The sequence below is a fragment of the Podarcis pityusensis genome (genome assembly GCF_964106645.2).
Source record: "Podarcis pityusensis genome assembly, chromosome: 1".
NCBI lineage: Eukaryota > Metazoa > Chordata > Lepidosauria > Squamata > Lacertidae > Podarcis > Podarcis pityusensis.
This window is the reverse complement of record NC_138028.1, coordinates 12,963,635-13,107,813: the sequence shown is the minus strand read 5'-3', so window position 1 is coordinate 13,107,813 and position 144,179 is coordinate 12,963,635. Positions and strand designations below refer to the sequence as shown.

General features: G+C 45.1%; 1 long non-coding RNA gene across 1 annotated transcript; it reads right to left on the bottom strand.

Annotated features, from left to right (window-relative positions):
- Positions 1–48,063: 48,063 nt before the first annotated feature.
- On the bottom strand, positions 48,064–137,640 carry LOC308470623. The gene is made up of 3 exons (XR_013982499.1): positions 137,481–137,640; positions 51,398–51,520; positions 48,064–48,305 (listed from the first exon to the last, which is right to left on the bottom strand). It is a non-coding gene; the product is annotated as an uncharacterized lncRNA (long non-coding RNA).
- Between the last annotated feature and the right edge of the window lie 6,539 nt (positions 137,641–144,179).

Genomic DNA, 144,179 nt, shown 5'->3' with positions numbered 1-144,179 from the left:
GCCAGTCAGTGGCCGCTGGGCTGGTAGGGCAGAAGGCCAACTATAGGTGGAACCTGAGCCAATGGCAAGCAGAGACAGCTAACCCATCCTCTTCCCTGTTGAGTTCTACAAGGGCGACTCCGAGAATAAGGAGAAGGAAGCTAGCAGCCAGTGCCTCCCTCTAGATCGGATGCAAGTAAGAAGGCAGGCAGCTGGAGAGTTGGCTGAGTGCCATCTGAGGTTAGAAGAGCAGAAGAAGAGTAGAAGAAGAATTTGGATTTGATATCCCGCTTTATCACTACCCGAAGGGGTCTCAAAGCAGCTAACATTCTTCTTTTCCTTCCTCCCCCACAACAAACACTCTGTGAGGTGAGTGGGGCTGAGAGACTTCAAAGAAGTGTGACTAGCCCAAGGTCACCCAGCAGCTGCATGTGGAGGAGCGGAGACGCAAACCCGGTTCCCCAGATTACGAGTCCACCGCTCTTAACCACTACACCACACTGGCAGGGTCCCATTTGCCCTAATGATGCAGTTTCCAAGGACCTACTTCCACCTTATGAGAGGAGCTAAAAAGGTGTGAAAGATCTCAAGCACAAACATGGAGTTGTAAAAGACCATGCTGCTCCAACCATTGGCTGTTGCTCAGCTTCAGAAGAGAGCTACGCACTCCAGGAGCCGCTTTTGGGAAAGCGATGACTGACAGCATGGAAAATATCAGTTGGCTACCCTCTTCCTCCAATTCCTAATAAGAGACATTCCCCCTCGGCAGCTGGCTTGGCTGTTTGAAGATGCAAATGTCACCCAATCAACAAGCCTTTGAATCTCGGCCTAAACCTCTTTGACTTCTGGCACTCCTTGCCTAATTAGTACGCGGAGCATCCATTTGAACAGATCCTCCACATAATTAATCTGCGATTGTTTTAATGAACATTCTCCCGATAGCTCGTCACACGCTGCTCCCCTCGTCAGGCGGGTCGCCTGTCCTCCACTCTGCCTTGTGCAGAAGGAAGAGCCCGGGGCACCGTTGCAGGCAAATGGGGATCTGGGATTTGGGACTTAACCCATCAACATCAAGCGGCGCCTTAAGGACGAGTGAGGCAGGTGAGGATCACCACTGAAGAAATACGGCAGGGCTCTTTCCGGAAGGGCTGGTGGAAATCAAAGCCCGATCTCTGATTGTGGTCCATTTCCCAAAGCCTTTGGCTCCAGTTTGTGAGTATAATCGTTGACACCACTAGATGCCAGGAGATGAAGGTCAGGCTGGTCAGTTCAAATGTACGCGTGAAATTCTCTCACCTCCCTTCCCTTCCTTCTTCCAGGGACTAGCAAGCCCCCAGCAGCTGGGAGAACAGAGAAAGTATCTGGGAGAACAGAGAAAGCAAGCTGTAGGGTCAGTTGAGGAATAACCTTGTACATTTTCCCTCAGTCATCTGTTCTCTAGACTAAATAAAGGTGCCTGCAGAATGTCAGTAGTTTGCAGGAGGAATTCAAGCGCACGGCCGGATATTTAGCTTTGTGCAGCTAACTATTTTTTGCAATCCGTTTCAAACAGAATTGTATGGCCTCTCCTCAAAGAAAATCAGAATGAATGTGCATCAAAGACCACACTGTAATCCCGCCTCTGCATAGTGCTTTTTTCAAGCAAGTCAGTTTGAGCGCTCAATAAGCTGGTCACCTGGAGGAATGCTAAGAAACAGCAGCAAACTTTGGCGCATTTAGCAGGTGGCGGCAGGGGGCTTGGCTCTCTGGCATGCGAGGAACCACCATGTGGCATCCCCAGGAAGCTGCCAAGATTCCAACAGGTAGAAACCCTCCAACGTTTGCATAGCTGGAAGATTGAATTCTGTGCAAAGATAAAAGCTGCACCTGCTGCTTCCCCCACTTTTATTTATTTATTTATTTATTTCCCTATTTAAATACGTCACAATATCATACAAGAAAATAATTATGTATGTATGTATGTATACCTCACCCATCTGGCTGGGTTTCCCCAGCCACTCTGGGTGGCTTCCAACAAAAGATTAAAAATACATTAAAACTTCAATCATTAAAATCTTCCCTAAACAGGGCTGCCTTCAGATGTCTTCTAAATGTCAGATAGTTGTTTATATCTTTGGCATCTTCTGTGAGGGCTTTCCACAGGGCAGGCGCCACTACTGAGAAGGCCCTCTGCCTGGTTCCCTGTAACCTCATTTCTCGCAGTGAGGGAACCGCCAGAAGATGCTCAGAGCTGGCCCTCAGTGTCCGGGCTGAGTGATAGGGGTGGAGACGCTCCTTCAGGTATACTGGGCCGAGGCCGTTTAGGGCTTTAAAGGTCAGCATCAACACTTTGAATTGTGCTCGGAAACGTACAGGGAGCCAATGTAGGTCTTTCAAGACCGGTGTCAATATCAAAGCATTTACAGTAAAGTAATAATAATAATAATAATAATCACAAAACAAAATTTAAAATCCAACTCTACAATTCCATTATTCTATGATTCCCCAGGTTAAAGCATCTTGTTTCTTTTCTTTCTTTCTTTAATGTACATACAACTCATGTGTACAAAAAAAATCTTCCAAACGGTTTACAAAAAGAATAAAACAATTAAATTATCAGTAAAAGGTAAAGGACCCCTGACAGTTAAGTCCAGTTGTGGACGACTCTGGGGTTGCGGCGCTCATCTCGCTTTACTGGCCGAGGGAGCCAACGTTTGTCCACAGACAGTTTTTCCAGGTCATGTGGCCAGCATGACTAAGCCACTTCTGGCGAAACCAGAGCAGCCCACTGAAACGCCGTTTACCTTCCTGCCAGAGCGGTACCTACCGTATTTTTTGCTCTATAAGACTCACTTTTTCCCTCCTAAAAAGTAAGGGGAAATGTGTCTGCGTCTTATGGAGCGAATGCAGGCTGTGCAGCTATCCCTCTTGTTGTTCTGGCTTCTGAGATTCAGAATATTTTTTTCCTTGTTTTCCTCCTTCAAAAACTAGGTGCGTCTTATGGTCTGGTGCATCTTATAGAGCGAAAAATATGGTATTTATCTACTTGCACTTTGATGTGCTTTCGAACTGCTAGGTTGGCAGGAGCTGGGACAGAGCAACGGGAACTCACCCCGTCATGGGGATTTGAACTGCTGACCTAACAATCGGCAAGTCCAAGGCTCAGTGCTTTACACCACAGTGCCACCCGTACAAACATTATTTTAAACATTCAAACAATATTTAAAGTCAACAATAAAGTGAGAACCAGATTAAAACACAAATCAACATCAATAGGCAGGGAGTTCCACAGGGTGGGTGATCCTACACTAAAAGTTGATTTCTTACAAATGCAGAATGAATATTATGTGGCACTTGCAACAGAGACAATTCCATAGAGTGGGGCAATTGAGTGGGCATTTATGGAATAAAGCAATCTCACATGTAAACTGATCCCAAGCTGCTAGGGGCTTTATATACTTTTGTGGCCCATACAAGGAGCAAAGACATTTTTTAGGAGTGGAGACGGTGTTGTGAATTGTTTTGCATCAACAAGACGTGCTCCAGGTTGTACACAGAGAAATCCAGGGCTTTGGACGCAAAGCCTCCACAGATGCCACTACGCGTGACAAAATCATGACACATCTTGGCCCGGGGTGGAAATTTTCGTTCGTGTTTCTTTCATTTTGCTGGAGCGCAGGGTCCGTGAGGCAGAAATTCAGTCGGGGAAGAGGAGTGTGATGGGAACAGAGAGACACGAGTCTCGATCCAACAGGCTTTGTTTTCAGCCTTTCTCGGCAGCAGTTCCAGAAGGACCCAGATGTTGAGTCTGCTGCTTGCAAGTCTATTCAGATGAAAGGTCAGCCTGCTAATGGCTACCTTGTGACAATACCAAATTGCTTCAATGGGGGACCTGGTGACCTGATGCTGCCAAGCTGGCTGGAGAGTCAGGAGAAGAGAGGAAGAGTGGGAGGAAAGGGATTGATGCAGATGAGCTCCGCACACCGTGTGTTTCCCCCTAGTTTCCAGTTCTACTTTGGCAAGTGTGCAGTCTTTTTTCTCTGAGCCATGCTGCTCCCTGAGAGTGTGGGGGCTTCAGACTGAATTAACTCGCTGCAATGCCACCCTGGCATGAAGAAATTCAGGAGGTGACAGACTGCTCTCCTTGCCTGAATACACTTACCAAGCTGGTAATGAGAAGGCCGGCTGCCAGGCGGCAACAGAACGGGCTGTAGAGATCCTGGAATGGCCTACTGGGGACTGCAACCCATGTTTTCTTTTCTTTTATCTTTTTTATTTTTGATGGGGATATATATGTGTGTGTGTGTGTGTGTGTGTGTGTTTTATTCATTTTTTTATTTTTATTTTTTAAAATGTAATGCCTCGTATTTTTTCCCCCCATGTAACATTTTTACAAATCCGTTTCATTTGTTGAGGCATTAGGGGGAGAAGAAAAAAAGGAAAAAAGAAAGGGGGGTGGAGAGAGGGAAGATGGATGGGGGTGGGGTCGGGTGGCGGTGTTTCTATTATGTTTAATGTATGCAGAGTTTGGTGTCAGCGTTGCTTGTGTTGTTCACTTGTGTTCCTTTGGTGGTGAGAGAGGTTGGGGTTGGCTTAGGGTGTGATTGTTTGCTTGTGATTGGCTGTGGTGATCTTTGTTTTCGTGTGTGAGTGAGGTGGTGTCAGGGAACTGCCATCGGAAGGAAGGGAAGTGAAAGGGCTCACACAGGTTGGGAGAGACTCAGCAGCTGAAGAGGGAACCAGTAGGGGGAGAGGAGCTGAGCTGAGGGAAAGGGAGCTGGAGGGATGGCTCAGAGACACTTCCAGCGAAAACAGTGGGGAGGTTTCAGGACCTCCTGTAGGGACACCCACTCCTCGCCGGAAACTGTCATGCAGAGAGTCCAGAAGACGTGTTTCCGTTAAGGAGCTTTTATGTTGGAAGCGATTCCGAAAGCAACCACTGTCGGAATCTGCCAGCGACTGACGGAGCCATGTTTAAGGGGCTCCGTTACAGACAGAGGTTTGCAAACTTGACCAAACTCTGAGGGACTAGGATTTTACACACAAGCAGCTCATCGTCCCATCACAGCATTCCGACAGTCTCCGTGAGCAGCTTGTGCAGGAGAAGGCATCATGAGCAACCCAGCCGGAACCGGAGAAGCAGGAGCTGGAGCGGGTCCAAGCCTGGAAGAAAGGTACCGGGTGTTGGAGGTCCAGCTAGCGCTGCAGACGGCGAGGCTTGAGGAGAGGAGGGCTCAGGATGCAGACAAAAGGGGGAAAGACACCCAGCTCGTCAGAAAGGTACCAGGATTGGTGCAGAAGTTTGGGGGGGAGCCCAAAAACTATCATGGCTTTCGGACAGAGATGCAATATGCCCTCAATCTGCAGTTTGATGAATTCCCTGACGAGGAATCACGAGTGGCTTTCGTGATTGGGCATCTTGAAAAGGGGGCGAGAGACTGGGTTAGACCCCTGATGGCAGCGAATAGTGACGTCCTAAAGGACACGATGAAGTTCTTTCGCGCCATGGATCTGATGTTTTCCAGCGATATTGAACAGGGAGTGGTCCGCAGACAGTTAATGGCTTGCAAACAGGGGAGCCGATCTGTCCGTGAGTACTGGACTGAGTTCACCATGTTGATCCATAAATTGGGGTGGGATCTATCGGCGGAACCCATTCAAATGCTCTTTGAAGAAGGGCTTTCTTCGGCTGTGAAAGACGAACTTTCCCGGGCGCCCAGGGCGGAGTCTATGGACCAGCTGACCAAATCAGCGCTGACCATAGGAGCGCGCCAGGAGGCGAGAGCATTGGAGAGGCGGCAAGGGAAGGGGGAACGTTGGAAGGAGTTCCGCATTCCAGACATTCCAGAGCCAACTTTCCCGCCGGCAGAGCCGATGGAAATCGGAACAGCGCGCGCGCGCGCAGTTTCAAAGCCCAGTGAGGGGGGAAAGAAGGAGGGAAAAGGCGCCCGGAAATGCTATCTCTGCCAACAGCCAGGTCACTTTGCCAGAGTCTGCCCCCAGAGGAAGGAATGGCAAGGGATGGTAGGAGCTGTGGAGGGAAGAGAGGAAGAAATACCGAAGCAAGTAAAAGCCAACGCCTGGCTGCCACCGTCGGGGCACAGCAGCCAGGCCAAAGAGCAGTGAAAGTGCCCACGCCAGAACCTCCTAAACCCGCCCTAGTGATAGAAGTGGCGCTAGAGCTGCCAAACGGACACCCTCTAAAGATAAAGGCGCTGTTGGACTCAGGCAGCTCCTGCAATTTCATGAGCAAAGAGTTTGCAGCTGAACACCAGATACAGACGATCCCTTTAAGCAACCCCCTGCAGGTGACCACGATCGATGGCAGGGAGCTGTTGGGAGGAGAAGTCAGCTTGCAGACCGTCCCAATGATAATGAAGGTGGCAAGGCACACCGAACTGATAGCGTTTAATGTGGCCACCTTGGGAGGAGCTCCCATTATATTGGGGATGAGCTGGCTAGCGTTACATGATCCGCTGGTGGGCTGGCATCAGAGAGTGGTTTCTTTTGGTTCAGCACATTGCTTAGAACACTGCAAAGAGGGAAAGGGTTTGGCAGGGGCCCAAGCCACCCTAGCAGGGACTGAAGTAACGGAGAACGTGAAGGTACCACGACAATACGCAGATCTCCGCGACGTCTTCAGCGAAAGGGAAGCTGACCAACTACCCCCGCATAGACCCTTTGACTGTCAAATCAATTTACTCCCTGGGGCACAGCTCCCTGTAGGCAAGCTGTACGCCATGTCAGACAGAGAGATGCAGGAGCTAAGAGAGTTCATTGACAAGAACCTGAAGAGAGGGTTCATCAGAGAGTCCAGGGCGGTGGGGGGCAGCCCAGTGTTTTTTGTGGATAAAAAAAACACGAACAAGCCGAGGCTTGTGTGTGACTTCAGGGCCTTAAATGCAGTGTCAGAACCAGTGGCTTTCCCTATGCCCAGGATTGACGACATTTTGACAAGGGTCAGGAAGGGAAAGATTTTTACTAAACTGGACCTAAGGGGGGCGTACAACCTGATACGAATAAGGAAGGGGGATGAATGGAAAACCACCATGTTCACCCCTTTGGGGGCATTTGAATATTTAGTTATGCCCTTCGGCCTACAAGGAGGCTCCGCGTGCTTTCAATCGTTTATGAACCACGTCCTGGGGCCTTTGCTTTACAAGAATTGTGTGGCCTTCTTAGACGACGTGTTGGTGTATTCTGAGAATGAGGAGCAGCATGTGAGAGACGTCAGAGAAGTGTTGAGCAGGCTGCAAGCCAACCAGCTGTGGGTGAAACTGGAGAAGTGTCAGTTTCATACCAAGGAGGTGGAATTCCTGGGGTATCGCCTGTCAGACAAGGGATTGGCCATGGATCCCGGCAAGGTCCAGGCGGTGCTGGAATGGAAAACACCCAAAACAAGGAAGGATGTGCAGAGGTTCCTAGGATTTGGGAACTTCTATCGTAAGTTCATCCGAAACTTTGCCCACCTGACGGCGCCCATTACGGACTGTCTCAGCAGTAAGAAGAAGTTCGTTTGGACTGAGGAGGCGGAGCGAGCATTTGAGGAACTAAAAAGGGCCTTCGCCTCGGAACAACAACTCCTGCATGTGGATTTACAAAAACCGATGAGAGTGGAAACTGACGCATCAGACAGAGCGATTGGGGCGGTGCTTCTGCAGCCAGGGAAGGAGGAGTCAGAGTGGAGACCGTGTGCCTTTTTTTCGCGAAAGCTGAACAAATCCGAGAGGAACTACACGGTGTATGACCGAGAACTACTAGCCATTCATGAGGCGTTCCGGAGATGGAGGCACCTGCTAATTGGCGCACAACATAAGGTGCAAGTGTGCACTGACCACAAGAACCTAGAGTATTGGAGGACGGCACGAGTGCTCAACCAACGGCAAGTGAGATGGGCCCAGGAGTTCTCCAAATTTAACTTTGAGATTTGTTACGTGCCAGGCCCAGAGAACATTAGGGCGGACGCTCTCTCACGCAAACCTGAATATTTGGAGGGGGAGGGAGCACCCGAAGAGAGACATGTCATTCCAGAGGACCGCTGGGTGTGTGGGGCGGCATTGGTGGGACAAAGAGAACTGGTAGAGGAAACAGAGAATGATGAATACGCCCAGAATAAGCTCAGAGGTCTTAGGGGTGAGGGAGAGGAACCAGGGGGTTTCGAGGAAAGAAATGGAGCTTTGTATTACAAAGGGGCACTGTATATCCCTGAAGGAGACTTAAGGGGGAGGGTACTCAAGCAGTTGCACGACAGCCCCACGGCGGGGCATTTTGGACAACACAAAACCATGTGGTTGGTCACCAGGGAATTTTGGTGGCCTAAGGTGAGGGAAGATGTACGGGAGTATGTAAGAGGGTGTGAGCAATGCCAGCGAGCCAAAGGGGAGAGGCGGGCACCGGCGGGGCTATTAGAACCCTTACCAACCCCAGAACGACCTTGGGAGGCAGTGTCGATAGATTTTATGACTGATCTGCCGAAGTCCAAGGGGAAAACAGCCATCATGGTGGTGGTAGACCTACTAACAAAGATGTGCCACTTTGTAGCCTGCTCGCATGCAGTCACGGCGGAAGAGACAGCGAAGTTATTTGTAGAACACATTTTTAGGTTGCATGGGGTGCCATTGAGGGTGGTCTCCGACCGAGGAAAACAATTTACTTCCAGGTTCTGGAGGAAGCTCATGAGCTTACTGCAGGTGGAGGTCAACTTTTCGACTGCCCGGCACCCTGAAACCAACGGGCAGGCGGAAAGAGCAAACGGGGTCCTCCAGCAATACCTGAGGTGTTATGTCAATGACAGAGAGAATGACTGGGTAGAAAAGTTGGCGCTGGCGGAATTTGCCTACAACAATGCCGAGAATGTGTCCACAGGGATGAGCCCCTTCTTGGCTAATTATGGGTGTCATCCCAGGGCTTTCCCAGGGGGAGAAGGGGAGAGATGGGGTGTCCCGGCAGCCGAGCATTTTGTAGAAGAAATGGAAGCAATCCATCGTCAGCTCCAACTCAACTTAGAAAGGGCGAAGGAAGAATACAAGAGGCAGGCAGACAAGAACCGAAGGGAAGGTGAAACCATAAGGGTGGGAGATAGGGTGTGGCTGTCAACCCAAGGGTTGCCGTTCAAAGGAGGTTGTAAGAAATTAAGACCCAGGAGATTGGGTCCCTTTGAGGTCATTCAACAGGTCAACCCAGTGGCTTTCAGGCTCCGGTTACCCAACCACATGAAACTGCACCCAGTATTTCACAGGTCGTTACTGTCACCGTATGAGGGGGGACGAGAAGGGATGGCCACTCGGGGACCGGTCATAGAAGAAAGGGAATGCAGCAGCCATGTGGCAGAAATCCTCGACGCCAGGTGGAAGGGGGATCAGGTGGAGTATTTGGTAGCGTGGGAAGGAGAACCGGAGTCAGAAAACACTTGGGTAATGGCAGAAGATATCAATGACGAGGTATTGATAGAAACGTTCCATCAAAGGTTCCCAAGGAAACCTCAGCCTGTGGAGAGGTTCCGGAGGGAATACTTTGGGACCACCGATGAGGAGGAGGAGTTGGAAGGATTCTCGGAATCGGAAGGGGAAGGGGAGATGGACTCTGAGGAGGAGGAGTACTTCGAGACCAGGAACCGCAACAGGTGGAGAGAAGTGTTCGGGACATCGGAAGATGAAGGAAGTTCATTCCGGGGTTTTGCCTCCTCACCGCCCGTAGAGGAGGGGGCGAGAGGGGATGAAGGGGGCCCTGGAGGGGAGGTGGATGTCAGGGAACTGCCATCGGAAGGAAGGGAAGTGAAAGGGCTCACACAGGTTGGGAGAGACTCAGCAGCTGAAGAGGGAACCAGTAGGGGGAGAGGAGCTGAGCTGAGGGAAAGGGAGCTGGAGGGATGGCTCAGAGACACTTCCAGCGAAAACAGTGGGGAGGTTTCAGGACCTCCTGTAGGGACACCCACTCCTCGCCGGAAACTGTCACGCAGAGAGTCCAGAAGACGTGTTTCCGTTAAGGAGCTTTTATGTTGGAAGCGATTCCGAAAGCAACCACTGTCGGAATCTGCCAGCGACTGACGGAGCCATGTTTAAGGGGCTCCGTTACAGACAGAGGTTTGCAAACTTGACCAAACTCTGAGGGACTAGGATTTTACACACAAGCAGCTCATCGTCCCATCACAGGTGGGTGGGTGTTTTGGATCAGGTTAGCCATATTGATTTGTAGGCCCCTGACAACCTTCGAAAACCTCCTCCTAACAACAAAGGGAAACGGTAAAGGGACGGTATCCGCAATATACAAAATACTACTCCAAAATCCCGCAAATCCCCTAGATGCAATAAAAAAACAATGGGAGAATGACATAGGCTATGAGATTAACCCCACTCAATGGACCAGAATGTGGTCTAAACCCCCCTTTAAATCCATATCAACGAACGAAAAGAAAAGAACTCACACTGAAACTCACCTACAGGTGGTACCTAACACCAAGGAAACTAGCGCTAATACACCCAGGAACCTCACCAAAATGCTGGAGAGGGTGCACCTCCACAGGCACATACCTCCACATGTGGTGGGAGTGTCCCAAAATCCAACTATTCTGGACAACAGCCATACAAGAAGTATGTTTTCTTTTTTAAAAAAAATAATAATAATACGGGATTATCCTCCAGGCCTCTCCAGAGAGGAGAACATGGAGCAAGTGGAGTGGAATGGCAACACACATTGATGGCCACATAAACGTTTCAAAGGATCATAGAATTGTAGAGTTGGATGGGACCCTGGTGGTCATGAAATCCAATCTCCTGCAATGCAGGAATCACACCTAAAGCATCCCACTTTTTTAATATATATATATAAAAATTTATATATTTATGCTTTTTGGGTTTATAGGTAATGGTAAAGGGACCCCTGACCATTAGGTCCAGTCGTGACCGACTCTGGGGTTGTGGCGCTCATCTTGCTTTACTGGCCGAGGGTGCCAGCGTACAGCTTCCAGGTCATGTGGCCAGCATGACTAAGCCGCTTCTGGCGAACCAGAGCAGTGCACGGAAACGCCGTTTACCTTCCCGCCAGAGCGGTACCTATTTATCTACTTGCACTTTGACGTGCTTTCGAACTGCTAGGTTGGCAGGAACTGGGATCGAGCAAAGGAGAGCTCACCCCGTCGTGGGGATTCGAACCACTGACCTTCTGATCAGCAAGTCCTAGGCTCTGTGGTTTAACTCACAGCGACACCTGCATCCCTCTTTTTGGGTTTATACCTTTCACTAATTTTACAAATCGTTTTAACATTTCAAAACCTGACTTCCTTCCCCCTCTTTCTGCGGTTCCTTAAATTTATTTTTAATATCTTCTGCATATCCAAATTAACTTAATTTGCTCATTGATTCATCCACTTCAAACATATACTCTTATAAAGCTGCAGGTTATTAAAATAATCCTGCCAATGTAGTGGTGCCCACCCTGTGGAATGCCCTCCCATGAGATGTCAAAGAAATAAACAACTATCGGACTTTTAGAAGACATCTGAAGCCAGTCCTGTTTAAGGAAGTTTTTAATGTTTGATGAATCATTGTATTTTAACATTTTGCTGATAGCCACCCAGAGTGGCTTGGAAACCCAGCCAGATGGGTGGGGTATAAATATATTATTATTATTATTATTATTATTATTATTATTAGTTTACAATTTATCTGTAAATATTCAATAAACCATTTCCATTCTTTTATAAAAAGTTTGTTGTCTTGATTTCTTATTCTTCCAGTCAGTTTTGCCATTTCTGCATATTCCATAAGTTTTTGTATCCATTCTCCCTTTGCTGGGACTTCCCATCTTCCCAATCTGGGGAAGGTGGGAGCTAATGGATGCAACAAAATGTTGCAGCATAGAGCATTCCTATTCAGGGTCTCTCGTGCTCACTGAGGGTGTGGGACTCACCAGCTACCCTCATCAGGTTTAGCCAACCAGTCAAAGCCATTCCCACGGTGTGGCAGGTGTCGCATGCTGACAGCCACAGGTGAGAGCTGAGTGCAGCAGGGGAGGAGGTGGACAAACTACCCCAGAAGGAGCATGACATATGCCTCACCGGAAGTACTACCCCTCCCCAAACACCCTATACATCCCATAATGCCATTGTTGTTTAGTCATTTAGTCATGTCCAACTCTTCGTGACCCCATGGACCAGAGCATGCCAGGCACTCCTGTCTTCCACTGCCTCCCGCAGTTTGGTCAAACTCATGCTGGTAGCTTCAAGAACACTGTCCAACCATCTCATCCTCTGTCGTCCCCTTCTCCTTGTGCCCTCTATCTTTCCCAACATCAGGGTCTTTTCCAGGGAGTCTTTTCTTCTCATGAGGTCACCAAAGTATTGGAGCCTCAGCTTCACGATCTGTCCTTCCAGTGAGCACTCAGGGCTGATTTCCTTCAGAATGGAAAGGTTTGATCTTCTTGCAGTCCCTGGGACTCTCAAGGGTCTCCTCCAGCACCATAATTCAAAAGCATCAATTCTTCGGCGATCAGCCTTCTTTATGGTCTAGCTCTCACTTCCATACATCACTACTGGGAAAACCATAGCTTGAACTATAAGGACCTTTGTTGGCAAGGTGATGTCTGCTTTTTAAGATGCCATACATATGCCAAGGAAAAGGCTGTAGTCTGTGGGATAAAGCAGGCATCCCCAAACTAGACCCTCTAGATGATTTTGGACTACAACTCCCATCATCCCTAGCTAACAGGACCAGTGGTCAGGGATGATGGGAGCTGTAGTCCCAAAACATTAGGAAGGCCGAGTTTGGGGATGCCTGGTATAAAGTATCTACATTGCATGCAGAGGGTACCAGGTTTAATCCCCAGCATCTCCAGGGAGGACTGGGAATGACCCCATCTGAAATCCTGAATGATTGCTGCCAGTCAGAGTGGACAGAATTGAGCTACATGGAGTACTGGCCTGACTCAGAGCTATGTTTCTGTCTTGACTCATGCGTATTCTGTTCCACTTTATCTGGATAAACCCTCGCATCTCAAAGGCTAGGTGTGGGAAACTGTTGCTTTGTTCGGCTTCTGATGATCCATTTGCAGTAAAACATTACTATCAGCCATCATGTTTATAGTCTCTGGTGTTTTTCAGTGATTGGCTCGCCTTCATAGCTTTGCTTTGGCTGCAGAAGGATCCAACCAGATCCCATAAATATGCATACCATGCTCTCTTGCTTTATTTCTGCCTCCAGGAAAGCAGAGTTTGACACTTAGAATCTTGCCCTCTAGACACCTTATAATGTTGAATTCCAGGGGCTTCCAGTAGCAAACATTTCAGATGCTCACAGATGAATGCAGAAAATGCAGACACACAAAGACTGACAGGCCCTCCAAGTGTCCCTATTTTCCAGGGACATCCCTGATTTAGAGAAACTGTCCTGGTTTCTGATTTGATCCCGCAATGTCCCACTTTTCCTTAGGATGTCCCTATTTTCAATGGAGAAATGTTGGAGGATATGGAGTTATCTGATCCACCGAGCCATCTGAAGGCAATCCTGTGTAGGGAAGGCTGTTTTTTTTTCCAAATGTTCAATGTTTTGTTATGTTTTTATAGATGTTGGAAGCTGCCCAGAGTGGCTGGGGCAACCCAGTAAGTAATGTGTGGAGTATAAATAGCAAAATTACCATTATGGGACGTCAGTGGGATGTAATCCATTGGTACAGTCAAATACTACATTCCTTATTTCCCTAGAGTGGACACAGGCAGGGGGACATCCAGTCAGGGTAACTTCCTGTTCCACTGGTCTGGAGCACCCTGCCCCTGCATGTGACCTGGAAGATGGGCGTGGCTCAGGCTGACTCCATAAAAGAGCCAAGTCACACATCCATTTTCTCACTCGCAGTTTTGTCTCTTGTTCGTCTTGATACTGCTGTTGTCTTGTTCTTATCTTTTGCTGCCATGCTGCTCTCCTGTAGCCATTTTGTTGTTTCAATGTAATTTTGCTGTCTGCTGGCTCTCAGCCAGCAGCACATGAGTTCAGTCTCCATATGAGATGAACTCACAGTTTGTGTAACTACTAAGAAAAGCCTGCCCTTCAGGGATCATATTGTGAACTGAAATGCACATAAACTTTGTGTTACTTTACTCGGAAAAGACTCTCGTGTCTTTATTAAAGGGGACACCAGTAAATTATCTTAACTAAGAGATTCAAACGAGTCTGCAAACTAGCTTCCAGCCATACAGTGGAACCTCGGGTTACGGCGGGGATCCATTCAGGAGGCCCCATCACAACCCAAAAAACTCAAAGCGTCGCATCTGTGCACACACGCACACAATTTTGTGCTTCTGCGCGTGCACAAACGGCGCGAACCTGGAAGTAACCCGTTCCGGTACTTCCAGGTTTGTGCTGGTCTCAAGCTGAGAGCCAGTGTGGTGTAGTCGTTAAGAGCGGTGGACTCGTATTCTGGGGAACCGGGTTCGCGTCTCCGCTCCTCCACATACAGCTGCTGGGTGACCTTGGGCTAGTCACACTTCTCTGAAGTCTCTCAGCCCCACTCACCTCACAGAGTGTTTGTTGTGGGGGAGGAAAGGAAGGGAGATTGTTAGCTGCTTTGAGACTCCTTCGGGTAGTGATAAAGCGGGATATCAAATCCAAACTCTTCTTCTTCAAGCTGAGGGTGACGTAAGCCACAGGCAACGTAAGCAGAGGCTCCACTGTATTAAGGAGAATCTGCTCTGCTACATCACTTACTAGCGTGATATATATATTTATTCAATATATCCTTCTCTACTATTCTTAACATTCCCACAATGTCCCTATTTTCATTGGAGAAATGTTGGAGGGTAACGGCTTGTGCATGGTGTTGTGTATCGCCTTCTGACAATGTTCTCAGAAAAAAAATACCTAGTTGCACTAGTTGTGCCCCAAGCCTGGTTTCTGCAATGCCTCAGTTTCCTGGTGAAAAGTGAAAAGGAGGGAACGTGGTGGGAAAGAGTGAGGGCACAGCTCTGTGGCTCTGGTGAGGAAGTGGATCCATCTGTTTCGCTACCCAGTTGCAAACCAGGCTGCAACGTTTCACAGGAGTGTTCCTTGTTACAAGACAATCCCTCGGGGGATTGCGGGGAGGGGATTGCTGTGTAGAGGTAGTCACAGATGGTGAAAGGAGATCTTTCGAAATGGATCACCGAAGAACAAGACAATTTGCATGGAACAATTCAGTGTGCAGGGATGCTAAACAAAGATGTTACAGCATAGTGACAGGGAAGGCAGGACATCTGCTGAAATGGACTTGGCAAACATTGCACATAGGGGGGCAAAAACATTTGGGGTTTCCTAGAATCAGTGGGTCTAAACCAAACAAAAAACCGGGGGGTGGGGTGGACAAGCAACATATCCAGAGTAGGGATGAATGGATCTGTCCACTTCTGTTCCCTCGGTTTCTCGTTTTTTCCCAATCTTAGATTCAGTTCTTCACATTTCTGCAACAATTCGGGATTTTTTAATTTTTTTTAAAAGAAATCCTCATGGACACAGCTTAAGAACTACCGCCCCATATCTTTGCTTAATGTGGATTATAAAATTTTTGCAGACACTTATACCGAAAACAGAGACTGAAAAGACACAGCTCAAGAACTACCGCCCCATATCACTGTTAAATGTGGATTATAAAATTTTTGCAGATATTTTGGCTAAAAGACTAAAAAAGGTGTTAGTAGAAGAAATTCATAAAGATCAAGCGGGCTTTCTTCCAGGCAGACACTTGTCTGACAATACGAGGAACATAATTAATATTCTAGAAAATAATTAATTAATATTCTAGCCGCGTTTTGCTGGCTGAGAGAATGGCTGCTTCTTGAAAATACTGACGTGCTGGACCTAGAAGGTTTTAACAACGTATTTGGGTGGCATGCATATTTGTGGTATGATAAGGTTAAAGCACATAAAGCGTTTAAAAACCATATTGTCAGAAAAGCATTGTTTAGTGTCTGGATAAGATATAAGGACTTGTTTGAAAATAAAACCCCAAGGTGGTTGTCACCAATGGAAGCGAAGGCTCAGAAAAAGCTCAATATGGAGGCCAACTGGCCGAAATATTGGGAAATTTTGGAACAAGAGGGAGACAGATTAAAACTGCAGAGTTTTGAAAAACTAAAAAATAGAGTGCGAGACTGGCTCCATTATTACCAAATAATGGAGGCGTACAATCTAGATAAAAAAATTAGCTTCCAGGTGGGAAAATCAAAACTGGAAACAGAACTGTTAGATCCCAAAACTAAGAACTTGTCAAGAATGTATAACTTGCTGTTGAAATGGAATACCCAGGATGAAACGGTGAAATCAACTATGATTAAATGGGCACAAGATGTAGGACATAATATTATGATGGCTGACTGGGAACAGTTATGGACCACAGGTATGAAGTTTACGGCATGTAATGCCTTAAGAGAGAATATAATGAAAATGATCTACAGGTGGTACATGACACCAGTCAAGCTTGCAAAAATATATCACTTGCCCGATAATAAATGTTGGAAATGTAAAGAGACTGAAGGTACATTTTTTCACCTTTGGTGGACGTGCCCAAGGATTAAGACATTCTGGGAGATGATTTATAATGAAATGAAAAAAGTATTTAAATATACCTTCCTGAAGAAACCAGAGGCCTTTCTCCTGGGCATGGTTGGCCAATTGGTGCCAAAAAAGGATAGAACTTTCTTTATGTATGCTACAACAGCAGCAAGAATACTCATCGCGAAGTATTGGAAGACACAAGATCTACCCACCCGGGAAGAATGGCAGATGAAGGTGATGGACTATATGGAACTGGCGGAAATGACTGGCAGAATCCAAGACCAGGGAGAAGAGTCGGTGGAAGAAGATTGGAAGAAATTTAAAGTTTATTTACAGAAACATTGTAAAATTAAGGAATGTTAGATGGATGTTGGAATGAAGTAATGTGGTTTTAGCAGAAATGCTATAGAGGATTAAGAAAAAAACAGATTCTTAAATGGTGAAAGGAGGGAAAGTAAAGTTACATTATATTAAGATAAAATATAGGACAAAAATTGGAAAAGATGGAAAGGATTTGCTGAAATAGCTAACTGAACTAGAATACAAAAAAGGGAGGTGTGAGGAGGTCAAGGAAATAAGTAAATGAAAGATAAGTTATGGGAAGATTCATTGCATTTTTTATTTTTTTGTTATTGTTGTTGTTTTTTTGTTTTCTTTCTTTCTTTCTTTTCTTCTTTTCTGTATTGTGATGTGATGTTCTGTTTTTGCTTAATATGCTGTTTTCTATTTTTCCTTTTTCCTTTTTGTAACCTTTCAAATCTTAATAAATATTATTAAAAAAAGAAAAAAAAGAAATCCTCATGAAAATACCTCAACATGTTAGTCCAAACTTCTCCAAATACAGTGGTACCTCGGGTTACATACGCTTCAGGTTACATACGCTTCAGGTTACAGACTCCGCTAACCCAAAAATAGTACCTCGGGTTAAGAACTTTGCTTCAGGATGAGAACAGAAATCGTGCTTCAGTGGCGTGGCAGCAGCAGGAGGCCCCATTAGCTAAAGTGGTGCTTCAGGTTAAGAACAGTTTTAGGTTAAGAACGGACCCCCAGAACGAATTAAGTACTTAACCTGAGGTACCACTGTATACACATTTCTATTCTATGCAGTTTTACTACATATACACGTTTTTGCAAGCAACTTTTGCCAAAATAATGCATTCCTGTATCTTGTTTTCACTCATATATCCATTCATCTGCACACCTTACCCTAACATTGGCCTGTGTCTATTGGATTTCATGCTCATGTCCATGTTCAAACGTAATCCTGCCACCTGGGCATGCAGCGAGGTAGGAGACAGATCAGCTTAGTTGGGTGGGCAGTAAGCTCAAGCACAGTCTCTCTCCCCCCCCCCCCACATCTGGATGGATAGATGAGGAGAAAGGAACATTGGATTTTGCCTGTTAACTTCTTGTTCTGATGAAATTTCAACTAGATTCAGAGACGGGACGCACCTCTCTTACGATAGCCTGTAAAGCAGCAAACAAGTAAATGGTGCTATGATAATAACAATTAAAACTGTAGAATCTTGCCTGGGCGCCTTCATTACAGTGGTACCTCGGGTTAAGAACTTAATTCATTCTGGAGGTCCGTTCTTAACCTGAAACTCTTTTTAACCTGAAGCACCACTTTAGCTAATGGGGCCTCCTGCTGCTGCCACGCCACTGAAGCACGATTTCTGTTCTCATCCTGAAGCAAAGTTCTTAACCTGAGGTACTATTTCTGGGTTAGCGGAGTCTGTAACCTGAAGCGTCTGTAGCCTGAAGCGTCTGTAACCCAAGGTACCACTGTGCATATCTTTGCTACAAACCATTAGGCACCAGGCAAAAGCTTTTATCTTCTCATTGGCCTTTGGCAAGTTAAACTGTGACAGGGAAATTCTTGTTTTTGTTTGTTACTATAGTATGTATTTTTGTGTTCTTGTGGTTTTATATTGTAAACTGCCCTGTGATCTTTGGATGAAGGGCAGTTAGAACTCCTGTTTATTTATTTGATGATGGTGATGATGTACCCATTAAAACCATCCCATACACACCAGGACTCAGTGGAACATCCACTTCCGCCTCTCCCCCTGCTCCCCCGGTCTGTTCTTGGGGTCCCCCCCACCTTCAGGAACAGATTTGGGGGAACACAGGGAGAGAGAAGGTGGAGTTTCCATTGGGTAAATGGAATTCCTTGCATGAACAAGATGACTTCATTAGATAACACCCATAATAAATACAGTGGTACCTCGGGTTACATACGCTTCAGGTTACAGACTCCGTTAACCCAGAAATATTGCTTCAGGTTAAGAACTTTGCTTCAGGATGAGAACAGAAATTGTGCTCCGGCAGCGCAGCAGCAGCAGGAGGAGGCCCCATTAGCTAAAGTGGTGCTTCAGGTTAAGGACAGTTTCAGGTTAAGTACGGACCTCCGGAACGAATTAAGTTCTTAACCCGAGGTACCACTGTAATACGAGCTTGATCTACTTGTCAGTATTGGATCATGTGGCCCAGCCAAATCCAAATCATATGATAAAGTACTGGGGGAAAGAAATCATAATTAAGTTGTTGTTTTTCAAAGCAACTTAATTGCACTTGAGAAATGGTTTGCCCGTATCTGGAATGCCCTCAGGTTAGGGTTCACTAAGAAATGCATATTTTTCTTTCCTGGATATCTGCCCTCTTGATTCCCTTTCCCCCATAAAGGGCAGGAATATTATATGTGTTCCTTACGTAAACATAAATATATGGAGCACATCACATACCTTCATGTTGTATACTGTTCAGTGGGAAATGGATCAGCTGGGTCTGATGCCTCACAAATCCCATCCCAAGAGTCTGTCACATCCATTCTACAGCAGATGCTCTATATTACAGGCCCCAGTATCTCATCATAAAAGGTATGTTCATTAAATCACAGCCCCACTGCGCTGCTTTATCTTTTATTGTACTCTTTCATGCAGCAGGGACCAGAGCATTGCAAAATAAATTCAGACAGCAGAACAGCAATCCAGGTTCAGGGTGATATTTCAGAGATTATAGTCCTGCCAGGGGGGAAAGAAAAGGGTAATTCAGAAACAACACCGAGGTTAGAGCTTTGCAGCAACCCCTCACTGTCAGCTGGGCTTCACTTTGGTGTGAACTACAGTGGTACCTCAGGTTACAGACGCTTCAGGTTACAGACTCTGCTAACCCAGAAATAGTACCTCGGGTTAAGTACTTTGCTTCAGGATGAGAACAGAAATCGTGCTGCGGTGCCGTGGCGGCAGCAGGAGGCCCTATTAGCTAAAGTGGTACCTCAGGTTAAGAACAGTTTCAGGTTAAGAACGGACCTCCAGAATGAATTAAGTTCTTAACTCGAGGTACCACTGTACCAGGTTCAGTCCCTGCTCCTGCCAACCTAGCAGTTTGAAAGCACGTCAAAGTGCAAGTAGATAAATAGGTACTGCTCCGGCGGGAAGGTAAACGGCGTTTCCCTGCGCTGCTCTGGTTCGCCAGAAGCAGCTTAGTCATGCTGGCCACATGACCTGGAAAAACTGTCTGTGGACAAACGTTGGCTCCCTCGGCCAGTAAAGTGAGAGGAGCACTGCAACCCCAGAGTCATCTGCGACTGGACTTAGCGGTCAGGGGTCCCTTTGCCTTTACCTTTACCAGGACGATGCTATCAGTGCCTGATTTATAACCATGATATTGGTGTCATGTGGCCCCTGGAAGGTTATTCAGGAGCCAATGCGGCCCTTGAGTTGAGAAATGTTCTCTAGTCCCTGCCTCAGATTTTAATCATTTTATTTATTTATTACATTTATATTCCACCCCTTCATCATAAGATCTCAGGGCAGTTCACAGAATAAAATACAGGATAAAAATAACAAGTAAATAATTCAAACCAAACAGCAAAGCAATAACCACCTCCCTTTCTGCAGACACATTATTTATTTTATTATAATAAGCAGAAAGAAGAGTCTGCAAGACATGGCAGAGATGCCCAATTTTTTAAAAAATGAAGCTAGCCAAAACAAACAAAACCTTTGGAATATACATACCATTCCACTTGTAGTAATAAATTAAATGTATTTATATTTAGCGCTGCAATGCATTGAAAGGTGCATTAACAAAGCAGAAAGTTCATCAACACGATTTCTCCCCCAGTCATCTGCAATGCTCATGCCAGGGGTGGGCTACAAAATGAAGAGTGTGATCAAATAAAAGACATGGGGTGGGGAAGATTGAAGGTTTTTATACCATGGGTTAATGAGCAGTTGTGAAACTCTTACAGCGCCTTTAAGAGCCTAGTCTGTAACCCTTGGCTGCTCTATAAAATATGTTCTTGCAGACCAGTCAACGTGAGCTTCTGAGAAGGTTCAGCTCTCTGGGGAACAGGTCAATGCAGCAGTAATTTAATGTAAGGACAGAAAACCTGTCATCTACCTTCAAATTTGTCAGGGATAACTACCAGCTTGTTGTTCGTGGAAATGGCTCATTTTCCCTGGCCTAGCTGATCTGACATTTGCAGCGGTGAGTTTCTTAAAGGAAATCAGCCCATGAACTCTGCCTCGACCAGGAAGGGGAAACTTATGGCCTTCTAGATCTTGCTAGACTACAACACCCATCATCCCTGATAATTGGCCAGTCTGGATGATGGTCATGGGTGGTCCACCAAGATCTGGAGGGACATTGATTCCCCATCCCTTGGATGAGAAGATACAACCTTTTGACCCAGGGACCACGACTTACCCACTTACTGAATGGCACGAAAGTGAGTTCATGGCATCCTGTCATTTCATGGTGTATGTATAATAAACGCTTACAAGATCAGGTCCAATAGCACAGATTTTCCCCACCTGGTTGACACATTACCAGGTCTGCACTGTGTGAGATAGGTCTCTGTGGTGGACGCTTTGCTGTAATGTTACAGGGTCTGTATTTCAGTAGCAGAGTGTGTGCATTGCACAAAGATGGTCCCAGTTTCAGTGTCCGGCACCAGTAGTTTAAAGCATGCGTCAGGACCTCTGTTGCAGAGCTACTGCTGACCATAGAAAATAGTGCTGGCCTAGGCGGAAAAATCAATCCTCAGGGTCCCTTCTAACTCTATGAGTCTATGGTGTATGATCTGTTGACATACCGGGCAACTTCCTATTTTAATTCACACATTCTTGCTTAGCAAAGGTAAAGGACCCCTGGATGGCTAAGTCCAGTCAAAGGTGACTATGGGGTTGTGGCACTCATCTTTCTTTCAGGCCGAGGGAGCTAGCGTTTGTCCATAGACAGCTTTCCAGGTCATGCGGTCAGCATGACTAAACTGCTTCTGGCACAGCAGGACACCATGATGGAAACCAGAGTGCATGGAAATGCCGTTTACCTTCCTGCCGTAGTGGTACCTATTTGTCTACTTGCACTGGTGTGCTTTTGAGCTGCCATGTTGGTAGGAGCTGGGACAGAGCAACAGGCACTCACTCCGTCGTGGGGATTCGAACTTAGCACACCGTGGGGTCACCCAATAGGAAAGCTCTCCCACACTGCTGGGGACATGTATGAAGGGACCTTTCTTTTTCCACAACTGTGAACTGATTCAGTAAGAGGCGTTGTTTTACCTTATCTATAGTGTTGCTTCTTAGAAGACTTCAAGGAATAATCCCACACATCTGTTTTATCTTCCTGCATGCAAACACCACTGCAATGATTCTAGATCAGGCTTCCTCAATGTTGGCCCTCCAGATGTTTTGAGACTACAATTCCCAGCATCCCTGGCCACTGGTCCTGCTAGCTAGGGGTCATGGGAATTGTAGGCCAAAAACATCTGGAGGGCTGAGGTTGAGGAAGCCTGTTCTAGATAATGTGACAGCTTGCTCCACATAAATCCAGAGGCATCAGCATTTCAACATGGTGAAATTGGCTGTTCTTACAAGGAACAAAATAGGTGAGGAATGCTGTGTGTTACCAATGGACTGGCACAATTCTGTGTGTGTGTGTGTGTGCGCGCGCGTGTGTGTGCCCTGAAATAACTAAACCGTTCTCAGAAACCAAAGCTGGCACAGGTAATAGAGATGGAGAAAGAGGAAGCCCACAAGCTGACATGCAGATGTTGCTGCTGATGTTTGGCGCTCGAGTTTGTAGCCTGAGGATTCATTGGAATGCTTGTGCACACTATCTGCTCTGAGGTCAACCTTCGCTAGAGATGCAACTACTTTATTTATTCCGCTAAGCCAGATAACATCAAATTACTTTCTGACTCGTGACCCGGAAATGGGAACAAAGGGGAAGTCAAACAGGGAGGGTTCAAAGAGCACGACGAAGCAGGATATGAATAACAGAAATAAAAGTCTTGGTGTATCGGATCCTTGGATATGAAAGAAGCTGAAAGTGGAATGACTGTGCTTAAGTAGCACAGGAATAGTTTCTCTGAAGTGAATTCAGTTGAATTCCTTGGTTCAAAACATGAGCCTTGGCTTCAGTGCAAAAGTGAGCGTCATGGCTTAGTTGGAGAAGCATGCCCAGCACCAATTGAAGCTATAGAATGGGTTTTCACAGGATTTCATTATAAGCAAGTAGGACAGGGAGACATATTCATACCTACTTTGCAACTGGGGTCAACAAACCAGTTCATTTTCCTATTGAACGTAGCACAATTTTGGTTTTCTGCAGATTGCTGTTTGCTCCGATTGAGCTTTAAGGAGTGGGTTTTCATGGGGAGCACGCACACAAAAAATGGTGCTTGGACACACAGCTTTAAAATGCAGACCATGTCTGAAAAGAGCAGAGGAAGTGTAAGGGTGGACAAGCCCCAAATTGTTGACTATCACTATATCTTGTGGGAGCAAATACACTGGTTTAACTATGGAGATTGTGTGGTTGCGATGGGGAAGGGCTTCCTGTAAGTAATAGTGCCATTCCAGTAACTTAAAAGCACAATATCTAAAGGAAAATCAGTCTCCAGGGCCCTATCAATGACCCTCTAGTTGACTCATCCAGTAGCCTGAGTAAACTCCTTCATTGCATTGTGTCAGGATTTATTGGTCTTCCAAAACACCTCTGAGAAATTTGTCTGAGATGCAGTTTCTTGCTTTGCAACCTCCCACAAAAATGTGTTTCTTTGTTAAGTGTCATACAGCAACACACAAATGAATAAAGTTGCACACTCTGTAAAATGTAGGTAGAAATGAGCAGGTATTTATCAAGCATGTTTTTATTGAACATCCTCCATTAATCTCTCTCTGTGTGGGGAATTTCTCGGAAGGGTCGTTGTGTGGTTTTTGGTTTTTTAACCCATTGGAATTCAAGTCTTCCCATCCCTCCTTCAGGAAGCAAAGAGAAAAAAACCAACGCTGCATATCAAGTAGTCAGTGAAGTATGTTTAACTACGGTCTTCCTGGAACATGATTGCTGCATCATTTGTGAGCATTCCCAAGGGGAGGCAAAAGTAGGAAGAAGCAATAAATCTTCAGGCAGTTCTTTCTGCAGTGGAGATCAATTGGAGACATCTTTGCTTTCAGAGGCTCACTAATTTCTTCTCAGAGCAGGTGACAAAAAGCTTAAAGCTATTGTAATACCTTTTTTGCCGGTGATTGGGGGCGGGAGGGGGGTCATTTCATTCCAGACAAGAACCTGTCCAGAGATAAATTCCTTCCACTCAGCCTAAGGATGAGATAATTTTTTTATCATTTGAGGGATTTCCCTTGAAATTCCACTGATGCTTCATCCATCAACTTCAGATATTGGCTTCAGCATTTCAGTCCAGGCAAGGCTGGACCACCCATGAGGTGGGATGAAGTTGTGCTGCCATCAGACCAAATTCTGGTGAGATGTCGTCAGATTTCAGCTAGATCTTGTGAGCTCTCACCGGAATCTACTGTCCTCGCCACTGTCATGCAACCAAGGTAAAGGATGCTTGGCAGTGGGATTGGCAGTGCCAGCAGGGCAGGGTGGCACTTTCTGTTTTGGGATAACTTGCCCTTGAGTGTAGGTGAAATCCAGCAGCATCAGAAGGCAGTGGTGGGGAACCATACCTGTGTCTAATTCTAGGCACCACAATTTGAGAAGCATGTTGACCAGCTGGAACGTGTTCAGAGGAGGGCAACCAAGGTAATCAAGGGTCTGAGAACCAAGTCTTATGAAGAATGGTTGAAAGAGTTGGGCATGTTTAGCTGGAAAAGAAGAGACAGAGGAGATATGATAGCCATCTTCAAATATCTCAAGGGCTGTCACATGGGAGATGGAGCAAGCTTGTTTTCTCCTGCTCTAGAGGGTAGGACCAGAACCAATGGATTCACATTACAAGAAAGGAGACTCCAACTAAACATTAGGAAGAACTTTCCGATGGTAAGAGCTGTTTCACACTGGAGCACACTCCCTCAAGAAGCTGTGGACTCTACTTCCTTTGAGGTTTTTAAGCAGAGGTTGGGTGATCATCTGTCATGGATGCTTCAGCTGAGATTCCCGCATTGCAGGGGGTTAGACAAGATGACCCTTGGGTTAAGGTTACCAGATGTCTCCGTTTCCTGGGGACAGTCCCCAGATTTACACATCAGTCCCCATACAAAATCCATTGAAGTTAAAAAGTGTCCCCGGATTCATTGAAAAAAATCTGGTAACCTTACCTTGGGTCCCTCTTAACTCTACACTTCTATGATTCTATGAGCCTTTTGTCAGGCTGAAGGCTGAAGGTGAGTATGGCCAGAAACACACCACTTTTCATCTTCCATAAAGGGAAGCAAGGGTTCTTGCTATCATGGTTCAACAGCACAGTCCACACAGGTAGAATCAAGAGAGGAGGGCACAATGAAGAATCAGGGAGGGGTGTGGCCAGTCCTCCTGAAGAGGATGCATGTACATCTGTATGTGAGTACAAAGAAAAGCCATGCTTTACTTTGATTTATTCAGCTGAAGACAAGGCAGTCAATCACAAAGAACGGGATTGTAAGCATGATGGCTGATAGTAATATTTTATTGCAAATGGATCATTAGAGGCTAAGCAAGCTGATTGATATCCACCCCCAGACTTTGGGATGGAGTGATCCATCTAAATAGAGCAAAACACACAAAACACAATTGACGTAGGAAAAAGTAGGGGACTTCCCCACTCCAGCTCACCAAGGAAAACCCTGATCATTTCCAAGTTAATCCAAAGAGAACTTGGAATAAGTTTGAATATATCTAGTGAGGGCATCAAACCCACTTGAAAATTGCTGAAGGCCTTGGTGGAACTCTGTAAAGGTTTTTTAAAACTATTGTAGCAATCATAATATCATCATCATCATCCTCATGGGCGTAGCCAGGATTTATGTTATGGGAGGCAGGACCTCAGTTAAGTATTCTTATTTATTTACTTGGTTTGGGGGAGGGAGGCAGCTAACCCCCTCCCATCCCTTGGCTATGCTATGCCCGTGATCCCCTGTGTCATTTTATTTGTATGCCACCTGTTACATAGTTAAAAGCATGCTCAAGGTGTCTTAGAACATGGAAAGATGTACATAATTACAAACCTGACCTGTGTCACAAATTAGATTTAATGAGCACTCATATCAGCATGCTCTGTAGACTGATAGCTATAGCCTTATATATATTAACCTCTTATGCTCTGCCACTCCCGTCTAATGTTCCTAACTCTTCTTTTAGACTTTCCTTGCTTCCTTTAGATTTTTATAGACTTTTAATTCTCTTTTAGTTTTTCAAATCATTTTTCAGATTTTAAATGACTGTACCCCTCCTTCCTTTTGCTGGTCTATTACTGTAATAAAGATTTCATTGGATTGGTTTGGATTACAAACATAACAGGAAAAAATCATAAAGCACAGCAATAAGTACAACCAGATCTAAACAATTTCCATTTGAATAATATGCTGTGCTAGGTGCTGTGTTTCCATTGCTGCCCTTCCTTTCTTATATATCATATTATAAATTGAATTGTAATAGAAGAAATGGGGTGTACGGGGTGTTAGGGGAGAGGTAATACCTCTGGTGGATATGTCATGCTCTTTCTGGGATAGTTTGTCCACCTTTGGTCCTCATCTTACACCCAGCTCTCACCTGTGGCTCCTAGAAGTTGTCAGCATGCAACAGTGGCCACACCCAAGAAATGGCTTCAACTGGATGGCTACACCAGGTGAGGGTAGCCAAGGAGTCTCAAACCCTCAGTGAATTATGGGCTTCCCCTCCATGTGAAGACACGTTCTGGCAGATTGAGCGGATGAGACTAATAGTGGGTCCAATGGTCAAGAAGGCAGTTTCTGCACCTGCTGTAGAGGGAAGTGAGGGGCAGATGGGGCTCGTCCACCTGGGAAGGTAGCCCATCTAGGAGAAGAAAAGTTCTGATCTTAAACCTCTGCTGCCTTGTGGGATATCTTCGGGAGAAGGAAAAGACTAAAGAGTAAACCCTACACCATTCCTTTGGTCCACATCAGCAAGCCTGAGAGTGGGGTCTTGCCATATGGGTGACCCAGATTTGTGCCCCAAAGGGAGGTCACTTTGGTGCTGCAAACACAGCAGTTTGACTTCACCCCTGGAAGCACACTCCATTGTGTCTCAGGACAGATGGATGCCAACAACAGAATAAAACAATAGAATAAAATAAAATATAAAGCAATACAAGCACAATTAAGCATCAGTGTGAATATATGATGTGATGTGCCCTCCAGCTACAAATCCACAGATGCCATGGATCACCAGAATGAAGCTCGTGGAGTACTGGCGGTCCACTGAGCACAGTTTGTGAACCACTGCTTTAGGATACATACACAGAGATGCCACCTATTCCACTGGATGCGTACAGTATATGAATCTACTGATTTTGATTGCATGATCCTGGTCTCCAAGGAAGTGAAGAAAAGAAAAGTAAAGTAAAGTGATGATCTAAGTTCTTGATCATCATTCTGATTGCATTAGAAAGCCAGATGGCAAGAGAATTTTCAAACAATAGACTCGATTAGAGAGGCAGGCATTACGCACACTGAGATTGTGACAATGGAGAAGCTGAATTAAATGGAAGACAAAGATGATTTGGGATGGTGGAAAAGCTGGAACATGCAAACATCCTAGGCAAGGTTGGAGACTTCCATCCAGTTTAAATACAATGAATTCCGCTTGGCTGCATCTTGAACACTACATGAACCACGTGGTCTGGAAGGAAAGGTCTGATGCCCCGACTGTTCAGTGTGACAGAAAGAATATCATTATGTATTGACCCACACTTAAAGTCAATTGTCCAGGTGACCATTAAATGCACATGATATTCTATGCAAAATTAAACAACGTAATGGACTAAGCAATGTGCTAATTGTTACTTTCCCTCACCTTTCCATATGAAACAAACTAATATTTGTGGAAATAGAGGGCTGTATCTAACATTCCTGAAACACCTTCCCTTGTGCAATGTGTGCACCACCCAAAGAGATTCTGAGGATTCCCCTAACCTTCTGGAGAAGATTTTTTGAAGTGGGTGGATGGGGACAGGAGACAAAGAGGAAGTTCAGTTGTGTCAGTGGATGTCCTTTGCAAACAGAATGACTTCATTTGATACAACCCATTTTTTTCTCTCTCTCTTCAATATACTGTAAATTAAAGTTTGTAGAATCTATGGATCCAAATATATTATATCTGGCTCCATTGCTACATGGAGCAGGGTAGTTGTCATCAGCCCCTGCAGCCTCTGTGATAGCTCCCACATTATTCCCACTAATGCCTAAAGTCCTGCTCAGAAAATCATCTCCATGCAGTAATTGAATAAACTGGGCAGGGGGAGGAGGGGTCTGTGTACACTGCCCTTGTCCCCAAGTATGAACCACAAGCTATCTCTACACATGTATGGGTGATTGTGTGACGGAGTTGATTTGTACACCTCACCTATTATGTACACAGGTACACAGACTGTACACTTGTTGCATATAAGTGAATAACCGTACAAGTGTGCGGCCCAATTTTTGCTTTCAAAGGGACAAAGATGGTGTGCTCATTGAACGCTACATATGTCTAGAGTCTAAAATAAGCAGATAGTATGAAACCAATCACCATTTCGACATCCCAAAAGTTCTCACTGGCTTACTAAAAGCTGTCAAAGAGTAGCCCTGTTCTGGCTGAATGTTTCCCCCTTTGGCTTCAAGGATGATTGAATTTATATTAAGTATTTCAGATCCTGGTTTGACTGTTGCGCATTTAAGGGATGATTGTATTTTAGATTAATTGCTCATATTTGACTTGATTGCTTTGCACATTAAATGTAATATTCCCAGTTACATGTATGTTACCAGCAGCATTTTAATGATTCTAGTTGCAACAGCGAGATTTTTCTGTTCAGGTTTATGAAGTTCTTTATTTAAGGGGTGGGGGTGGGAGGAAGATTTTCAGAGTTGCTCCTTTAACGCACGCCTGTGACTTTCAGCCACAGTTTGCTCCCTGGTGATGTGTCAGCGAAGGGTGATCTGATATGTGAGATTGCTATGCTCGGGTTCTACATGCCACAATGAGTCACTTTACAGATGTCAGGCAGACCTCAGCAGGAGGCTTGACTCATCACCAGCCACGTCAGCCCTCCACTTAAAGGAGCAGCTCCATCTAACTGTAAATCCCAGATTCATTGCAGTAGGACTGCAGCTTCCATAACCCCTGACCATTGGCTGTGCTTGCTGGTGAGGATTGTCAATCAGCAGTATCTGGAGGGCCAAAACATTTCCCACTTAAATCAGAAGCAAAAGAAAAAAGCTGAAGTGTAGACTTCTTGCCGCATGCTGTGGAGGTGGAAGGAGACACTTTGGATGGATGGATGGATGGATGGATGGATGTGCAGCTGTGCAACATCATTTCCTTGGCTATTCCAGGAAGAATGAGCAGGTCAGACAGATGGCAGTTAGGTGCCCTCTGTAGGCAGTGCCTGCAAAACTTCCTTATTTTGGAAGAAGTGAGAAAAGATAAAGCCCACCCAACATATAACATCAAAGCCCTCACTCCCTGAGAACTTCATGGAAATTTCTCCTGCCCACTTTTAAGCATATAATAATAATAATAATAATAATAATAATAATAATTTTTATTTATACCCCACCCTCCCCTGCCAAAACCGGGCTCAGAGCGGCTAACATCAAGTGTATAACACATTAACATAAAATCAGGCAATCAATTAAAATACATCCTAAAATCAGATCAAGATCAGAATAAAATCCAATCAGACAGCAACCCGCAGATTAGGGTTGGGGACCTTAAATGCTCACCTGGCCCAACTGTTTGGGCTGAACTTATATGGGCCTGTGAGAAAAATTGCAAGGCCACTTTCATGTAAGTTCTTAGGAAGGGGAGTCAGACTGAACCCCAACCAAAGGCCTGGAAGAGGGAGCTGTTCCGCCTGGCCTTCAGTCTGGGCCCAGTTTGACCCCCCTCTATGGGACCCTGTAAGTTACCTCTCTGGCCCTTTTATCGGCTCATGTGGGACCAACATGGATAGCTGGCCTTGATGAATACTTGAGGTTCCCGACCCCTATGGTTGTAATTCGTGGGCAATCATTTAATTTTATCCTGATTCTAATTTTAAAGCTGTATTTTAATCAATTGTTTGATTGTGTTTTAATGTATTTTATGTTTGATGTTAGCTGCCCTAAGCCCAGTCTTGGCCGGGGAGGGTATGGTATAAACAAAAATTTACTTACTTACTTACTTACTTACTTACTTACTTACTTACTTCAACATTTTCACTCCAACTCATTTTCTCCCTATTTAAGCAAAGAGAAGATTCCCCCTTACCAAACATCCTGGAAATGGACTTCATGATGCATGTTCTAAATCTCAGTTCATTCACCTAAGCTTTATCCTTCAAAGTTGTTCATGATGGTTATTGTGTCTCTCATACAACTAGATGGACCAGATGGGTCTCTGACTTGATCTAGCAGGGCTCTCGTAACGTTCTTAAGTCTCAGCAGCCCATAGATTTGTTTATAAGTTCTCTTCATTGTTTCCAGGATGATGTACAGGATGCATCTACTGAGGCGCTCTTCAACCAATTTGCATAATTTCATTAAATGCAGTGATAATTACATGAGGCACTCAAAATTGTTTTGTCTTTGTCTAAAGGATGCCGTAATGGAGAGGGAGATGAGGAGGCCTCCAGGAAGGAAGGTTCTCTCTTCCCACTTTGTTACGGAGGAGAGAGAGAGAGCCAAGGGTTCAGAGTCCCCCTGATTTGATCCCATTATTAGCTGGCAGTGAAAGGGTATGTCCTTGAAAAGAAGCAAACAGCCCACCTTATTGGAACAAAAGACAAACGAGAATAAATCGCAACCCCTTTTAAAAGAGGAAAAATAATTATGAAAATTGAAGGCTCAGAAACGTGATTAGACACCACCGAGAAAACAACAAAGGCAGAATATAACAGAGTCGGTGGCAGTTTTAGTGCTGGAGACGCAGCATGGTTTCCTTGATGTGATTTTGGAAGGAAGTAAACAGACTGTGATATGGTGGAGTCTCTCAGGTTGGCAATTAAGGACAGAAGAACAGGCCTCCTGGATCAGGCCTGGATCAGGCCAAGGGCCCACCTAGCTCAGCATCCTGTCTTCAGCAAGCAGATGCCTCTGTTGGAATATTCCATTCCACCTTAAGAACAGACGTGAGAGCCAGTGTGGTGTAGTGGTTAAGAGTGGTAGTCTCGTAATCTGGGGAACCGGGTTCACGTCTCCGCTCCTCCACATGCGGCTGCTGGGTGACCTTGGGCCAGTCACACTTCTTTGAAGTCTCTCAGCCCCACTCACCTCACAGAGTGTTTGTTGTGAGGGAGGAAGGGAAAGGAGAATGTCAGCCGCTTTGAGACTCCTTAAAGGGAGTGAAAGGTGGGGTATCAAATCCAAAAACTCTTATTCTTCTTGCATGTCACATGTCTGTTTACACTCCAGCACAGCTTGCTGGGAACTTCCGTTTGTGTATAGCTTTTGCTTTAGCTGTCTTGCTTTGGACACGGAGGAGATCAGACATGTTTCCTTTTGTCCTGATGTATACTGAATAAACTGCTTGTGAATTTGCTCACGCAGCCTCTCCAGCCACTTCTGTTGCGTAGCGTTTCCTCTGCTGAGTAGCGTGCCCCAGCTTCTGAAGCTCAGGTTGCAGATGCTGAGCCAAGGACTGGTGGGCCCCGCACACCGGCCAGTGGGCTGGAGCCAGCTGGGGGCCTGCCAGTTGCCCCCGTTTCCTTGGTTGCATGCCAACAACCTCAATAGGAAGCCCACAAGCAAGACCTGAGCAACAGCAGCAACTAGCATTGAGAGGCATGGTGCTCTACCAGTGGAGGTAGAACATAGTCATCATGGATAAAAGGCAGTGATAGTCTTATCCTCCATGAATTTGCCTGATCCTCTATTAAAGCCATCTGAGCTGGTGTGTCCCCACTGCGTACTGCAGGAACAGGTTCCACAGCTTACCATATTTTTCGCTCTATAGGACGCACCCAAACATAGGACGCACCTAGTTTTAGAGGGGGAGAACAAGAAAAAAAATCTCTTCCTCTCTGCGCAGCGCCCCTTCAGCAAAGCGGTAGGAGAAACGGAGCCCCTTCCATTTCTCCTCCCACTTCGCTGAAGGGGCGCTGCACAGAGAGGGAAAGCTGTGCAGTGCCTCTCCAGCAAATCGAAGCCAGGAGAGCAAGAGGGATCAGTGCACACCAATCCCTCTTGCTCTCCTGACTTCAGCGAAAGCAACGCGAAGCCTCCGGAGCACAGCGGGAGCACTCCCACTGCGCTTCGGAGGCTTCGCATTGCTTTTGCTGAAGCAATGGAGCCTGCATTCGCTCCATAAGACGCACACACATTTCCCCTTAATTTTTGGAGGGGAAAAAGTGCGTCTTATAGAGCGAAAAATACGATAACTCTGCAATGTGTGAATAAGTGCTTTCTTTTGTCTGCTTCATTAGATGTCCATGGTTTCTAGCATTATAAGCAAGGGAGGAAAACTTGCCAACCTGTTGCCTGTGCGTGTTGTGACACCCTCGAAGGCCTTCTTTGGTGCCCCCAGCATGAAGCACAATCCCAAGATTGCCAGCTGTTTTATTTTAATGCAAGTTTCTAGCATTTTTAGAAGCTGAGATGTAAGGTTTCATTCAATTCTGCTTGGGGCTCTCCAGTGTACCACCTGAGTCCATTTGTATGCTGGCTACAGGATGCTTTCTACATCCTCTTTCTCTGCCATGAGACCTAAACTCAAGTATATATTTAAGTCTTTTGTCTCTTTGAAAGAAACCCATTTGGGATGCTGTGAGAGCTGCATCGAACTTGGAAGACACTACGTGATGTCAAGAAAATATGTAGTCACGAAAATATCAAGCGTAGTCAAGAAAATACCTGCTGCTCCTTGTTGTTTTATGCTCTAATGCTCACCACCGTCTCAAAGGGCTTGGCCACTTCTGCTTGCATGGGAGCGACTTCTAGTTGTGGGGATAACTTGCAGAAGAGTTCCAAAAGTGTGCACAGCTGAATAGCTGATATACATAAACGTGTTTTATAATGTTATTATGTTCTTCTTATTGGTTGTAAGTCACTTCAAGGGCTTTTGTGACAGAGAATATAGCATGTAGATCTAAACTGAAACAAACGAGGGAACAAATACAGTAACATTTCAGCCTGTTTATTGGGTTTGCTGGGAAAGGAGGATAAAAGCTGTGGCCACAATACATCTGCAGGCTTTGAGAAATGATGAGTTCACTGGGTCATGCATTGCCAGGGAAGCCCTACGCTGAGTTCTGATGAGTAGCAGCCCCAAGTATTAACCACAAGACCATCTTTCCTCGCCTCGAAAGTATCTTCCAAGTCTTCCAATGTATGAGATAAGCTCCCAATATGCAACGTGTAGTTTATATTTTCATTGCTCTTTTGCTCAGGGAACTTAGTAGTTAAACCAACATTCTCTCATATCGATTCATCCAGGCTTTGCAATAGTGCAGTAAATTCCCATTGTTGCAGAGTGTGATTTCACAATAAGCAGTGCTTCCATTTTAACTATTGCTGTGCTGAATTTTTGTGAGATTCAGCTTTCAGTGCAAAAAAAGAGACAGGGATAGGGGGAAAGACTGTGATAGTCCATCTTCTTTTTGCTCATTTGTCTTGTCCCAATTCACCTCTAGCAATGCATTGCTGTAGCAGAATAGAAACAACGATGCACATTTGAATGCTCATCTGATGACATGAAATGAAATTAAAATGGATGACTTCTGAATTCAGATGTGTTTCTTTTAATGAGATCGGCACTCAAATGCAAAAGGGGATTCTGTATTCTTCCCCAGTTACTCTACAATGCATGCATGGACTAGGGCAAGAAGCATGGGCATGACAGTCACCTGATACCCAACAACTCACAAATGGTTTTGCAATGTCACCACAATGTCTGTGTTCTACCCTGACTGTCATGCCTCTGGACACCAGTAGCTCACAATCACAGGGAGGCAGTGTGCTCTTTTGTTCACCTCCAGTTTGCAGGCTTCCCACATGCATCTGGTCAGCCTCTGTGAGAACAGGATACTGGACTACAAGGGCCATTGGCTTGATCCGGCAGGTTCATCTTATGGTCTTAGGCTTTCATGAGTGTGAGAAGATGGCCCAGGAAATTGTTATGAAATGGTTCCATGCCTTTCTGCATTTCGGCCGAGCACCAGTTTTAACAACAAAGCAAATAAGAACTTCTCAGAATCTGAAAGGATGTCACACAGAAGAAGGAAAGATTTATATGCCACTGCACCAGAGGGCAGGATTAGACCTAATGGGCTTAAGTTACAGGACAGAAGATTTTGGTTCAAGTTTCTATTATGTCACCTCTTACTTGAATTTCCTTGAAACTAAAAAGTCCCAAATGCTGCAACCTTTCTTCATAAGGAGTTATTCCATTCTCTAGATTATTTTGGTTTCCCTTTTCTGAACCCACCCTCTTCCTGGGGATCACCATAGTAGATCTGTACTTTCTCTGACAGATCCAATAGATATGCAACTTTCTTTCACAATATTATTTCTGAAAACATTCCCAAAACATGCTCGTAGCACCATTGAAGAGGCTAAATTATGTTAATATAGCATTCATATTACTTCAGAGTGGAATCCAAAACACAAACAAAGGGTGCAGAAGGTGTTGCATGAAGTATGACAAGTTGTAGGAGAATGTCCAGAGTTAGGAGTTGCAGAACCAGATCAATGGTCAATTTTGATCAGCCCTGCACAGTTCATTCGGCGATTGCTAGGCTGGAAAAGTTGCTTCCATTCAAAACAGCCACATCTTTCCCTCTCTTCTTGACTGGTGAATCCTTTCACCCTGTGAAAATAGAAGCTGATACCTGATAGGGATCTCTGTGTGAAATTAAATTCATTAGAAAACCATCATGTTAATTGGAGTGTTTTGAGTTGTTTGACGGTACACGGTGGTAAATACAGAGCAATTGTAATTGAACGCTAAGGAAGTGTTGGAAAGAGTCCCCAGAGCTCATTCCTAAAAGATGAACGATCATGTTAGAACCAAAGTGGAACAGAATCTGTTTGCCCTTCAGGAATCCTTCTGAGGTTTGTCCCTAAATGGATATACAATACAGTGGTACCTTGGGTTAAGAACTTAATTCATTCTGGAGGTCCATTCTTAACCTGAAACTGTTCTTAACCTGAGGTACCACTTTAGCTAATGGGGCCTCCTGCTGCTGCCGTGCCGCCACCACACGATTTCTGTTCTCATCCTGAAGCAAAGTTCTTAACCCGAGGTACTATTTCTTGGTTAGTGGAGTCTGTAACCTGAAGCATCTCTAACCTGAAGCGTCTGTAACCCGAGGTACCATTGTATTCAAATGAAGAAGCTTTCTATCCTACATCTCCCAAACTATTCCAGTTTTATTGTTGCTTTATGTCAGCTTAACAACTCTGTTTTCAGATGACTTTACAAGTGAACATAAGAAGAGACCTGCGGGATTAGGCTGATAACCCGTCTAGTTCAGCATCCTGTTCTCACAGTGGTTGACCATATGTCCATAGGAAGACCGCAGGTAGAACATTTGTGCAACTATTCTCTCCATGTTCCCAAATCTGATTTTCAGCAAACAATTTCATAGACACATTACCTCTGAGAACAAAGGTAGATGTCAGGGACCGTGCTGATTTGGAACAGTGGTTTGCAGAGGGGCATAGTTCAAAAAGCAGAAGCTGGGAAATACTGGATGGGGAACAGCTAGAAGAAGAAGAAACATAGGGAGAGAGAAGGTTAACACATTGGGCAGCGTTCCTCCACCACCCTCCCCAAAGTCGAGAAGAGCTCAGAAAGTCTCAGAACAGAAAGCGCAGAGGGTACAAGCTCAGATTACAAGACGTAGGAGTGACGAAGATTAATAGGGACGGAGGAGGGAGTGAGCCTTAATTGGGAGCACCGCCATTTGTTTTGTCTCTCATTGTGATTATTAAAGGATCTAACTGGTAAGACGTTCCTCTTATTTGATCTTATTTACTGCCATGGGGGAGGACGCCAATTCCCCGAAGCCTGACAGTAGAGCTTATCTATCATGACTAGTAGTCATGGATAACTTCATCCCCCATGAAATTACTCAATTCTGGTTATAGCCTGGTTAGAGTGTTGGACAAGGGTTCAAAGTTCCACTTAGAAATGAAGATCACTGGGTGACTTTGGGCCAGTCACTCACTCTAGGCCTAACCCACCTCACAGGGTTCTTGTGAGGATGAAATGGGGAGAATTATATATGTCATCTTGAGCTCCTTGGGTGGGATATGAATGGAATTGGGGGGGGGGGTCAATATCCACCACTGCATCTTCTCATCTCAATGGAGAAAAAGAAAATGGAAGCCTGGGTTTTGAATTGACACTGAATTTTCGTAAAATGTGATGCACATTTGGAGGTTTCTGCTTAGACATAACTTCTGAGGGATTTCAAAAGGAGCCAAATAGAAAAAAAACAACATGTTTGTAATGGAAGAAAAAATGTGGGCATCAAGGAGAGTGACCAAGACAATCAAGAATACAAGAATGTGTATAGATTTTCATGCAAACTTTAAGAAAGAGAATGGAGCACACAAGCAGATTGGGCAAACTGAAGTAGAGGCTGGGGGGAAATGAGAAACTTAAGAGAAATGAAAATTGACAGATTCGTCCATTGATCATTGTCTGTGAGGCAGAAGCTCCTTGCTCTGTGATAACAGAGGCAGTCATCCCTGATTCCTTAACCGAGGAAATAGTGGTGCAAATAGCAACACTCCTGTCAGTGTACCATGTAATCCCAAAAGCTGTTCTAGCTAATGACTAATGGTAGTTTATGATACCAGTTATGGACCAATTACTGCCACTCATTTTGCACTGAGCAGATTATCAGCTCTTGCTCTTAGAATAACAAAAACCTCATTTCAGGGGGAACAGGGGAGGTGCAGAAACGTTATCTCCTACTTGGTGTTTACTCAGCGATAGCATTGTGTCAAGCGCCTGATCCTGCCTGCATCTGCTGTTACAGCTGGCCTCTCCATCCCACCAGTCTTTATTTAGCTGGATATTACGGCAGTAACATTTCATTACAGTTGTGTTCAGAAGAAGTCATAGCCCATTGGTTTTATTGAAGCTTACTTCTCATTTACTTCCATTTCAGCCGAAAGGACAGCTGCTTCACGATGTACTTGGTGCAACACCTAAAGGCCTCTGAGTGTTAATTAAGTTGGGAGGAAGTGTTTTTAACAAGCACCTTTTTATTTTTAGTTTATTTTTTAGTGTAAATGCCAAGATGTTCAATCATGTTCAGTGTTGGCATTAAAGCTGAAAATTAGCAAGACCTAGAACAGGAAAGGGCTTGACACTCATCTTGTTTGCAACAAGGAGGTCTGGGTAGAATCCGGGGGGGGGGGGAGGGAGGATACAGCATGTTTTATATGCCATAACTCTTCCCCCCTCTCTCACATGACACATTAAAGAGACCACAATACCACTTTAAATTATTATGGCTTCCCCCAAAGAATTTTGGGAGCTGTGGTTTATTAAGGGTGCTTAGAGTTGTTAGGAGACCCCTATTCCCTTCCCACAGGTGCAATTCCTAGAGCAGTTTAGCAACCACTCCATTTTTGCAGGGAACTCTGGAAATGGCAACTCCAGGAGAAGAGTTGTTGTTGTTGTTGTTGTTGTTGTTGTTGTTGTTGTTGTTGTTAATACTGCGCCCATCTGGCTGGGTTTCCCCAGCCAGTCTGGGCAGCTCCTAACCGTAGGGGGGCCCTAACAACTCCCAACACCCTTAACAAACTACGGCTCCAAAAATTATTTAGGGCAAGCCACAACTGTCTGAAGTGGTATGATAATGCTTCAAATATATAGAGCAGATGAGGCCAGAATTGGGTTATACCAGGCTTCCTCAAACTCAGCCTTCCAGATGTTTTTGGCCTACAACTCCCATGATCCCTAGCTAGCAGGACCAGTGGTCCGGGATGATGGGAATTGTAGTCTCAAAACAGCTGGAGGGCCAAGTGTGAAGAAGCCTGGGTGATACAGTTGTACCTTGGTACTCAAACGGCTTGGCTCCCAAACAAATTGGCTCCCAAACACTGCAAACCCAGGAGTAAGTGTTCCACTTTGCAAATGTTTTTTGGAAGCTGAACATCTGTCGTGGCTTCCGCTTGAGTGCAGGAAGCTTCTGCTGTCAACCGGAAGCCGTAGCCTGGTTTTCGAACCGTTTTGGAAGTTGGATGGACTCCCAGAACAGATTAAATTCGACAACCAAGGTACCACGGTACATCGCGTAGCCAAACCCACCCTGCTAGGCCACATCTTCACAGCTGGTTCTTTTGGAACCTAGGCTCACCCAGGCAATGGGTTATCAAACCCAAAGGAAGTGATGAGGAAAACTGTCTCCCATTTGTCCAGATAAGGGTGCACTCCTGGGAATCAGCCACAATAAGGTAGGCCTTGGTCCCATTCCAGAAAAGTTGAAACCTAAGGAGGTAGGAAGCTGAGGCATGGGGTACCAAATGAAGCCCTCCAAACTGCTCTGTCTGGTCCACAGTACTCTGCTGATGGCACATCTATTTCCTAGTAACACAGACTCTATTACCAAGCCACCCCAGTTCACCAAACCTGCTTCACACCCTCCTTGATTCCCCCCCCCCCCGGCCTGGCTGCAATGAGTCCCTGATCTCTGATAATACCTCTCACTTTGTGTGTATGTGTGGAGGAAACAGAAGCTAGTTGGTTGCACAAAGATAACAATTACATTTGCTTCTGGCCCTGGCATGTGGATCCCCAGAAAGGAAAACCACCTTTGGGCTGAAAACTTCGCCAGCCTGGTTATGACAAGCACATTCCACCCCTAATTCCAGTCAGTGGGCAAGAAATCTGAACTTGGCTCAAAAGGGCTTTATCTTTGATTTGAATGAACTGTGTAGAATTGTTCAGAAAGGCAAACCCAGGTTCAGCTGTTTTTGGGGTGTCCACAATGCCTTGAAATTACAATGGCATTGTGTAATACAGCTGAGGTAGGCATTTTAGCAGAATACATATTCCCAGAACGTCTCGCTGTTGCTTGTGTGTTATGATTTGACCTTGGTCTTTTGCTATAATTTTTTTTATTATCGTATAAACTAGAATGATATAAAGCTTGTCTAAGGTCTTTGAGCACAGCCTATCAAACAGATGTGGCCATCTTCTCCATGCATTAAAACCTGCCATGATTAATTTCATCTGTAATGAAGTTTTATAAGAAACTTAGCAGCCAACCCAGTTTATCGCCGGCGTTATCAAATCTTTGTTAGTGTCACTGAAGGAGTTTCAGGGTATAAATCTTTTGAGAAAGAGATAAAACAAACAAATCATAACAACATGGGATTAGGCAACGATCTCAGCTCCAGGGCATATAAAGTCATCTTGTAGATAAACACAGGAGGCTAATATAAATACGCCAAACAATTTATTTGAAAACTTATATTATGAGGGATGATCCAAACTTTGTATGGCTTTGACCCCCAAGATCTCAAATGAAGTTCAAACACCCACCCTTCAGAGGTTCGGCAAAATCATTGGGGCCTTTTTCTGTTGGAACATCAGAAAAAATTCCTGCTAGGTCTAAAGATTATTATTTTGTTATGTACATGTTGAAACACAATTGCCTCCCCTTCCGTTTCAAGGTGACTTCCAAAACAACATTTAAAATCAGTGGGTTATCTAATGTTGTCCACGTATGAGCAAAACGGACATCCACTTGTGATATAAAGTGAAGTTCCAATGCCCTTATACAAATCTATGGTGCAACCAAATTAGGAATGCTGTCCTGCAGTTCTGGTAGGGCTGGAAAAAGTTAAGAAAAGGGCAAGGAGATGGCAGGACTTCCCTGTGAGGAAGGTTTGCATCCACTGGGGCTTTTTAGAGAAAAGGTGTACAAGATGAGACATGATGGAACTTCATAAAATTTTGCATGGCATGGAGAAAGTGGATAGAGAATAGTCCTTCTCCTTCTCTCACAATATTAGAACTTGGGGACATCTAATAAAAATGAATGTCCACTTTGCTTCATATCTCAGGTTCTCAAAATGGTAGAAACTTTGTTCAGAAGTTTGTTTATATGTAAAAAACCTGAGGTTCATGATTCATCCTGGGAGCCTTCATAAGTGCCATAGCTCCTTCAGGCACCAGGCTGGCCATTTTTTCTTCCTCTCTCATAACAAAAGCATTTGTGGACATTTGCAGAAATGTGCATATGAGGAAACTTTTGCACTAAAACACTCGATCCAATTTTGTGAGGATTGAACCTGGAACCTTCTGCATTCAAAGCTTCTTCTTTGGTGATCACTCGTAGCCGAGTAAGATTGTCTTCCATAAACACGGTCTTAACAATGAGTCCGTAAGTGACTGTGGAGGCCAATTCTGGACCCATACGTCCTTCCACAGTGGGGACATTGGTTTCCGGGTAGGAGTTGATCATGGTGTGGATTTGCCAAGCGTGCCTTCCTCCTAGCGTTCTGAGTACGAGTGTCTTCAAAGTCCACGACACCTTTGGTAAAGGCTGTTTTCCAGCTGGAGCACTCGCAGGCCAGTGTTTCCCAGTTGTCAGTGTTTATACTACATTCTTTTAGATTTGCCTTGAGACAGTCTTTAAGCCTCTTTTGTTGACCACCAGCATTACGCTTTCCATTTTTAAGTTGGGAATAGAGTAGTTGCTTTGGAAGACGATATAATCAGGCATCCGCACAACATGACCAGTCCAACGAAGTTGATGTTGAAAAATCATTGCTTCAACACTGGTGATCTTTCTTCTTCCAGTAAACTGATCTTAGTTTGCCTGTCTTCCCAAGTGATGTGTAAGATTTTTCAGAGACACCGTTGATGGAATCTTTCGAGAAGTTGGAGATGGCGTTTATAAGTGGTCCATGTTTCACAAGCGTACAGTAAGGTTGGTAGTACAATAGCTTTGTAAACAAGCATTTTTGTTTCCCTGCGAATGTCCCGGTCCTCAAACACTCTGCACTTCAATCGGGAGAAAGCCTCACTCATAGAGCTCAGGCGATACCATATGCATATGGATGCTGTATTTTGGCATCAATGTTGACCCTTGTGGTAGGGCCCTAGGTAGGGGAAGTGATCGACATTTTCCAACGTTACACCATTGAGTTGGATTTGTGGCACTACAGAGGGGTTATTTAGAGCATTCAAAGCAAATGCTGTACCATCACCCTATGACCCTTCCCTCACAGGGGCTGAAAGTAGGGAGATCTCTTCAGCTTGCTCCAAATCATGTCAACGATGGATGGGTTATTTTGGGTCCAGCCAAGCCTAGAGGTTTCTACCCATCAATTAGAGTGTCTAATGTTTTTAGGAGGTCTAGAAAATAAACGAGGCAGTAATCAAGCCAATTGAACTTGCAATGAAGTGAAAGAAGAAGAGAAGAGGTACCTTGTAAAATGCATGATTTGACTATACAAAGAGCCAGGCGCATAGAATTTTTGGCTCGTCCATGGGCTTTTTGGAGAACAAAAAGTGCTCTCCACGCCTCCCTCATTTTACACCTCCATTCTGGCAAGGCAGCAATGGCTTTGGGTCCAATCCAAAAAGCTCTTCAATCATAAAACCATATGGCAGTGAAGGGAATTATTCCCTATAAAAACATGTGTGCATCCACCAATTCCCCCAAGCGTTTATACAGGATATTTAAATAAACATTTTGTATGCCCTGCTATTAAATTTTATTACTGAGCCTACTGAGTCCTGCAGCCAGTTGGGCTGCTATGAATGGCAAATAAGCAAACATCTGATTGGAAAAGCCCAGGAAGGGGAGAAAGGGATGGATTCCAGAATGAAAGCTGCTCAGTGCATTATAAGTAGGGGTGCATGGCATGGCCACACTCTGCCCCCCTACTTGGGAATGTCCCCCCCCAAAAAAAGCTTCTTAATTCGAACCCTTGTTTTGACTATTTATAGCTGAATGGTACCATTTATTCCCCTCTCTTGTTGTCTCCATACCATTTGCCTTTCTGCTTCTCCCATGTCTTAGCCAATCAGGGATCACATCATGACCCTGATGGTGTCACAACAGTTATGACTCATTGGCAAGGCTCTAAAACACTGGCATGCTACAGGGTGTCTCCAAGCCCAAGAAGAGAGAGGGAGAGGGGTCTGGAGACTGGACCACACCTAGGGTGACAGTACACAATCAAGGCTGCAATCTGATGCCCTCTTTGACCCAGTAAAGGCATGACCTCTCAGTGTGCATGTGTAGGATTTGGCTGTAATAAATCCCTGTGCAAGGATACAGTGCAGGAAGTGGGCAAAATATAGAGCACAGCTGTTGATTTTGCGTCCTTTTCTAGGCTTTTTGAGGAATATCTCCTTGACCATTGTTGGAGATGTGGTGCTGGATTAGGTGGACCTTTGTCCAGTGCTATTTTTCTAGAAAAAGAGGTGCCAGAACTCACCATGAATGCCTCCCTTGACACCTGAGATGTGCCAGAACTGAGTTCTGGCTGAAAAAAACCCAGCCTTTGGCCCATTACAGTGGCTTCCAAACTTTTCCCACATCTTTTGGTGTGGATCCAGAAATACTCTTCTTAACTTCTCAATGTTACAAAAAGATTGGTCAAAGAATAAAAGAATGGAAATGTTCACAACATTCTCCTTTTGACCCTCTTGCAGTGACCTTACATACAGCCCTGTCAATGATGTCTCTATGCCTAACCTTCTTGCCAGCTAGGTCAGGAGGGTACAGAAAAGTCCACCCCTCCTCAGGAAGCTAGGCTGTGGTCAGGTTAATGAGACAATTGATTAGGAAATGCAAGGGCACCAGGGGCAGGTTTTGAAATCCTGAAGCCTCTGCTTTTGACTCCAGAAACAGTTTCCTTCAACCAACTGGGTGCCCCAACAATTTGCAAAAACAGATTAGATAGGACAATGGCAGTTCTAGGCTGAGCCATACTACTTGAAACCATAGTCGTCAGCCTTCCAAGTGAGTATTCATTGATGGACTACCTGCTCAAACTCCCTAGAACTTTCCTAGATTTTACCCATTCCCCATTCATTCCTTCATTTTGCCCAACCCCCTTCCAGACTTTCATTTTTACCCAATCCCCTTTCGTTCTATCATTTCTCACCCTTCTCATTGGTCACTTTTTCAATTCCTTATAAGCCTGTTTAAGACCAGGTTCTAATATTCTTCCCGACTTCTGTTTGCATTTTTGCTCTCTCTGAGCATACCCTACAATGCTCTACCATTCCCTCTGAGCAACTTCTCTGCACACCCCAGGAACATTTTAAACACATTTCTGGACTTCAGACCTAAGACCTGGTGAAAGATATGTGCCTGTGATCCTATTTTAATCTGAAATCACTTGGGGCATAAACACCTGAGCTCCATACCTGGGTCCCAGCCATTCTACCACACACATGATTTCAGGAGTGCTTTGGTGTCTTCATCTGTAGCTAATTTTCTCCTTTTTCGTTTACAGTTCTTATATCTCTACATTAGAAGTGTGCTTTTGTTAGTAGTGAGCCAGTTAGTTAGTGAGCCAGTGTGGTATAGTGGTTAAGAGCGGTAGTCTCGTAATCTGGGGAACCGGGTTCGCGTCTCCGCTCCTCCACATGCAGCTGCTGGGTGACCTTGGGCTAGTCACACTTCTCTGAAGTCTCTCAGCCCCACTTACCTCACAGAGTGTTTGTTGTGGGGAAGGAAGGGAAAGGAGAATGTTAGCCGCTTTGAGACTCCTTAAAGGGAGTGAAAGGCGGGATATCAAATCCAAACTCTCTCTCTCTCTCTCTATATATATATTGCTTTTTGTGTGCCCAGTACTGTAAAATGTGTGGTACTGCACTCTGTGGTTAAAATTTACCTTTATCCTTTACATAATTAATTCCTTCTTTTCCTATAATCCCTATGTGGGCACATACAAACATACAAACACAGAACAGCGCTCAGTTTGACTCCAGCGAAAGGTCTAATAGCATGTTTTAAGGACCACATGGGGGAAAGTTTCACACACAAGGGATTCCCAAATACACATGTGTTAACACTGTTTTGGAGCCAAATCAGAGTGAGGGTAAGAATGGGAAGGAATACTTCTCACCCTCACTCTGGTTTGACTTCGAGAAAGAAAACATCAGAGAGTGAGGGTAGAAGAAACAATGCTTCCTGCCTCTAAGAATGGGAAGAACTTCCTGTGTGTTTGTGTGTGTAATGGTGCCCAAACACAGCAAGATGAAAGATTGAATATGTAGCAGTGGCAATGGAAAATGTGAGTGGGGTAGCATGGTTTTGGAAAACCTTTTTCCGCCTCCAGCCTCCCTCCCAAATGCAAGCTGGGAAAAGTTCCTTTCATCGTCCAATTCAGTTTTAGTATTTGATAGATAATTCACATAGGCACTGGGAATGTTTCATTTCACACAGAGGCTGAGAAAATCACATATTTGAATGCTTTCATATGCTCTCATATATTGAAATCTCTTTATTTGTGGAAAAACCTACCATGTCAGAAAGAAGGCTCTCACCTATTCTTCTATCTGACATGCTGGTTTTCTGAATATAGGGAGGAGGTGTTTGGTTGTTGTTTTTTTACACGAAGGGACATTTCCATCACCTGCAGTCCCAAGTCTTCTGTATCACATGACTTATCTGCATGTTTGACCAGGTAAAATTATGTGTTTCGGCTGTTTGATTCAGTGAGGTGCCCAAAGTGTCAGAAGTTCAGCCTACACTCAAGTAGGACCCTGGCAGAGACACATGCCTAACTGGCATGTTCTCTCCCTCCTGGTCGATTGTTCAGGAGCTTCAAAAGCTTTCTTCAGCCCGAACATCACAGCGACTGATGCCAACCGACACCGGCACACTTAGGGTCTTCGCAGCATTGCATGACAGACCTCGGCAACTCAGCATTTTGGCTAATCTACTTTATTTACATATAAATACACAGAGCACTGCAACATGGCTCCCTCTCTCTCTAGCATCAGACAGCAAAGAGAGAAAGAACAAAGGACAATAGTCCCACTACACAGTAACACAAACATCCTGTCTCCATCACTTCCCACTCTGTGGAGTCAAAACATATACCGTCATGTGATAGACAACAATCCTATGACTGCAATCATGGAGCAGGAATTCTAACACAAAGATGGCTCCTATAACCAACACACACACACAGTTACCTGGGTTTTCCCTGTCCGTACACGATGATCAGCATGCAACCTTCCCAGAATGATTGAGGCAGCAAAAGCTGCTTTGATAATAGATGGCCTGCTGGAAGTTAGATTAGACATCTGTTCTGCTGTGAAGCTAAATGATACAACATAGGGGTTGAATGACTCTTTTCAGCTGGGGTCTGGGGTTGCTGTAATCCCTTTTTATTCTTCAGAAACTGTGACCAGCCATGTGTTTTGAGTTACAAGCAAATGCAAATCCATCTGCCTGAAGGGCGCAAAGACGACTCATGTTATTCTGTGTGTGTGTGTGTGTGTGTGTGTGTGTGTGTGTGTGTGTTTTAAAGCCCTGTAATATTGCAGAGAGGGCAGGGAACTGCAGATGGGTTTGAAGATGGTGTCATCATAGTGAGGCTTCATTTCATTTAGGATACCAGAGCTCACTCCTAGGCAAAGCACTGTTAATGAGCGAGCCAAGCACCAGGGTCAGCTCAGTAGGGCAGTGGCCAATGATCTGAGCTCTGAGGAGGGGCCTCACTGCATTCCCTGATGCTGACCCAGAATTCCAGCAAAGTCACCCAGGTCTAGGGATGAAGGAGGAATTCGATCCAGTTCTCAACTAAATTTGTGTCTACCTAATTTGTGCTTTCCAGAACTTCACCCTTCCAAATTGGCACTCCTCTGAATTTTGCAATGCAGTTCTCCAGCCAAGTACTGTGTACAAAAACAATGCATATATTAGGGTAAAGTATGAATCAAAAATACATTCATCCTTAACATACAAAAGTACATTATATTAGTGGGAAACGCTTTGCCAAAATATATACATAAGGCAAAAATTGCATGCAGAAATGCGTATATTAGCCAGAAGAAAAGCTCTGGATTTCCAAGAGGGCATACTGGTTATTTAATTATTTTATTTTATTAAACGCATTTGTCACTTTCTTTCGCCGGTGCAACCCAAAGTGCCTTCCACAATCAATCAATAACATACATTAAAAACATCATAAAACAGAGCATAGTAAAATCTAAAACACGTTTTTGAGAGGCAGGATTGAAACATCCCACCCACTCTTCCAGCAGTCTTCTGATATCCTTAACCGCTAAATTGATTGACTCCAGTAAATCATAGACTTCCAGAATTACATCAAGGAAACCATGCTGCATTGCCAATACAAACACTGCCCTGAACTCTGTTATATTCTGCTAGGTGGGCCATTGGCATGATCTAGCAGGGCTCTCATGTTGCAATATTCCTGGTGTAATTTCAGGTGAAAACTGATTCCATCCAGCTTGCATGGAATCTATCATAAAAGTTCCTCCAGCCTTTTCAGCCCTTTCTCTCCCTCAGGTTTTGCATTGGCCTCCCACAAAGGGATGCCCTCCAGATGTTGTAGGACTACAACAACAGCCTGTACTAGCATGGTCCATGGTGAGGAATGATGGGAATTGTAGTCTAGCAACATCTAAAGAACACCAGAAGTTAGGGGAGGCTGCTGTGTCGCATTTCTACAAAGGATGTTCAACATCTCTCTTGTTGAAAATAGGGATGTCCTATTCCATACGAAGTACAAGAATAATTACTCTGGGTGGTTTCCAACATATATAAAAATATAATAAAACTGAAACATTTTTTTAAAAAACCCTTCTCTATACACGGCTGCCTTCACATGTTTTCTAAAGGTTGTACAGTGGTACCTCTGGATGTGAACGGGATCCGTTCCAGAGCCCCGTTCGCATCCTGAAGAGAACGTGTGCGCGGGTCGTGTTTCACCGCTTCCGCGCATGCACGTGACGTCATTTTGACCGTCTGCGCATACGCGAGCAGCGAAACCTGGAAGCAACGCGCTCCATTACTTCCAGGTCGCCGTGGAGCGCAACCTGAAAATATTCATCCCAAAGCTACTTCAACCCGAGGTATGACTGTATAGTTACATATTTCCTAGGCTTGGGGGTTGCATAACTCCATATCCTCAACATTTATCCAGTGAAAATAAGGACATCCTAAGGAGAAGCAGGACATTACAGGATCAAATCTGAAATTGGGATGGCTTCTGTAAATCCAGGACTGTCCCTGAAAAATAGGGACATTTGGACTGCCTCTCACTCTGCAGTCCTGCTCAAACTTAACCCCACTTGACTGGTGATTTTGGAAAATGTAAGAGCTATACATACTAATTAAAGTGTATTTGATGCTTTTAAAAAAATTGGTGGGGTTTAAATGTATTCCCACCCTGAAATAAAGATGTTTTACACACAGCCTGAAGGGGGTTATTCTTTCCCACACACACACACACACACACACACACACACACACCGTTTTCCCCAGAAGTGCCAATGCATATGCAAGCTAATTTGTTCTGGCTATTATCACAATTTATTTCAGTCGCTACAAAGCAGCCAATCACTTTAATAAAGAAGGCTCCAGCCACCCAATCTTGCCCAGTTAATAAACCGCATTGAATCGCCCAGAATAAATGGGCTCTCGCTTGCAACCAATATAGAGAATTTCCACCCCGTAGTGTTATCACCGCTACCCAGGTACAATTAAAACGCGTGTTATGCATGGAGCTGCGAGGCCATTACCAGAGCCGACAAACACAATTAGAAAAGGTGCCATTGTGTGAGGCCCAGCTGAAAAATCGGCCTGTTTGTGTGCACCTTTCAACGGATTGCTTGCTGGGTGGCAAAGTATTGAACCGGTAGGTGATTAGGAGACCAGGAAGACAGCTAAGCAAACAAAAGGCTGCGGCCTACCAGGAGACAGCATGAATACTAGGTGAGTTAAGGATGGGTTCCCCAAAGCAAGATGGATTCCCGCCTTTTCAGCATTTTGGTTCATTAAAATATTGATTTTATTGGGTACACAGACTGGAGGCTGCACTCAATTGTCTTTTGTGTTTTCCTCATGCATCTGAGCTTACACCTTACATTTAATGGTTGTCTCCTCAGGCTTATATTGAAAGTAGGAAATTGCTCACTGTTGCTGATAACATTTTGGGCGATGTTTAGGGATATATTTGCTTCTGGGAATTATTCCGCTCAAAGTAGAAAAACACAATCCCTTGTAAAAAAATATATGTGTGTTGTCCTCACTTGCCTTTGTTATCATCTTTTACTCCCATCAAACAATCGAAACTGATTCTTTGCTGGCAATATCATCTGATATCACTGTTTTTACGGTGTTATCTTTGCTTAAGAAAGGAAGAAGATCGTGCTGGATCAGGCCAGTGGTCCATCTAGTCCAGCATCCTGTTCTCACAGTGGCCAACCAGATGCCTGCAGAAAACCCACAAACAAGATACAAGCACAATATCACTCTCACCTCTTGCAGTTTCCCGCAACCCTTGTTCTGCAGCATTGTGGCCCAGTTGCGGAGCTACCCCTTCCTGTGCAAAAGCTACAGCTAGATGTAAGAAACAAACTCAACAAGACAAGAATCTGGGGTTAATGAATGGCCACGACTTTATTGATTCCAGATGTAGGTGGCCTTTGGCTCAGGCACTGGGTGTATATCCATTTCAGCCTCCTGCCAGAGGGCTGAAATATTTTGATAGGGGCGTGCCAAGGATTATGGCCTCCTCAAGATGCCAGTCAACTAAGGTGGCCGTTCAAAGGCTACTGCTGGAAGCTCTATGGTCCCATCTGTCACACACTTGGCTTCTCGATAGGGTTTTCCACCTAGATCCCTTTAACGGGGTACCCTGCATATACACCTGCTCCGAAACCCTGCATTTTAATTGTACATACTTTTTATGCAAAGTGCACACTTTCAAAGCATAAATCGCACACTTTCCAGTGCATTCACCCATAATATATGCATGCTGTGCACATTTGTGAAGTGCGCTTTTTCGCCAAACAAAACTGTATTGCAAAATTTGGGAAAGACTGCAGCCCGACTGGGAGCTGTGTTCCAATTTCCAAGCAAGCTTGAGAGCATCAGGTCAGGTCAGTCCTGCCCAACACTGACAATAAGAGTTTCTTCCTTCATACCTGGTAGCCACTGCAACATCCTGTGGCAGCAAATTCTACCATTTAACTATCCTGGAAGGGACAGAGACTTCATGCTAATACCATTTGCACATTGCCTCTTGCAAATCCATTCACACCACCCAGGGCCGCCATAAAGAAAGCAGATGCAATACAAAATGAATGTAGCTTGGTAAAAAGTCCATTGAGAGGTCACAGAATCATAGAATTGTAGACTTGGAACGTCTAGTCCAACGCCCTGAAATGCAGGAATCTTTTGCCCCATGTGGGGCTTGAACCCATGACCTTGAGATTTAGAGTTTCGGCGCTTCCGGGTTGGCGCCATCGCCGAATGGCGGACTCCCTCCGAGCTCCGGAGGGAGCCTGCTTGGCAGGGGCTGGGTCCTACCGCACCGGCGATGCGGGGACCCTTAAAAACCACGGCCACGGGGGCCGTGGACATGGGTGACTCGGCTTGCACCATTAGCGCCCTCCCGACTCGTGAAGGAGCCTTTTTAAAGGCTTCGGATCGGGTGCCGGGGAGTGGCGTGGTGCTTTGAGTCTTCTGCTTTCCCTGCCGAGCGCAGCCGCATGCCATTCGACGGAGAGCGCTGACTTCTTCTATTGAAAATTTGGACTATTAACAACAACCCGTGAGTAATTGGGAAACCGGGTTCAAAATTTCGGATTTGGCACGAGCGGGGGCGATTTAAAAAGGAAGTCAATCCCCCCCCCTATTGTAAGCATTCCAAAACAAGGACTGGGTAACCAAGGTCCAAAGGGAAGTATATTCCTGATAAAAATCATTAATTTCACGATGGGAAATTATAAGAACTGTGCTGGAGGAGAAGAGTGGAGGGTGAGAAGAAAAATGCAACCCCCCCCCCCCCGGGAACCGGGGCGATTAGCGGAGCCTGGTGAAGAGAGACGGAGACTTTGACAGCTGTCAAAGTAGCTGTCAAAGCTGGAGAATATAAAGAGGACTTTGTTTATGAGGACTTTGCTGGTTAATTTTGTTACAATTTGCTATAATATGGATATAAACTGTTGGAAAATAAGCAACAATTTGATTTTTGGATTAGAGGATACAAAGTTATTACAATCCCCCTAGAGGGGTTTCGGGACATTACAAGAACGGTCGTAAGTGGAAAAATACTCCGGGATTCGTACAGGACTTGTTATCTTCTGGGAAAGCTGCAAAACTGAAATAGTATTTTGTCTACAGAGGTATTTACATTAAAGGAGACAATAGAATTTTCTATTGAAGAAAGGAAGGGACTGGACGTAAGTTTTTGTTCCTGAATAACAAACCTCTGTAGAGATACCAGATTTCTGAATTAGAAAGTTTTAGCAGCTGAACAGGACAAGAAACCTGAGAAAGTGAGGAATAAGAAGAACAAAGGACTGATTACGACACGGAAAGAACAACGGGAGGAGTGGTAAAGATCAAGGAAATTAAAGGCTTTTGTTAGATTGGACACTTGAAGTTAAATATTATTAAAATTAATAAATTAAAAGAAAACCGGCAAGATGGAATTGGGGAGAAATCTGGTCATGAATTGAGACTTCCAAGCTGATAATGTATAGACTGATGGACATGGGGAATTCAAACCGGGGAAGGGGGGGGGGAGATTTGGAATCCAAAGGCTGTGTAACCATCTTTTGAATTTTTCTATATCTCATATTTTCTATTTCTTTGTATAATTTACGCATGTCATTTTATTTTGATTGGACGTGTTTAAAAAAAAAGGGAATTCGTGGAAGGAACTGGGGTGGATCTTGGGGAAAATCTTTTTTCTTTTCTTGTTAAATGATGTGGGACGGTGGTAAGATTTGTACAATTCAATTTGGATAGTGGGTTAAACAAATTAAGCTTCAAATTGGGAGTGAGAGCTTGTAGAACCAAATTAAGGAAAGGGGAATACAGTCGGGGGGGGAGGGGGGAGTCCCAAAAAGTAGGCAATGAAAATAAGGTTTTTAAATATCTTTTTTTCTTTTCTTTGTATTTCTATATTTTTGGAAACTTTAATAAATATGATTTAAAAAAAAAAAAAAAAAAAAAGAGATTTAGAGTTTCAAGCTCTACCAACTGAGCTATCTCAGATGCCAATGACTCAAAAACCAGCCCAAACTCAAACATGTTGCATCATGCATTCTATGTGTGAGCAGCCCATTGAACTATGGGGAGGGCGATTGTAGCATGTTAGGAGACACGCTTTCAGAGGCCAACTTCTCATGGTTGGGATGTCTCAGGGGATAAGCAGTGAAATCTAGGTCATCATGCTGAGTCCAGCTCAGGTCAGTAGTTCCCGAAAGTCATTATTCTCCAATTTGGCAGCCCTTGGGGAAATGAGCTGGTCTATTGTCAAGTCTTGGCAGACACAAAGGGTCATGTCACATACCTTCCCCCACAACTGGGGATAATTGTCAGTGTCAGCAGAGGGCAGAAGGTTTCTCATGGATGTCAAGGTTGAAGCACATTGGAAAGGAAGGGCAGTGATCGTTGAGCGGCTGTTGAAGTGGTCCTGTTTGGTGGAGAAATGCAAAATGTCAGTTCCTCCAGGCCTGCCAATCAAACAGTAAATGAATAAATAAAAAAGGAGCAAGGACAAGTGCTCTCAGCTGATGCACGTGAGCTGCAGCCGCGCACAATAGCTGCAGGATTTTTCTACAGTGAGCCTTCACTACTTGTGGGACCGTGCAACCTTGCAGCTCAATTATAGGTGCTTGAGAGTCCCCCTAGTTTTGCAGACCTAGATAGGAAGACATAAAGACCCCTGAATCTGACCTGTCCAGCTTTTCTCCTGGCATGGGGGCTCAAAGCATCTCCTCTCTCTCCCCCTTCCACAAGGGCCTCACATGGGGAAAGGAAGGAGGCAACTGACAGTGGACGCTTAGACACCCCAGCAAAGCAACTCAAAAACATTTTGATGAAGGGGACCATAGCACAACCCCAGTACTAAATTACAATTGAGGCTGGCCCTTTAAGAGCCACAGTCTTTAGACAAGCATAAGTCCGCTCACCCCTCTTGGTGCGGCAGTGTTGCAGGGCGGCATAGGCTTCATAAGCCCCCTCCGCCTATCAGGAACTGGACCCTAGCCTGCGCCCAGCTTTGGCTAATGGGGATGCAGGCTGGGACTTGGGCTGTGCCAGGGGGCAGAGCCGACACAGCAGGTAGGCTTCCTTCGTATCTGCCCCTTGCCCATTTAAGCAGGCTGCACTTGGGGCACTACCTGTTTGTTCCTTCGCCGGGTTTCCCCCACGCCCACCCACTTTCAGTTTAAGCTGATAGTCAATAGCTTTGCTGTGGCTACAGTGGTTCTCATTCTTTAAGGAGCCGGGTTGTCTAATTGGCACTGACCCAGTGGTTCTGCCTACCTCATAGCAATTGCCACAACTGGTTAGGCATTGGTGCATCCCTTTGTTTTGGATGGGGGGGAGGTTGTAGTCACCGCCTGCCCCTCCAAACGCTGGGGTATCCCATTAAAGGGATCCAGGGGGAATGGCCAAGTCCGTGTGCCCAGGGGGGCCAGGGCCGAAGGCACTCCCCCAAACACTGGTCCTATTTGATGTACCGTAAGTCTTAGGAACCCCCTCCTGGATTGACCACACGTCACTTCAGGTGGGTGGGTGGGCCGGAAGTATTTTGATTGCCCCATGCCCAAGCCAAACCTCTTTCATCATCATCATCATCAATAAATAAATAAATTTTATTTATACCCCACCCTCCCTGGCCAGAGCTGGGCTCAGGGCGGCTAACACCAGTAAAAATTGCAGTAAAAACATACTGGGGGGGTGGGACAAAACAAAAAGCAAAACAAGCCTCATTTTAAAAGTAGCCCATAGATCACATAAAGGGAGGGAAACGTAAGGGTCAGACTGAGTCCAAACCAAAGGCCAGGTGGAACACCTCTGTCTTGCAGGCCCTGCAGAAAGAAATCAGATCCTGCAGGGCCCTGGTCTCATGAGACAGAGTGTCCCACCAGGCTGGAGCCAGTGTTGAAAAGGCCCTGGCCCTGGTTGAGGCTAATCTGACTTCCTTAGGGCCTGGGATCTCTAGAGTTGCTATTTATGGACTTAAGGTCCTCCGCGGGGCATACCAGGAGATTCAATAAAGTTGTGCCCTGTTTTGACCCCCCAAAACAGCCTCATTGTCTCTTATTTGCATGGGTTGGGGTATGGGAACCCGACGCCTGGTCCTGCAAGTGAAAAAAGAGAGTTATAAACTCACTGTCCACCTCCACTCTTTGTTGGAAGCAAGTTGCTTATTCACATATATGTGTGGCAATGCAACCACTCCCCTGCTTTGCTATATTGGTACCTGGGACAGAACACCTGGTGGATCATGGGAATTTACATGCTGATTTCTTGAGGGATATGATAAGCAATAGGTTTGTGCAAGAGGGCCAGGGTTTGGTTTTTTGTTTGTTTTGCAGGCAGCTCATAAATGCATCTAGTGATCAGCATTTGAGGAAGTTATTAAAGTAATTATCAGATTGGGGAGATCTAGCATTGGCACACGATGTAGGAGGAACATAATGAGTTCCCAAGGCAAGATATAACAGAGCTTTTGGAATAAATGATGCTATTACATTTTTAGGGTCGCCCGCCCCCCCATTCTGATTACTGGTCATGCTGTCCTGACAATCTTCAAGATTGGCTTTGTGTTATTAAAAAAAAGAAAACCTAAATGGGTAATAGAGATGTGGCACTATGTGATGACACACTCAGGGCCATATAACCAAAGCATGTCATTGAACAATGGGGCATTGATGACTTTGTTTGTGTGCTTATGGTTGGAATATAATGTTCCCTGGATGGGAGGGAGAAGAAGAGGCAAGTGAGTTAGTCTTAATGCTTCTACAGTGCCAGCTAAAGTAGTAGCACCCCTTTGCAAAGCGGAGAGATAGAGAGTCCTGCGGTTGGTAAGATTGCATCGCCTCTTAGCTCTTGCGATTCTGCCCATTAGCAGGCAGAATTAGCCGGCCAAATCTCGTCTAAGCCCTTGCTGTTTCCCCCCGGCTTATGTGCTCTGAGTGCAAACAAGGCACTGCCACAGACACATCAGCTGACTTATATCAATCCCACACCCCAATCGCTTTGCCCTTCACAGACGATAGTTGTCTTTGTAGGCAAAAGGCCAAGATGCTGAGCTGATAAAATATTCAAGAGGCTTTTGCTGTGACCTCCAGTGCGAAGGCTTTCCTCCTGCTTTCAAGCACAAAAAGCAGGGAACCATGAAAAAATAAGCTCATGCTAGACGTGTCAGTCTTTAAGACTCTGCTGCAAAAAATAAAACTATCCACCGCCATCCAAAAAACCCGTCTACACCCGACTGTTTGCAAACCATGTGTTTTAAGTTGCAATCTGCAGTTCAGAAAGCCTACCGCTGAAAAGTACGTTTGCAAGCACTACATGAGATTGATAATAAAATGTGTCAGAGATGTGCCCATTCAGGGTTCTCCCAGTCTTGTGGAAACTGCTTCTCTATAAGCACCTCTCAGAAGCCAAGAACAGGGTTGAGAAACCTGCAGTTCTCCATTGGTCCCATTAGTTATTACAGTGGTACCACGGGTTAAGTACTTAATTCGTTCCGGAGGTCCATTCTTAACCTGGAACTGTTCTTAACCTGAAGCACCACTTTAGCTAATGGGGCCTCCTGCTGCTGCCGCACCACCGGAGCACGATTTCTGTTCACATCCTGAAGCAAAGTTCTTAACCCGAGGTACTATTTCTGGGTTAGCAGAGTCTGTAACCTGAAGCGTCTGTAACCTGAAGCATATGTAACCCGAGGTACCACTGTACTATTAGCCTTGGTTGCTGGGGCAAAAGAGAGCTGGAGCCCAACATGTAGAGGGCCAAACCTCCCCTATCACGGGACTGGACCTGTTTGCATGGGCTGTTCTTTAACCCATTCACTGCACCCATATAGTTGGGCCATCTGAGCATCCTCCCAGTCACTCAGGAATCACCTGCTGCAACATACAAACACGAAACGTTGTCTCCACATGAGCCCTTTTCTCTGGCACTGTCAGATTACTGGTGTATTTGTTGATATTTTTTCTTGCTGTTGTGGTAATTTTGTACAATGTACACTTTACTGCTACACTTTACTGGGACACTTTACACTTTACTGGGATGCGGGTGGTGCTGGTCCCGGGGGGAAGGTTACCGTTGGCATAGTCAAAATCCGGTCCTGGGTCACTAGCCTGGAAACAGTTCACAAGGAGCGGGGCGAGGTCCGAAGCAGGAAGCCGGGCGGGGACAGGAACACTGGAAGATCAGGTCTGGGTCCGGGCAGGAGCAGGTACTCAACGACGTTTCTCCCACAACCTAGGACCGGGCTGACTGGCCTTTATCTTCTCTGAGGCCAGGGGCGGTCCCGGCCCCCAGGAGACCCGCCTCTCCTGGCCTTAAGGCGAGCACTCCTCCTGGGAGAAACCAGTTCCCTCCGCCTCTCTGCCCTAAGCCTCTGCAGTTCAGGAGAGGCTGGGGAGTTACTGGATCCAGGAGGAGACTCACCTTCCTCTGGCAGGGCTGGGAGAGGCGCACCTGTAGGCACTGTGTCCTTAATCACCTCCGGAGCTAGAGTGGAATCACCTGGTGCCTGCTCCTGAGGATCCGGCACAGGTGCAGGTGCTTCAGATCCAAGGCCCCGCCCCAGCTCAGCCGGCCCTGGAGGCGGGGACTCTTGTGCAGGCTGGGGTTCCTCCAGTTCCGCCTCTGAATCGGAATCCCAGGCCATCACACCACAGAGCCTAGAACTTGCCGATCAGAAGGTCAGCGGTTCGAATCCCCGCAATGGAGTGAGCTCCTGTTGCTCGGTCCCTGCTCCTGCCAACCTAGCAGTTCGAAAGCACACCAGTGCAAGTAGATAAATAGGTACCGCTCTGGCGGAAAGGTAAATGGCGTTTTCGTGCGCTGCTCTGGTTCGCCAGAAGTGGCTTAGTCATGCTGGCCACATGACCTGGAAGCTGTACGCCGGCTCCCTCGGCCAATAAAGCGAGATGAGCACTGCAACCCCAGAGTCGGCCATGGGTCCCTTTACCTTTACCTTTACCTTACACTTTACTGCTACACACAGACACACAAACATAAATGAAAGTGCAGCAAATAAAGGTATGTTTGGGTCAAAATTGGGCCCAACATCATATTTTTTTTTTTGGATGACTACTGATGTAGAGGGTGGGGAATTTTCGGCCTGTCAACAGCTGCTGGACTACAACTTTCATAATTCCTGATCATCAAATCATAGACTTGCAGAGTTTGAAGGGATCCTGAGAGTCATCTACAAAGCTGGAATCTCAGGTAATGCATCCTTGAAGTCCCAGATGTTCTCTGGCATTTTAAGGAGTGAATTTAAGCAGGCTTCTGACATGGTGTTTTTTATTATTATTCTGGTTATATTGCATTTTTATGACTCTGCTAGGTAGACAGTTGTCTTGTGCTGGCTAATTTTTAAGTTCGGGGTGTTTTGAAGTTTCACACTGTATTTTGCTATTATGATCTAGGTTTGCCGCTTCCTGATGAGATTATTCCAAAACGCGAGGCAACCCATCAAATAATCTGGGTCTTCAGTAAGGCAGGGCCATAGCTCAGTTGTAGAGCATTTGAATGCACAAGTTTCCGAGATGAATCCCTGGTCTCCCCAGGTAGGGCTGGGAAAATCTCCTGCCTGAAATCCTGGTATGCGGCTGCCAGCCAGTGTCAACAGCACTGACCTAGGTGGACCAGCTGTCTGACTTGGTAAAAAGCAGCTAGCTCCCCGTGTTCCTATTTTCCAATAAAAAATTCAAGTGACTACAGCAACATTATGTCATTTTTGAAGTGTTCCCAATTGAGGCACACCTCATTCTCGACGGCAGCTATAGCCAAGACTCACACCCCACCCTGTAGCTGTCAGCAAAAAGCCACTTCTTAACTGCCACCCGGTTTTGCACACTTATTTCATGGTGTCAGCCGCCGTGAACATTTTAATCTGTTAAGAGGGCTCCCCCCCCCACAACCCCAGCCCTTTAACACAGAACCCATGTTTTATTTATCAGCCTTTGATTGAGAAATGCTTAGAAGGCAGGCCACGTCCTTCTTTAGATGGACGAGTTCTTGTGGGTCTTCTTTTATGATTATCATTATGATTATTATTGGGTTGTTGGTGCTCCAACATCTGTGGCCAGGCATCTTTATGTAGAGAAATATGGGCTTCTGCGGCAGGGAAAGACCAGGGCGGAGGTAAGGAGAAAGCACTCAGCGAGGCCTATAAAGCTGTCTGTAAAAAAGAGAATAAGAGAGGCTGATCTAAAGGCTGGTGTTCTATATGGGAGTTGCCTCTCTCTCTCTCTCTCTCTCTCTCTCTCTCTCTCTCTCTCTCTCACACACACACACACACACACACACACACACACCAATGCACACCTGACTTTGCAAGAGGCTTTTGGTTCCTGCCCAACAACTAGAGAAGAATGGAAGTATAAAGCAAAGGCAGGGAAAGTTTATTGTCCCCCTTTCTCACGGGACACTTTTAAGCCTCTCTAAAAAGAGCGAGATTGATGTTCTGGTGGTTGCAAAGGGCTCAGAGAAACTTGTTTGTCCAGACAGGAAAAAATAAATCTTTTCTTTTGTGCCTATGTGTGTGTGGACACAAAGGCGTGGTTTCTCTCAGTCCTTCCAAGAGGTGTATTTTGGAGGTGAACTGAAACTCGGGGGTGGGGGGCAGTGGCGTAGCGTGGGTTGTCAGCACCCGGGGCAAGGCAAGTAATTTGCGCGCCCTAACCCGTGGATTTTAGCAGGGGGCAGAGAGCTGCGAGTGCGAGCGTGAGCGCCCCCCCCCAGATGTTGTGCCCGGTGCGGCCGGCCCCCCCTGCACCCCCCACGCTACGCCACTGGTGGGGTGGGTGGGAGGGGGAATCAACATACCAGTTCTAATTTGAACATGAAGATTTGGGATACAGCTCTAAGCATACATAGGCCCGATCTAGATGCCACATTAAAATATATTATCACATTTAATACACACATTTTAATAAAAAACAAAAGCAGGGAGAAGGTGCTCTAGACCATGGGTTGGCAAATGAAGGCCCGGGGGCCAGATCCGGCCCAATTGCCTTCTGGATCCGGTCCACAGACAGTCCAGGAATCACGGCGTGGATCGCGTGGGGATTCTGATTGTTCAGGCTATGCCATTTCCCCCTCCTTCTCCCTCACACACACCGTGGCGGCGCCTCCTCCCTCCCTCCTCCTGGCTTCTCCTTGCCCTGCCTAGAGGAGGAAGGGGGCTGGGCTTTGTTGAGCCATGGTTGGCTGAGCACCATTTTAAGCAGCCCCTCTCTGGAGCCAGCCCCTTTGCACCAATCATCGACCCTCCACCACCGCCGGCCCCTACCGCTTGCAAGGCACAGGTAAGCAGCCACCGGGGCTCGTCCGATGCTGTGGAGAAGGGAGGGGAGAGTAGTGGGTTTTGGTTTTTTTCAAAATATAGTCCGGCTCCCCACAAGGCCTGAGAGACAGTGAATCTGCCCCCTGCAAAAAAAGGTTTGCTGACTCATGCTCTAGACTATCTGACTGGCTTTCCAGGTCCAAAGCAGACATGTTTCTGTAACACCCAGTTTGTTAACGGGAGATGCAAAATTATTCTGATAAACATTTGCATATGCAGTTTTGACTCACGTGCATATTTTTGCAAGCAATCTCCCCTAACATAATGCATTTTTATATGTTATTTTCACTCATATTTGTCCGCTTTCTGCACATTTCCCTCTAATATTTGCATTTTGTTTGGTTGGAGAACTGCTTTGCAAAATTCGGAGTTGTGCGAATCTCAAAGGATGCCTTTGTTTTGGTTCTCATCTAACTTTGGGAAGTGTGAATTAAGTAGTTTCATGTAATGCAAACAGGATCAAATTTCTCCCTCATCTCTGCTCCACGAATGGAGGTCCCCATGCTGCTTAGGTTCCTGGCTGTTTCTCCAACGCATCTCCTCCTCTCAGGGCCACAGGAGCAGAAGAAATAGAAGAAACCAGGCAGGATCTTCAGGCCCCCACAAAGCATGTGAAGCTACATAGAATGAGAGGGACGAAGATGGAAATTTGTCCAGATCAGAACTGAAGTGGGTTTTGACGAAGCGAGACACAGTGATAACAGCAAGAGACTTTATTGAGTTAACAGAACTGAACAACAGGGGCAAAGCAACTGCTTATATGTATTTCTGAAGGCCTTGGCCACTCCCACTCCCAATGTGATTGGCTGTCTAAACCCCCAAGCTCCAAATCGTAAGAGTTTAAGAGCCAATGCCAGTAGCCCCAAACCTGATAATGCTACATGATTGGAGATCATGTATCAAATCAGAACACAGGGGCTCAGAATCCTTAGCCCAGACTCAAGCTCAGGCAAACACAGAGCACTGAATACATATCAGGGACCAGGAACTGGCTGAGAGGTCATAAGAGACATATCAGTTCCTGTATATTCTCCTGGTCTGAGCTGCTTTGTTGCTGAAGCAACAGCTCCTTTGTAGCTCCAAGCTTCAACCTTCCTGAGCTGGGGAAAGGAATTCTGCCTTTTTAAGTCCCCACAGTGCTCCCAATTTAGCATCACTCAGGGCATTGTGGGAAATTAAGATGGCACCTCCCAGAGCAGGCTGCCATTTTAATTTCCCACAATGCCACGAGCATTGCTACATAAGGAGCCATTGTAGGGAACCAAAATGGCACCTCCCTGAGCACCACTGGGGCTGCCATCTTGATTTCCCACAGTGCCCTCAATGATGCTACATTAGGGGCCTTGTGGGAAATTAAAATGGCGCCTCCCAGCCCCAGGGTAGATGAGAACCCTAAAAGAAAAGAAAAAAGTTGACATGGGGATCCAGGACATGTATCATCAGTGGGCCATGGCAAAGGCATTGGGGCACTGCCAACTGCCTGAGAGTGTTGTGTGCTGCCACCAGGCTTGCTAGTCTTCTGGGGACTAGGCCCTGCCCCCCTACAGGAAACAGAAGATTATTGATCACTGGTCAGTGGTTATTAATAAGGCAGTAGCTGCACTCAGGGGATGCGGGTGGCGCTGTGGGTTAAACCACAGAGCCTAGGACTTGCCCATCAGAAGGCTGGCGGTTCGAATCCCCGCAACGGGGTGAGCTCCCGTTGCTCAGTCCCTGCTCCTGCCAACCTAGCAGTTCGAAAGCACATCAAAGTGCAAGTAGATAAATAGGTACCGCTCCAGCGGGAAGGTAAATGGCATTTCCGTGCGCTGCTCTGGTTCGCCAGAAGCGGCTTAGTCATGCTGGCCACATGACCCGGAAGCTGTACGCCGGCTCCCTCAGCCAATAAAGCGAGATGAGCGCTGCAACCCCAGAGTTGGTCACAACTGGACCTAATGGTCAGGGGTCCTTTTACCTTTATCTTTAGCTGCACTCAGTGGTTCATCCGATGCTGTTTGAGCCTGCCCATCCATTGTCTCTCTGGCAAGTGCCATGTTCTTGTAATAATCTCCATCCCATGGCGATTACCTCACAGGAAAGGAAAAGCAAACAAACCGCCCTTCGATTACAATTACATCTCTCCACTCCGCTTCGCCACCAGGCAGTGCAATTGCACACGAGGCAGACCAAATAAATGGCATTTCTGCATATGCGAACTAACAGTCGGGAAAATGCCACGCAGCGTGGGGGCCGCGGAGCGCCTGGCAGGCAGCACAAATTGCTCAGCAGGCCCATCTATTATATCTATCATCTAGTTCTCCTTGTGTAGCACGGGAGCACATTTCGGATAGAGGAGATTGCGAGTGGTGGGGTGGAGAGAGAGAGAGAGAGAGAGGTTGGGAGAGAGCGCTGTCCTCTCGTTTAACGCGGCACGGTAATTGTGTTGACTTTGGTGGAGTACTGTTAATTTCCAGAAGGCACGTGGCTGGTGGGGAGGGGTGGGAAGGAGAACAAAACAAAATACAGCTCTAGCCGAATTGCCAGCCAGCCCGCCAGCCCGTCCACCCGCCTGCTTTTCCATCACTCTCACGCGATATCTATTTAACACACAAAACAGTGCATTTTATTCTTCTCGGAGCTGCCAGATGGCGAGGTCACACCTAGTCTCACATATTTTATTGTCTCTGAGTGTGCAAGCATGTGTTCAGTCTTTAAAAGAAAGGGGCTGGGGGGGGGGAACCAGCGCAGATTGTCAAGATATATCCGCATTAATTACAAGACGGTATCATGGGCAAACAGGCATGAATGCAGACATCTCACAATCCTGACATTCGTAGGAATCATAGAATCATAAAACTGCAGAGTTGTAAGGGACACTAAGGGCCATCTAGTCTGACCCCCTGCAACGCAGGAAACTCAGCTAACGCATCCATGACAGATGGCCATCCAACTTCTGCTTAAAAAACTCCAAGGATGGAGAGTCCACCACCTCCCAAGGGAGGCCGTTCCCTAGGAAGCTGGCTTATACTGAGTCAGACCATTAGTTCACCTAGCTCAGTATTGTCAACACTGAGGCAAGGCTCTCTCAGTCCCAACTAGTGATTGAGCTTGACTTCTCAAAAGTCTTACCTTCCCGCAGCAGTGGTACCTATTTATCTACTTGCACTGGCATGCTTTTAAACTGCTAGGTTGGCAGGAGCTGGGACAGAGCAACAGGAGCCCACCCCGTCACGGGGATTCGAACTGCTGACCTTCTAATGTGTGATTTCATTAAAACTCCTGCCTATTTCTTGCCTCTGGCCCTGATCACCATTCACATGTGTTCCCCAGCAAGTTGACCATGAGGAAATGCAGCACTTGGGCTGGAAAATGTTCCCCTGCTCAGATCTAGGCCTGAGGCACCAGGTGGGGGATAGGCAGGGACAATTACCTGAAAGCAAAAGTAACCATTGTGGTTCTTTCTTTTTTGCATTGTAGTTCCCCCTGAGCTCACTCCTTTTCACACTCATAACACACATAGATATATCTGCCAAGTTAAAACTATATTTCATGCGTCTGACACAATGTGCTGCAATCCTCAAAAGTTTATTCCCTATTCCATATTCTTATCCTCATAGGGAGAGCCGTGATGAATCAGGACAAAGGCCCACCTAGTCTTGCATCCTGTTCTCATGGTGACAAATACAGGGGCCTGTATGACACATGGCCTGAGCACCTGAGCACATCTTCACCCTCCCCACCTGAGATATCCAGAAATTGGTGACAGTAGAGGTGGAACTTGTGTCTAGTTGCCATTGATAGCCTTCTATTTTGTCTAAACCTCCTTTAAATCTGTCCCAATTCATGGCCATCACTATCTATTGCGGGAGGAAATTGTTGTTGTTGTTGTTGTTGTTGTTGTAGTATCTGTTGATATTTTCACTCCTCCCATTGCAAGAATCTCCTGATCTGATGTTTTGAGAAAGGAGGTGGTGGAAACTGCTCTTCTCCTCTTCCTCTCCTGCCTGACTGCCTGACTCTCTGTGTGGAGAGTCTTATCTATGTAGTGACTAGATGGCTGAGTGGGAGATGTAACGCTCATGCAAGCCAGTAGTTCGTTAGTTTGTAGTAGCTATTAGAAATGAAAGGAGTTACGCTTCACAGTTAGCTTCTGCCTTATTTATACTCTTCATGAGTCTGGTAATCACAGTGCACAGATGTGGGCCCAGTGCACTGGGACCTGCTTTCCAGGATTGGAAGGTCTCTGAAAGTGCTCCAGTCGCCTAGCCCAGTCGGGGCAAAACCAGTTATTGAGCCCAGTCGCTGCACATCAGTTGAACTTTCATGGATCCAGAAACACAGGCTTGGAGGAGACCAACTAGAGACTGAAACACATACCCTCCAACAGTGCAGGATTTACATATAAGCTAAACAAGCTATAGCTTAGGGCCCCACTCTCTTGGGGCCCCAAAAAATGTTTAAAGGGGGAAAAAACTGGATGTACATTTCCAAAATATAAAAATAAAATAAAACCTACATACAGCAACATTTAATAATACTTTTAATTTAATATTTAATATACTTCTTCTTAATTGTATTTCAGTTCAACAATTACTTTGATAAAATACATATTTTGTTATGTGCAAATGGCTTTAGATACCTATTAGGTCCATAAACTACCACATTAACATATATTCAACACAAAAAACAGCGACAATTTGTTGTTGACAAAGGACAGCTGGACATATACAGTAAAGGGCCCCATTACCTTCAGTAGCTTAGGGCCTCATCAAACCTAAATCTGGCCCTGCCCTCCAACCTGTAACAATATTATGAGGAAGGAACAAAACCTTCTCTACATCCATTTTCTTCACCTAATTTTTATGTATCTCTGCCATGTCCCTCCTTATTCACCTTTCCCCCCCCAAACAGATAAAGTCCAATCAAAGAATGTGTTTGCCTTTGCCACAAGTTGCTTTCACTGCAACTACTTTTCTGGAAACTGCTGTTAACAGGATAAAACTGCTAACCACCATCACATTGGGAAGCAACAATGAAAACCACCAAACGAGAAAGGAAAGATCAATAGCCAATCATGCTCAACATCAACAAACAGTGAGAAGAGTGCTGGTTCTCCTCCAGCAAAGATGGGTATAGCTTCCATCATTGGCAACTGCTCTAAGCGGAAGGTTTAATAACACAGCAGGAACAAGCCTCGTCGCTAAAGATGAGGTAAGTGTTATTTCACACTCCCTTCAAAGCATGCCAAAGCTGCCATGGACACAAAGCCATGCGCTGCCTGCCACGTTGGCTCAAAACAGTTCCTCCATACTTGGGTTTATCCCTTGACAGAGTTGGAGCAAAAGCTCAAAGAACTTTGGAGGCAACTCTATTTTGTTTTACAGGCGTCTCTGTCTCCAGATATACTTTTTCAGGAGTTGTAAGCAGAAAACAAGCCCCATCCCACCCAAAGCTCCAGGGGGAGAGAATGGCTGTTGTTCGGGTGCCATCTAGCCTGCAAGATGGGCACTCAGCGCTGCCAGCTTCCGAGTCGCCCGAGGCTTCGTCAGATGGTTGGTGGCAGCTTTGGAGCCCTGCTAGCTCTTTTCCTTTCAAGCCCAGCTCATTGTAAGGGGGAGCTGTTCTTATTTGCTTGTTTAAGAGCTTTATGCAAAGTCCTCGCAATTTGCCGGGTATTAAGCCTGTCTCCTGTAGGAAAAGCAATGTCCCCCCTCTGGAATGATGGCTCGCATTCAATGCAGGCTGGGCCATTATGCAATCGCGCCAACTGGGTGCCAATCATCAGTGCTGTCGAGTGCCAAAGCGGGCATCGCGGAGAAGGAAAGAAGCCTCAAGAAACCAACTGAATGGGTTTCTCACACTCTGGGAACACTTTTCCGTGGTGCTGTTGATGGAGAAGGGCACTTCAGGCAGCACCCCTGGTGCTCTCATGGTGTCTCTGGGCAACTTTGGTTGTTTTTTTTATTATTAGTTTTATTAAATATTACAAGAAGGTAAATAGAAAAGGAAAATCAAAACAAAATCCATACATAACAATATAAACACAATCGTCTACATATTTACCAAATGCAGACTAAAGAAAAAAGATGAAAGATAAAAGAAAAGGAAAAAGGAAAAGGAAAAGGAAAAAGAAATACTTTACATAATGTATAATACCAAATTTATACTTTAAACATTACATTATAAAATCCTAGTTAAAATATTATAAAAGACTTCCACCGCATTCACCACATGTCTCTTAATTTCTAATTCACCTTTACACCTGTTCTTCAGTCACTTCCTTTCCTTAAGTTCTTTCATTGTCCATCAGATCTTTGTATTCTTTATATTCTTCACAAGGTTAGCCTAAGCACAACCAAACTTCGTATTTGAGCCCTGCTTGTGTAAATATTCATTTAGACAACTTTGATTAAATGCAGACTGTGTAGTTGACACCAAGCTGCTTTGGGGTTGCCTGGTAGCAGGAAGCACCCACAGCTTGCCTGTGAGATGGGCCAAAGCTCATTTGCCTTGCATATAGAAGGCCCCAGGATTCAAACCCTAGTATTTCCAGGTAGGACTGGGGAGATCTTGCCTGAAACCCCCAAAGGCCACTGCTGGTCAGAGCAGCCAATACTGAGTAGATGGACAAGTGATCTGACACACAATCAGGCGGCTGCCTATGTTTCCCTGTAGTGCTTCTGTGGCATTCAGTGCCATGAGCCCCACAGAGACATTTTGGTGGGACTGGACACAGCAGGTAGAGCAGCGGTTCTCAACCTGTGGGTCCCCAGATGTTGTTGGACTACAACTCCCATCATCCCTGAGCTCTGGCCTTTCTAGCTAGGGGTGATGGGAGTTGTAGTTCAACAACATCTGGGGACCCACAGGTTGAGAAAGGCTGAGGTAGAGGAATGAGGGGAGAACAGAACACTGCAGGCTTTGGACTTTGCAGAGGTGCTCAGCAAACTGAGTGGGGACATTGACTGAGGAAGGGCTAAGGGGACTAGCAGAGCAGAAGCCTGCCTTGGTGCCTTGATCGCTGTTTAAGAAGGAGGTTGACAAGCTGGAATGTGTGCAGAGGAGGGCCACCAGAATGATCAAGGGTCTGGAAACTAAGGCTGATGAGGAACGGTTGAAGGAACTGGGTTTGTTTAGCCTGGAAAAGAGACTGAGAGGAGATACAATAGTCACTTTAAAATATCTTAAGGGCTTTCATGTGGACAATGGAGCAAACTTGTTTTCTCGTGCTCTGGAGAGTAGCACTCGGACCTCCGGCTTCAAGTTACAAAGAAGAAGATTCCGACTAAACATTAGGAACACTAAACATCAGAAGAACTTTCTGATGGTAAGAGCTGTTCAACAGTGGAACGGTCTCCCTTGGGAGGTTATGGTCTCTCCTTCTTTGGAGGTTTTTAAGCAGAAGTTGGATGGCCATCTGTCATGGATGCTTTAGTTGAGATTCCTGCATTGCAAGGGGTTGGACCAGATGATCCTTGGGGTTCTCTTCCAATTCTACAGTTGTTTTTTTAAAATATATCTTTATTAATTTAAAATAAATACATTTATGAAAAACAGACGTACATACAAGTAAACAAACATACAACCAACAAACAAATAACAGAAAAATCAAACAAGCCACCACACTATAAGATATAAGAAGATTAATATAATTATCATCATACAGTGGTACCTCGGGTTACATACGCTTCAGGTTACAGACTCCGGTAACCCAGAAATAGTGCTTCAGGTTAAGAACTTTGCTTCAGGATGAGAACAGAAATCATGCTCCAGTGGCGCGGGAGCGGCAGGAGGCCCCATTAGCTAAAGTGGTGCTTCAGGTTAAGAACAGTTTCAGGTTAAGTATGGACCTTCGGAACGAATTAGGTACTTAACCCGAGGTACCACTGTATATACTCCTGGTATTGAACACAATTATAAAATTTATAGAGAAGAAATTTAAAACTGACTTCCAATTAATCTCACTTTACTTTGTCTATCCATTACTTTATACTGCACAATTACTCAACTCTACAGTTCTGTTATTCTGTTTCACCGCAGAGTGAGGTGGTGTCAGCCAGGGCCTCCTCCCACCCCTGAAAAGCCTCTTCCCAGTGTGCCAGATGATAGATCAAATGACATTCCACATCATACAAGGATGTGGAATCAACTGTGCTGGGCAAACAAACTCAGTAAACCCAGCTTACTCACGGGTGCCCACTTGCTTGCCCAGTACTGTGGTGCAGGATGCCACCTGCACAAATAACTGAACCCCCCCCCCCTTCAAAAGGAGAGCTTGTTCGATTGACTACATGGAACTGGCAGAAATGACTGGCAGAATCCGAGACCAGAGAGAAGAGACGGTGAAAGAAGACTGGAAGAAATTTAAAGACTATTTACAGAAATATTGTAAAATTAAGGAATCTTAGAAGGATGTTGGATAGAAACTAAGGGTTCTTTAGCTGTAATGCTTTAAGAGATATGAAAAAAGGTTTGCAACTGGATAATTTCAATGGTAAGGATTTGCTGAATCAACAAATTGAACTGGAATACAAAAAAGGGAGGTATGAGGAGGTCCGGGGAAATAAGTATAAGGAAGATAGGTTATGGAAATTTAATGTTCTTTTAATTGTTTTATTTGGTATGTTTTCTTTTATTTTTTACTTCTTTGGTTATATTTTTTTTAAAAAAAACTTTATTCTTGTTCTTTCTCTATTCTGTATTTTTTGTATTTTTTTTTGAAACTTTAATAAATATCATTTAAAAAAACAAAAAAACAAACAAAAGGAGAGCTTGTTCGGCTTTTTGAATGCTGGAACAACGTCTTGGCTTGCGCTAAGCCATGTATCTTGACCTCAGCTGCACCAGTTGACCTACGTTCCTTGTAAAACTGACTTATGTGCTGCAGCAAATTACACATTGAATTTTTATTTTATTTATTTCACAAAATTTATTTTCTGCTGGGTTGTAAAGAACCTCAAAGTGGTTTGCAAACAAAATGATAAAATTATTAGCAAAGGAAATTAAACATTCTTCAAAAATTAAAACAACAATAAACTTAAAAAACACAGCATTTTAGATATCTGGGTAGGCTTCTCTAAACAGAAACGTTTTTTATCAGGCCCTGGAAAGAGCACAGCAAAGACACCTGCCTGAGATCAATAGGCAGGGAGTTTCAAACTGTAGATGCTGCCACACTAAAAGGTTGATTTCGTACAGATGCAGATCAGGTATTGTGTGGCATGTGTAACAATAGCAGTAAAAAGAATGAATGAGTTTGGGGTCTGAGTATTGTGTCTTCCAGTGGAAGCCAGGACATTCAGTAAAGCCAGAGAAACACAGATGGTTCTCTTCACTGTGACAAAATGGCTGAGCACAGGTCACAGGAGAGATAACTTCTTTTCACGTGAAAAGAAGAAGAAGGAGAAGGAGAGGGAGAAAGGAGAAGAGGAGGAGGAGGAATAGTTTGGATTTGATGTCCCGCTTTATCACTACCCAAAGGAGTCTCAAAGCGGCTAACAATCTCTTTTCCCTTCCTCCCCCACAACAAACACTCTGTGAGGTGAGTGGGGCTGAGAGACTTCAGAGAAGTGTGACTGGCCCAAGGTCACCCAGCAGCTGCATGTGGAGGAGCGGGGAAGCGAACCCAGTTCACCTGATGTGAGTCTACTGCTCTTAACCACTAGACCACACTGAGAAGGAGGAGGAGGAGGAGGGTTGTGTCCCATTGGATTTTAAAGTTTGCAATAGGAAGCAGGTTCAGGCTGAACTCCTAGCCCCACTTACCTGGGAGTAAGCCCCACAGAATTCCGTGGAATTTACTTCTGAGTAGGCAGAGTTCGGCTTGCAGTCTTGGTGCGCATAGGCTGCCTTTGGCAACAAACAACACTTCAGAAATACGAAAAGCAAAGAGACACCTGTATGCCTTAATGGCTTCCTCACACCTTGGCTGTCCCTTCATTATCCCAAAACAAACACCTTCTGCAATTCACTTCCCTGCATGTTCTCTTTCAAAGCAAATGAAGCAGCTAACTGGCCCATCAATTAGCCATCTCCCCACAGGGCTTTAAACCTCCACTGAGCTCCATCAGCATTAGGAAACATCAAACAAAGCGACATGAAAAAGAGTTGTTAATTACATATACTCTGAAGACTGAAAAACAAAACAAAACCAGAGGCATGGACACCACAAATGTCCTTGTGCGGTTGCCCCCCACTCCACCCCACTCAGTCCCCAACCTTTTTACGATGAGGGGTGAAGGGCAGCGTGGAGCTTGTGCTCTCATTTGCTTGTGAGCAGAACTTGGGAAGTGGTGGAATATGTGTCTTGCATGCAGAAGGTCGCAGGTTCAATTCCTGGCATTCCTTAGGTAGGCCTGAGACCCAAAGGCTACCGTTGAAGGTGACCCGGAAACAACAACTAATCCAGAATGCAGCAGCTAGACTGGTGACTGGGAGTGGCCGCTGGGACCATATAACACCAGTCCTGAAAGACGTACATTGGCTCCCAGTACATTTCCAAGCACAATTCAAAGTCTGGGTGCTGACCTTTAAAGCCCTAAACGGCCTCGGCCCAGTATACCTGAAGGAGAGTCTCCACTCCCATTGTTCAGCTCAGACACTGAGGTCCAGCTCCGAGGGCCTTCTGGTGGTTCCCTCACTGTGAAAAGTGAAGCTACAGAGAACTAGATGGAAGGCCTCCTCAATAGTGGCGCCTGCCCTGTGGAACGCCCTCCCATCAGATGTCAAGGAAATAAACAACTATCTGACTTTTAGAAGACATCTGAAGGCAGCCCTGTTTAGGGAGGTTTTTAATGTTTGACGTTTTATCACTTTATTATTATTAATAATAATATTAATATTCTGTTGGGAGCAGCCCAGAGTGGCTGGGGAAACCCAGTCCGATGGGCAGGGTATAAATTATTATTATTATTATTATTATTATTATTATTAACCTTGTCTGAGTTCCTGGAGAGCTCATGCCAGTCCCAGTAGACAATACTGAGCTAGATGAAGCGGGGCACCAGCCATCAATAAATCACACTGAGTGAGTGAAGTTAACTCTTTATTAGAAGAAACAAGGAAGGCCTGCTCAGGGGTGCCAGGTCTAATGCTCTTTTCGGTAGCTCTTGCTCCTATGAGGCAATTGTGGAGATTAAAGGTCCCCTTCTGCCTCTGATTCTAGACTTCTCTCTTCCACAGCCTCTTCCTGCTCACTAAACCCTGTTGCTCCTTCAGCTTCCAACACCTCCTCTTCTCAGTCTTCTCCCTCTGACCAATCATTGTCGCCCCACCACCAATCCCCTGGCTCTGAGCCTTCTTCCCTTGGGGGTTCCCCAGCTGGTTTCTCCCACCATTCCTCAGCATCCATCCAGTCCATGACACTGACTCAGTATAATCCAGGGAAAGATAAAGGAAAGATCCTTCATGGATCACTGCCTTGCCGTGGTGAAGGGGCTTGAATAACTCAGAGAAGCTATGAGCTATGCCGTGCAGGGTCACCCAAGATGGACAGGTCATAGTGGAGAGTTTTGACCAAACGTGATCCACCTGGAGCAAGCCACTCCAGTATCCCTGCCAAGAAAACTCCATGGACAAAAACAACAGGCATATAAAAGTTATGACGCTGGAAGATGAGCCCCTCAGGTCGGAAGGCGTCCAACGTGCTACTGAGGAAGAGTGGAGGACGAGTACAAGTAGATTCAGAGCTGATGAAGCGGCTGGGCCAAAGCCGAAAGGTCGCTCAGTTGCGGATATGCCTGGAAGCGAAAGGAAATTCCAATGCTGTAAAGAAAAATATTGCATAGGAACCTGGAATGTAAGATGTTGGGAAAGATTGAGGGCACAAGGAGAAGGGGACGACAGAGGATGAGATGGTTGGACAGTGTTCTCGAAGCTACAAACATGAGTTTGACCAAACTGTGGGAGGTAGTGGAAGACAGGAGGGCCTGGCGTGCTCTGCTCCATGGGGTCACGAAGAGTCAGACACGACTAAATGACTAAACAACACAACAAAAGGACCCCCGTGCGGTTATGTCCAGTCGAATTCGACTATGAGGTGTGGCGCTCATCTCCACTTTCAGGCCAAGGGAGCTGGTGTTTGTCCACAGACAGCTTTTCTGGGTCATGTGGCCAACAGGACTAAATTGATTCTGGTGCATGGAACACCATGATGAGTCCCAGTGCGCATGGAAACGCCGTTTACCTTCCTGCCACAACGGTACCTATTTATTTACTCACGCTGGTATGGTTTCGAACTGCAGAAGCTGGGACAAAGCAACAGGAGCTCACCCCATCACGCGGATTCGAACTGCCAACCTTACAATCAGCAAACACAAGAGGCTCGGTGGTTTGGACCACAGCGCCACCTGCATCCCTTAAGCCAGGCATGTCCAAAGTCCATTTTGGGGGCCTAATTCGGCCCGGTGGTCGGTTTAATCTAGCCCCTGGGGTAAAATAATAAAAAAGCTCAACAACTTCAACCCTAAAAAAAGGTTAACAACTTTGGTTGGTCCTTTGGCTTTGGTCGGCCCTCATGGCCCTTCACTTCATCAAATCTGGCCCTCTTTGAAAAAAGTTTGGGTTAGGGTTAAGTTCCTGCAGATACAGGGATTGTGAGACGTCTTTATTCAAGCCTGTTTACACAGGCTCCACCACTGAGCCATGCTCCCCCTCCTGTGCACTCCCTGAATTTACTCCAGAGTGTTGGGGGAACCCCTAGAATAGGTTTAGGGGGTGTAGGGGGGAGGAAATAGAGAGATCCTTCTGCTGCACTGGCAAACATCCTTGCACTGATGGAAATTGTAGCACCATGCTTGATACAACTTGCTTGCTTTCAATGGTGCTCAAACATCTATCTGCTGATGCCACCTGCCCAACAGCTGGGCGGGCCCTGATGTAAGAGCAGAACGATTCACTCATGTCTAAGTTCCCACATGCAGATTAATGTGGGCGTTACAGTTATTAATGCAATACAATCAAGCAAAAGGGGGAATGAAAAGAGAGGTAACAAAAGAGAGAAAGAGTGATGTTATTGTTTGAGACAGATATTATTTCCCTGCAGAAGAATAAATCAATTGCAATTATTGCGCTTTCTGGTAAGAATTGGCATAGTTTAGTGCTCTGGGTCAAACTTATTAATGAAATGAGGCACTTCTATATTTTCCTGAAATTGAACAAAGGGCAAATCCAGTGACAGGTACAATGCACTGCTAATCATGCTGTATGCTTAACACTTCGAGAATTAATGAAGACCAAAGTAGCTCTCCATGATCTCTCCCCTCCCCTTTCTGCACCACCCCAGAAGAAGTGGAAAATCTGAATATGTCACTGGAGTCATTTGTTTTGCCCTCCCTCCCTGATCTCCCCTGTACAGGGTTTTGGACACGTTCCCACAATGACCTCCAGCAGCACCTGTAATTTTATATGCAACTGAAACAAAAGGAACAACCGGGAGAGGCCCTGCTTCCTTTCCTTAATGGCTTTTGTATGAAAAACGCAAACACAAAAGCACGCGCCGGATTGTTTGCATGGAAAAATGAGACCGAAGACTGATTGCCACTGAACCTGCTTCCCTTCCTGCTGGAAGCTCGGAGGGGCTGATCCGACAAGCAAGAACTGAGCTTTCAAATGCACAACATCTCTGTTCCAATTCAACCAAGCTGTTAAGTCCATGCAAAGTTTGGTGCACAGTGAATTGAGCATGTGGCTGCTTCACCTTGTGCAAGGTTTGCAACTTGAGCTGTATTAAATAGGTAGGTAAACAGGTAGATAGGGACGCGGGTGGCACTTTGGGTTAAACCACAGAGCCTAGGACTCACCGATCGGAAGGTCGGCGGTTCGAATCCCCGTGACGGGGTGAGTTCCCGTTGCTCGGTCCCTGCTCCTGCCAACCTAGCAGTTCAAAAGCACATCAAAGTGCAAGTAGATAAATAGGTACCGCTCTGGCAGGAAGGTAAACGGCATTTCCGTGCGCTGCTCTGGTTCGCCAGAAGCGGCTTAGTCATGCTGACCACATGACCCGGAAGCTGTACGCCAGCTCCCTTGGCCAGTAAAGCGAGATGAACACTGCAACCCCAGAGTCGTCCGCGACTCGACCGAATGGTCAGGGATCCCTTTACCTTTAAACAGGTAGATAGATTAAAGTTGTGCACAGCACCCTCCTAGATCTACTCCATGGTTCTAAGTCAAGTCACCACCAAGGGCCAAGCTGGAGACCACCTACCCCACTTTGGATCCAGTCCAAAATTAGTTTGGAAGTGGGACTGATGTCCAGTTAGGGCAAAATCACCCAGATTTACACAGAATTGGATGCCACATCCTATGATGGACCAGCTGGCCGTTGGCCAGATTCAGCGGGACTCCTCTTATGTTCTTTTGATCAAAATTACATTTGCATACATGTGCGTTTTTATAAATTTCTTTTTCCCAAAACAAAAATAATTGTGGTTTGAAGTGAAATCAGAAAAGAGCTAGACCGATCTGTCCATCTCTAGGGGGAAATCGGAATCGTGGAAGACTGCTGATTGCAACTCTGCCGCTACTTACAAAATAATTTATTTCCATAATTCCCCTGAGAAAATAATCTAAAAATGCCTCCCTGCACTTTTTCAGCCGGCAGACAAGCCCAAGGGAGGGTTGTGGGGGTTCCCCCTCGACCCTAATTTTCATAGCATGCAATAATAGCATAAGGAATTTTGCCAAGGAGAAGCAAGTGGTGCAGCAATAAAACTGCTGGCGCATTTGCAGAGCTAAGCAAGGTGCAGTATGGTTTCAAAGTGGATGAGGGAACTGCGTGTTGCGATTCCTGCTTTGCCAGGGGTTGGACTAGATGACCCTCATTGTCCCTTCAAACTCAACACTTCTATAATTCAATGATTCCCATGCTGCACAATGGATGTGTCTATGAATATCATGATCGTTTGGTTATTGGGGGGGGGGGGATTGTTAATGGGAATGTTATTTTCTTTTATTTTCACAGGCATGCACAGGTGTCTGATGAAGGCAGGTTTGTAATGCACCCATGCAATTTTTTTTAATTAAAGATGGTTTTATAAATGTGAAAGGGCCATAGCCACTAGTGGAGGCGGTGGGGAGCGCAACTACTCACATGACTCCCATCCCAGGGGGTTGGGTCCCTTGGGTCCCTTCCAGCTCTATGATTCTATGTTGCTGTCACTTAATTGGGAGATAAAGGTGGATGGGCGAGGCTGCAGCAGTGCAAACAGAGCAACAGAGCCCATCCAACGCTGCCAGTTCTGGTGTGTGTTTGTGTTTGTGCCGTGTTGATCTGGTCCCCAGTTGCTGCTCCTCCTCTACATCCCAGGAAGCAGCAGCAAAGTGGCTGGCTGGAGGTCAGCTGAGAAACAGCACCCCATTATGCCACCCACTACTGGGCATAGCTCAGGGGTTGACAGATGATCTATTGACATTGATGCCAAAATCCAGAATCTCCTGAGCTCTGCAAGTGCGGCTTTATCCCGATTGAAGCGTAGAGTGTTTGAGGACTGGGACATTTGCAGGGAAACCAAAATACTTGTTTACAAAGCTATTGTTCTACCAACCTTACTGTATGCTTGTGAAACATGGACCACTTATAAATGCCCTCTCCAACTCCTTGAAAGATTCCATCAACGGTGTCTCCAAAAAAATTTGACACTTCAATTGGGAAGACAGGCAAACTAATGCCAGTGTACTGGAAGAAGCAAAGATCACCAGTGTCGAAGCAATGATTCTTCAACATCAACTTCGTTGGACTGGTCATGTTGTGCAGATGCCTGATTATCGTCTTCCAAAGCAACTACTGTATTCCCAACTTAAAAATGGAAAGAATAATGCTGGTGGTCAACAAAAGAGATTTAAAGACTCTCTTAAGGCAAGTCTAAAAAAATGTAGTATAAACAGCAACAACTGGGAAACACTGGCCTGCGAGCGCTCCAATTGGAGAACAGCCTTTACCAAACGTGTCATGGACTTTGAAGAAGCACAAACTCAGGGAGAAAGGGAGAAATGAACTAAGAGGAAGACACATTTGGCAAAGCCTCACCGTGATCAACTCCCACCCAGAAACCAATGTCCCCACTGTGGAAGGACGTGTGAATCCAGAACTGGCCTCCACAGTCACTTACGGACTCACTGTTAAGACCGTGTTCATGGAAGACAATCTTACTTGGCTACAAGTGATCACCAGAGAAGAAGAGTACAGACGCAGCAGGTCTCAGGCTGAATGCCAGCAGTGTCTGATTAAAAATGATCTCAGTCAGCAGGCTGGGGAGTGATCCTGCCTTTGCCAGTCAGAGGAGGCAAAACTGCATCTGATGGATGAGTGGCTTGAGACGGGGGGGGGGGGGTAACTTCATATGTTAAAAAGGTATCAGCTCACCACAGAGGCCATATTTCTCCCAAACAGCAGGCAAGTTTGCAAACCAGAGTCTGGAGTGGACCACCTCAGTCTGCAGGAAGGAGCTCCACACAATTGAACACTCCTGCATACAAAACAAATTTCAGAGCACAGGAGATGACCATGTCAAGGAGATGTGTTGTAGTTATATTCAGACACGGGTCTCCTATCTCATTTCTGGAAATGAAGTGTGAGCTTGTTTGAGAATTGACCAGCACAGAACAGCCTCCAGCCATCATTGGTCTTGCTGTCCAATGAACTGCAGTTTAGAGTTTAGAGTTGATTTGCATGATTTACTGTGCATGTGTTCTCTTACTTCCAAAGAGCAGAATTATCTCTGTCTCCGCTCACGGATTGCCTTTGTCCTCTGCAACCTGTGTAATATCATTCGCAGAATCCCAATCAGTCTGCCTGCTCTACCCCCACCCCCACCCCACCCCCACCCCGCCACGTACTCATCAATAGCCAAGCTGTGCTGTTTGGTAACCAGAACATATTGTAGGGAGGGATTGATAAGTACATCAAGCATCACAAACAGACTAAGCAAAAATGATCTTACTTCCTCCCTGCATTTTTCTAAAAACAATGGACCTGTCTGACCAGATGCAGGCAGCAGGCAGATTTTAAACCTTTGGGCTTGTCTTCACTTTGGCTTGTGCCTTGCTGACAAAGCACAGGTCTGAGCAGTTTTCCACTTGACCCACATTCTAAGCATGGGTCTAAGTGGTTTTTCCCTTGCCCCACTCCTCTCCCATGGAAAACCCTCTCTTTAGTATTATATTGAAGCAAACATCAACCCGGAGAAAACCCAAATTGCTGTTTGCTCCAATTGAGCACCAAAGAGCAGTTTTCCTCGGGGGGGGGGACGGGGAGGACACTGGGGAACAAGTGTGGAGAAGCCCCACATGCTCTGCAGTGCTTTTAAATAAAGTTTTAGAAATAGGGATCGGGGAGGAAATTGGTTCCATTTGCATTATGAACCTACTTAATCTGCACTTCCCGAACAACGTGCCAATCAAAACAGCGATTCTTCAACGTCTCACTCCTCCAAATTTTGCAGTGAAGTTCTCTGAGCCAAATCAAGTGTATAAAAATTAGGTATACACACACTAAGACAATTACAAACCCCCCAGTCTGGGGCCATCTTGCAAACCCCCATCAGTCTGGGGCCGCTAGCCTCCTCACACACCACCCTGCCAACAACCCCAGATTGCTGTGGGAGGCTGAAATGTCTGGGGGAGATCTGGGATGTCTGAACCTGACTCAGCTGAAGTCTGGGTCCCCCCCCCCCCCCGCAATTCTGTTTGAGATTTGGGGTTTGGCCAAATACAAGACACAGCCCTATTGAAAATGCACATATTAGAGTAAAATATGCAGAAATATGCACAATACATATCTAAGTGAAATAAATAAATAAATAAATAAATAAATAAATAAATAAATAAATGCTTTATATTATGGAAACCTGTTTTGTTAAAATGTGTGCATTGGGACAAATATACCCTAAATGCTGATAAATTTTAATGAGAACTTAAAATCATCATCATCACAAGTTGATCTGGAAATGTCGTGACTGAGATATTTAAGACTGAGATATTGAGAGAAACTTGACAGATTCAACCATCCATATACAAAAGAAGCAACTTTGCGATTGATATTAAAAAAGCATCTATCTCTTCCATTCCACCCCCCACCAAACTTGTGAATATGGCTAATGACTTATGCAGTGTGGGAAATAAAAATGTTTCGTTCATAGAATCATAGACCCCCAACGGTCATCTAGTCCAGCCCCCTGCAATACAGGAATTTCAGCACACAGCTCCCCATCCAATTATGAAACCATACCGGACCCTGCTTAGCTTTGCAAATGTGCTGGCAGTTTTATTGCTGCACCACTAGGAGGGTATAAAGGGTAAGCTTTGTGAATGTGGCTGTTTCAGCTGTGTGGCTGGTGCTCAGCCTTTGTTGCCACTGTGAGCAGACGTGACCTCAGAGATTTGAATTGCTCTTTTATCTTTTTCATTTCTTCACACAGGAGCACAGTGAACTCACCAGCTTAGACAGTTATATAGAGGAAAGCAAGCAGATCCCTGCCTCCTAGGAGCTTACAATCCCGCTGAGGCATGGGAGATGGAGGACAATGGATAAAGAAGGAAGGCAAGACTAAGGAAGGATGAGTTGCACATTCTTAAAATTGAGTTTTTCAGTTTGGAATGAGGAGTGGGGGGGCAGGGTAGGATAGACTTTGAGGAAGGATTTGAAGAAAAGGATAGCTGGTCATAAATTGCACAACTGGGAAACTCCCAATTTTGCACCCACACCCAGAAAACAGAGGCAAGGCACAACATTTATTAGTATTTAACATAACAAGGAAACCTGATAGCTCATAACAGTGCGGGAAGACTTCCTTTTTTATTCTTTAAAAGCTCAGAAATATGCTTCTATATCATCATTTAATCAGGTTGGTATAACGCCATTATCTCATTGCTGCATTGTAAAAGCGCCTATTTAATCAAAAAGCTGAAAATAAATGGAGAGAGAGAAAAAGAGATACGGTTAAATGAAGAAGGTCATCAAAAGAAGTATCATCAATCCATCTGTTTGAATATTATGAACCTATTGATATCTGAGAAAATGAGACTATATAAAATTAAATGCCTAAATAAGAAAAAGAAAGAAAGAAGAAAAGGGGAAACAAGCACATTTAGATAAATTGTTTGTTGTTTTTTTATAAGGATATTTAAATCTATAGATAAAAGGAGCTGTGTGAGGTAGGCTCGGGCCAGTCACTGCCTCTCAGCCTAACCTACCTCCCAGCGTGGTTGTGAGGATAAAATGGGAAGAACTGTGTAAATCTCCTTGAATTCCTCGGAAGAAAGGTGGGATAGAAATGCAAATAAACTAACAAATGAATACCGTAAATAATAAAAATTAATTTGGAAAAAAAATCAATGGAAAGGAAGCTGTGCTGGAAGACACTTTCTAACCTGTGGCCCTCCTTGCTAGGCTACAACTCCCTGACAAAACAACAAACAAACCTATGGTCATGTAAAGCATCCTCAATAAATACACGAAACATAACCGGCTATGTTCTTAGATAAATAAGGTATACTATTCATTGTATCAAATTGTAAATTTCAACAGATTTCAATCCGTGTAATGGTGTAATAGTGTCTATTCCACCTGTCTGCTACTACTATGCCATAAGATCCACTGTCCTGTAATATCAAATATGAGCTTTAACTACAGATGAAGCCCAGGACGGTGAAACAAGGCCAATATTCTGGAAATCCTTGTCTAGACTCTGTGAAAGGATTTTGTGGAACTGTAACAACCTTTCATGTGGATTGTTTGGACTTTATGAACAGACAGGTGGAATAGACACCATTACACAGATGGACCTTATGCATGAACTGACTACAAAATGATCTGATCCACTGGGTCTTCTGCTTTGTTCGTTTGTTGAACTTTATGAGTTACCTCTGTTGAAATTTACAATTTGGTACAATGAATAGTATACCTTATATATCTAAGAACACAGCCGGTTACGTCTCGTGTGTTTATTGAGACTACAACTCCCACTATCCCTGACCATTGGTCTTGCACACTGGAGCTGATGGTTGTCCAAGTTCAAGAAAGTCTGGAGGGCCATGAGTTCTTTGCAAGGCTGGGATTGAATGGTGCGTGCCCCTTGTGACCTCCTTACCCCACCCACAGGCAACAGGGAGATTCACCCACCAAGGGACACGTTGACCGGCTGGGCTCCCTCCTGCACAGGTGTGCAGGCAGCGTAGCATGGCCCCACTTGGCTCCAGGGGGGTGACACTCCAGCCGTGTCAGCACCAAGGGCTGGGCTGGCATGGTGAGCTTCTTTCACCCTCCGTGCCCTACCACCTGGTGGGCACATGTGTCCTGGGCACCAGCAAACCATGCTATTCTGCTGTCTGGATGAGTAACCCAGACCCGTCCTCATGGTGGGATCTTTTCCCTAGCCTGGGTCCCCAAAACACGGTGCCTCTGGCTTGCTGTTGTCATTATAGTAGCATTTGGGACTTTCTAGTTTTGAGAAAAGGTGAGTTAAGAGGCAACATGAGAGAAGCTTGTAAAATTATTCAGCAGTCAATGAAGCTGATTTATTTATTTAAAATGGATTTATTCAGGAAGACACAAGATTTACCCACCCGGGAAGAATGGCAGATGAAGTTGATGGACTATATGGAATTGGTGGAAATGACTGGCAGAATCCGAGACCAGGGAGAAGAGTCGGTGGAAGAAGATTGGAAAAAGTTTAAAGACTATTTACAGAAATATTGTAAAATCAATGAATGTTAGAAAAATGTTGGAATGAAGTTATATGGCTTCAGCAGAAATGTTATAAGGAATTAAGTATAAATAGATTAATAGAGAATTAAAGGAGAAAATAAGGTCAAAATGTGTTAAGATAATTACAGGATAGAAAGCAGAGGAAGATGGAAAGGAATTGCTGAAACAACTAATAGAAGTGGAATACAGTGGTGCCTCGCAAGACGAAATTAATCCGTTCCGCGAGTCTCTTCGTCTTGCGGTTTTTTCGTCTTGCGAAGCACGGCTATTAGTGGCTTAGCGGCTTAGCGGCTATTAGCGGCTTAGCGGCTATTAACGGCTTAGCGGCTTTAAGAAAAAGGAAACAAACTTGCAAGAACTCGCAAGACGTTTCGTCTTGCGAAGCAAGCCCATACGGAAATTCGTCTTGCGGAACGACTCAAAAAACGCAAAACCCTTTTGTCTAGCGAGTTTTCGTCTTGCGAGGCATTCGTCTTGCGGGGCACCACTGTACAAAAAGGGAGGTGTGAGGAGGTCATGGAAACAAGTGAATGAAATATTGAAACTATTTGATGTGTTTTAAATTGCTTTTGTTTTGTTTTTTTTAGTTTAAATTGTTTTTGTTAGTTTAGTGTTAGGTATTGTTTTTGTATTGTATTGTATTGTTTATTTTTTTTCTATGTAATGTCTAATTTGTTGGAAAGTAATAAATATTATTTAAAAAATAAATAAAATGGATTTATTCGCACAGCATCGCTTAGAGAGTTTTGTGATTCAGTGTTTTATAAATCTTTCTAAATAAGTAAAGATTTCTAAATGAATAACCCGCTCCTGGTTATTCACTGGTTTTCGTATTCTCATGGCCTCTCAACAACCACGATCCAGCTTCTGGTCTGTGTTGTGTGCAGGAAGCTACACCAGTTGGCTGGGTTATCGTTCTGAGGGGCGGATGCTAAATTTAAAAGGAAAGCTCTCTGTAAGGTATCAAGCCACCTGGGATGATAACCTTTGACCTTTCACCTCCTGTGACACTGGACTTAATGAGCACACTTATCTGGCCTGCCAAACATAACACGATACAGATGTGAAGTTTGCATTGTTGGCAAACTGTCTGGGAAGATTTGAGCCAGTTGTTGCGAGGGCGGAAGGGTCGAGTTGCAAGTAATCTTGAAAAAGCAAACATGAGATCACAGTGATTAGAATGTATAGGGTACCTGATACCTGCCTATCAGTTGCAAATGTTGCAGTAGGCTGAAAAGATTGTGTAGATTTTTATACAGAGGTGCAAGATGAAAAACTGGATTTGACCACTGCCTTTCACGAAACTTGTTGCGCTATTGTATGAAGTTTGATTTCTGTAATAGGTTTCTGAGACCATTTCACACATGATTACCGACATAAGGCTGCCAACGAGTGTATACTCATAGAATCATAGAACTGTAGAGTTGGAAGGGACCCCAAGTGTCATCTAGTCCAACCCCCTGTGGAGTTAACAGGCAGAGGCAGATTTCGGGCAGCACAACTGATTCCGCTGACCTGGGTGTAGAGCCTAGGAGGTGCTGCAGGGTGTCACAACTATGACTTAGTGAACTAAGCAGAACAGGAGGCGAGAGGCAGGGAGGTGCCGAATTTGAGGTTCACACAGGGTGTGTGCTGGGCCCAGGGGTAACCTGAGCAACGCGGTCCAGGTCCAGTCCCAAATCCAAGGGTTCTGCAAGGAGTCAGTCCGACAGGGCCAAGGCAGGAAACCAGGCAAGGTCAGGCACAGGGTCTCAGGCAGGTTCTGGCAAACAGCAATGTTGCTCCCGCAACCTGGGGTGGGGTCCAACAGCCTTCTATCTTTGTCGGGGTAACGGCCAGTCCTGATCCCCCGGTGACTCACCTCCCTGTCTCGCCCAAAGGCAAGCACTCCTCCTGCGACTACTCAGGTCTCTCCTTCTCTCAGACCTCAGTCTCTGCATCTCGGGAGATGTCGGTGGGTTACTGGACCCAGAGGCCGCCTCAGCCTCTCCTGACCCAACTGGTAGTGGAGCAGCTGTAAGTGATGGCCCAGCTGGAGGCAACGAGGTAATCCCCGCATCTGGAGCCAGGGCAGGCTCAGGCCCCTGACTTGGCCCAGCTGGTGCTTGTCGCAGGGGAACCTGTGCAGACTGGGAGTCTTCAGGATCAGGCCCCAAACTTGGTTCAGATGCCACCAGAGCAGTGGCATAGCATGGGGGTGCGGGGGGGCCGGGCGCAACATCTGGGAGGGGCGCGCTCGCACTCGCAGCTCTCTGCCCCTACTAAAATCCACGGGTTAGGGGGCGCAAATTACTTGCCTTGCCCCGGGTGCTGACAACCCACGCTGTGCCACTGCACCAGAGGCAAAGGATCCGGTGCAGACTGAGACTCCTCGGGTTCCGAGTCCGAGCCCAAGTCCCAGGCCATCACAGGGTGCTGCCAAAATTCAAAAGACCCAAGTCTGCCCTGATACTGTAGCCACTTACAGTTCTGTACATACCTTTCCTGGCACACCTATTTGCAAAAATTAATTAAATTTGCATCTTTCATCATACACTTAGGAGTGTACCTAACCCCAAATGTAATGTGTGAAATGCATCTGGGCCCTTGACTGTGGTAGTGGAGTGCATTGATTATGTCCTGGTTACATTGTCAGGCCTTTGAAACCATAGAATTATAGAGTTGGAAGGGACCCCAGGGGTCATCTAGTCCAACCCCTCAGCAATGCAGGAAGAAATGTTGGACTGCACTTGCTTGGATCAGATCTATGAAACCCCTCAATGAAATCCGTACATCACTAATATCTTTTTGGTTTATAGATTCATTGGCTGGCTGGGTGCCTTTTGGATAAATTAAGATGATGGGCAGCCCCTGCAATGGGAGCTGAGCTTGGCTCCCATTCAAAAGCAGCACTGTGGCAAAAATGTTGTCTAGGAGGGTGATGAGCTGTGCTGTAGCTGCAGCAATACTGCATGGCTGAGGCCATGTCAAGGCCATTCGAGTCAGTGGTGCATCAGCAGCAACATATCGAAGGCAGCTGAAGTCTGGCACAGGCCTTGATCAGATCAAAGGGACCCAGAAGATCCAGGTCACTAGGTGGTGGGTTGACATAGCAGCCGGCACAGCGATTTCTTCAAGTAGCTCTTTATTATGGTAAGCTGGAATAGAACTAACTGCGAACAGCTCAGCCGGCCTGTATTTATAGGCAGCCGGCTGTCAACATTGTAACCACAACAGCCCAGAGTTCCCGCCTAAAATAACTGCCGCGGACCTGAGTGAAAACTATCTACAGACCTGAGTGAAAACTATATACAGTACCCCCCTGTTGGCCCAGGGTGAAACTACACTACATAACAGGCAGCCCCTGCAATGGGAGCTGAGCTTGGCTCCCATTCAAAAGCAGCACTGTGGCAAAAATGTTGTCTAGGAGGGTGATGAGCTGTGCTGTAGCTGCAGCAATACTGCATGGCTGAGGCCATGTCAAGGCCATTCGAGTCAGTGGTGCATCAGCAGCAACATATCGAAGGCAGCTGAAGTCTGGCACAGGCCTTGATCAGATCAAAGGGACCCAGGAGATCCAGGTCACAAAGACATCAAGGGCTTTGTAATGGTTCTAGGGGTTGCTCGTGCGTAAATCGGCGCCACACCTGGCTGGGTTGCCTGAGTGAACCCTTTCTGTCCGGACAGCCACTCGCCCGTGGCTGTCTCAATCGCTGGCATAATCCATCAGTGGGCGTTTCTTGAACTTCTTCCAGCACAGAAGTTCTTTGACGCCTAGTCTCCGCCTAGTCTCCCTGCGCGGAAGCCTTCTGCGCAGGGAGGGTGTGGGCAGCGGAGGACCCGTGCTCTCCCCGCTGGTCCCCGGCGAGGAGTCATGGAGCCACCTCGCCGATTCCCCCATCTGCCCCCCTTCTCCACTGGTGCTACGCTGATTTCCTTCCCCAGAAGATGTGCTGCTTCTCTCCCTCCCGGGACGCTCTCCGGAATCCCTCTGGAGCCCTCCCTCTCCCCCTGGCTCCGATGGCAGTTCCCTGACAGACTTGTCCACAATTCTGTGTGCCCCCTGCCTAGAAAGCGTGGCCTTTCCAATTGTCCCAAACTTTGGCATGGGTACTATGCAACCATTTCATTCATTACAAGCAGAGATGATCCTCTCCCCTCTCCCCTCTGTTGTAGAGATTGTCTAGTGTATAATACAAGCACCTCACACATCATGGTCAATCAACATCCGAGACAAAACTACAGCAGTTTCACTTTTATTTTATTTTTTTATTCCATAAAATTTATAAAGTGCTTGATTGTAACAAGAACAAAAAACAACAACCCTTAAAGCTGTCCATAAAAAAGAGGAAAGCTACGACATCAGCAGCTTTTTAAAAAAATACACATTAAAAACAACTATTTTAAAGTTTTTTTTATAAAAAAAAATAAAATCAAGATTAAAACACCAGATTAAAACATAGGTCAACATGTCAGCATTGTTGCTGTTTAGTCGTTTAGTCGTGTCCGACTCTTCGTGACCCCATGGACCAGAGCACGCCAGGCACTTCTGTCTTCCACTGCCTCCTGCAGTTTGGTCAGACTCATGTTTGTAGCTTTGAAAACACTGTCCAACCATCTCGTCCTCTGTCGTCCCCTTCTCCTTGTGCCCTCAATCTTTCCCAACATCAGGGTCTTTTCCAGGGAGTCTTCTCTTCTCATGAGGTGGCCAAAGTATTGGATCCTCAGCTTCACGATCTGTCCTTCCAGTGAGCACTCAGGGCTGATTTCCTTAAGAATGGATACATTCGATCTTCTTTCAGTCCATGGGACTCTCAGAAGTCTCCTCCAGCACCATAATTCAAAAGCATCAATTCTTCAGCGATCAGCCTTCTTTATGGTCCAGCTCTCACTTCCATACATCACTACTGGGAAAACCATGGCTTTAACTACACGGACCTTTGTTGGTAAGGTGATGTCTCTGCTTTTAATGATTCTGTCTAGGTTTGCCATCGTCTTTTCCCAAGGAGCAGGCGTCTTTTAATTTCGTGACTGCTGTCACCATCTGCAGTGATCATGGAGCCCAAGAAAGTAAAATCTCTCACTGCCTCCATTTCTTCGCCTTCTATTTGCCAGGAGGTGATGGGACCAGTGGCCATGATCTTAGTTTTTTTGATGTTGAGCTTCAGACCATATTTTGCGCTCTGCTCTTTCACCCTCATTAAAAGGTTCTTTAATTCCTCCTCACTTTCTGCCATCAAGGTTGTGTCATCTGCATATCTGAGGTTGTTGATATTTCTTCCGGCGATCTTAATTCCGGCTTGGGATTCATCCAGCCCAGTCTTTCGCATGATGAATTCTGCATATAAGTTAAATAAGCAGGGGGACAATATACAGCCTTGCCATACTCCTTTCCCAATTTTGAACCAATCAGTTGTTCCATATCCAGTTCTAACTGTAGCTTCTTGTCCCACATAGAGATTTCTCAGGAGACAGATGAGGTGATCAGGCACTCCCATTTCTTTAAGAACTTGCCATAGTTTGCTGTGGTCGACACAGTCAAAGGCTTTTGCATAGTCAATGAAGCAGAAGTAGATGTCTTTCTGAAACTCTCTAGCTTTCTCCATAATCCAGCGCATGTTTGCAATTTGGTCTCTGGTTCCTCTGCCTCTTCTAAATCCAGCTTGCACTTCTGGGAGTTCTCGGTCCACATACTGCTTAAGCCTGCCTTGTAGAATTTTAAGCATAATCTTGCTAGCGTGTGAAATGAGTGCAATTGTGCGGTAGTTGGAGCATTCATTGGCACTTCCCTTCTTTGGGATTGGGATGTAGACTGATCTTCTCCAATCCTCTGGCCACTGCTGAGTTTTCCAAATTTGCTGGCATATTGAGTGTAGCACCTTAACAGCATCATCTTTTAAAATTTTAAATAGTTCAGCTGGAATATCATCACTTCCACTGGCCTTGTTATTAGCAATGCTTTCTAAGGCCCATTTGACTTCACTTTCCAGGATGTCTGGCTCAAGGTCAGCAACCACACTACCTAGGTTATACGAGACATCCATTTCTTTCTGGTATAGTTCCTCTGTGTATTCTTGCCACCTCTTCTTGATGTCTTCTGCTTCTGTTAGGTCCTTTCCACTTTTGTCTTTTATTATGGTAATCTTTGTACGAAATGTTCCTTTCATATCTCCAATTTTCTTGAACAGATCTCTGGTTTTTCCCATTCTATTGTTTTCCTCTATTTCTTTGCATTGCTCGTTTAAGAAGGCCTTCTTGTCTCTCCTTGCTATTTTTTGGAAATCTGCATTCAATTTCCTGTATCTTTCACTATCTCCCTCGCATTTTGCTTGCCTTCTCTCCTCTGCTATTTGTAGGGCCTTGTTGGACAGCCACTTTGCTTTCTTGCATTTCCTTTTCATTGGGATGGTTTTAGTTGCTGCCTCTTGTATAATGTTACGAGCCTCCATCCATAGTTCTTCAGGCACTCTGTCCACCAAATCTAAATCCTTAAACCTGTTCCTCACTTCCACTGTGTATTCATAAGGGATTTGACTTAGATTGTATCTTACCGGCCCAGTGGTTTTTCCTACTTTCTTCAGTTTAAGCTTGAATTTTGCTATAAGAAGCTGATGATCTGAGCCACAGTCAGCTCCAGGTCTTGTTTTTGCTGACTGTATAGAGCTTCTCCATCTTTGGCTGCAGAGAATATTATCAATCTGATTTCGATGCTGCCCATCTGGTGATGTCCATGTGTAGAGTCGTCTCTTGTGTTGTTGGAAAAGAGTGTTTGTGATGACCAGCTTGTTCTCTTGGCAGAACTCTATTAGCCTTTGCCCTGCTTCGTTTTGAACTCCAAGGCCAAACTTGCCAGTTGTTCCTTTTATCTCTTGACTCCCTATTTTAGCATTCCAATCCCCTATAATGAGAAGAACATCCTTCTTTGGTGTCATTTCTATAAGGTGTTGTAAGTCTTCATAGAATTGGTCAATTTCAGTTTCTTCAGCACCAGTGGTTGGTGCATGTCAGGGAACTGCCATCGGAGCTGGAAGCGGAGGGAAGGCTCCAAAGGGATGGCGGAGAGGGTCCCAGTAGGGAGAGAGGAAGCCTGTCTCCTGGGGAAGGAAATCAGCGTAACACCAGTAGAGAAGGGGAGCAGATGGGGGAATCGGAGAGGAGGCTCCAAGACTCCTCGCCGGAGACCAGCGGAGAGAGTACGGGTACTCCACTGCCCACACCCTCCCTGCGCAGAAGACTTCCGCGCAGGGAGAGTAGGAGGAGACTTGGCGTCAAGGAATTTTTGTGCTGGAAGAAGTTTAAGAAACGCCCACTGACGGATTCTGCCAGCGACTGAGACAGTCACGATGCTGGAGGCTGTTCAGTCAGAAAGGGTTTAACCAGGTAACCTCGCCAGCAGTGGCGGCAACTTACGCACGAGCAACCCCTAAATCCATTACAGTGCATAAACTTGGATTACTGTGATGTTAAAAAGGTCTGCCTTGGATTCGTATTGAGATCATTCTATCATTTTTGAGATTGCATCCCAGTACAGCTTTTGCCACTCTTTTGTTGACTATGAGGGCCACTCCATTTCTTTTACGGGATTCTTGCCCACAGTAGTAGATGTGATGGTGATCCGAACTGAATTTGCCCATTCCCGTCCATTTTAGTTCACTGATGCCCAGGATGTCAATATTAATTCTTGCCATCTCATTTTTGACCACATCCAACTTACCAAGGTTCATGGTTCTTACATTCCAGGTTCCTATGCAATATTTTTCTTTAAAGCATTGGACTTTCCTTTCGCTTCCAGGCATATCCGCAACTGAGCGTCCTTTCGGCTTTGGCCCAGCCGCTTCATCAGCTCTGAATCTACTGATGAAGTGGCTGGGCCAAAGCCGAAAGGACACTCAGTTGCGGATATGCCTCGAAGCGAAAGGAAGGCTTGCCTAAAGAAAGCATGTTTTTAGCAGGCAGCCAAAATAATTCAGGCAATGTGGTTGCCTGGGGTCAAGAGTCAGGGAGTTCTAAAATGTGGGTGCCCCCACCCTAGAAGACAGATTTCTTCCAAATGGGAAACAGGTATTATGTGACACCAGTGAGTGCCAGTTGTGTGGATCAAAGCATCGAGAGTCATCTACTCTTTCTTGTTCATGTAACACTCCTACAAGTAAACAGAATTGCACTGATGGAAAAGCCCGGTGACAGCTCATTGAATCCAGCCTTCCCGTGTTTAAAGACTGTGGCCTGATCTCATATGTGATAACTGCATCGCGCGGTTCCTTGGACGTCAAAAATCACCTCCTGAATCACTTCCATGAGATTAGAAAGCTGTGGGAAGGGGTTGGGTTTCTCTCCCTTTTATCTTCGTCTTCTCCCCCTCCCCCTAACCACATGAAAAGAGCCGTAATTTATTGCGCAGAAAACTCAGAACGCACAAGGCAAACCCGACGCCTCTTCACTTCGGGTGCCTCTGCTTCACGGAGGAGACAGGAGATTAGGAAAACACAATTGATACCGGCAAACAAAGCCGTATTTTACTTTTCCGGTTCCTTGTCTCTGAGTCTGCCATGCGCCGCGGACTGATACTCAGAGGGTTCCCATTTGATTTATTCCCATTTTAAGCAAGTTTCACTGTTCTTCCATTCGTCACACGGCTCCTGGCCTAAGGAAACTCTACTTGAGGGAAGGAGAGGCCATTATCATGTAGCGCGCAAGGTCCAATCTGTTGGCGTCTTGCTTAGTAATGGGAATAGGACCTTTGGAGAGCGCCTGAGTGACATTTCTGCTTGAGAGTATGTTTTTATGATTCATCGACGAGCCGGTCACTGTGGGAAACGATGTCAGGATTGATCTTTCCTTGTGTTGGTTTTAAGAGTGCCTGGTTTGTGTTTGTTCTTTAGGTTCTTAAAAAAAAAGAAAGGGGAGGAAAAGGATTTGCTCATATCTCTGCTGGGGAAGATATTGTCAACAAAGTGAAGGAGTAAGGCAGAAAGGCCAGACAAGAAACACAATCTCCTGTAGGCCCCAGCTGTACAAATGGTGACTTACCAAAGGAAAAACAGCCCATTAGTCATTGAATTGTAGAATTGTAAAGTATGGCAGCCCTAATCTAGTCCAGCCCCATGCTATGTAGGAATCGTTTGCCCAATATGCATCTCAAACCCACAACCCTGAGGCTAAGAATCTCATGCTCTACTGAGTCTTCACATTTGAAATCCCACTAGTGGCTGATGGGCCTAATAATTGCTGTCATGTTGTGCAGATGCCTGATGATCGTCTTCCAAAGCAACTACACTATTCTGAACTTAAAAATGGAAAGATTAATGCTGGTGGTCAACAAAAGGGGTTTAAAGACTCTCTCAAGGCGAATCTTTAAAAATGTAGTAGAAACACTGACAAGTGGGAAACACTGGCCTGCAAGCAGCGATGAAGGAAGCTGCTCAGGCGCCTGAGGCGAGCCACCCATAGGGACGAGGCAAGCCACCCATAGGGGTGGGACAGGGCGGGGGGACACTGCAGGGCCTCTGGAGTCTGCCTGCCTCCTCCCACTCAGCCACCCTACAGCTGGGGCGGGAGGCAGCGGGCAGACCATTTGGGCACCGCGAGCCTATGCACGCCCAAGCCACCATGTCTCTCCCAGGAGAGACACATGACTCAGGCGTACTGCAATCCCCATGGTGAGTGCCACCAGGCGGCCAGCACCCACCACACAACCCTTCCTCCGCCCCTGCCTGCGAGCGCTCCAACTGGAGAACAGCCTTTGTGAAAGGTGTCATGGGCTTTGAAGATGCTTGAACTCAGGACGAAAAGGGAGAGATGTGCTAAGAGGAAGGCACGCTTGGCAAACCCTCACCGTGATCAACTCCCGCCCGGAAAGCTATGTCCCCACTGTGGAAGGACATGTGGGTCCAGAATTGGCCTCCACAGTCATCTACAGACTCACTACTAAAACTATGTTTATGGAAGACAATCTTATTCGGCTACCAGGGATCGCCAAAGAAGAAGAATCGTTGTCTCACAAAGTTGTTCACCTGAATTTGGTGTGCAAACCATAAAGCCTAAGTCTTTTTTGTTTGCACTGTAACACGAATAAAGATGTATTTATTTTTCCAAGCAAGAAAAAAGAAGATGCACAAAGCACTTTTTAAAACACCATAGATTCCAACGGGAGCAAGTTAAACACGCACTAAACCCCAGGGAGACATTCCTTAGTGTTCTGTACCCATCACAGATTCTCATTTGCAGCTGCTTCGATCATCATTTGTGGCTTTGTTCCATTTTTTGAAACGGCACTATTGCATTATTTCTAGCTTCGGTTATTGCTTTGTCTCAATGACAACATACTACATAACAGGCTTTAAAAGGACACCTGGACTGCTGGAGAGAAAGGAAAAAACCCTACCCCCACATGATTAAATAAGACCTTTTTTTGCAGACAAACCAGTCAAAGTCAAATACAGGGGGATTTTTGCTCTGCTGCAGCCTAAACAAGATTGCCTTCCTTGATGAGCTGAGCATCCTTGCTCCTTGCAAATCTTGGCAAACAAGCTGTGCAGGAAGTGGAAAGGGTTGAGCCAGAGTCCACCTTCTGTACATTTCCCCTCTCCATCATCTTGAGTTCAGCTGGAAACCGGCCTGGTAAGGAAATAAGGGAAATTTGCACAAGAAGATGGAAAACAGGCAACTGCGCGAGAACGGTCATGTCAGGCGGGCAAAGCAATCAAGAGGTGCAATGCTGGATGCTTTAAGCCATTCGATTTTAAATAAATGCTTGCATTGCTTCTGAGTGTTAGTGGCAGTGAGAGACAGAAATATTGGAATAACAATTGTTATGATGGATTTTGTTCATGGAACGCATGCAGCAGTGTAAGAGTGCAACACAATTCCAGCAAAATAATAATAATAGTAATAATCTCACAAAATATTAATTTAAAGTAATGAAATAGAAAAGAAGCAGTTAATATAAGAAAGAGCAAAGAGAGAAAGAAATGCTGGAATTTGATGGTGAGTGGTGGTGGGGATGACATTCGTTTGCTCATAGAACACACGTAGCAGCTTGCATAGGCATAATAATTAATAAAATGCAATATACTGCCCTTCATCCAAAAATCCCAGGAGCAGTTCACAACAGAAAAATACAAAATGAGAATACAAAATACATAATAAAACAAAAACTAACCAGTAACACCTCTCCCCCGCCACATTTTAAAAGCCAGTGTCTAAAAGGCTTTCTAAAATTTATTTATTGGTATGTGTTTACCTTTTTGTAAATCTACCAAGAGAATAAAAAAACCCAATAAGATGTGTGCTGTGTCCCGTTGATGTAGTTATGGTGGACCTCACCTTTCTTGTGATAGGAAATGCTCAGCCGGGGGGACGGAAAATTGGGGGTCAAGAACGGTCAGTTGAGGGGTCCTTCGATGTTGGGTTCAATCTGACCAATGGGGCGCAGTCCAAACGGATCAAGGGACCTATTTATACCCATGCACATGACCCAGAGCTTCCTCTTTCGGCTCGAGCATTCGGAACATCCGCCCACCTCTCCCCAATTTTAGGGATTTGTGCGATTGACCTTGCTATGCCATCATGAGTCATCTGTCATTGGGACAGGGACACGGTAGGAATTTCCCCACTTGCCTGATTGGCTGTTGCCATTTGGGTTTCTCCTGCCGTGTAGCAAATCGTCACAACTTGTAAGGTTGCGGCTAGGCACTGGTTCAGGTGATAGGGATAGGGGAACGGTCTCGCCATCCCTATGTGAAGGGTATTCCGTTAAAGGAATCCAGGGACTCAACTGGTTTGGTCAACCCCTGAGAGGGGGTTGTGCCCATGCCTGAGTCCAGGGGGACATTTGGGTGGCGGAGTTAGCCGTTCCAGGCTTTCTGCTTATCCAGGTGTTCACCCTTGGCTGACCTATGCTGGAACCCTGAGTCAGCACTACCTGCATGGCAGGGAGCTAGTTGAACCAGAGCCTATGCAACCAGTCACTTTCTGTAATCAATAATGTTGTGGCCTAAATTCTGTCAAAAACCAAAACTAAAATTTGAGTCATGTGTGAATTTATTTAGCGGGGAGATCTCTGGCGCTGAACATGCAACAGCAAAGTGACTTCAGTACAGTGGTACCTCTAGATACGAACAGGATCCGTTCAGGAGCCCCGTTCGCATCTAGAGGTAAACATATCTAGTGATGGCACGCCTGCGCACGCCTGCGCTGCTTTTTGCCGCTTCTGCACATGACGTAATTTTGAGCGTCTGCGCATGCACAAGCGGCGAAACCCAGAAGTAACGCGCTCCGTTATTTCCGGGTTGCCGCGGAGCGCAACTCGAACGCAATCAACTTGAAGCAAATTTAACCCAAGGTATGACTGTATCAGGAATGCAAACAACCATTAACATAGTCAAACAGATGAACTCCTCTGGTTTTGTCCTAAGTGGCCTGTCGGGGGGGGGGGGCGTGGAGAGAGAGAATCTTGATCTAAAGTTCCTCTTATTTCTAATTGCTGCTTTCTTTTCAAATCTCAGGACATAAATCACCAATAGCTGACGCCTGTCACCTTTTACAATATCTAATTGCCTTTCTGCTCCAGTATAATCATAAAGTCTTTTAACATTTTCACTTTCCCCTCAGGAAAATGCTACCTAGATGTGACCTTCACATCCTTCTGTGAACGCTGAGGAGGCAAAGAAATCATTCAGGTTGTCAGTAATATTATCAGCCTCCCTGTTTCCTAACTTCCTATTCACGATCCTTAATGACTTCGGGAATCTTGTTTCCTAACTATTTATAGAGTTGTTAGCCTGAGTCTTGTCAGGGAAGGCTTCTTGGGAAGGGTTGAATCTGAATCTCGCTGAAAGGGAAATGTCAAGGCCGACACGGAGGATTCCTGATGAGGCATAAGAACATCTATATTTCTAACGCAAAGGACGAGTGGGAACAAGTCAAAATCATGATGTAAGGACATAGGATTTGCTGGATCAGGCCAGCAGCCCATTTAGCTCAGCATCCTGTTCTGAGTACCCCAATGTGCAGTTCGCAAGCAGGCCCTGGGTGCAAAACCCCTCTCCCCACTGGTGATTCCCAGGAACTTGTATATACAGCCATACCAGCTCTGACAGTGGAGACAGCTAGAAGCCATGAATAGCCTTATGGTCTATGATTCCCACACCCCCATTCTCCTTTAAAATTGGTAGAAGTTGTCAACACATCTGAATAATAGCAAAAGGAGCAAACAAGAATTTCAATAAGACGAGCAAAACATCTGCTGGATGGAAAAGCCCTCAGATCCCTAATTACCACCAACTTTCTCCTAAAGTGACGTGGTTGGGGAAATACAAACAAAACATTTCAAGTGAAGCGGAAGAGACAATAAAAGCACAGTTTCTCAGGACAGTTTCACACCTATTGCTCTTGACTCAGGGGTGTCCAATGTTTTGGGTTCATTGGGTAGAAAATCCACAGCATCTGGATTTGGGGCAAGTTTACCACAACAAGGCCCCCAGGGCCGTCTTTACCCGGGGGAGCAAGGGGTGTGGGGCACCCGGGCGCCAAATTCGGGGGGGGGGGTGCCAAATGTATACCTACTGTATACCGGTCCTTCTCGATCAGCGGCAGTGAAAAGCAATGGAGCAAAAGTGTCCCCTCCCCCCCCGGTCCGTTGCTCTGTTACTCAGTAGCGTCAGTCAGGAAACAAACTTTGGCTTTCCCCCTCCCCAAAACAGTTCAATAAAAGTTAATTTGGGGACGCTGGGTGGGTCTTTGCACCCCGGTGGTGCATATGCTAACAGTGGCCCTGAAGGCCCCACAAGTCAACTCCCTGGTCTATTTCATTTGGCATTTTGTTTCCCAGGGTGGTTACAGGGAAAGCCCAAAAGTAGAACATGCAAAGTATGTTGAAATTGTTATAGCAACAAATAAACTATTGTTTGCTTTCGACACCCTTGGTGTCCTCTCATATGAACCAGTCATGGCATTCTATTAAACCTCTGATCTCAATGTTCTCTGCGTAGGTCACTTGCTCTTCCCTGCCTCTTCCTCTGCTTCGTTTTTTCTAAATTCCAAAGATAATGCTTGTATTTGAAGCTCATAGACAGATATTCCAATTGTCTTTCAATGGTACATTTAGTTTTCCCTTTTCACTGTGGGAAATATTTGGTTGGCATCCATCTGTCTCAGGAGACAATGGCGAGTGTGCCTTCACGGGTGAAGTAAAACTGTTGGAAGGTTACAACTGCAGTGAAATATAACTAGCAAGCTTAGGGCTAGTTAATGCATGAAGTGGCTAAGACCACAGAATTGTATTCCCAGACTCAGTTTGAGTCTTTTCTTAGACTTCTTCACCCCTGGTGAAGAAGGAAGTGACGCTTCTTTTTTCATTCTCTTGCATCATGTGAATCTGACCTGGCAACATGTCTGGGCTTGACTTTTTCAAGCCCAGACCGCTTGTGCAGAAATATTTTCTGTATTTTGTAAAGCTAAGATTTCTACCTGTGTTCTTCTTGCTGATGCATGGAATGATGTGTGAATCTGACCTTTGACGTTTGTAAGTAAAGCATTTTAACTTACTAAACGGTGTGGTCTCTTCATTGCAAGAAGGGTAGAGAGGGGAACTGCTGTAAGTGGACTAGAATGGGATATTTAAAAGGTCTAACAGCCTATTATTTCCATGCTTCACTGTGCTGCATGATTCTGTATTTTTAATAGTCTGCTGAGGGCTCTTTCTTGCTGGAGAGTATGCTTAGCCCCAGGCTTTTTGGATCTAGGGAACCAGCCAATTTTTTTATTAATTACCCTCACAGATTATCTATCTACTATTTTTCCCCACATTCACTTCATTCTCTTGTACAAAATCTTTTATTTTGTTCTCTTCCCACCCCAGAAACAGCTGCACAGATTGAATTAGGAATCTCTCTCAGACCGTATCCAAAAATATATTTCCTGCCTTATTTCCTCTGGTTAATGCAATATAGTCTGTGTTTAGGTAATTAAAATTGCCCATTACCACCACTCCTGTTCATTTACTTGCCTTATCTTGTTTAATTTGTGCAATCATTGCAGAGTATTTGAATTTCTCTTGGCCAGATGGGTGAGTATGTTTTCAGGATGGCAAGACTTATCGTTGAAATGCATCTCCAGACGTGCACACTGATGATGTTACACAATGCGATTTTAGCCCTTCCACATTTTACAGTAGGTCATGTAGCTTTACTCTAATGCTAGCTAATAGTTTTATTCATAAATTTTCCTACCCAGCCTTCACCGAAATGTCACAGGGTGGGTTAAAACAATATTACAACATTAAACTCATTCAAAATAATAGGATGTGTCCTGTTTTTTTGAAATTGAGCCCAGTTATCTATTGGAGCTCTTTGGTATGCAGAGTGTGCGGTACAGTCATACCTTGGATCCTGAACGCTCTGGAACTCAGACGTTTTGGCTCCGAAACGCCGCAAACCCGGAAGTGAGTGTTCCAGTTTGCAAACGTTCTTTGAACCTGAACATCTGACGTGGCTTCCATGGCTTCTGTTTACCTGCAGGAGCTTCCTGCAGCCAATCGGGAGCCGTGATTTGGTTTTTGAACATTTTCGAAGTCGAACAGACTTCCGGAACGGATTCTGTCCGACTTCCAAGGTACGGCTGTATATGGTTTCTGAATTTTGGTTAGAAAGTAGACTTTACACACAAAGAGAGAGATGCCAATAGAGTAAGAAAAGAGCAAAGTTGTTTATTATAGGAAGTATATAGCTTGGACAGAAAAGTTTCTAGTTCTAACACAGGCTTCCTCAACCTCCAGTTGTTTTGAGACTACAATTCCCATCATCCCTGACCACTGGTCCTGCTAGCTAGGGATCATGGGAGTTGTGGGCCAAAACATCTGGAGGGCTGAGGTTGAGGAAGCCTGTTCTAACGTAACTAATCTAGAGAAGACAAAGACAGCCATGCTTGTTCCTTTGTTCTCAAAGGATAGATCCTAAGCGTTCCAAGACAGAAGTGGGAGGAGTAGAAAGTTGTAAATAGGATACAATCTAAGACATAGCAGCCTAACATGAAAGAGATATGAAGTTCAACCAAGAGGTTAGAGGTACAGGGATAGTCTGGGAAACAGGAGGTCCCTTACTCTCTCTGTCTTAACCTCATGTCAACCAAGTTGCACCCAAACTTCAGATGATAGAGATAGATAGATGATAGATAGATGATAGATAGATTAGATGATAGATAGATGATGATGATGATGAAGAAGATAGATAGATAGATAGATAGATAGATAGATAGATAGATAGAGATAGATAGATGATAGATAGATAGATGATAGATGATAGATGATAGATGATAGATAGATGATAGATAGATAGATGATAGATAGATAGATATAGATAGATAGATAGATAGATAGATAGATAGATAGATGATAGATAGATAGATATAGCACTGTCAAAAGCCAGAGTAAAGATGTGTATCTTCAGCATATACAGGGATGTTGCCAGACAAACCTCTGTAGGAAGGGGATTCCACAGCTTAGAGCAGATGTGGAGAACCTTTGGCCCTCCAGACATTGCTGAACTTCAACTGCTATTAGCCCTATCAAGCATGGCCAGAAATGGACTGGCAACCAGAGCAGCTGTTTAAGAACATGGGATATGTGAGTTCTAAAAGGAACCCCAACCAGTAAACCGGCTGCTGCATTTTGGACCAGTGGAAGTTTCCAAGGTGTCTTCAAGGCCAGCTCCAAAATCTTTATTGTGCTGGATGTTACACCAAGCAGGGGGAAGAAGGAAAGTATTAACTCCTATGGGGTCCCATAGACTCCTGATACCCTTTTGTAACTTTGCCTTCAGTTCAGAACATATTTGGTGTGGGTATGGTCAGCAGCATAGCTAGCCGCTCGAGTGCCTGGTGGGGTGTGTGTCTTGCAGTCGGGGGTGGGGTGATCTACCCATGGGGGTGGGACAAGCCTCTCCGACGCTTGGAGCCTCTCCGTCGCCTCCCCCTCAGCTGTAGGGCAGCTGAGGGAGAGGCAGTAGGCAGACACAAGTCCCTGTCGTGAATTTTTCGCAGTGCTTTAGCAGAAATGCTCAGAGTTCCAGGTTCTTCAGTGCAGTATATTTATTGTGAGATATATATATATATATATCTACAGGCTATAATACACAAGCAGTTCATACAGTCAAACAGAGTACCTGGCTGCATCTTAAGGCAAATAGGAAGACCTCTAACTCTCTCTCAGACCACACCCTTCTACACCACTCCTTTTACTGCTGGACAGGTTTCAATGACAGCCAATCAACTGTCAGCACATTACTGCTGAGTGTTTCTGACCCAGCACTTCCATAGAAAGTATTGCAGGCTGATTGCATCAGCCAGCTGCATCAGCTAGCAAACTCAAGCCTGCAGACTTACTATCTCACACAGAATTCTGTGAATCCCGACAGTCCCATGCTGCTGTTTCAGGCAGCGCGGAACCTGCAGGCGCCTCAGCCACCACATCACTCTTTAAAAGTTTTGTGAGCCCTTTTTAAAAATAAAAATAAAAACTCATTTTGTCACCCCCCCCCCCAGTGACGACAACCGGGGCAGACCGCACCCCCCCCGCCCCTTCCTCCGCCACAGGGTGTGTTGGCCACATGACCACATCATGCAGCTATTTTGTTTTTAAAAATAAAAGATCTGTACCCTGTCACTACTGCAAGGAGCTCAGAAAAACATTAGGTGTTTGTCTTGTGTATTCTGCTTACAACGACCCTGTGAGGTAGGCTTAGCCACGTGTGAGGAGGAAAGGAGGAGGACTTCTAACCACACCCCTTGATGGTGATGTGCTCTTGGTGGCCACACATTCAGCATCAGTGTAAAAGAGGCCTCTGTGCATGCATGGAGTGAATCTCCGTGTGAGTGGGAATCCTGACCAATCAGGGTTCCTGCTTGCACTGGTATCAGGGTCTGTGACTACTCACTAAACTCATTGGAGTGGTCTTTACACTCTGATAGTGTCTGGACCAAGTTCAGCCACTGAGCTTTATACCCAAATGGCAACACTGATCTCATCTCCCTGTTCCCAGTTCCACTACACCACAGAGACTTTTCAGATTTCTCTGCTCTGGGGTCACCTCCCTCTGTGCTATTTCTCAGCTGCTGGAGGCTCTTGCCAACAACTGTAATTTACTTTCCCCTGGACATATTTGCCTGACATCATCCCTGTTATCTTTCAGGTGTGAGGCCAAGTTTGTCCCATTCACCTGACTTATAACAGCCATTAAGGCCCTTTTGTCTTTAAAACATACCACATGAAAGGGGGCAAGCCAGCCAAAATTAGGCACTTTTAAGCCACATAATTCTCTTTCCCACTGAAATGTGGGGCTTAAAAGTCTTTAGCTTTGGCTGGATCATAGCCAGTTATAATAGTTGCATGTCAAGCCCCCCCCCCCCCAGGACACCCCCAAATAAAGACACAGTTCACACAACATTTTTGTTTTGGTTTTTGGCATAATTTTGGCCACAATTTTATTGAATTACAGTATGTGAGTGGTTGCTTAGGCATTGGTTAGCGACTATCTGTTCCCACATAGCAACAGAACTGACAACCGCAAGCCTGCGGAAGTCAGTACAGGTAAACTTTTTGGGGAGAGAATAGAGCTGGGCACCAGGCTCTCACCTCTCCCCAAATGCTCCCAGGGGCTCTTGCGTGGCCCTAGCCCTTTGCCAGGGGTTCGGACAAGAGCATGGTGAGCCCCTGGATTCCTTTAACAGAATACCCTTGCAGCAGCAGCATTGGAGGGGCAGGCACAGCCAAACCCCCCCTCCCCCAACCAAAATTAACCAATGCCTAACCGCAACCTTACAAGTTGTGATGATTTGCTACGCAGTAGGCAAAAAACCAAATGGCACCAGCCAATCAGCCAAATGGTAAAAATTCCTTCCAGGCCCCTGCTCCAAAGCAGACGACCTCATGACAGGCATAGCAAGGTCGGCACAAACAAACCCTAAATACCGGGAGGGTGGGCGGGTAATCCAATGTGCGCGGCGAAAAGAGGAAGCTTAATGCTGTGCACAGGGAATAAATAGCACCCCCATCAATCAAACAATTTTGCAACATTAAATTTTTCCCAGCAACAGTTGGAGGTGCCCTATCAAATTCATGGCCATCCATACTAACCCGCCCAGCAACAGGGGATGTCATGGTTGCCCCCACCACAACACGTGCTCTCCATGAAGGAGAACCCACTTAAGCTGATATCAAATGGAAGCAATCAAGACTCAAGCACAAGAGGGGTAGTATCTGCTCCTGTGGTTCCAGCAACTGAGGCAGAGCAAAGCCATCATGCCTAGTTGCCATTGATAGCCCTCTCTGTAAATTTGTATAATCCTCTTTTAAATTCACCCATGCAGGTGGCCATCACAGCCTCTTGTGGCAGCGAGTTCCATAATTTAACTATGTGCTGCACAAAGGACTTACTTTTATCGGTTCTGAATCTTCCAACATTTCTCCTTCATTCTAAGAACTTTCTCTTCAGTTGCGCTTGCTGAAATTGTGTCTTGAGCTCTTCCGTTTTGTTTATTAATCCAGTTTGTGGTTTGCATTGTCTCTTAAAAAAAAAAAAAAGACAAAGCACCCTTTTATTGTACTTTGTAATGCATTGCAATTTTGCTGCTTTGGTTTTTGGCTATGTACTGCTTTGGAACCGTATATTGAAAGGCAATATAAAAATCTTGAAAATTAGTTTTCTAAAGTGCCTCACTCTGGTGAGAAGCATTGGAGTTGCTGCTGTTGGAATCCTGATGTATATTATTTATAAACAAATTACTTAAGATGAGTAAGTTGACCAAAAGGACAATGAAACAGGAAATGAAATAAGTAGGTGCTTTTTCTTCTCCTAAATCACACCATGCTGAGAAACCTAATGATATTTTTTGTTTGTTGCTGGATATATTCATTACAAAATGCTTGTACGCCCTAATTTTTTTTAATAGTTCCCCCCTACAAAAGCACCCCAAGGTCCCATTATGTACTAATGACTTTCACCATTACATTGCAAAAATAATTTCTAGTGTGGATGAAGAAATAAAGCACTCTCAGTATCTTGTACGCATTGGGGGGGGGGGGGCCAAGCCAGAATATGTCTTCTCTTATGGTGCAATCCTGTTTCATTTACCTGGAAGTTAAGCCCCGTTGAACTCAGTGGGACTTCTGAGTAGACATGCACAGGGTTGCACTGTTTGGGGTTTATTAGACTGCCTTTTCCTTTCCCCCTTCCCTCTCTTCCTCTTTCTCCTGAACAGACATCACAAAGACCACCCATGGAGAGCATTTTAAGCGTAGAGAGATAGCGATTTATGAGGTCAATCAAACATCCATTGATTTCAAAGGAAAATCTCCTGTTGGCATCAAGTTAGGATGGGATGAGACACTTCTTGTTGCCCAAATGCACATTGCTATAATGAACTGGACAAGGTGGCATCTGAGCAGCAATTTTAAAAGCTATATTAGTAGTGCCCATTCAGTGTGTGTGTGTGTGTGTGTGAGAGAGAGAGAGAGAGAGAGAGAGAGAGAGATGTACAGGAGGATCAGTTTTACAGTGAATTTTCCCTATCCATAAACCTTATTCAAGTCCTGTGAGCTTTCTATAGGCATTTGGTTGGCCAATGTATGAGAACTAGATCAGGCTTTGGTGTGATCCAACAGGGATCTTCTTATGGTTGTAAAATCCCAGCTCTTTCTTTTCAAATACAATTCACCAACCTCGTAATCCTCATCTGCTGTTCGTCTGTATGCGCATCTTTACATAACTGTGCCCAAAGTGGCTCAAAACATATCAAAAGACAAGTGGGAAAATATTGCAAACAATTGTAAACAAATGTCAACCTGATGGTTGTGCTGAATCACTGAGAGACAGTGCGGTGTAATGGTTAGAGTGTTAGACTGTGACTTGGGAGACCAGGGTTTGAATCCACACTTAGTAATGGAACTCACTGGGTAACCTTAGGCACGTCACCATCTCTCAGCCCACCTTACCTTGCAGGGTTGTTGTGTGGAGGAGAACCGCGTAGATCACCTTAGGCTCCCAATATATAAGCATATATTGGGAGTAGAGCTTACACACACTAGAATCATCATCATCATCATCATCCTCTGCAGACTGCTGTATAAAACTGATCCTCTAGCAATGGTTGGTCAAAAGGTGTTATTTTCTCACTTTTTCCTCACTCCTGCAGCCAATTGGAAGCCACGGAAGCCACGCCGGACATTTGGGTTCCAAAGAACGTTCAGAAACCAGAACACTCACTTCCAGGTTTGGGGTGTTTGGGAGCCAAAACGTATGAGTGCCAAGGCGTTCAGCTTCCAAGGTACGACTGTACTCTTATGACTGAACCCTTTGTACAAAAGACTCCATGCCCTTTGTCAGTTCTACTCCCTTTCCCTTATCAGCTGAGATCTGGGATGTTCTTTGCGCTGTGACACATTACGGAAAAGATGGGGTATTTTGACTGTTTGCCATGGGTTTTCTCCTCCAGCCATTTAAGGCCTCATCTGAAGTGGCAGACACGTCCCCCCTCTCCCCCCCCTCCCGCCCTCCACAGACAATGCCCTCCCTTTCTCAAACACAAATTCACGCCGCCTTAGAAAAGTAATTCATACGAAGGGAAGATAAGGTATCTTAGGCTTCATAACATGTTCCTGTTTGTTGTTCCCTGAGAACGGGCAGATAGGATCGCTTTGCCTGGATGGAATTTTAAAGAGACACAATCAGCATGTCAGCAGCGTGGCAAGAGTGTTTTTTAAATACAAAGATCATAGCGCAGATTAGATTTCCCGCTCTCGCAGTGAAAACGAAGAAATTTAATTCCCACGTGGGGATGCCATATAAGCTCGAATTCTCATTTTGCCATGACGGGCTGCCATAATCAGTGCAGCTACGTGGGGTTGTTTGGTTTTTTTGCCGCAGGGGAATAGAAAGGGGTTGATAATGTGGCGAAGTTACATTTGTGATTTCAAAGGCACAGAAGGAGAAGAGATAAGGGGACATCTATCGAGCTGCCTTAGACCAATGGACCACTGGTCTTCTCGGTAGTGGTGCCCATCTGTGGAACACCCTCAGATGTCAAGGAGATGAAGAACTACAGTGGTACCTCGGGTTACAGACGCTTCAGGTTACAGACGCTTCAGGTTACAGACTCCGCTAACCCAGAAATAGTACCTCGGGTTAAGAACTTTGCTTCAGGATGAGAACAGAAATCGTGCAGCGGCGGTGCGGCAGCAGCAGGAGACCCCATCAGCTAAAGTGGTGCTTCAGGTTAAGAACAGTTTCAGGTTAAGAACTGACCTCCGGAATGAATTAAGTACTTAACCCGAGGTACCACTGTACATAACTTTTAGAAAACATCTGAAGGCATTCCCTATCAAGATTTTTTTAATGTTTGATGCTTTATTATGTTTTATATATTCTGTAAGCCGCTCAGAATGCCTGGGGAAACCCAGTCAGATGGGTAGGGTATAAATGTTGTTGCTGCTGCTGCTGCTGCTGCTGCTGCTGCTGCTGCTGTGATCTATGCTGCAGAGCTGGGATGGAGAAGCTCTAACTATAGATGCAGACCACAGACATCATGCTAGCAGCCTTCTCCATAAACTTGTCCAATCCTCTTTTTAAAGCCTTCTGAGCTGGTGGCCATCACTATGTGCTGTGCATAGTCAATGCTTTGGCATCTCCAGGTAGGTCTGGGAGCAAACCTTGCCTGAAACCCTGAGAAGCCATTGCCAGTCCCTCTAAGCCCATTGTTTCCCAAACTTGGGTCTCCAGCCACTTTTGGACTACAATTGCCATCATCCCTGACCACTGGTCCTGCTAGCCAGGGATGGTGGGAGTTGTAGTCCAATAAACAGTCGGAGGCCCAAGTTTGGGAAACCCTGGTTTAGACAGGGCTGAGATAGATGAACCAATGGTTCTCACCCAGTATAAGGCAACATCTTATGTTCCTGTGAAGACATTAAGACACAGGGATTTTTAATATGCAGCAACTAAGCTGTCTTCCCTGATCCCTGGGTCTCAAGTCTTCTGGAACACAGTCAACATCAAATCAAATTCAAATCGGGAGTAGCAAATTAATCAACCCGCTTTCCCTCATCCTCCGGCTGAGAGCAGCAGATTTACTGTAAGCGAGTTCCCCCCTGCTCTTTCAACGTGGTGTGTATCTCTCAAGCAAAAACATAAATAATGTGAAAACTCTTGAGAACATGGCTCGGAGCTGGAACACATGTCTCTTCCTTTGTACATGATTTCCACAGAGCTGTTTCTGGTCTCCAAAGCTGCTCGTCTCTTCCTTGGGTTTCCATCATTTCAGAACAGCTGTCAGAGGGTGACACATTGCACAAGTGTGTGTGACATCCCCAAGGACACAGTAATGACAAGGAGGAAGTTAGGTGGAATCTGGACACATATAAAACACATTCTGAAAATGGTTTTTTTTAAATTGAATTTTCCATAAGGCTCAGCATCGCCATCTAGCGTCACATTGTACATTGCACTTGAAATGTTTTCATTGCAGCTGTATAGCTGAGTCCCTAACATCTGAGCTTGAGGGAGGCTGTTTGTTTTTACAAAACAACAGCAAATCTATCCATTTGAATCTTTCCAGTGAGGAAGGTCAAGCAGATTGTCTTTCCTGAAGCCAATCTTTGGAGCTCCAGACCTACAATCCAGCCATTGAGCCTCTGCTGTCGGCTGGGACTAGAAAGATCATGAGAGGAAGGAAGGCTTTTTAAAAGAATTGGACAAATTCACGGAGGAAAAGGCTATTACATACCCTCAAACATCTCTCCGCTGAAAATAGGGACATCCCATTCCACAATGATAATACCCCATATATCTTATTGGGTTGCCCCAGCCACTCTAGGCAGCTTCCAACATATATAAAAACACAATAAAACATTAAGAATTAAAAAAAAAAAACCTTCCCTATACAGTACAGGATTGTCTTCAGATGGCTCGGGGGGTTGGATAATTCCATACCCTCCAACATTTCTCCAACAAAAATAAGGACATCCTAAGGAAAAGTGGGACATTCTAGGATCAAATCAAAAACCGTGACGGCTTCTCTAAATCAGGGACGTCCCTGGAAAATAAGGACACTTGGAGGGTCTGCTATTCATGACTACCACTAGACATGTTGTCTGTGCTCTTCCTCCATGTTCAGAGGCAGCAATGCTTCTGAATACATCATCAAGATCCTTTATTAGGCATCGCAAACGCACACTTTTTCAAACAGACACCGTATACAAATTGTGCAACATACGAGCTCAACATAACAAGGTTTGTCCCGGTCAGATCTTTAACTCCAGAGAAAATCAATTTGCATAAATATGCTTCTGAATAAAAGTTGCTGCAAGCCACAGAAGGGGAGAGGGCTCTTCTGTTTGCTGGCACCCCATAGGCATCTAGTTGGCCGCTGAGAGAACAGGATGCCAACCTAGATTGGTCTGATCCAGCAGACTCCTCTTATGTCCTTAAGGGATAGGGGCACCGCTGTACCTCTTCCTGTTCCCTACCCAATCTGCACCACTGAACTGTTCTCCCTCTCCCTCCATCTTATTTCAGATGGTCTGGAAGGCTAGGCAAGATAGTCTGCAAGCATTACAAGAGAAGAATGGCATAGCAGTGTGAAATATACTCGGAGTCAAGTGTGGATTTCATGCTCTTCATTCAGCTCATAGTAGCGAGGAAGGAATGGAAGTTCCCCCACAATGTCTCCTTTATATACATTACAGTGGTACCTCAGGTTACATACGCTTCAGGTTACATACGCTTCAGGTTACAGACTCCGCTAACCCAGAAACAGTGCTTCAGGTTAAGAAATTTGCTTCAGGATAAGAACAGAAATCATGCTCCAGTGGCGCGGCAGGAGCGGGAGGCCCCATTAGCTAAAGTGGTGCTTCAGGTTAAGAACAGTTTCAGGTTAAGAACGGATCTCCGGAACGAATTAAGTACTTAACCCGAGGTATCACTGTATTTACACAATGGGCCCCACGTGATTGGCTAATTCCGGGATTCTCCTGTAGGCCAATCAGGTTGCGGATTCACTTCCACCAGGAGCTGGATTGGGTGGCTCCTGTGGACCAATCAGACTGCTGCATTCTGGAGCCTATTGTTCTAGGACCAATCAGACTGCTGCATTTTGGATCCTTTTCAACCCAGTACATAACACGGTGGTAGCAACAGCGACATACTTGCTCGCTCATTCACACGACCCCATTTGACTATGTCATCGCTGCACCAATGGCTTGGGCTGGCCAACCTGCTATGGACACTGATGGCAGCAGAACCAGGGGAGGTGGGCTTTCTCTATATCCGCCTGCACTGTACTTTGAGGTGGCCGGTGATTACAGCAGCAGAACGCGCACCCCCTTAGCATTTGGGCTGTGTGTTGAATACAGCATGCAGGAGGTGCGTATATGGGAGAATGTTAAGTGTGTGAAATGATGCAATTGTGTGCCGATAGGCTGCTTCAAGAGTGTGTGGGTGGGCAGGCTGCTCAAAGGGTGTGTGTGAATGGATGAGACATTTAAGGGGTGTGTGTGAGAGAGACACACTGCAGATGGTAGGATGCTTAAGGAAGGAAAGTGCGAGTGAAGGTCATGTTTAATATGTGTATGAGTCTCTCTGTGTGGGGTTGTGGGTGGGGAGAGAGAGCAGGGAGATAGTTCATTTTGATGAACAGGTCTAGCTTTCAATCACAGCGATTCCAATCACAGTGATTTGGATAATAATAATAATAATAATCATAATAATAATAATTTTTTTTATTTATTTATATCCCGTCCTCCCCAGCCGAAGCCAGGCTCAGAGCAGCTAACAACAATAAAAGTAACACAATTTACATAAAATCACAATCAATTAATTGAAATGCATTCTAAAATCAATTCAAAATCAAATTGATGGCAACCATTGGGCTAGAGTTCTGTGAGGATTACCGAAGGAGGGGGTCAGACTGTGCCTTGGCCAAAGGCCTGGTGGAACAGTTCTGTCTTGCAGGCCCTGCGGAAAGATGTCAAGTCCCGCAGGGCCCTAGTCTCTTGTGACAGAGCGTTCCACCAGATTGGGGCCACGGCCGAAAAAGCCCTGGCTCTGGTTGAGGCCAGCCTAACTTCCCTGTGGCCGGGATCTCCAAGATGTTTTTATTGGGACATACCAGGAGAGGCGGTCCCATAGGTACGATAGGCTTAAAAAACTGCCCCCCCCATGTGAAAATATGCCCTATGAAAGCCTATGCAGTATGCATAAACAATGGAGTATCCATTTTATCCCCAAAAATCAGGGGTGGGGAAGAAGCCCTCCCCACCGCCAATGACCCTTGGGTGCTTGCTGGGAGTAACAGTTTCTCTACCCCCCTTTTTCCTGGGAATCCATGCTTTTCCCCAATAATACCACTCATTTCTTTTGTATTGTATCTGCCCCCAAATGGGTAAAGTCTGCCCTTGCGGGGAAACCACTGCAGATATCAGTCGGGAATTTGGCAGGCTTCAATCCCTCGGAAGTGGTGGTCATGTCTGTCCATTGTATCATCACCTGATCCTAATTTCTGGTCCATGTCCCTTTCACATGTGTTGACTCCTAAGTCTGTTTAGCCCCATTTCCCTCGTCGATCTGCAAATCTTTAAAAACAACAACAACAAAACACGCGCTTGAAAAATTCACATTAATGCCAGTAAATAAGCATTTTCCAATGCCTTTTCTGTCAAAAGTACACATTTTAAATGCCTTGGTTTTAGGCAAAAATGGCAGTGCGACATTCAGGAAGTGCTGAAGGGATTGGGCCGCTAAATTCCAATCTGCACCTTAGTCCAAGAGGGGCAGATCAGATCAGCTTGCATCAGAAACCACACAGATCAAATTCCTCAAGCATTCCCACCACGGTGCGCTTTGAGTTTACCAGAACCATCCATTCGTTGATTTATTTATTTCTCACAAGAATCATAGAATCATAGAGTTGGAAGAGACCACAAGGGCCATCGAGTCCAACCCCCTGCCAAGCAGGAAACACCATCAGAGCACTCCTGACATATGGTTGTCAAGCCTCTGCTTAAAGACCTCCAAAGGAGACTCCACCACACTCCTTGGCAGCAAATTCCACTGTCGAACAGCTCTTACTGTCAGGAAGTTCTTCCTAATGTTTAGGTGGAATCTTCTTTCTTGTAGTTTGGATCCATTGCTCCGTGTCCGCTTCTCTGGAGCAGCAGAAAACAACCTTTCTCCCTCCTCTATGTGACATCCTTTTATATATTTGAACATGGCTATCATATCACCCCTTAACCTCCTCTTCTCCAGGCTAAACATGCCCAGCTTGGAGAAGAGCACACGGGGAAATCTCTCGGGGCACCAGAGTGTGTCTCAGCATACTATTGGGGGATTACTGGGGGTGTAGCTATTTCACTGTTGATCAGGAAGAGGAAATTGGTGGCAGGTGAGGCTGCAGGGCTGGAGCATCCTCCTTCAGCCTCGAGATGTGCAGAAGATGCTGCAACCCTCCCCAAACCTGCCATCTTTCTTTCTTTCCTTTTTTTTTTCCTGGAGAGAAAGTGAAATGCTAAAGAAGATTTTCCACTGCACCAGAGCAGATAATAAGGCAATTAAAGCTTTTAGCACTGTGAACAGTTCGACAGGCTACCCAGCTCGGAAGAAATCCATCATGGCATTTTTTTTTATTTTTTTAGCAGAGGGAGCAAGTGAAATAGAACAGCCTTTGGTAAAGAGTTTTTGATAGCCCGCTAACGACAGCCTTGGCACCAGAAGGTAATGTCATTACAATATCAGAGAAAGGAGAAGGGTTAAGAAGAGGGCACTTTTTACCAGGTTCCCAAGAAGTTTATTTCTTAATGTGTCTCGAGATGGATTGGTTCGAAAGGTCAAGGCTATTTCGTGTTGGAGCCATTGTTGATGGGCAGAAATTCTGCTTGCAGCCAAAAAAGCATCAATAAAGACCACTGGAAAAGGTCAGAAGTTGTTGGGATCGTGTGTGTGTGTGTGTGTGTGTGTGTGTGTTAGGAGCATAAGAAACTGTCTCATACCAAGTTAGATCATGCATCCATCAACTTCAATACTGGCAACACTGACTGCTCTCCTGGGTTTCAGATGGGAGTCTCTCCCAGCCAAGGATTGTACCTGGGACCTTCTGCATGCAAAGCTCTGTCACTGAGCTATGGCCCTTTCTCAAACAACTGTGAAATTATAATTCTCTGTGGTGCAGCTCCTGGGAGCTGCCTGGTTGGGGCTGAACCATGGCAGGGCCTTCTCGGTGGTGGTTCCCAGTTACAAAATGCCCTCCCTAGTGACTGTGTCTGTCTCCATCACCATTACCTTTCAGGAGCAATGTCAGAACATTCCTGTTTACCCAAACATTTGGTGACTGAAGAATACTGTTCCTGGCAAATCTGTGATCATTGGATGGATGTTTTTAAGTGTGTGTGTGTGTGTGTGTGTGTGTGTGTGTGTAAACTGTGCTTAGAATGTTTTTGCTTTTGTTTGCCACACTTGGCTCCTTGGTGGGGAATAAATTCAGTAACAAAACAAAACAAAAAAATCATGGGTGAACCTTGTGATGAAAAGTGTGGCCAAATGCTGACCAAGAAAATATTGGCTAGTCCATGGGATTTAGAAGGATAATTTCAGCCAAAGTGAATCGCAAGCCTGGCTTCCTAAAGTGGGTATTCATTCCCCACTGGTCCCTGAGTCACAAGGAAAACCCAGAGCCTGCATCTCCAGGAAGATACCAGGGATTGAAGCAGTCCAGCTTCTCGACAGCTTAAATTAAAGCTCTGAAGGGATGCATCCTGTATTGAAAGCTGGTCACCCTAATAGCATTCCCAGTGCGGTGCCATAAACCTGTCTGTCGAAACACTTGTGGGATGAAGAGACAGGGAATTGAGATGATGTAGATGCATTGCTGACGGCTACTTGGGGGTAATTGCACCTTGGCCTCCCAGCTGAGGACACTCCAACAGGGCCATCCAGGAGCTCTGCGCTCGCTGCCCCCTTGCTCTAGGATACAATCAATACCAAATTAGCCTTTAATTACAAGTCTTTTAATTATTCAGTGTTGACTTATGGCATGAAGTCAGCAGCAGTAAATCTTCTCAGGAGCAATTGGCTTGGCTGCCTCCACCTCCGCCCGCGATCCCTTGTACAGGGAAATAAGAGAGCTGCCATTGGCGCCTTTTCCATAATTCCACATGGCTAATCGAGAAAGATGCCTCTCCTCAGCAAGTGGAATAATAAATTTGGCAGCCTCCGGCCATCCCAGGTTGGTGTCACAAGGCAGAAAGTGATTTGTCTTCAACTTGATAGCAGATCCGGGTCAATTTTCTTAGAGCTCCCCTAAGTGGGCATGAATGAAGCTCATGATATAAGACCGGTGCGGATGCAACTTGACTCATCTCAAATTCTAACCATGGGTCAGAAGTGTCCACCAGGCTTGCAAGCTCTGTCCCTGCCTTTCTCTCTATCCAATTCATGTGCTTGCTACCAGTTCCTCTGTGTCCATCTTCTCCTCTTGTGTTCATTCCCTAAGGTAAAGGGACCCCTGACCGTTAGGTCCAGTAGTGGACGACTCTGGGGTTGCGGTGCTCATCTCGCTTTATTGGCCGAGGGAGCTGGTGTACAGCTTCCGGGTCATGTGGCCAGCATGACTAAGCCGCTTCTGGCAAACCAGAGCAGCGCACGGAAACGCTGTTTACCTTCCCACTGGAGTGGTACCTATTTATCTACATGCACTTTGATGTGCTTTCGAACTGCTAGGTTGGCAGGAGCAGGGGCCGAGCAACGGGAGCTCACCCCGTCGCGGGAATTCGAACCGTTGACCTTCTGATCAGCAAGTCCTAGGCTCTGTGATTTAGACCACAGCACCACCTGAGTCCCCGTGTCATTCCCTACCACCCTTCTATTTTCCAAAGCCAATGATGTTGCAGTGTTTCATTTGCGTTCAAGTTAACATGAACCATGGTTAGCACAAAGCCCCTTTTCGCAACTGTGGTCCAGAGATGGGTTTATACACTGTTGTTTGAGCAAACTGTGATAAGCAAAAGTGTTTGCGCAGATATAATACTATATCTTGGATCCCCAGATTTACACCTGGGGGTACCGTGGCACCTTTTATACACACAGCCCAAATTTACTCTCACTGAATGTTATCCCTGGCCTCCCGAAATCTGAAAATAGGCTGTTTCAACCTCTTTGCCTTGCACTCCCTCCCGCTAATACTCAGATTGAAATTGTTTAAATATTTGAACATGCATTTCTGCATAGCTCTACATGATGTTTCTTCTTCCACAGGACAGTCTCTCCTCTCCTCTCCTCTCCTCATGATGATCAACAGCCTTGTGCCTCTAATTTTTGGGATTTCATTGCTCTAGCTTCCAGAAAACAATAAACTCCACTTGGGGAAGTTCTGCTTGTTAAGTTACTTTTGATGATTCACACCAGATACTGATTTTAGGAAAAGTCAGATGTGAAGCCAGAAGTGCATTTTCAGCTGTCAACCATGAGAAATTCCTCATTTCAGAGTTGGTTTTTGATGAAGCAATCAAACAAGATCTAATCCAGAGATCTCATCAACAATACATTCTTTTAAGACTCAATTTCACAAGGACGTTTATACTTTTGTCTCTTTGCTACAATATGAATCTATTTTACATACAAGCCCATTTCACACATGTTATTACAAACCTATTGCTGTGATATACTGCATTTCTATATCTATCAGTTAAATTGATTACCTCTTATACTGTGTTTATGGGTCTCATTGTCTGCAGTTTTTGTGCTTTGGGATCTGAGCAATGCCATGTGCATTTGCAAACCCAATCCAGGAGGAATCAGAAGCCCAGAGGCCTAGCAGGCTACTCATATCAAATTATCAGGACACAGCAAGTGGATATTCAAGGAAGTAGGTGCATGTTCATGAGATGTTGCCGTCACCCATCCCATCATCAATCAAGAGAAGTGTTCATTTTTTTCTTCAGAGGAGAAGAAATCTTTCTCTGACTAAAGACAAGTCCCATTCCTTTAGGCTATTGGGATATGGATGTGGCCAAGAGCTTAGGAGAATGCTCTACAAGAACCAAAGACTGATAGTGTAAAGGAGTCACTAATTCTGACCCTCCCATATGACTAGCCAAGTTAGTCCCATCACACCTTGACTAACCTCCAATGAAGAATGTGCTGAATCCCAACAGCCTCTTCCCCTGACAGCTCCCACCTGCCATTTATCTTCTACAGTGAGGGCAAAGACAACCTGGTTCCAACTATCTTGTGTTGTGCCCACTCTGTATGGGTGATTCCACTATGTAAGTGGCCAAGGGTTGACTGAGCAGATGCTCCTGTACCGGAGAAACGTTTTGTGAACATTGAACATGTGCAGCAAAAATCAAGGTGGCTTGGTAACTTTTTCTGCTTCTTCAAACCGTTCTTGGAAAAGTTAAGTGGTGAAGAAAAATGTGAATCTCCAAAATTCAGTACTCATGGGTGTTGCCAATCATATGTTTAAAAGGTAAAGGACCCCTGACAGTTAAGTCCAGTCATGAACGACTCTGGGGTTGCAGCGCTCATCTCGCTTCACTGGCCGAGGGAGCCGATGTTCATCTGCAGGCAGTTTTTCTGGGTCATGTGGCCAGCATGACTAAGACGCTTCTGGCAAAACCAGAGCAGCGCATGGAAATGCCGTTTACCTTCCTGCCAGAGTGGTACCTATTTATCTACTTGTGCTGCTGTGCTTTCAAACTGCTAGGTTGGCAGGAGCTGGGACCGAGCAACAGGAGCTCACCCCATCGCGGGGATTCGAACCGCCGACCTTCTGATCGGCAAGCCCAAGAGGCTCAGTGGTTTAGACCACAGCGCCTCCCGCATCCCAATCATATGTTTACTTATTAATAAATTCCTATATCCTTTTGCATTTACAGAAAGAAATAACAAAGCCGTTCACATAATAATACTCTATAAAGATAATAATCCATCATCAAAACAAAATCAGAAAAAAATCACCACAATGACAAGAACACCACAGTTATTTTCTAGGATATCTTCCATTTACGTTTCTGAAGATGCTGAAAGAGTTCTGTTAAGACTCTCAAGTAAAATTCTCTTCCACCCCACTTTGATTCAGCTCTGCTATATAGCTTTTCCTCTGTGATGGGGCGGGGGGGGGGAGCCATAGCCCTTGGAAACCATAGATAATTAAATAAATAAATCCTTCACCAGGAAGGTTATAAATCCTATATTCCTTTGCCCGATCTCAGCAGTAGCATTCCTAGGATTAATGTCTTAAGGCTCTCTTAATCACTTTTGTAATTACCAAAAGCAGAGTGAACCCGCATTATCAACAAATTGTGTGGTCTATTTTCATTTTATTTGGAAGGAAAGAACTGAGAGGAGAAAGGAAGGAAATGGTTTATTATTAGCCAAATAATAAAGAAATGTCAATCAAAGAAACTAACATTTAAAATATGAGATCTTAAAATGCTCGAGCTTTTAAAAAATAGCATGGGGGGAGAGGAACACCCTGCTCACTTTTATATCACAAAGTTCAGTTTAATTAAAGGCAGGGATTTGTAAAATTGAGGAATGATCTGGAGTACTTTCTTCTTTCTTTGGGGAAAGTAAGGAATCGTTCTCTGAGCCACATCCTGGTTATTATGGGAGTTCTCTTGTATTAGATATAATCCATTGTGATCAAGCATGAAAGAGTCTCATAGCTTCATCTCCATCACCGTGTCCCTCTGTGCTTGCCGCCTGATCAGTGTATGCTTACTTGGACTTAAGTCTCACTCAAGGGAAGCTCTCTTTCAAGTAAGGGCATATAGTGGAAGTTGTATTTTCCCCAAATCTTAAGCACACTCCAAAGATTGGAAGCTCTTATCCCGCAGTCCCAAACCCAGCATATCAGAACCATGAGCCAGAACTTTGTAATAAAGTGAATGCGTAAGTAAATTATCCAGTTTAACCACCCACCCTTAAACGATTTGGCTAGCTCAGCACTGCTAATATTTCTATGCTGATATACGTTCTAGAGAAGAGGGAAAAGAAGACTAGGAGAGGAAGAATATAACCATGGTATGTTGACTGTTCTCCACCAGTACTTCTGATCTAGTGAGCGTTGGATTAGGGCCTAGCAGAGCCGGGTTCAAACCCCCACTCAGCCATGAAGCTCAGTGACCTATGGCCAGTCACAGCCTTTCAGCCTTACCTACCTTACAGGGTTGTTGTATGGGTGAAGAATAGTATGCGTCGATGGTATTTAACACCAGCTAAATTGGCTAAAATGTACAAAACAATAACTAATGAGTGCTGGAAATGTAAAGAAAGGGAAGGTATCTTCTACCACATGTGGTGGACTTGTAAAGAGGTAAGGGCTTTCTGGGAAATAGTAAAATAAAAAAATTCCTTCCAGTAGCACCTTAGAGACCAACTAAGTTTGTTATGGGAGCCAGTGTGGTGTAGTGGTTAAGAGCAGTGGACTTGTAATCTGGTGAACCGGGTTCGCGTCTCTGCTCCTCCACATGCAGCTGTGACCTTGGGTTAGTCACACTTCTCTGAAGTCTTTCAGCCTCACTCACCTCACAGAGTGTTTGTTGTGGGGGAGGAAGGGAAAGGAGACAGTTAGCCACTTTGAGACTCCTTCAGGTAGTGATAAAGCGGGATATCAAATCCAAACTCTTCTTCTTATTGGTATGAAAATGTGTGTGCACACGAAAGCTCATACCAATAACAAACTTAGTTGGTCTCTAAGGTGCTACTGGAAGGATTTATTATTTTTTTGTTTCGACTACAGCAGACCAACACAGCTACCTACCTGTAACAGGAAATATTATATAATGAGCTAAAGAAAATGTTTAAAAATATTTTTGTTAAAAAAACCAGAAGCTTTTTTACTGGTCATAGTGGGTGAAGAGATACCAAGGGAAGATAAAAGAGTGTTTAGGTCTGCAACAACTGCGGCAAGAATTATTTTAGCCCCAAAATGAAAACAACAAGAAGTACCAATGAAAAAAGAGTGGCAGATGAAGATGATGGACTTTGCAGAACTGGAGAAGCTGACAGGAAAAATCCAAAACCAGCATGATCAAGTATTCCAAAAGGACTGAAGCAAATTTATATATCTGAAAGATTATTGTAAGCAATTAACATCACTAGCAGGGTTGTCTGAAGACTTGTAATGAGAAATTTTCTACCTTTCTATATGTATTTAAAGTTTGAGCCATTTTATAATGAGTGTAATTAGAATTGGAAAACGTATAAAATGCAATGATATAAAGGTTAATTTTGAAAGCGGGAGGGAAGGAAGTCGATAGGCTCTAAAGAGCCAGGGCGGTAAACTGGATAATCATGATGTGAATGTATAATAGAAAATAGAAAATAAATAAAAATTATATATAAAAGAAGAAAACTGGCACGTGCCACCTAATCACATAGAGTTCTAGGGTGTCAGGTCTTCCTCTGTCATTTAAATTCGCCCTTTAATTTATTGCATTTGCCTCTTTCCATCCAAGTTCTTGTCAGTTTGCATTTCTTAGTGCAGAAAGTATTGATCTGATGTGTAGAGATCTTTCCTGTTCTAATTAGTTCAAGAGGGTTCTGGAAGCTTCTCTATGTGAAAGAAGCAAGCAGAAGGTTCATGATGGTTTGGGTTATACCTTCTGGGAAGCTGAGTACAGCTGATTTAAACTGGTTCTGTTATCTCTTCTGCAAGGTCATGCTGACTATAATAGTAAGGCCAGGAGGAGCCTGGGCTTCACTTCTCTCTTTCTATCTCTTTTCAGGTCAGAGGATGGGTAGAATCAGTGGGCTTTTTTCTGGGGGGACGCAGGGGTACGCATACCCCTAAACATTATGTGAATCTAATGGGAGAAAAACTTAATTTCTTAAGTTTATTCTCTAGCACGGTGAACCGTCACTTCCGTTGCTACCCCCGATGGCGGCCTCATTTCCTGTCACGGTGTTTCCTTAGTCTCAGATGGAAGCGAGCGTTTAATGTGTGAAGCAATGTGGAATGTGGATGTGTGGTGTTTTATGAGGTAATGCATGTTCTTTGGACTTTTGTCCTTTTTGTTGTTTAGTTGTTTAGTCGTGTCCGACTCTTCGTGACCCCATGGACCAGTTGTTCCATATCCAACTCTAACTGTAGCTTCTTGTCCCACATAGAGATTTCTCAGGAGACAGATGAGGTGACCCCATGGACTCCTGTCTTCCACTGCCTCCCACAGTTTGGTCAAGCTCATGTTCATAGCTTCGAGAACACTGTCCAACCATCTCGTCCTCTGTCGTCCCCTTCTCCTTGTGCCCTCCATCTTTCCCAACATCAGGGTCTTTTCTAGGGAGTCCTCTCTTCTCATGAGGTGGCCAAGGTATTGGAGCCTCAGCTTCAGGATCTGTCCTTCCAGTGAGCACTCAGGGCTGATTTCCTTCAGAATGGATAGGTTTGAACTTCTTGCAGTCCGTGGCACTCCCAAGAGTCTCCTCCAGCACCATAATTCAAAAGCATCAATTCTTCAGCGATCAGCCTTCTTTATGGTCCAGCTCTCACATCCATACATCACTAGTGGGAAAACCATAGCTTTAACCATACGGACCTTTGTCAGCAAGGTGATGTATTTGCTTTTTAAGATGCTGTCTAGGTTTGTCATTGCTTTTCTCCCAAGAAGCAGGCGTCTTTTAATTTTGTGACTGCTGTCACCATCTGCAGTGATCATGGAACCCAAGAAAGTAAAATCTCTCACTGCCTCCATTTCTTCCCCTTCTATTTGCCAGGAGGGACCAGTGGCCATGATCTTAGTTTTTTTGATGTTGAGCTTCAGACCATATTTTGCGCTCTCCTCTTTCACCCTCATTAAAAGGTTCTTTAATTCCTCCTCACATTCTGCCATCAAGGTTGTGTCATCTGCATATCTGAGGTTGTTGATATTCCGGCATTCTCAATTCCGGCTTGGGATTCATCCAGCCCAGCCTTTCGCATGATGAATTCTGCATATAAGTTAAATAAGCAGGGAGACTATATACAACCTTGTCGTACTCCTTTCCCAATTTTGAACCAATCAGTTGTTCCATATCCAACTCTAACTGTAGCTTCTTGTCCCACATAGAGATTTCTCAGGAGACAGATGAGGTGATCAGGCACTCCCATTTCTTTAAGAATTTGTCATAGTTTGCTGTGGTCTATAAAATGGTGATTTTTGTGAGTCAATATGAGAGTACCCCTAAACATATTTTTTAAGGGGAAAAAAGCAGTGGATAGAATTCAGTGCAGCACTAGATTATTCTGTTAGCACAATAATTTACATTTGTGCAGCCAAGCCTTCTAGTCTGTCTTGAAGTTTTCCCCAACCTTGTAGGTGCGAATCTACTAGGAATATACATTCTAGGCCATATCTGCACTATACATTTTTAAGCACTGTTATACCAATTTAACCACCTCCACCCCACAAAGCATGCTGGGAACTGTAGTTAATTAAGGGTGCTGAGAGTTGTCGGGACACCCTTATTCCCTTCGTGGCTATAATTCCTAGACTTGCCTTGGAAGAGGGGCTGATTGTTAAACCACTCTGGGAACTGTGGCTCTGTGAGGGGAATAGAAGTCTTCTAACAATTCCCATCACTCTTGAAAACTACAGCTCCCAGGATTGGGGGAGAGTCATGACTGTTCAAAGTGCTATAAGAATGTTTTCGATGTATGGTTTGAATTAGCAATCAGAGGCAACGCTGGCCTTTTCCCACCCACCCACAGAAGAAAAGATATATCTCATCCCAGAAACAGCTATACATCAAGGTAACGTGTCATGTGCTACGTTTTATTTTGTCACTTAAAATTAAATTCGTCTGAAAGACATACTGAACTAAAATCAGAATTAGTATCCAATCCATTTCGGAAGCATGTTCTGTTACTAAGAGAAGCACGGAGCTAGGATTCAGAATGGAGGTGTATATTTGCAGTAAATATTAATGATGCTGCTGACTGGCTCCTATGTGCACAAAACTGACCTCTCTCCATATACTGTTCCGGTAGTCCATTCCTTAGCAAAACAGTGAAATACTGTTGTAATTACTTGTTTGTAGACTTTGCCGTGTATTTCTTAGCGGGGAGGCATCTGCGGCTATTCATCAAGTGCAAGCTTTATTAAATGCTGCAGTTGAATCGCCCAGGTTGCCTGTTGACAACATCGCTCCATAATGTTGCAGTGCATGACCTCTCAGGCTGCCTCCAGACTCTCGCCATTTTGCAAGGGGAGGGTCGAGTGCATGCCAGAACTTTCCATTTCTGCCGTTAAAATGGATTCAAGTGGTCTGTCACTCTAGCGCAACGAACCCACTTTTTAAAAGAATGATTCTTTGCACTTTGCAAAATGATGGGGAACAGCACTACAATGTGTGGGGAATGAGCAACAGGAAGACATGTAAATGCTACGTAAGCAAATCAAGATGACCGCAGGATGAATCCCATAACTGTCTTGTAAACTAATCAGAATGATATGATTGTTGTTGTTGTTTAGTCGTGTCCGGCTCTTCGTGACCCCATGGACCAGAGCACGCCAGGCACTCCTGTCTTCCACTGCCTCCCGCAGTTTGGTCAAACTCATGCTGGTAGCTTCGAGAACACTGTCCACCATCTCGTCCTCTGTTGTCCCCTTCTCCAAATGATATGATAGCCATCTTCAAATATCTTAAGGGCTGTCACTCGGAAGATGGAGGAAGCTTGTTTTCTCCTGCTCTGGAGGGTAGAATCCGAACCAATGCTTCAAGTTACAAGAAAGGAGATTATGACTAAACATCTGGAAGAACTTTCCGACAGTAAGAGCTGTTGGACAGTAGAATAGAGGTGGCGGACTCTCCTTCCTCAGAGGTTTTTAAGCAGAGTTTGGATGGGCATCTGTCATGGATGCTTTAGTTGAGATTCCTACATGGCGGGGGGTTGGACTACATGACCCTTGGGGTCCCTTCCAACTCTACGATTCTATGATACTATGAATCTCAGTCAAGACCGGCCATATGTCACATCTGCATCATACCTCTATAGCACATTCAAAGCACATGGCTTCCCCTAAAGAATCCTGGGAGCTGTAGTTTACTAAGGGTGCTTGGAAGTTTAGCTCTGTCAGGGGTAAACTGCAGTTCCCAGAATTCTTGGGGAGGGAGCTTTAAATGTGTTTTCATTGCCTGGTGTGGATATAATGTCAGTCAGGCCATCGTGCAAGCCTTTTTCAAGCAAGTCAGGATGAATTCTGAATAAAGAGGTCCTCTGGAGGAGCTGTCAAGCAGTCAAAAGATGAAGATGAGGAAAGCTCTCTATTTTGCTTTGCTTTGTCTCCTTGGAGTTCTATATTCCTTTAGGGTATTTTTTATTTTTATTTTTATTATTTGTAGGCAGGGCAGATTAAAATTCTGCCTCCAAAGTGATCAGCGGCAGTTTTGTTACTGGATTCATCAGAGCCAGGAACAAAGGTGGAGATCCTTCCAAAACAAGACATGCCACCCTTGATGTAAGGATCACAAGGTGGTTTACAATATAAAAACTCGAAAAAAAGCATAATAAAGTAAGAAAGAAAAACAATATCCCCCCCCCCCCCAGTTTAAAAGTCCATACAGTGGTACCTCAGGTTACAGATGCTTCAGGTTACAGACTCCACTAACCCAGAAATAGTACCTCGGGTTAAGAACTTTGCTTCAGGATGAGAACAGAAATTGTGCAGTGGCAGTGCAGCAGCAGCGGGAGGCCCCATTAGCTAAAAAGAACAGTTTCAGGTTAAGAATGGACCTCCAGAACGAATTAAGTTCTTAACCCGAGGTACCACTGTAGATTGTTTAATTAGCCAAAGGTTTGGGAGAAGATCAATGTTTATGCCTGGCGCCTAAATTATGTCATCGTTATCCTTGATGAGAGCATTCCACATATGGGGCCACTGCAGAAGAGACCCATTCTTGTGTTTCCTCTCTCCGAACCTCTTGCAGCATTTCACAGATTTCATCCGAAATAACTTCAGAGCAAGTTTGTACAGGATTATGCATTAAAGTGCCTATGGGTAACCTGCAGCCAACAAGTGGTCTTTGGAGGCATTCAGAATAGAGGTTGCCCATAGGCGCTTTAATGCTTAATCCTGTACAAACTTGCCACTGCATTCCCTTGCCAGTTTTTTTTTTTTTTAAAGGCTTTAAATAGTTGTTTTTAACTCTTTTTTTAAAATGGATTTCATTGTTTTATTCTTTTCGTAAACTGCTTTGAGGGGTGTTTGTTTGTCTGTGTACATTCAAGTGGTATATAAATGTTATGAAATAAAAAAATTCAACGCACTGCATTTTGTATGTATTATTAGCAACAGGAAAAGGACAGCGGTTGCAGTTTCCTTCCTTCGAACCCAAATCAGGGGAAAACACTGCTAGCTACTCAGAGGATTACGGAGGCCTTGGAAGAATAAAATTACAATTCTTATTCTTCAGAAAAAGCCAAAACTATCTAATATTAATTATGATTTGAGGTCTTTAGATCTTCCCAGGGTTATAAGCTGCTGCTACTGAGTGGAATAAATTAATTAGAACTCAGGAAGTTATAAATGTAATTTTAGAAACTCAGACAGAATAAATCTCCTGGCCCAGGTGGGCTTTCCACAGAATATTATAAAACTTTTCTCAGATGTTCTGGTTAAGCCCTTAGTTAACATATTCAGTAGCTTTCTGCAGAACCGTGTAACTTCCGAAAAGGAGAGAAGCTTACATAGAGCTTTACAAACAGAGCCATCTGAACTGGTTTGGTGGAAGCATTCCTCTGCCTTGCTCAGATCGGTTGGCCTTTTATCAGCCTCTGCCTATAGACTGATGCTAATCTGTGACTCCATTGATGCCAATCTGTGACTCCATTGATGCCCCTATCCCATTTACGGAAACAGCGCTTTCATACCCTCCAACATGACATGGCCAAAATCAGGGACACCATCTTCTGGGTCTGAGTCACATGACCCGCATGAATTTGCAGACCTGGGAAAAGTGCTATTGGCCCAATATTGCGTGATGGCAAGGTGCCCCAAATGGCTATCGTGCTCTCATGGGGGGAAATGGGATTCCCTGTTTTTCTGGGGCAGTTGATGGGTATGTCCTTTCTGGGGATAGGGCAGGGCTGACCTGGGATCCACTGAATCCCAAGTTGGCCCCACTGCTGTGATGGGATGGGATCATGGCCAGTCACGGTTGGCCAAGAGATCTGGCTGCCCCCATTCTATCCCATGCTCATCTAGTCCAGAGTGCTAGTTGCACAGCCACCAACCGGATGCCATGGGAAGTCGGCAAGCAAAACCTGAGCTCAACAGTACTCTACCCTCCAGAAACTGGTGTTCAGAAGCAACCAGAGTGGAAGTAGAACATGGTCCTCAACTTGGAGTCCTCAACAATTCCCCTCTGGTGTCATGGGACCTCTCTAGAGCCTTCTAATCTGGCCAGCTGTCTCAGTTGTGACCAAGGATGCTATTCCTATCACTGGTGTTGAAGTAAGATTCAGCTGCTAATCCAGTCATTTCCTGAACATGAAATTAAGAGACGGCGCCATCTTGCCCTTCACTTTTTGCACCAAAACAGTCTTGAATGTAGTACCGTAGCTGAATTCGGTTGGATATCCTTCATTTGTCTACATTTATTGGGGATATTCTTGAAGGTACTTTTTTAAAACAACAACACAAAAGTAGTAAATATGGCATTTCCCCCAGAGAAGATATTCATTAAATATTTCTGTGGTTTCATCCACAACAAGCATAACTAGATTATTCTATTTACCATCCTTCACTAAGAAAAGTAATTAGAATGCAAGGTAATTTCCATTAAATGCATTATGACTTTAATATCAGTAAAGTCCACTTAAATATTAAACAGAAAGAAAAATATTAGTGAAATTATCATAGATAATACAATCAGTTATTCCGGGAGAATAAAGTGATAAATGCATTTTAATAAAACGTGCAAAATAATATGTATCGTGCGCGTGCCTCCTGTCAATTTTATTTAGAGTTAAATGCCATTGTGATAATTAGTTGGGTTTTTACTGTGTTCATTAAAAGCTTTTCTAATGATCATACGGAGGAATAAGTAAAATTAATCTCTTTCTTGAAACTCACTGGAATCTATCAAGTGCATAAACAAAAGTACAGCCTGATGCACACACAACATAAAGCAATTCCTTCATCTTTGATAAACAAGGACAATGAGCACAGAAACATTTGTACAAAAGGCAGCTGGAATTCTGCCAGCAGCTGAACGGGAGAGGGAGGGAGAGAGAGAGAGAGACTGTAAGGCCTTGAGCTTTTGGATTTGCTAAACGAAATGCAGGAAACTCCTCATTGCTCAGTATGCAGGAGAACGAGTAGAGGAACCCTTCAAAAGAACAGGACAAAAACGGGGGCAGCAAGCTTTGGTGCTCAATAAAGCCATATTCTTTACTGTAGCTGTACACACTTTGGAGTAAAGAAGTCCTATTCTATGGGTAGGGTGGTGCTGTGGGTTAAACCACAGAGCCTAGGACTTGCCGATCAGAAGGTCAGCTGTTTGAATCCCCACAACGGGGTGAACTCCCATTGCTTGGTACCTGCTCCTGCCAACCTAGCAGTTCAAAAGCACATCAAAGTGCAAGTAGATAAATAGGTACCGCTACGGTGGGAAGGTAAATGGTGTTTCCGTGTGCTGCTGTGGTTTGCCAGAAGTGGCTTAGTCATGCTGGCCACATGACCCGGAAGCCGTACGCCAGCTCCCTCGGTCAATAAAGCGAGATGAGCGCCGCAACCCCAGAGTCGGCAACGACTGGACCTAATGGTCAGGGGTCCCTTTACCTTTACCTTTAGGGAACCTTTTTGGCCCAGCAGGACTGTATCTTTATCTTCTATTGTCCACCCTGTGGGCTAACTTTGACAGGGGTGGGGGCCACCCATCTGTCAATCATCTGACATTGTGATGGCATCAGGGGACTGGGAGGTGGGTGGTTTGGCCCTTCTGTCAAAGTTAACCCCCTACCCCCAAACTGGGGGAGCTGGTTTGCAAACCCTCCAACATGCCGCAGAGGAAAATTGGAGCATGCGTCTTTCAGGGCCGGGCTTCCGCGGAAGCCAGGTGAATGAAGTCACAATGTTAAGTGTGATGACATCACAGAGGGCACTGAGGGCAAACCATATGTGCAAGACAGCATTTTTGCCAGGAATTCTGAATGTAACTGAAATATACTCAGAGTCACAAAGTGATTTCATGCTCTTTAGTGCAGCTTGTAACAGCGAATTCATTTCCCCCCAAACCTTGGGCTTTATATTCATAATTTACACAATGAGTCCCTTGTGATTGGCTGACTCTGCTTCCCTCCTAGAGCCTGATTGGGCTGTTACTGCAGGCCAATCGATTGTTGCATTCTAGGATCCTGCCAACCTAATAGGCTGATCAATTTCCTCCTGAGGTCTGATTGGTCTGCTCCTGCAGGCCAATCAGCTTGTTGCATTCTAGGATCCTACCTGCCTATTGTTCTAGGATCCAAGCTCAGTACATAGCAGTAACCGAAAAGGGAGGGGAATTGAGCACTCTTGAAAAGGTTCATAAAATTATCAACAGTTTCTGCTTAAAATTCAGATTTTAGGTGGTTTTGCCATTGCAAATTCTTACCGATTTTATTTATTTTACTTTTGTCCACAGTGTCTTAACTGAGAAGAACTCTTCTCATATTTCTGAGCACTGTTTTGTGTTTTGCTTGATTTTTTTTAGCCACCTGAAATGATTGAGGGTGTGAGGGGGAAGGCAAGACAAGCAAAGATCTGGGAATGCTGAAATCTGATAGCCATCCCTCTGGGAGAAGGAGAAAGTCACTAGACCCTAATGACAGGTTCTGACCTCAGGCTAAGCTAGGAGAGGACGCTTCATTTCTCTCCATTGTACTTCCCTTCCCATGGCTGTAGTTAGGTTAACTTCAGTGCATCTGTCATATATTTGAATAAGCCAGCAGCTTCTCTGGGGATGCTGGACAGTTGGCTGCAGAGAGTATGTTTATTTATGTGGGTATGTCATATTAATATGTATATCTTGCAGCAGAAATGGCTGGAATTGTGGAATCTTAATGTTCCAAAAAAGAAAAGAAAAAAAAGGGTTATGGAGCTGGTTCATAATTGCAGAAGTGAGCGTTATAGCTTAGTGATGGTAGGGTAAATATAGACAAATCTGTCAATATCAGTTTCTCTCCTTTTCTCCTTTTTGTTTTCATTTCTCCACATTTCTGCATCCATTTGTTTTGCAGTTTCTTTGTTGTTGTTGTTGTTGTTTAGTCGTTTAGTCGTGTCCGACTCTTCGTGACCCCATGGACCAGAGCACGCCAGGCACTCCTGTCTTCCACTGCCTCCCGCAGTTTGGTCAAACTCATGCTGGTAGCTTTGAGAACACTGTCCAACCATCTCATCCTCTGTCGTCCCCTTCTCCTTGTGCCCTCCATCTTTCCCAACATCAGGGTCTTTTCCAGGGAGTCTTCTCTTCTCATGAGGTGGCCAAAGTATTGGAGCCTCAGCTTCAGGATCTGTCCTTCCAGTGAGCACTCAGTCAGCAATTTCTCTAGGAGGAAAAAAACTCTCACAAAAATCCATCAGTGGGTACATACAAACATTTGTGAAAGCCATTTCCACCAGTATAATGCATTTTATATTATTCTCACTAATAGAATTATAGAATCGTAGAGTTGGAAGGGACCATGAGGATCATCTAGTCCAACCCTCTGCAATGCAAAGCCCTGTGATTAAGAGTCTCGCGCTCCGCCAACTGAGCTATCCCTTTGGAGAAATGTGTATATTGATCAAATCGGCATACAAAAGTGAGTTGATTAGAAGAAATTAATACCCAAATGCTGATGGATTTTCATGAAGATTTTTTTAAAACAACAACAATCATCATCATCATCAACAACAACCACCATAATTTGCTGTGGTTATGTGGCAAACTGAATTTAAGACTGGGAAAATGAGGCACTTGGGGAGCCAAATTGGATAGATTCACCCATCACCTGTTTGAAGCATCAGAGACTCTATAGGTCAGAAGGTTTTGGGTTCAAGCCCTATGCAATTGCCTGCAAAGACAGAATATGCACTGCCAACTTCTTCTGAACTGGGCTGGTACAGTAATGCAAAGAAAAAGGCTGGTATCTAGTAAAGGTGATCGATGCTGCGGCAGCCAATCAAGTCCTTTTATTGCTTCAAAATAAAATAATCATAAGGCAAATTGCTTCACATCAAGACACCAGAGAAAACCAATTTAATTTCTGTAATATAAGACAACAATGAATACTAAATCTCAGGAGAGAATAAATCTGGTGACTTTAAGACGAGGCTGTAAGTGCTGAGTATATCATGTCCAGAATTAACATATGAACTTCAAATCTATGTGCCTATTCAAAATCTGATTTAACAAACTGCTCTTATTAAAGTCAATTCAAGTGCGTTCCATTAAAAAAACAAATGAATGCTCAACTGTATGTGAGATAAATAATTTTTTCACACACTAAGCAGAATGCATTAACTTAACAAGTAACGATCTAAATTATGTATTAAACCCAATTACTTTTTATTACTGCTTTCCAATTATGGTGACATGATTGATTTCATTTTTATTAGAGTACCAGTTTTGATTTTACCTGGATCTTGACTTTGACAACTACAAAGGAGACATTACTCACAGGGATTTTGTAATTGGGTTGATTCTCTGAGGTTCTTCGAGAGCAATAACGCAAATGTTTGTAATGAGAGCAAGCGGCATTTTGATTACGAGATAAGTGCATTATAATCATATCCATGGTTGTTTGGAGCCATTACTGAACAGAAAGTGTTTAATAGGTTAATGTTCCATGATTCAGCCTTCCTTCAAGATAACCTTCAAGATATACTTGATCACAATCGTATCCCCTTCATTTCCAACCAATTCACTAATTTGGGAAACAAATAATAGAATTGTAGAGTTGGAAGGGACCCAAGGGTCATCTAGACCAACCCCCTGTAATGCAGGAATATCAACTAAAGCAGCCATTGAGGGAAGGAAGAAGGGCTACCCTTATGCAATTCATATAATCAGTTATCAGTAATCAATATATTCATATATGCTCACACATAATCAGGGTTTACAGTATTTTATAATCCATTTTGAATCAAAGGGAAGCTGTGCCTTAGCTAACTGCAAACTGCTTGAAACAGCAAAATTAGGAGCCGACCTTTCCCCTACAAACATCCGTGTACCCTGGACAAGGGGAAGACGTGAATCAGAGATACTGGTACAAAATCCCCTCAGATACAGGCTAAATTAATCCACAGAACAGGAAGAGCAAAACCACAAAATCTCCAAAACTCCCTGTCCTGTCATAACTAGGGGAGAGGTTAGACAGAGCGTCACTGCAAGCAGCGGAAAGCAGAACTAGAACTCTGTGCTTGACCAGTGCTTGACCAGGAGTTGGAAGCATGGCAAGAAGCTCGCTAATTGGCTAATTTTCACTGGCGATATCATGACTGCCTCATGGTTGTCTCATGATCTGTGATTTGCTGTGATCTGCTCAGGTATAAAGACCTCTGGATTTCTGTCAGTCGGGGTCCCAGTTCCTTTTGGAAGAGATTCCAAACTGGGTCCTTATTGCCTGGCAATAAACTTCACCTTCTTATTCTCCATTGCTGCGTCTGCCTGATCCTTATTAACGACAAACGAGTACCTGCTTACGTTCACGTGCTTCACCATGACAGACAGCCGTCCAACCTCTGTTTAAAAACCTCTGAGAAAGGAGAGTTCACCACCTCCCAAGGGAGACCGTTCTACTGTTGAACAGCTCTTTCCCTCAGAAAGTTCTTCCTGATGTTTAGTCGGAATCTCCTTTCATGTAACTTGAAGCCATGGGTTCGAATCCAAAAGGAGAAAACAAGCTTACTCCATCTTCCATGTGACGGCCCTTGAGATATTTGAAGATGGGCTCTCATAATCTCCTCTCAGTCTCCTCTTTTCATTGAAAGACAGTCCCAAATATTTATTCATTTGCTCTTTCTGTTTAGTTATGTCATGGAATTTATATGCCACTTGATTGTAAAAAAGGGGAAACTGAAAGCAGTGTACAAAAAGAATAAACCAGGCATAGGCAAACTCTGGCCCTCCAGATGTTTGGGACTACAATTCCCATCATCCCTAGCTAACCGGACCAGTGGTCAAGGACGATGGGAATTGTAGTCCCAAACATACCTAATAGAAAGGTATCTGAAGTAGTTTGTCTGCCTTTGGTCCCCAACCTGCACTTAGCTCTCACCTCTGACTCCTAGAAGCTGTCAGCATGTGACAGCAGCCACAAGCCGGGGAACAGCTTCATCTGGCCGGCTAAACCACATGAGGGAGGCCAATGGGTCTCAAACCCTCGGTAAGTTAGGCAGATGGAGCTCATCCACCTGGGAAGGTGGCCCATTAGGAGTAGGAAAACTCTGATCCTAAATCTCTGCTGTCTTGCGGGATATCTTCTGGAGAAGAAAACGTGCAGTCATAAACCGCCCTGCGATCCTTGGATGAAAGTTGGTGTAGAAATTTAATAAATAATAATAAGCAAATAATCAATAAGTTTCTTCATAAGGTCAGCCAGTTCTCTCTGGTGCTATTTCTACTGCGGTCAACAGCCAGCCGCTTATGAAATGCAGCAATTTTCTTACCACGATAACAAATCTCTGCTGTTACGGTGACATTTTGCTTAAGTTAATAGCGTTACTCCATTGATCCACCTTGAATTTTCTTCCATGTTCCCACTTTCCATATATTTATGTTCCCCTTTAAATCATCGTTTACTAGACATTTCTGCTTGTTTTTAAGTGGTTCCTTTCTCACACCTTCCCAGGAATGCATCCAACCCTTCAGAGTTATATTCACCTTTTCATCTATAATTGAAAAGACAACCACTCTGTTCAGTCAAGAGAGTTTTTTCTGCCTTTGTCCACTGTCTCACGCGAGGCACGTATTATCCTTCCTCATTTGAGCATGCTCAAAAACATGCTTCCTTTACCCCTGATTTTTTTGAAAGGCACAGTGGTCTGACAATATCACTGAGCATTTACTCTCTTATATAGATGGATGGGTACATTGCCATCACAATGCATATTAATAGTGATCTCAGTTCTTTAAGTGCCAATACTTAAATATGGGGCCATTCAAGCACAAGTATTAGACAGCAGCAGGCTTGGGGGAAGAAGAAAAACAAAATTCCCTAGGGAAAACCTGAGGGTGGAGAACCCAAACTGCCCAATGAGTACTGAGGATGCTCAGGATACAGTGGTACCTCGGGTTAAGAACTTAATTCGTTCCGGAGGTCCGTTCTTAACCTGAAACTGTTCTTAACCTGAGGTACCACTTTAGCTAATGGGGCCTCCTGCTGCCGCCGCCACACGATTTCTGTTCTCATCCTGAAGCAAAGTTCTTAACCTGCGGTATTATTTCTGGGTTAGCGGAGTCTGTAACCTGCAGCGTCTGTAACCTGAAATGTCTATAACCCGAGGTACATGGAATATTTACCGAGGAAGTTGAGGAAGATAGTGGGGAACAGGGGAGATGGAATGGAGTGCCCAGAATCCTGAACATGAGAGCTCTACCCTACAATGTTTTGTTGCAGGGGGGAGGGAGGGATCAGCCAGTTTCAGTTTCTCAGTTTCTAATCCAAGATAGATGGCTATCTTCTCAGTCTCCTCTTATCCAGGCTAAACATACCCAGCTCCTTCAACCATTCCTCATCAGGCTTGGTTTCCAGACCCTTGATCATCCTGGTTGTTCTCCTCTGCACAATTTCCAGTTCTGTGGCACCCAGAACAGGACACAGTATTCCAGGTGTGGTCAGAGCAAGGCAGAATAGAGCAGTACTATTCTGGACAACTTCTGTTGATGCGGCCTAGAATAGCATTAGCTTTTTTGCTGCTGCACCACACTGTTGACTCATGCTAAGCTGGTGGTCTGCCAAGACCCCCTAGAACCCTTTTACACATGAATTTTACTGTGAATTGTGTAGCTTCACACAATTGTATGATCAGAATAGAATTCCTCCCCACAGTGGTAGACTACAGGCCAAAATTTGGTGACACCCCCAGTCCTTGGGCAAGGAGGTACCCAGCTTTTGCAAGGAGGCATGAGGCTCTTGCAGAGTCCTAAAGCCCTCCCACCTCCTTCCCAAAGCCAGAAACGCATTTGACTAGGCTTTGGGAAGAAGGCAAAGGACTCTAGGACTCTGTCAGGGCCTCTTGTCTCCTTCCCAAAGCCCAGCCCTGTTCATTGCTTAAAGGTAAAGGTAAAGGGACCCGTGACCATTAGGTCCAGTCGTGGCCGACTCTGGGGTTGCGGCGCTCATCTCGCTTTACTGGCCAAGGGAGCCGGCTTACAGATTCTGGGTCATGTGGCCAGCATGACTAAGCCACTTCTGGCGAAACAGAGCAGTGCACGGAAACACCGTTTACCTTCCCGCCAGAGCGGTACCTATTTATCTACTTGCACTTTGACATGCTTTCGAACTGCTAGGTTGGCAGGATTCACTGCTTGCACAGCCCTAAATCTTCCCTGTGCCCCATTCCTACTTGCAACTCCCTCATAGTTCTAAATAGCTTTCAACAGTTTGATGATGGTTTATTTAGAGATTGCAATAAAACACCTATTTTAAAACAATTTTTATAAGATACGTATTTAAATAGATGCTTAGATACAATTTTTCATGTGGTATTTTCTTTAATGCAGATTAATGCAAAAATGGGGTAGAACAGATGAACGAACATGTGAATTTGTTATGGACCAGAAATCAAGTGATCCTTCCATCCCTATTAGATACAGCCCTGATGATAACGACTTATGTGAAAAGTCATGGCTATTTTACTCTGGAAATAAGCTAACCACAGGTGTGAGAATTCATTCTGCACCTTCCTGTTTCAGGCGCAGTTCATTGTTGCACATGCCAAAGGTGCTAGATTGCCCCTGCCTGTGCCATGACAAGTGACAGATCATGAAGTCATCATGAATTCTCGCAACACGTTGCTTCAAGTATGTGTGTCAGCAATAGCAAATTGTTCTCACCGGATTCTGGGCTCCTCGTTGTGGCTTAGAAGACAGCTGAAAGGTGGGAGGGTGGAAGAATGCAGGTGTTTCCACCTTGCCGGTGACATAAAGGAGATCATTAAAGAAGGTGACAAGCTTCTACTCTGAGCTGTGTAATCTCATTATCTACTGCGGTGGAGGGCGGTGTGCCTATGAAACAAGATTTCATGGCTGTAGATTGTACAATAAATATTAATGCATCAGTAAATAGATCTGCGGATTTCAGATGAATCGGGCATCTGCAAGTTCTGACCTAACAAGACAAACACAGGTAGCCAAGCATGTATGGTGACCCACCAGAGACTTGATTGATGCTTTGGGGCTCTTGTCACCCAGAAGGTCTGTAAAAAACCACATAATTACTGGAGGTTGAAAGGGGGGAGCAATGACCCGACCATTTGGCTGCCTGACCATATTCACTGACTCCCAGTACGTTTCTCAGCACAATTTAAAGTGTTGGTATTGATCTTTAAAGCCCTAAACAGCCTTGGCCCGGTATACCTGAAGGAGCGTCTCCACTCCCATCGCTTAGCCCAGACACCGAGGTCCTCCTCCGAGGGTCTTCTGCTGGTTGCCTAACTGCGAGAAGCAAAGTTACAGAGAACCAGGCAGAGGGCCTTCTCGGTAGTGGTGCCCTCCCTGTGGAACACCCTCCCATCAGATGTCGAGGAGATAAAGAACTACACAACTTTTAGAGGACAGCTGAAGGCAGTCTTGTATCAGGAGGTTTTTAATGCTTGATGTTTTTATTATATTTTTAGATAGGCTGTAAGCCACCCAGAGTGGCTGGGGAAACTCAACCAGATGGGCGGATAACAACAACAACAACAACAACCAAGTTAATATTGGGATATTATTCCATTCTCCTTCATGCCTCTGAATAGTAATTGTGGAAGACACAGGCTCCGAGTTGTGCCTGACATCTCCTCTCTTGCGGTTTCCACATCTGGCATTCACAAGCATTAATTTCCATGAAGGCAGAGCACAGCCACCCATTTGCTAAGCTGTTTGAAGGAATGGAATGTGAACACTTGGGAAAGATGTTCACAGCAATGTTCAGGCAGGGCCTTTTCAGCACCTGCACTGCTGAGTTCAGGGAGGAGGAGGAGGAGCCGGCACTTGCAGCTGGTGCTAGCGCTTGCAGTGGTGCCACGCTCTCTCATGAGTCAGCTGGCCCCTTGAGAGTATGTCACGGGAAGACATGTGTCCCGATTTTCGCCAGGGGAATGTTGGGGGGTATGTAATTAGTAGAGCCAGATCTTCTTAAGTTCTTATGTAAGCCAGGTGAGTGTTGAAGGGAGGAGTGGGAGTTACAGTAGAAGTTTTGTTATTCTTTTGTTATGGATCACTATTTTATGGAACGTAGGCTGATGAGTATACAATGTGGAATAATGCAGCGAGTCACAGATCCTGTTCTGTTCCAGAAATCTTCTGCAAAACACAAAACACCTTGCCTGACATTTGGGCCCAGCAAGCTTTGCTTAAATCCAGGCTGGACCATGGCCACTGTGTCCCTTGGCGCCTTTATGCTTACATTGGATTTTAAAGGAAAGTCCATTCCAAAAGCTAGACTTAGGCACTATTGACACAGGGAAGTGCCAGCTAATGGGCTGGCAGCAGGATTGCTGGTTTATCTAAGGACCTGCGCTGTGGAGTACTTTGTGTAACAGTTAATCCAGCCCTGCTGTTGGATGACTCATCTCAGCACTTATCCCAGGAAGGGCTTGTGCAGTTCATATCGTTGACTGAGAACCAAAGCTTTCCACGGACTGATGTTTCCAAATAAAAGGAAGCAAGTTCCCCAAACCTCACATTCTTAGAACCTGCTGCCCCCAAATCAAGCTCGATTTGTCTGTCTGTTCCAGGAGTTGTAAAATTAGTATGCGCGCGACTCTTCCCATCATGTGCTCAGCGCCATTATAAAGAGCCATGCTGTTCGCGTGGCATTGGACTCATTTCAGCGTTGGGTACTTGCTTTTTTGCTCTGCTGCCAGGAATTTCAATTGGGTATCACAGCTCTTATTGATCCAGAGGAAGATGTTTGTTTGTACGGAAAGTTGAATGCATTATGTTCCACCTTGTAACACTACAAAGCAATATCGCAGGAAAAGAAAACGGTCGCTGCAGAAGCCGATAAGATAGTCGCAGAAGTATCATTTCATGGTTTTCACAGTGTGGGGGATGGAATGCCCTGAACAAAAGGTTTTACAGCCTGTTCACATTTAGGGTGGTCTCTACAGGGGTAAAACCTCAGGGCCTAGGACTTGCCGATCGCATGATCGGCGGTTCAAATCCCCGCGGCGGGGTGAGCTCCCGCTGTTCGGTCCCAGCTCCTGCCCACCTAGCAGTTCGAAAGCACCCTTAAGTGCAAGTAGATAAATAGGTACCGCTTTATAGCGGGAAGGTAAACGGCGTTTCCGTGTGCTGCTCTGGTGCCAGTTTGCCGGAGCAGCGTCGTCACGCTGGCCACGTGACCCGGAAGTGTCTGAGGACAGCGCTGGCTCCCGGCCTCTAGAGTGAGATGAGCGCACAACCCTAGAGTCTGTCAAGACTGGCCCGTACGGGCAGGGGTACCTTTACCTTTACCTTTACCTACAGGGTTAAAGAAACAACTTTAATCAATAGGCCCAGGCCAAATACACAATGTCCCGATCATACCATTTCCTGTCTCCACTAATGTAAATAGGAATAAAGACAGGCAGCAGCCTTGAAAATGTCGGGTATGGTGGGATAAGGAAAGAACTACCCACAACTTAACACCCATTGGCAGAAGAGGGTCTCTTGTGGTGGGTAGGTTGTTGTCTGCCTTTGCCCACTCCATGTGTTTCTATTTCTCTATTAATTTCAGTAGAGATGTCCAGGGCGCCATTTTGGAATTCTATACATTAAAATTAAAGAGCAGGGTGATAATGAGCACTCACACTTTACATTGTTGGTGCCCTTTGCGGGATCGCGCATGGTGCTGCAGTTCCCAGGGAGCTTACTGGCAAACAGGGGATGGCTTGCCTCCCAGCCTCAGTAATTACCGTATTTTTCACTCTATAAGACGCACTTTTTCCCTCCTAAAAAGTAAAGGGAAATGTGTATGTGTGCGTCTTATGGAGCGAATGCAGACTGTGCAGCTATCTCGGAAGCCAGAACAGCAAGAGGGATTGCTGCACAGCGCTCCCTCTTGCTGTTCTAGTTTCCGGCTTAGCCGCGCGAAGCCTCCTCAGGGCAATGGGAGGAACGCTCCCCCCATAGCTGTCAACTTACAGATTTGAAAATAAGGGACGAGCAGCCTCGAAAATAAGGGATCAGCAGCCAAAATAAGGGATTTTCCAAACACAGGTATGCTCAGGGTCTGAGCCCCTCCGAGCCAAAGGCAGAAAGCCCAGCCAGCAGCCAAATGAAGCCTCAAGCGGTGGTTCCCACAGCACAGCAACCCAGCAAAGGGGGTGCAGCAAGGGAAACCGCCGTCACCTCTCCGCTGGGAAGCGCTGAGCAAGGGCGAGTCCCCAGGCAACGTGGCCGATTTGATCGGCACAAGGCATGCAAGCTCCACCCCCCCCAGTCTTTCTTAGACTCCTTATTGGGTGAGCAACGCAGCCAAGCAACACAGTTGGAGCCTCCCTCCTCCCTGGCCAGCAGGGAGGGAGGGAAAGGAGCTACTTCCTTTGAAACCCGGGAAATTTAAGGGACATCATCAATAAGGGACAGCAGCGGGACACAGCGCTGGGATAAGGGACTTTCCCACCAAATAAGGGACAGTTGACAGCTATGGCTCCCCCTGCCCTGAAGAGGCTTGGCATGGCTATCCCAGAAGCCAGAACAGCAAGAGGGATCACTTCTTTCGCTGCGCAGCAATCCATCTTGCTGTTCTGACCGCTTCGCTGGAGAGGTGCTGCGCAGCTTTCCCCCTCTGCGCAGCGCCCCTTTAGCAAAGCGGGAGGAGAAACAGAGCCCCTTCCATTTCTCCTCCTGCTTTGCTGGAGAGGCGTTGCGCAGAGAGGGAGAGAATATTTTTTTCCTTGTTCTCCTCCTCTAAAACTAGGTGTGTCTTATATTCGGGTGCGTCTTATAGAGCGAAAAATACAGTAAGTTTCTTGCTGGGAGGTGGGGCCAGCCCTATTTATAAGTAGGGGGTGGAGCCGACAATAGCCAGGCAGTCAGCTCAGGAGATTCACCCTCCCTACCCTCCCTTTGTTTAATGTTTCTTGTTTGCAGGTTAACTTTTTCTTCCTGTTTAGCGGGCGCTGCTACGGTCTTTGACTGGTTGCTGTTGAAGGACCGGGAAGAAATTTTCCTGCATTTGCAGGTTTTGTCTTCCCCGTAGCAATTCATCACAACTTTGGTGGTTATTGCCTTGGGTGGAATCCTTTAGTCTTTTCTTCCCTATATGGGGGGGTGGGTGAAGTGGTGACTCACCCCCCTGTGGCGGCAATTCCAGGGTCCCCCTCTTAAAGGGGTTATATATATGGGTGTCACTGGCCATACACTGAAAGGTCGTCAGTGAACTTCCCTGCGTGTGAGGATATGGGCTTGGCTGCCTGCTACACTTAGGCCTCACAGAGCACCCACATATCCCATTTACCCTGATGAGCCCCAGTTCTCCCCAGCTAGGGGGCTGGGAGGGATACACGCCCAAGGCCTAAGCCAAGGTCTTCCTGCCTTCAGAAGTTTAATAAAGTTGTGGCCTAATTTTAATTCCATATAACGTTGTCAGAGTCTTTATTCCTTCCTTATGATCCCTGGGGGCTGGGGCTGTCACCGCCTGGTCACGCAAAACAGAGAGTCAGTGTTGTGTCAGATTGTCGCAATAGGAGCTGGGAGACCAGAGTTCAAATTCGGACTCATCCATGAAACTCAAACCAGGGGACCAGGGACCAATCACTGTCTCTCAGCCTAACCTAAATCACAGGCTGGTTGTGAGGGTGAAAGGGAGAAGAGGGAAACCATGTTCGGTATCTTGAGCTCCTTGGAAGAAAAGTAGAATATAAATGTAACAACAATACTCAGGCACACTTAGCTAGATAGCTCAGTTTGTTAGAGAGTAGTGCTGACAATGCCATGGTTGCAGGTTCAATCCCCGAGACAGCTGCATATTCCTGCATTGCAGGGGGTGGGACTAGATGACCCTCGGGGTCCCTTCCAACTCTGAGATATTTATGAGAGATAGCCATTCAATGAAAAAATGTATTGAAAGTAAGTTTCTGGAATATGACTTACAAAAAATGTATTCCAATAGATTGTGGTGTGTGCACGTAGCAACCTCTGACATTGTTCTGCCCACTTTTACATCAGAGTCTGCCCCCATCCCAATATCTCCCCTGGAAGTTTGCAGGGGATGGGGGGGAAGGTGGCCCTCTGGCTAAAAAAAAGTATTCCCATTCCTTATGGAAAAGGTAGTTGGACCCTCTCAGAAATATCATAGCTGCCAAAACACATGCGGGGACATATGTGCATGGGAAATATCATGCAACAAGATTTTTTTCTCCTCCCCCCCCCCCCCGTCCTGTTCTGTGGACATGGGTGGAGCTGTAGTCTAAATCACTGAGCCTCTTGGGTTTGCCAATTGGAAGGTTGGTGGTTCAAATCCCCGCGATGGGGTGAGCTCCCGTTGTTCAGTCCCAGCTCCAGCAGGAAGGTAAATGGCATTTCTGTGTGCTGCTCTGGTTTTGCCAGAAGCAGCTTAGTCTTGTGTTTCCTTGCTCTCTGGTTTCTGTCATGGTGTTTCATTGCACCAGAAGCGGTTTCATCATGCTGGCCACATGACCCAGTAAGCTGTCTGCAGACAAACGCCGGCTCCCTTGGCCTGAGAGCGAGATGAGCACTGCAACCCCATAGTCGCCTTTGACTGGACTTAACCATCCAGGGGTCCTTTACTTTTACCTTTTATACCTGTTCTATATCCTTTATCCTATACCCAAGCCACCAGAGCAGATTTAGGAATCAAGAGGGTGGGAGAAGGGGAAAGTCATCTTGCATGAGTTGACCCTGTTCTGTGCATGCAGCAGCTTAGCTGGATCTATTGTGGTTTTATATCTAAATTGATCATTAGCAGTAACTAATTTCCACCGAGGAAAAGTCACAGTCGGTGGGCAAGTGCAGAAATGCTCTCGCTGCGAGCATCTGAACTGAGATGCACCATTTTGCAAACTGCCGGTGAAACTTGTACAAAAACAATAATCCTGGGAAATGTAATTATCAGTCCCGAGGAACAGCATATGCAGAGCACACACACCAAACCACGCGCAGAGAAAAAAGAACAACCACCGGTTTGTGAAACTCAGCGGTGCTGCAAATATGTCTGGGAGCTGTGTGCCATTGATTCAAAACAAACCACATTGTAAAACATGCCTGACTTTTCTTCCCTTCTCGTTTTTTAAAGAACAGGATGGGTTGCACCCGTACCCTGCAGAATGGAATGATCTATCAAGTGTCCCTGCCTTCAGAAGTTGGAAGATCATCCGAGGGAAACCTCTCATTTGCCTACTGTGGGTTGGGGTTGGGGGGTGCATGTTAGTAGTACAGTCATACCTCAGGTTGAATGTGCTTCAGGTTGAGCGCTTTCAGGTTGCGCTCCGCGGCAACCCAGAAGTAACGGAGCACATTACTTCCGGGTTTCGCCACTCGCACATGCGCAGACACTCAAAATGACATCACACGCATGCGCAGAAGCGGCAAAACGCAACCCACGCATGTGCAGATGCGCAGTCGCGTCTTACGTTCCATTCAGGATGCGAACAGGGCTCCAGAACAGATCCGGTTCGCATCCCGAGGTACCACTGTACTTCTGGGGTGTAGGAAATTCTGTTGAGTGTGCAATAAAGTTGTTATGGTTGGAGGAGAGGATTTTCTTTTAAGAGGTGTCTCAGGAAACCACCACCTGTTTCTGTAGGTTAATAATCATAATCATGATTTTCATAGAATCGTAGAGTTGGAAGGGTCCCAAGAGTCATTTAGTCCACCCCCCCCCCCCCCGCAATGCAGGAATCTCAGCTAAAGCAGCCATGGCAGATGACCATCCAACCTCTACTTAAACACCTCTAAGGAAGGAGAGTCCACAACCTCCCGAGGGAGACGGTTCCACTGCTGAACAGCTCTGACTCTCACTCAGAAAGTTTTTGCAAATGTTTAGTGGGAATCTCCTTTCTTGCAACTAGAAGCCATTGGTTTGGGCCCTACCCTCCAGAGCAAGCTTGCTCCATCCTCCATGTGACAGCCCTTAAGACATTTGAAGATGGCTTTCATATCTCCTCTCAGTCTCCTGTTCTCCAGGCCAAACATACCTAGGTCCTTCAACCACTCCTCATAAGGCTTGGGTTCCAGATCCTTCATAATTTTAGCCCTCCTCAACACGTTCCAGCTTTTCAACATCCTTCTTAAATTGTGGTGCCCAGAACTCCACACAGTATTCCAGGTGTGGTCTGACCAAGGCAAAATAGAGTAGTACTATTACTTCCCTTGATCTGAACACTATACTTCTGTTGAAGTACAGTGGTACCTCGGTTTCAGAACAGTCTGGTTTAAGAATGATTTGGTTAACAAACTCCGCAAAACCGGAAATCGTGTCTTGGTTTGAGAACTTTACCTCGGTCTAAGAACAGAATCTGAATGGTGGAAGGGCACTGGCAGCAGGAGGCCTCATTAGGGAAAGCACACCTCAGTTTAAGAACGGTTTTGGTTTAAGAATGGACTTCCGGAACGGGTTAAGTTCATAAACCGAGGTACCACTGTATCGGGGTTTTATTATTTGTATCCCACCCTCTGACTGGGTTGCCCCAGCTGAAAGAGAAGTGATTAAACTGCTATGAGCCGTAATAGCAATGCTCTGCCTTCTTGGCCAGAGACAGCAATGCTTCTGAATGCCAGTTGCTGGAAAGCATAGGAGGGGCAAATGTTCTTGTATTTGGGTCCTGCTTGTTGGCTTCTCCTGGGCATCTGGTTGGCTGCTGTGAGAACAGGATGTTCATTGGCCTGTTCCAGCAGAGATCTACTTGTGTCCTTGTGTTCTTAGAGAGAATTCACATACATTTGATTCCATACATTCTCGTGAAACTGCCTTTAAAAGAGGGGAGACAAATTCACAGAGGAAAAGGCTATCAATGGCTACAGTGGTGCCCTCTGGATTTTGCAGGACTACAACTCCCATCTGTCACAATCAGCATGGCCAATGGTAAGAGATTATTAATTATTACAGTGGTACCTCGGGTTACAGACACTTCAGGTTACAGACGCTTCAGGTTACAGACTCCACTAACCCAGAAATATTACCTCAGGTTAAGAACTTTGTTTCAGGATGAGAACAGAAATCATGCTCCAGTGGCGCGGCGGCAGCAGGAGGCCCCATTAGCTAAAGTGGTACCTCAGGTTAAGAACAGTTTCAGGTTAAGAACGGACCTCCAGAACGAATTAAGTTCTTAACCCGAGGTACCACTGTAACTGAATTTATATACCGCCCTATACCTGCAGGTCTCAGAGCGGTTCACAGAATAAAATCAGAATATAAAACCGAAAAATACATAATCAAAACAACAACAACAACAACCCAATAACGCCCCCCCCCCCAAAGTTTTTAGTCACAAGACTCTGAAGATTACCAGGTTAGGGAAGGAAGGAGAGCCCGCATGAATACTTTGGTGTCAGGAGCTGTTGAGAGTCAACCAGATAGACTTGGGGTCTTTGTGTGGCTGTTCAGCACAGTAGACCACTGAACCATCAGTAGCAGCATCTATTTGCCCCCAGGAGTGAGATGAGTTTCCCAGTGCACACATCAAAGGACTGGACATGCTGCTTGGATGGCCAGCTGCCTGAAAGCTCTGTGTTTAGTCCCATGATAATCGTGCCAGGAGATTCCTTGCCCCCCAGACCTAGACTGATGCTGTAACCTGCAGTTTCATGGTTCATCACCCGGGGCGGATACAGATTCCTGCACTGTCAGTTCAAGTCCTGGCAGCTCCAGACTTTTGGTCATTTATGGAGACCATCCTCTGAGTTTTGGCAGAGGGCAACTGGGGGGAAAGTCATTGGAAAACTCTCCCCTAAGAGGGCTGTCTTGACAGATCACATGCAATACTTGGTGTGTGTATTTTTTGGTGCTAGGCAACAAGCTTTTTTTTATTATTCTCATGCTATTGAGTCTTCTTTTGTTTTAATACGCTGTTTTCTCTTTTGTGTATGTGTTCATTATATATATATATATATATATATATATATATATATTCTATCGTTTTGTTGAATGTATGTGAGCCAGCCTGGAAGCACAACACGTGAAAGGGCTGGGGATAATTGCATAGAAGAAAAATAGTATAAAATAGCATTTTAGCTATTTGATCCTCTCGCTCACCTGCTGGAGTCCACTGGCCTCTTACCTGCCTCGGCCTCGAAAGCCAGCAACCACGCTAAGCAGAGCGGGAAGCCTTGGATGGTAGATGGACAACCCACTGTGTTATATTTCCCAGAACAGATCAAGCCATTCAGGGGTAACCAAGTGAATCGACTCCTCTCTCTCCCTCCTCTCCTTCCTTCCCTCCATCTCACTCCCCACCCCCAGCCCTCTCTCACACACACCACATGACAAAATTTCCAAGCTACTGAGCCTTTGCCTTCACAGAAGGAGTGATTATCTCAGATGAGTGACAGGTTACATACAGGAAAGGCAAACAATTAGCTCAGCAGACAGAATTAGAAGCCAGCCGCCTTCTGCTTGCCCCTACAGTTCCTACTAAGAAGCGCCTGGCTCTCAACTCCTGGCTCACTTCAGGCAGCTTTGCTGCTGCCCATTCCTGAAAGGGCACTAGAGGAGACGTCAGAAGTGGCTAAGGGGTGGATCAGAAGTGGTGCCTGCCCAGCAGAGGCAGTGCTACAGGATGGGGTTGGGGTGTGAAATATACTCGGAGTCAAGAGTGGATTTTATGCTCTTTATTCAACTCATAGTGGGGAGGAGGAATGGAAGTTCCCCCAGAATGTCTGCTCTATATACATTATTTACACAATGGGCCCCACGTGATTGGCTAATTCCAGGATTCACCTGTAGGCCAATCAGGTTGCGGATTCACTTCCACCTGGAGCTGGATTGGGTGACTCCTGTGGACCAATCAGACTGCTGTATTCTGGAGCCTATTGTTCTAGGTCCAATCAGGCTACTGCATTCTGAATCCTATTGTTCTAGGACCAATCAGACTGCAGCATTTTGGATCCTATTCAACTCAGTACATAACACCGTGGGAGGGTTGGAATCACACATGGTGGTGCAGTAGCAAGACAGGAGGAGTCTCCAGAGTCACAGTGGCAGCCCTGCAGGTAGACATCCATGCTGCCATCAACTCAGAGCTCCCTCAACCTCACTGCTGCACCACCATGCATGATTCCTGCACCACTGAGAAGTAGCGCTGCCATTCAAAGGGTACTGTTGATGCTCTCCCTTCTTAGACATCACTGCTGAGAGCAGTGGTGGAGCTAGATGCTCGGGCACCCAGAGTGGCACACATGCCAGCCACCTGGAGAGCCACCCAGGGGGGTGATTGGTGTGGTGATCCTTTTTTTTTTTTTTTAATGATATTTATTAAGGTTTCGAAGAAAACAATTACATAAATAAAAAGAAAAGAAAAGAAGACAGAAATAAGAATAAAAGAAAAATACAAAATACAGAAAAAAGATAAAAAACACTTAAAAAAACACATCAATCTTTCCACCTTACATTCATTTCCTTGCTTCCCTGACCTCCTCACACCTCCCTTTTTTGTATTCCAATTCAGTTAGTTAATTCAGCAATTTCTTTCCCTCTTTGTTTTTATCTTGATCCTTTAACTTAATATATTATAACTTTGAATTCTCACCTGTTAATAATCCATTTTTACATACACCTTTATAACATTGCTGCTTAAACCACTTAACTTCATTCTGACATCATTCTAACATTCATAAATTTTGCAATGTTTCTGTAAATAGTCTTTAAATTTCTTCCAATCTTCTTCCACCGACTCTTCTCCCTGGTCTCGGATTCTGCCAGTCATTTCCGCCAAGTCCATGTACTCCATCACCTTCATCTGCCATTCTTCCAGAGTGGGTAGATCTTGTGTCTTCCAATACTTTGCAATAAGTATTCTTGCTGCTGTTGCGGCATACATAAAGAAAGTTCTGTCCTTCTTTGGCACCATTTGGCCGACCATGCCCAGGAGAAAGGCCTCTGGTTTCTTCAAAAAGGTATATTTAAATACCCTTTTCATTTCATTATAAATCATCTCCCAGAAAGCCTTAATCCCTGGGCACGTCCACCAAAGGTGAAAGAATGTACCTTCAGTTTCTTTACATTTCCAACATTTATTATCAGGCAAATGATAGATTTTTGCAAGCTTGACTGGTGTCATGTACCACCTGTATATCATTTTCATAATATTCTCTCTTAAGGCATTACATGCTGTAAACTTCACACCTGTGGTCCATAACTGTTCCCAGTCAGCCATCATTATGTTATGTCCAACATCTTGTGCCCATTTAATCATAGCAGATTTCACCGTTTCATCCTGTGTATTCCATTTCAACAGCAAGTTCTACATCTTTGACAAAATCTTAGTTTTGGGTTCTAGCAGTTCTGTTTCTAATTTTGATTTTTCCACCTGGAAGCCAATTTTCTTGTCCAAATTATATGCCTCCATTATCTGATAATAATGAAGCCAGTCTCACACTTTGTTTTTTAATTTCTCAAAACTCTGCAATTTCAGTCTATCTCCCTCTTGTTCCAAAATTTCCCAATATTTTGGCCATTTGACCTCCATATTGAGCTTTTTCTGAGCTTTCGCTTCCATCGGTGACAGCCACCTTGGGGTTTTGTTTTCCAGTAGGTCCTTATATCTTATCCAGACATTAAACAATGCTTTCCTGACAATATGGTTTTTAAATGCTTTATGTGCTTTGACCTTATCATACCACAAATATGCATGCCATCCAAATACATTATTAAAACCTTCTAAATCCAAAATGTCTGTGTTTTCAAGAAGCAGCCATTCTTTCAACCAGCAAAAAGCTGCTGATTCATAATAAAGTTTAAGGTCTGGCAGGGCAAATCCACCTCTTTCCTTTGCATCCGTTAGTATTTTAAATTTTATTCTAGGCTTCTTGCCCTGCCAGACAAATCTAGAGATATCTCTCTGCCACTTCTTGAAACAGTCCAATTTGTCCAAAATTTGCAGTGTTTGAAACAGAAACAACATTCTAGGCAATACATTCATTTTTAATCACAGCAATACGGCCTAGCAGTGAAAGCTTCAAATTTGACCAAATTTCTAAATCCTTTTTCACTTCAGCCCAGCATTTTTCGTAATTGTCTTTGAATAAATTCCCATTTTTTGCTGTCATGTTAATCCCCAGGTATTCCACTTTCTTAACCACTGTTAAACCTGTCTCATTCTGAAACCTCTCTCTCTCAATCGCTGTTAATTTTTTCTCTAAGACCTTAGTTTTTAACTTATTCAGTTTGAATCCTGCAGCCTGACCAAATTCTTGAATCAGTTCCAAAACCCTTTTAGTACTAGATTCTGGCTCCTGTAACGTCAATACTAAGTCATCTGCAAATGCTCTCAACTTGTACTGTTTAGCTCCGACTTGTACCCCTTTAACCAGTTGGTCCCTTCTAATCATATTCAGCAGGACCTCCAGGACCGATATGAAAAGCAATGGGGAGATTGGGCAACCTTGTCGTGTCCCTTTTTCTATCTTAAATTCTTCCGTCACCACGTTATTTACAATTAATTTAGCCTTTTGTTCTAAATAAATTGCACTTATACCGTTTTCAAAGCCTTGGCCTACCCCCATCCCCTGTAGGTTCTTCTTCATAAAACTCCAAGAAATGTTGTCGAAAGCTTTCTCCGCGTCCACAAATATCAAAACTGCCTTAGTATTTATGTTCACTTGTAATTTTTCTAAAATATTGATTATATATTGATTACATTATCAGACAAATGTCTACCCGGGAGAAAGCCTGCTTGGTCTTTATGAATCTCTTCCATTAACACTTTTTTTTAGTCTTTTAGCCAAAATGTCTGCAAAGATTTTGTAATCCACATTGAGCAATGATATGGGGCGGTAGTTCTTAAGCTGTGTCTTTTCAGTCTCTGTTTTCGGTATGGTGATCCACCCAGGGGTGATTTTGTCACCCCCCCTCATGGATGACACCCAGGGCGGATTGCTCCCGCCGCCCCCCCCTTCCTATGCCCCTGGCTGAGAGTACAGATAATCTGTCCAGTTCAGGTTTTTCCAGTCTCTTCATTTTCCAATCTTAAATTTGGATTGCCCCATTGCCACACACTTTTGTGATTTTTTAAAAAATAAAACAGTCGACACAACATTTTAGTGTGCATTTTTCTCAATAAAACAGTTTGCATATACAGTGGTACCTCAGGTTAAGTACTTAATTCATTCTGGAGGTCCATTCTTAACCTGAAACTGTTCTTAACCTGAAGCACCACTTTAGCTAATGGGGCCTCCTGCTGCTGCCGCGCCACCGGAGCACAATTTCTGTTCTCATCCTGAAGCAAAGTTCTTAACCTGAAGCAATATTTCGGGGTTAGCGGAGTCTGTAATCTGAAGCATATGTAACCTGAAGCGTATGTAACCTGAGGTACCACTGTACATTAAGCCCACAATTTATGTGAGGGTTACAATCTGGGGATTGTATTTAAAGCCAGTGTCATGTATAATGAAAACACATGGGGTGCAATAGCAGGTGGAATTGTCCAAGGTTTTTTTTAAAGGGTTTTTTTTTATGCCTGCCCCTTTTAATTGTATTAGAATTTTATTTTATTATTTTTACTTTATTATAATTATTTGCCAAGCACATAAAGCTGAATGCACACAATTTAAATGCACGTAAATTGTGGGCTTACTGCATTTTTTCCTAACTAGGGGTTGCCACCTCTGCTAACCCTGCTACTAATCCCACCTACCCGCCAACCCATTTGCTAACTCCCTCCCCCCCCACTTGACCAACCCCCCTATATACAGCACCCACTCCTTGCCTATCCTCTCACAGCTCACACAAACCTCCCCCCTCCCCTCACATCTCACCCAAGTCCCATGCATTTTAGAGGTCGGGAGGTGCTTCAGAGAACAGTTTGCCAAACTTCTTTCTGAAGCGCCTCCTCCCTCCTTTAAACTTTGCTACAGCTGTGTTTAATGGGGGGGCGAGGTGAACTGCAGTGTGACGCTTTGTCATTTAGTCGTGTCCAACTCTTCGTGACCCCATGGACCAGAGCATGCCAGGCACTCCTGTCTTCCACTGCCTACCGCAGTTTGGTCAAACTCATGCTGGTAGCTTCGAGAACACTGTCCAACCATCTCATCCTCTGTTGTCCCCTTCTCCTTGTGCCCTCCATCTTTCCCAACATCAGGGTCTTTTCCAGGGAGTCTTCTCTTCTCATGAGGTGGCCAAAGTATTGGAGCCTCAGCTTCAGGATCTGTCCTTCCAGTGAGCACTCAGGGCTGATTTCCTTCAGAATGGAGAGGTTTGTTCTTCTTGCAGTTCATGGGACTCTCAAGAGTCTCCTCCAGCACCATGTATATAGGAAGATATGCACATTTTAGCAAGCATGTTTCTGCATTATTGTTTAAACACACATTATTTTTGATTATTGTTTAGGTGTGATTATTTTATGCACTTTTTAATACATTATTTGGTTAGAGAAATGCCCTGCAAAGTTCAGAGAAGTGTGGCATTTGATGCAGCCTTAAGCAGGATACTACAGAGGAGAGACTGCTCTGATCACTGATGGGCATGGGAAGTTTGACGTGCCTCTTCCCCCGACACAGTGACAGAGATGAAGATTCCAAATGGAAATCTGGCAACGCTGGGGAGTCTTGTTATTAGTATGTGCTGAAGGCCTGAGCAATAAAGATCGGCTCTTTTCTGATGCTGTCAAGCTGAGTGCATACAAACTCAGATGGAGAAAATCCTCAGATCACTTGCAGAGTCTGTCTATTTTGTCAAAGGAGAAGACAGGAAGCAGCTTTGTAACAATGGTGTCACCAGGTGAGAAGCAACGTCTGTTTCATCAGTTGTACTGAAGGAAATGGTTTCTGGGGGGCATTCTTCAAGGGGGGGGGAATAAAGCCGTGTGATATTTGCTGCTGAAACTTTGTAAATATTAAAAAAGGAATTTGCAATAGTTTGCAGCTATTACAATGATAAAATAAAATAGCTGCTGCACTAGGCTTAGGCTGAGTTTTCCTGAACATGAAAGACTTCGGTTCCTCCTTTCTTCACACCTAGAGTAACCGTCCTGATGTAATGCAAGAGATTCTTCACACAGCAAGGTTCCTTCATTTCAGACTCTGGTGTCCTACTTGCAGAACTTCATACAGTTTGCTGTTCTGATTTGAGACTGGGCGTTGATAAACCCATCTGATACCAGCCAGTCACGCAGGGTGGGGCTGCCTAATATTGAACCAGGCCATTGGACTTAACAGCCACTCAGTTCTTTTACAAATATAGTCCCCATTATCTAACTGTACAAGAAAGGAGTCACAATTTTCATAATTCCATCATAGCAGTTGCTAACATCACACATACTTATGCACACTAAATTATTCTAAATCCTGAAGTGCATTGAGAAAATTACTCTTCACAGTTGTTAAGGCGCTGGCACTGGCAGTTCCAAGTATTTTAATGGCACAAACATTTTTTTAATATCAACTAAAGTGCATTTGATAAAACGTCTGTCCGGGGAAATGATGGAAATAATGTCCAACGGAAACGTGAAAAATGAGGCTCCACCCCCAACATCTTACCCTCTAATCACTTTGGAGAGCTTTAGGAAACCAAGTGCTCCCCATTGTAGCGATAAGAAAGGGACTTGTTTACAAATCGTACATTGAAATTTAAGTTACTAGCCATAGCAACAGGTTTATAGTGACAGGTCACTTTAGATTGGACTTTAATTTATGAAGATTGCTTTACCTGGAGCTATGGTAATCTATGCCTTCGGAGTAATTCACACACTGGCTCATTTCGAATGCGGTCAAAAAGCATCGTATTTCACTATGACAATGT